At 43.9% G+C, this 144,179-nt stretch overlaps 4 protein-coding genes across 5 annotated transcripts in view; 1 reads left to right on the top strand and 3 right to left on the bottom strand.

Moving 5' to 3' along the window:
- The window catches only part of LOC146078414 (uncharacterized), a 99,223-nt gene extending 95,956 nt beyond the window's left edge, over positions 1 to 3,267 (top strand). Inside the window, exons 10-11 of one of the 2 annotated variants that reach the window (XM_083186105.1) lie at positions 685 to 731; positions 1,617 to 3,267. In XM_083186105.1, coding sequence (XP_083042231.1) covers positions 685 to 731; positions 1,617 to 1,647 — 78 coding nt within the window. In that variant the 3' untranslated portion in view covers positions 1,648 to 3,267. Of the gene's footprint in view, positions 1 to 679; positions 732 to 1,616 lie in introns of both variants that reach the window. The other variant, XM_083186106.1, reaches the window with a different exon arrangement.
- A 25,475-nt stretch (positions 3,268 to 28,742) lies between these two features.
- On the bottom strand, positions 28,743 to 50,784 carry LOC146078339 (cytochrome P450 1A1-like). The gene is made up of 7 exons (XM_083186100.1): positions 50,599 to 50,784; positions 40,692 to 41,506; positions 35,862 to 35,985; positions 34,958 to 35,047; positions 34,516 to 34,639; positions 32,285 to 32,371; positions 28,743 to 29,075 (listed from the first exon to the last, which is right to left on the bottom strand). The coding sequence occupies exons 1-7, from the start codon at positions 50,606 to 50,608 to the stop codon at positions 28,793 to 28,795; spliced, it is 1,533 nt and encodes a 510-aa protein (XP_083042226.1). The 5' UTR covers positions 50,609 to 50,784; the 3' UTR covers positions 28,743 to 28,792.
- Positions 50,785 to 58,560: 7,776 nt separating this feature from the next.
- LOC146078323 (cytochrome P450 1A1-like) lies at positions 58,561 to 96,148 on the bottom strand. Its single transcript, XM_083186099.1, has 7 exons — positions 95,884 to 96,148; positions 89,665 to 90,479; positions 77,578 to 77,701; positions 67,331 to 67,420; positions 65,086 to 65,209; positions 62,718 to 62,804; positions 58,561 to 60,887 (listed from the first exon to the last, which is right to left on the bottom strand). Exons 1-7 carry the CDS (start codon positions 95,891 to 95,893, stop codon positions 60,605 to 60,607), a joined length of 1,533 nt encoding a protein of 510 aa, XP_083042225.1. The 5' UTR covers positions 95,894 to 96,148; the 3' UTR covers positions 58,561 to 60,604.
- Positions 96,149 to 104,845: 8,697 nt separating this feature from the next.
- On the bottom strand, positions 104,846 to 142,729 carry LOC146029007 (cytochrome P450 1A1-like). Its single transcript, XM_083158332.1, has 7 exons — positions 142,562 to 142,729; positions 120,637 to 121,451; positions 117,518 to 117,641; positions 113,066 to 113,155; positions 109,357 to 109,480; positions 108,179 to 108,265; positions 104,846 to 105,133 (listed from the first exon to the last, which is right to left on the bottom strand). The coding sequence occupies exons 1-7, from the start codon at positions 142,569 to 142,571 to the stop codon at positions 104,851 to 104,853; spliced, it is 1,533 nt and encodes a 510-aa protein (XP_083014458.1). The 5' UTR covers positions 142,572 to 142,729; the 3' UTR covers positions 104,846 to 104,850.
- Positions 142,730 to 144,179: the final 1,450 nt, after the last annotated feature.

Genomic DNA, 144,179 nt, shown 5'->3' with positions numbered 1-144,179 from the left:
GAAACTACATGTTCCAGCATGCATTGCCACATTATGGCTGCATTATGACTGAGGCTAGGGAAAAGGTTACAGTCCAATAAGACAGCATGCAGATACTAATAGATGGACGTATGTGGCCACATATGGACATGGCTATTTTCCATCTCAAAATTTCCACAGAGGGCACCATATTGGGAGTGACTATGATTACATTACATTAACATGCTGTAACAAGGCCCAGCAGTGCCCAGTGCTGGCACTGCTCTGAGCGTATGATATCAGGCCATCATGCAGAAGGGTCCGGGCTACCAGCACCATGAAGTGCAGCACTGTCCTGTGCATCCTGAGAGAGCCATATCCATGGGAAGCTAACGGTGCCACCCACAGATTCTAGTGCTCTGTGCTGCGGCTCCACTCGCACACTCCTAGAAATGGCCCTAGCACTTTGCCGCCCTTGATATTTTGCAGGTACTCTGCACACACTAGAGTAGTATAGATAGGCAAGGAACTATAAGACATGCATGTACCTCATTTACCAAGAACCTTGAATTGTACTAATCTTTGATAAAGGGTATTATAGATTATGTACATTGCAAAATATCTGGATAGTAAAAGAAAAGATGAGGATGTGATGAAAACATGATGCCTGAAGTGCTGTTAATGATGGATGAGACAGCTGCTAATAGTGCCTGTTTTACAGTGTAGGACGGAAGAGATGTAATGATGCAATTCAGAAAAAGATCATGTAACAAGTAAGTTGTATGATTTAAGGCACAATGAATTGAAGTATTAACTAACAATGTCCAAGCGTTTCTGAAACTCTACTTCATCATTATGATGCTAATGGTTTCCATGGTTAGTACTGTAGCATACAGTATGCCAGGTGCCTAAGTCGACAGCAAAAGGGCAACATGCACAAGGTTGACATTGACAAAGTACGACACTAGCAAAAGGCCAACATGTAAAAGGTTGACACATAAAAAGGTCTACATGAGTTTAGCACATTTTCTAGTGTCCATGTTGACACCTAAGCTTTGTGCTGCTCTGTAACAGTACATACAGATCCGGTCCCTGTCAATGTGTATGAACTGGCACTGCCGCCAACACAGTCACAGGGGCAGCTCGCATGTCCTGGATCCCCAGAGAGATGAAACAAGCGGTTGGGGTATGAAGCCATGTCCCTCCTTTTACAGAGCCACTCCCTTTTTTCATAGTGCGAGTATGGGAATACAATTACAGATGGAGCACCTCTCTTCATTGCAGGGGACTTTGTAAGGGAACGTGCGCATGCGTCCCCTTACAACGGAGCTCCTCTTGCCGCCCACCACCTCGCCGCCGGTCCCTGCCACGTTCCCCCACCTCCCCGCTCCCCCTCCTATCCTTGCCCGTCTCTCTGAAGTGGAGACAGGCAGGGTTCCGGTCCTCCGCTGATAGGAAACTGGGAAACCCGTGTGTGGGGGACGCTGGCGCGTCCCAGCCAGATGTAGTGTCCGCTTGCCAGCGGGGGCATTCTGGCGGGCCCTGGCACTGGATGAGCGGCGCTACATCTGTACATAGCATAAGAATAAATATGATGTTACACAACTGTGTTGCAGGAATTATTTTGTTACATATTAACAGTTTTTATTTCTTATTAGGACTTCATCACTAATAAGATATTATATATAAAATATTGAATTTTTACTGAAAATGGACAAGAAACCTGAGGGAACCAGTCCACCTATGATTTTGCTGTTGCTTTGTGGATAAAGAAAATCATGACAAATACCTTCCTGCAAATAGCATATACTGTACACTTTGTTCCAGAAAGCCATGGCATTTACAGTAAGGACCAGTGAAGTGCGGTGATGGCTGTGTACAGAGAGGCACTGCCACAGCCACCACCGCGCCCCCTTTCGGCTGTCGTCGCCCAACACCCATACCCCCCTGCGCGCTATCGCCATTGCTGACTGGAAAACAATTCAGAAAATTATACTTACAGCACTGAGGGAGAGGGGAGAACCTTGGCAAGGGAACCGTGTCACAGGAGCCAGGGGTACATGCAACATGGGAGGGAAGAGCCGAGTAAAATCAGCACTCCCAGCACTCTGTGGTTGGACAGCAGCTGGATCACAGCAGCCCCTGTCAATGAAGCACTTCTAGAAGTGCTGCTTTTGCTGTTATTTTCAATTTATTTATTTTTAGCCCACGGCTTATCTCCACCCCAAGCTTCGCCCCCCCACCGGCTTCATCCCTTTACCCTAGGCATGCTTATGGTGCCTCCAAAACTATTGTAAATGCTGCAAATTACTGAAATAATACAAAGAAAATACTTATGACACAGAATACAGAATATGTTCGGTACTTATATGTTAGTTAGGCACCCACTAAGCTATTTGCTTAGTTTTCCACGTCCCCCCTTTTCCACGTCCCCTAGTGGGGCTCGCTACGCTCACCACGCTCGCCACACTATATAGAGTCAACTCCATGCCGACATGGATAGTGGGGGTATGAGCGTACTAACTATAGTGGGCGCCCAACTAACATATAAGTACTGTATATTCTTTGTATTATTTTAAACAAAGTCACAATGGAATCACTGCCTCCACTGACTGCACATCCGAGGTAAGAACATACTGTAAATAGTAAGACCAGATTTTTAAATCCTCAATACTTTATGCTGCAAACAGTACTATTTTATTTAAACCTAGATTATGCCAATTTTGACTGATATATGTTGTAGTATAGTAGATCTTGCATACAGTATCATATAGAATAGTCATGCCCAACCTGCAGCCCTCGAGCTGTTATGAAAATACAGATTCCAGCATGCCTTGCCATAATTTTAGCATTCTCTAATAGGAAAAATTGTGGCAAGGCATGCTGGAACTTGAAGTTTCACAAAAGCTGACGGGCTGCATGTTGGACATGCCTGATCTAGAACTTGAAATATAGGCCTAATGCAGAGTGAATAATATTAGATAACAATGTAACAAAGGAATCCTGCACTAGGATGATACAATTATATAGGGTAGTGGAGGGGTCTATGGTGACCAAATCTGGGTGTCTTTTACTGTACGTTTCGACCCATGTATGCAATTTTCATCTACAACCTAAATTATTATCAATACAATTTATACTTTAATCACAAAATATTATTAAAAGAAAGTATCTCAACTCCAGTACTAGTTGTCACAATGCAGTGGGTATACTGTATAATGATACCTCACAAATTTATAAGCAAAAACCCTGTATTAGGGATGTTTGAGAGCGAAGTATCTTAATGTTAAAATAAAGATTTAATAAAGAGTGTTGAAGAAAATAAATACATTTGTGTAAGAAATAAAGATTTAAAATGTGTCTCTGTCAGCTAATATTTTGTATCTTTGTATCCTTTTATGCAGATTCTAATATTGATTAGCTGCTGGGTAGATGTGTGGATATATTTACTTTGCAGAGCTTTCCATATTCTCTGTATTATTATATTATGGAGCAGGGTAAACAGTAGCAAAAAATATATGTATGCAGTATGATACTATGGGGGACATTTAATAGAATGTGATTTTTAGTCATGTTCAAATTCGCCCATTATCGCACTTTTTAAAATCTCATTTTTTGCCGCGAATTCGCATATTTAGGGCCAGATTCTCTAAGCTTCAAAAGTGATAAAATGGAGAGTGATAAACAGCCAGCCAATCAGCTCCTACCTGCCATGTCACAGACTGGGTTTGAAAAATGTCAGACAGGAGCTGATTGGCTGGCTGTTTATCACTCTGCATTTTATCACTTTTGAAGCTTAGAGAATCTGGCCCTTTATGAGGTGCATATTCCGGGCAAAAAAGTGTGATTAAGGAGCTTATTCTGATCGGTGCGGCCAAACGTGCGTACGTTCGCTATTAACGTACGCTAGCCGCACGCGGCCGTTGGGGTTAAGTCCACCCACAACACTGCCGCATACGTACGGCCAGAAACAACGTAGAAGGGGAGTGGCGTACAAATGAGCGTACGCCAACGTACACGGACGGGCCAGCCCTTACACTCTGACAACTGGCGTACAACTGAGCGTACGCCGCCGTTTACGGACGTCTCTCGTCCGTCTTCCCACCGCCTTCTTGCGGAGATCTGAGCGTACGCCAGCTTGCACGGACGGGTCCCTATTGTTTTCAATAGAAAACTCAGCTTATGTCACCGCTCGTGAGAGTGAGCGTACGTCCGTGTACGCTGACATACCCTTCATATATATGGACCTGCAAATGTTGCCTTTCAACTATAATTATGAAAATTAATTAATTGATTGAATTAATTAATGTGCCAAATAGTGGCCATGGGCTTAAAACATTGCTGAAACATCCTTTGTAGGTGTTAGATGTGGTTTATGTTATTGTATCATAAATACAAAACCTATGTTTGTATTAGAGTGAACACGTTGACACATGTCGACTTGTGTAGATTGAGTGTGCTACTGTGTAAAGTCTATGAAAGCACGTAGTGAATGTGTCGACCTGTTTAACAAATACCTACCTTAGCATATATAAGCAGGTCTTACAAAGATTCTTACCTTAAATTAAACAAACCTTTAAATGTAGAGAAGTATAGAAAGATAACCTTCCAATGTGTTAGAGTGCTGTGTGTGGCTTGCAGGTAGTGAATTCATGGTTTTGACTTAATAGACTGCAGCATTGCTTATTACATTCAGGTGTATGTGTTTGAGTAGTAATCCGCGTAAATTAGCTAACCCAGGCGCACGCTGGCATGCGGTATCTGTAGGGGTGGTTTGAGATGGCGGTTGGCGGCCGCCTGTTTTGTGTCCGAAATGAACGGTGCTTTAGTCGATTGTGCGGTAGTAGCACCGCTCATTTTTGGTGCACACCCCCGTGTACGCCCATATTTACGCCCATTTTCCCTCATTATTTCGGCCGCACCCCTCTTCACGCCCCTGTGCCGCTCCCAATACCCGTACACTCGCGTACAGGTTTTTTCGCACGTAGAGACCCGTCCGTAAGCGTTGGTGAGTGGTCGCGCCTGCGCATTAGCGAATGTACGCATGCGCAGATCATAAAAAATCCCGGGACGTACGCGTACGGCCCGGCCGCTCCAACCAGAATAAGGCCCTAAGTGTGATAATGTGCAAATTTTAGTCATGAAAATGTGAGATTTTTAGGCATGAAAATGTGCGAATTTGAGGAAATGTGCTAATTTGTGTTTAAAAATAAAATGGCGTGGGGTCCCCCCTCCTGAGCATAACCAGGCCCGGGCCCATTGAGACGGACCTGGTTCCAAAAATACGGGGGGACAAAAAGTGTAGGGGTCTGAAATTTCTGAAATTTCTGAAACCAACACCGGGCTCCAACAGCCCGCAGTGTCATGCCACAGCCAGGGGACACGTTTTACATAAGGTCCCCTGGCCGAAACATGAGTACCGTGGCTGGTCAGCCTTGGACGGGGTACCTGGAGTAGTGGGGACCCCCCCAATAAAGGGGTCCCCCCCAGGCTTCACCCATCCAGGGCTGAAGCCCAGGGCTGTCACCGGCATCCCAGGGCATTGGACGCCGGCCTGATAGGTTAAATCAGACATTCCTAACATTGCTTTATACAGGTGAACTACAAGTGCCAGCAGGCCTCCCCCGCATGCTGGGACTTGGAGAACCACAAGTGCCAGCATGCGGGGCGTTAATGGGCCCGCTGGGACATGTAGTCCACCTGTAAAAAGAATGTTAAAATAAAAGACTCAGACAGAAAAGTAAAACTTTTTCTATTGCATTCTAGAAAATTATATTCAGAATCTGCATTGTTGCTATGGGCAATAACCCCTCTTTCAATTTTTAGAAGCTTTAGTAAATTACCCCAAAGGTTATCATAGTGAAAAGATCAAAATTTTGGTTCATGATGTTCAAAATGGCGACATTTTTAAAAGTTCGACGTGCCATTACTGTATATGGTTGGCACAAGTTTTTTTTTTATTATTTATCCATGTGGACACTGATTGAGGCACCTTGTCCAATGCATTGCTAGAGTACTGATCCGGTGAGGGTACAAATTTAGGTACTCTTTACCTAGAAGGGCGCCCATCGTGGTCGTCGCGGGTACATCGCGGGTACATTATTGGCCACCCGCGATGCGAACGATGCGATCAATCATCGCGTCGGTCGCGATGTCGCTAGCATCGCGGGTGGCCAACAATGTGCCCGCGATGTACCCGCGACGACCGCGATGACCGCGATTGATCAATCATCGCGGTAATCGCGATGTCGCTCGCATCGCGGGCGCACAATAATGTACCCGCGATGACCGCGATGACCGCGATTTCTGGCTGTGGAAAAAAGACAAGTGAAAAAAAGGAAAAACACAGCAAATGACATGGCATCCCTCAATTGAAAAAGTGTGAAAAACACAAAAATACATGAAGATTCCACCTAACACTTAAATGTCATAGATAACAATCAAACCGCGCACCTGTTGCGGTGATTTTACAGTAAAACCGCGCACATATCGCCTGTCGCAGTGATTTTACAGTAAAACCGCGCACATATCGCGGTGATTTAACATTAAAACCGCGCAGATATCGCGGTGATTGCGGGCACATGGCAGCTGGTTGCATCATGGGTGACCATGGCCGTCATGTGCCTGCAAACACCGCGATAGTTGCGCAAAAAACAACAAAATACAATAAAAAAACACATCAAATTACATGGCAAACCGCGCACATATCGCCGTGATTGCGGGCACATGGTGGCCGGATGCATCACGGGTGACCACGGCCGTCATGTGCCTGCAATCACCGCGATGGGTGCGCAAAAAAGCAACAAAATACAATAAAAAAACACATCAAATTACATGGCAAACTGCGCACATATCGCCGTGATTGCGGGCACATGGCGGCCGGTTGCATCACGGGTGACCACGGCCGTCATGTGCCTGCAATCACCGCGATGGGTGCGCAAAAAAACAACAAAATACAATAAAAAAACACATCAAATTACATGGCAAACCGCGCACATATCGCCGTGATTGCGGGGACATGGCGGCCGGTTGCATCATGGGTGACCACGGCCGTCATGTGCCTGCAATCACCGCGATGGGTGCGCAAAAAAGCAACAAATACAATAAAAAAACACATCAAATTACTTGGCATCCCTTAATTATAAGACAATGAAATAAGACACGACACAGGTTATGAATTTCAAATTATGACTTATTTTTTTATTTTTTAATAAAATATCTTATTTTTTTAATTTTGTATAAAATAACTTTTTTTTTTTTTAAGAATGGGGGGGGGGGGGGAAGGTCTGGGCGAAGGTCATTGAAAGTATAGGAGAATAGATGCCTCTTGGGAGGAACTGGATTACAACAAGGCAAATCGGAATGAGGCATACAAAAAATGGGGCTCAATACGCAAAAAGGCACCCTGATGCAAACATGCACTGGGTACAGAAGAAAATGCAAATATGCGGAACAGTCCATGGTGAAGGTGCAAAACGAGTACGGACAGCTCAAAGTCCAGGAGTCCGATACTGCGACCATCAGTAACCGAAATTATGGCCTACGAGCAACAAAGTTCATCATGGAGCAAATAACAAACAGAGTGGAACAAGGGCATTGCTGCAAGGCACAATAATTTGAAACCAATTAAAACCAAATCACTAATTAATGGCGCTCTTCACCTGGGAGGGGACTTTGGGCATTATTCTGATCGGAGCGGCCAAACGTGCGTACGTTCGCCATTACCGCACGCTAGCCGTACGCGGCCGTTGGGGTTAAGTCCACCCACAAATCAGCCGCTTACGTACGGGCAGAAATACCGTAGAAGGGGAGTGGTGTACAAATGAGCGTACGGCAACGTACGCGGCCGGCCCAGCCCTTACACTCCGACAACTGGCGTACAACTGAGCGTACGGCGCCGTCTACGTCCGTCTCTCCTCCGTCTCCCCACCGACTTCTTGCGGAGATCTGAGCGTACGCCAGTTTGCACGGACGGGTCCCTATTGTTTTCAATGGAAAACTCAGCTTATGTCACCGCTCGTGAGAGTAAGCGTACGTCCGTGCACGCTGGCATACCCTTCACATATATGGACCTGCAAATCTTGCCTCTCAACTACTAATCTGACAATTGATTAATTAATCTATTTGTTATTCAATTATTGTTTTCTATTAACTCAATTGTCTACCTTAATAAAGACCTAATAAAACTACATTTTAACCCACATTACATGTATATTTGTGATGTTCTAATGTGGCATTTTAATCACTATCTATGTGTCCCCATATTGCTGTTACTTTTAAATCAAGTTATGTTGGTGTTTCTGTATATGTACTAAATTATGTACGTAATTACTTTGTCCAAAATGTGTAACATGTATACCTACCCTGATGTTATGTGTTATTTTACTCAAAAACACACACATTCACACATCAATCATTACCCCTCACCTCAAATTACAAGTATAACTTACAGTACACATCTGTATGTACCTACCCTTACACGCCCTCTAACATATTTATTATTAAAAACACAGGCAATTTCGAACAGTAATCCAACTTTTATTTTATAACATTAAAAAAAGGGGGGGGGGGGATAAATAAAAAATTAAAGGCGGGCCTCCAGAAGCCCAAAAAGGAGCTGGAGGTAGACGAGGGTGAGCATTATTTCCCGCATTATTGCGGCCACCTCCTCCTGCTGCTGTTCAGTGTCTGTAATGAAGGGATAAAACAAAAAATTAATATACACAAATGTTTGTTGTATTTGTACATAATAAAAAGTTCAGAGTTATGTGTGAAGGCCACATACATTTAGAAACTACATTGAAGATGGGTCTGCTGTAAACACAGTACTAAAAAAAAATATGTTAACACACACATACTGTACATAGTAAATAACATTAATTCAATTACTCCTTCATCAATGAATGTATGCTGTATCCCAATTGGTACTTTGGTTTTGGGGGACTCTCCTCTAACCTCACAATTAGCCTGTGCTATTTAAGGGTTATGACATTGTTGTGGCTTATGCACTCCTTACTATTTTAAATTTAGGACATTGCTGTACAAATTATAGGCCTACAGCTATGTTTGTAAAGCATGCATCCGCATGGCCTCACACACTATTACCAAAACAATCTCTACATTTAAGTTGCACCAGTGGCAGATTAAGCCTTTGGGGGGCCCGGGGTACTTTAGAGCGGGGGGCCCCCTTGCACTTGTCATTACTGGCCGCACACTGCATGGGCGAATATTATACTGTCAAAACATAGAGTAAAGGCAGAATAAACTTGGTCAATGGTTACCTGCAGGGGATATATATATATATATATATATATCTATATATATATATATAGATATATATATATATATATATATATATATATATATATATATATATATATAGACAGGGGGTTGGCGGCACTCGGAATAATAATAGACCCCATATATATATATATATATATATATATATATATATATATATATACACACACCACATGAAAAGCCTGTGTTTGTCCCTCTGCCCCTTACTCTGGAGGAGACCTCACAGTCCTAGTGCTGCCTCTGATTAAAAACCCTCCTATGACTAAGCTGCTGCTGCTGTTCTCCATGGACCTGAGAAGCATGTAATGAGCTCCACCAATCAGAGCTCAGCACAAACTTCTCAGCCTCTGTCCTCTGGTGCAAAGTGTCATGGGACTTAGTCAACTCCCAGAAATGCACTGCACACTTGTGCAATCAGTGTGCCTTGGCTCCCGATGCTCAGCACCATAAATCATTGTCACATTGGCAGATAGGTCAAGCTGCAGCACTACCCCACCCATGCACAAAACATTTAGCTAAAAAAAAAAACATAACTTAAACATGTTATTTGTAAAAAATACATGACAACCACAGGGGGCCCCTAGCTAGAGGGGGGCCCAGGGGCACTGACCCCTTGCGCCTCCATTAAAATCCGGCCCTGTGTTGCACATCATGCTGGGAACTGGAGTTACCCAACACCTGGAGCCACATAACTACCACACCACTAATGTCGGATATCTCATTGGATGTACTGTTATGTCAATTATTCAAGGGGTGAGGCATGGCCACACTCCAAAAAACCACCAAGGGGAGCCTTGTTCCTGGAGAAGGACAGGACACACCTCATGGTCGGCCTGCAGTGATATGTTGCAACTAATGTTGATGTTGGATACACATATGTGGTTGTTGTGATTGTTTATGTGTAGAAATGTGTAGGTCAACATTAGACACATTATTTACTTACGGCTACTTGAGCCATCCTGGTTGCCGTTGGTTGGCTGTGCAGTGGTTGTGGGGGTTAGGAGCAAGGTGGATGGTCCTGTAGTTTGGCCCGAGGTAGTGGGTGTGAGTGGGGAGTGGAGAGGTTTGGGGGTGGGTGGTGGAGAGGTGTAGGGGGGTTGGAAATGGGGTGGGGAGGGGGGGGGTGGGGGTTGTGGAGGGGGTGGGGGTTGTGGAGGGGGTGGGGGTTGTGGGGGGGGGGGTTGTGGAGGGGGTGGGGGTTGTGGAGGGGGTGGGGGTTGTGGAGGGGGAAGGGGATGGGGAAATTGTGTGGGTCCAAACTGCACCCTGGGTCTCCTCTTCTTCCTCCTCCTCTTCTTCCTCCTCCTCTTCTTCCTCCTCCTCCTCTTCCTCCTCCTCCTCTTCCTCCTCCTCTTTCTTCTCCTCCTCCTCCTCCTCCTCTTCCTCCTCCTCCTCTTCCTCTTCCTCTTCTTCCTCCTCCTCTTCCTCCTCCTCCTCGGCTGCCTGGTCCCGGGCTGCCTGCTCCCGGGCTTCAATGCGTGCCCTTGCCCGTGCTGAAATGTTCATGTTGATGGCATAGAAATCGAAGATTGGGTTTCATAAAAAAGGGGGAAAGAAAAATTCACATTAGTCATGCTCATAACCTTCAAAATTATCATTGCTGTGAAATTTCAGACATTTATCATGCAAACTATTTGATATCCTACACCCAAAAACTGATCAACTACTTAAACCCCCCCCTATACACCCCCTATACACCCATATACCCCCATATACACCCATATACACCCATATACACCCATATACACCCATATACACCCATATACCCCCCATATACACCCCCATACTCAGGAACATATTTATAAAAAGTACACAAAACATTGCTAAAAAACGCTGACATACTAGTAATCAAAACTTACATCGGGCAATATGGCGGCGAAGGCTGCTGAGTAAAACCGGCTGCCGCCGGCGCAGGTCTGACCAGCGCCGCTCAACCTGCCCCAGGCTTCTGCGGACGCCGGTGGTAGAGAAGAGGAGGCGGCGGGCAGCAGTATACGCCCGCCGCTTGTCGGCATTACTGACATAAGGGCCCCTGGGCCCCAGGTGACGGTCCATCACTTCCACCAGGGCCAAAAGCTCTGACGTGGAAAAGGGCCTAGCTCTTGGACAAGTCATATTGGCAATGGCGCAGTTATTAATTGCAGGTACATATATCACTTTTGGTGCTTGCTGATTGGTCGAAAAAATTGTTTGTTTGGTATTAACTTTATTAATCCCTCTTACATTAACAAACTGGATGCGAATAGAAACTTACGCGGACCGTTCCGATATACACACACAACAACCAACAGCATGCATTCAATGAACAGAGAAGTACTGTATTGACAGTGTGCGGAAAATAATACACGCAACCCTCTACTTATAACTACGCTGCTTAAAGGGGGCACGATACACCGATATGCATGGAGAGGAGTACTGTATATACAGTAGGCGGAAAATAATACACGCAACCCTCTACTTATAACTACGCTGCCTAAAGGGCCACAATGCAACATGTTGCTGTATGACAATTTCATACACATTACATATGCAAGGCAAGCATGATAACGTGATGTTTTGAAATGTGACTCACAAAGCATACACGAACTCCAACAGATACCAGCTGACAACACTCATCATTGGAATGACAGGTGCACACATTTCACGATGTAGCCCACAATGCTCCACAACCTGTGTATATACATATACGGGTGATTGATCAGGTGCATTGAGACCTGCGTAATTTAAGCGGCAATTATCGGCGGGAAATATCGGCGTAAATTTGCATCTACCTTGCGGGGAAATATATACGCCCCCTTGTTCGTGGCGGGAGATTAACATATAAATATTCAGTCAGATGCAGCCCACAATTGCTGCAAACATGTCTGACTCTGACGATTCAGCAGCAGAGGACGCTCTGCAGAGAGCACAAGCAGAATCCCTGCTTGAAGCATTACAGAAGAGGGAACAGGAGCGGAGAAGGAGGGCCCAAGAGAGGAGTCGCCTGCAAGATCAAGCGGGCCCCTCAGTAACAGGCCCTGGTGAACCTCCACCAGCTCCACAAGGGCCAAGCAACCAGCCAGAACAAGAGGTTGCATCTCTCCAAACAGGTGTGACCCAGCAGGTGCATGGTGAGAGAACTGGGGCCACCAGAAAACGTGCTGCAACATCTAGGGTGATGACTGAGCAGGATACCACCACCAGAAGGAGAAACCCTGCATTTGTAGAGGCCGAAATGCGAATTCTAGTGCCCAGGGCACGCGAATGGATTGAATTGGCAACCAGGAAGCCGGGTGCCAGTGCAAGGAGAAACCTTTGGGACAAGATAACAGAGGAAGTGAACCAGGTGTCACCAGTGGTCAGAACTTGGGACGCGGTGAAGAAAAGGTTAGTGTGTTTGTCAGGTCAATTTTTCAGCAGTCTCCAGCAGGAACTGAGGCCCTTATTCTAGTTCACTCTTTCTGGCCAAATATTTCTTAGATGGACAAAACCATGTGCACTGCAGGTGAGGCAGGTGTTACTTGTGCAGAGATAATCAGATTTGGGTGGGATTTTACACCTGCCTCACCTGCAGTGCACATGGTTTTGTCCATCAAAGAAATATTTGGCCACACATGGCACAAAAGATCACCCACACTAGGAAATGTCACGTAGCTAGGGGTACCACATAGTCCCTTTAATTCCGGACACATATTAATTACACAGGTTCTGTGGCTGGCTGACTTCAAGACTCCACTTCACCTAATTTTAAACTGCCACAGAACCTGTGTAAGTAACATGTGTCCGGAATTAAAGGGACTAGGTGGTAACCCTACACGTAGCACAGTGGTGCACATATCTCATGGTGATATTTGTATTTTTAAACTTGTAGGTGGACTGACTTCAAAAGTGCCCTGAAGAGGAAGATGACTGACCGGTACAACCACAGCATGTCCACCGGGAGCGGTCCTATGCCTGACCATTTGGAGTATACCCCCCTGGAGCTGGACTCCTGTGACGTCATCGATGTGGGGGAGATCAGGGGGATCTCCAATATGGACAGTGAGCTCCCGGCGGAGGTCTTTGCTGCTGCTTTTGATGGTAAGTCACAGTAATGCATTGTATTTAGAAAGATATTTTTTATTGCGTATGTGATGGTGACATTGTTTTCAATTCTTATCCTAGCAGAAGCAGAAAGTCAGGATGTACCGGCAGCATCTTCCTCTGCAGAGCCACAGGTGGAGCAGGTGGTCCAGCCTCCAGCAAGACGTCGCCCCCAGCCCCAGCCACAGGAGACATTGAGTGAGAGCAATCCCCCATCTGCTGCCCCACCCCAAGCTGCTCCCCAACCTTCCACCTCGGCTGACCCTCCTGTGTCGACTAGGGGAAGACGCCGAAAGCCAGCTGAGCCAAAGGCCCCTGTCCCCAAGGCCCCATCTAAAAGGGGCAAAAAAGGGCCCAAATGAGACCTGGTTCACTTCCTCTGTGGTTGGAGGCCAAAGGTTTAAATTGCACTGGACATCCGCTTCCTGAGTTGCCCATCGATCCATTTGCGTGCCATGGGCATGAAAGTTCGTATTTTGACCTCTACAAATGCAGGATTTTTTTTTTTGGTGGTGTGTATCTTGCTTAGTATTCACCCTGGTTGTTGCAGTACGTATTCTGGTGTCCCCATTTCTTTCACCATTGCATTTGCAGGGTAACACATGTTTGGAGATATGCAACCTCTTGTTCTGGCTGTTTTATTATTTGTGTGTCTATTTTATTTGTTTATTTGATTTCTCACATTAAAGTGTCAAGCTGTGATGCTGAACAGCAAATAAATTTATTTTACAAATTAAAACAAAATTGTGGTATGTGTAATTTCTTGTGTGAAACAAATACTAGATTTATGTGTACTTACTGACCAGGGTATTTTTGAACATTTGTTGAACTGTGGTGGAAGTTTCCCATGTGTAACCCTCTCCATGGCCATTCCCATGTTCCTATCCAACTTTTCCCTGCTAATTAGTTTGTGTCAGCACATGTGCAGAGCAACTTAATAGGTGAGAAAGCAGTTTGTGTGCAGGTGAGGTAGCTCCTACAGTAGTAGGTAAAAGCAGGTCCAGAACAATGCTTTCCTCATGGAGTGGGTGAGGCAGACAAACAAGGGTGAAAAGGTAAATTTCTGTAGGAATGCATATGTGTCCTCCCTAAAAAAAGATGTGTGAATGGGCCAAACATGATAAATTAGCTTGTGAACAAACATGCATAACTTTTAAAATATATATGATTTGACAGTGTCATAATCAGATGTAGGAATCCTTTGTTAGAGAGATGAGAGTGCAATAATGTGATTGGTGGCATCTTACATCCAGAGTGTTGTGAAATCCAAATCATAGCAGATGAGATAGTGGTACAGGTCATTATTTTGGGTACTATACAAAGATTGTGTGGAAAATAGTGGTCATGGGCTTCAAACATTGCTGAAACATCCTTTGTAGGTGTTAGATGTGGTTTATGTTATTGTATCCTAAATACAAAACCTATGTTAGTATTAGAGTGAACACGTTGACACATGTCGACTTGTGTAGATTGAGTGTGCTACTGCGTAAAGTCTATGAAAGCAGGTAGTGAATGTGTCTGTTTAGCAAATACCTACCTTAGCGTATAAAAAGATTCTTACCTTAAATTAAACAAACCTTTAAATGTGGAGAAGTATAGAAACATAAGCTTCCAATGTGTTTGCGTGCTGCATGTGTGGCTTGCAGGCAGTGAAATCATGGTTTGTAGTAAATAGACTGCAGCATTGCTTATTACATTCAGGTGTATGTGTTTGAGTAGTAATCAGCGTTAATTAGCCAACTCAGGCGCACGCTGGCATGCGGTATCTGTAGGGGTGGTTTTAGCTGGCGGTTGGCGGCCGCCTGTTTGGTGTCCGAAACGAACGGTGCCTTAGTCGATCGTGCGGTAGTAGCACCGCTCATTTCTGGTGCACACCCCCGTGTACGCCCATATTTACGCCCATTTTCCCTCATTATTTCGGCCGCTCCCATCAACACGCCCCTATGCCGCCCCATTACCCGTACGCTCGCGTACAGGTTTTTTCGCACGTTGAGACACCGGCCGTAAGCGTTGTGGAGTGTTCGCGCCGGCGCATTAGCGTATCTGCACATGCGCAGATCGTAAAAAAACCCGGGACGTACGCGTACGGCCCGGACGCTCCAACCAGAATAAGGCCCTTTGTGTGCTCAACAGAGCACTTGAAATAGTCCCAGGCAAAGACGAAGGGTCTGTGACTGGTGGCAAAGGGGGCCTCGGCGCGTACATAAAAGGGGCAGGAGGAGGCGGAGCATAACCCGACGCACTGTACGAAGGGTAGTGATAGGGGTAATTGGGCATTTGGGCTGCTTGCCATACGATGTTGGCAGATGGCTCTATATTGCATGCACTAGAGAGACTTCTCTCTGATGCACGCATTATAACGCCATATATCAACCTCTTACACTCATGGAGCTGGTCTGGCGCCATGCCCCGCATTTCCACGGCAAGGTTGTTACTAAAAATTTGGCAATCGTCAAGGGGAATTTGAGGTGCCTCCGGTGCCGACGTGCTAGAATGCCCTTGGACATTACGAGCAGTCCTGGACAGCTGTCTTCTGGGACGCCTCCTCGGGATAGCAGGTGCAGTGCTCTCCGTCATTGGAGTACTGTCCCCCTCTGCAACTGCCGCAGACTCCTGCTCTGTCTCAGGGGGAACTTCCTAGAAAGGAAAAAAAAAGAAGGGAAAATGGTAATAACATGACATTTCACAGTCACTTACATGCAAGACATTTTTCAGGAAATACTTACAACGTCCACACTCTTCGCTGCACCGGACGAAGAGGTGTCCTCCGTATCAGTTCCCCCTGTTCCACTCTGTTCTCTCTGCTCCAAGATAAACTTCATCCGCTCGTAGTACCATAATTTCGGCACGTAGACGTCATCAGCATCGGCTCCGGAACTCTGAGACTGCCGTACTCGATTCAACTCCTTCACCATAACTGTCCGCATATTCGTCATCCTCTTCTGTACCCAGGCGACGTCTGCATCAGGTACCCGTTTGCGTAGAAGAGCCACCATTTTCTGATACGCCTCATTCCTCTTCGCCTTGTTGTAGTAATCCTTGTGTTTCATCTCCCAGAGGCACCTATTCTCCTTATACAAATCAATGACCTTCGCCATGAAGCCATTTGTTAATTCTCGCTTCTGAGACATTGCTGTAAAAAAACAAACACAAACAAAACCATCTATAAGTAATTGATGTCTATACGGTATGTCAAAATGGTATCGCATCACATCAGATGGCACAACTCCCATGGCATCTGATGTGAGGCGATACCATTTTCACCAAAAATCATTCACATTTGCTAGTATACCACCCCCACTATCCACGCGCACCCGAAGCGTGGCGAGCGCAGCGAGCCCCGCGAGGGGCGGCGGTACGCGTCCTCCGACCTTTTCATGCCCTACTATCCACGTCGGCGTGGAGTTGAGAATAGAATAGTGTGGCGAGCGCAGCGAGCCACCGAGGCCCGAAGCGTGGCGAGCGCAGCGAGCCCCGCGAGGGGACGCGGATACCTTCACAGGTAAGCGCGTCCCTTCAACGGCTTCACTGGTATCTGTGCTCGTATTGCAGTGAAGCCCGCGAAGGGACGCGCATAACTGTGAAGGTATCCGCGTCCCCTCGGGGGGCTCGCTGCGCTCGCCACGCTTCGGGCCTCGGTGGCTCGCTGCGCTCGCCACACTATTATATTCTCAACTCCACGCCGACGTGGATAGTAGGGCATGAAAAGGTCGGAGGACGCGTACCGCCGCCCCTCGCGGGGCTCGCTGCGCTCGCCACGCTTCGGGTGCGCGTGGATAGTGGGGGTGGTACACTAGGAAAAAAAGGCATTTGGGTTACATTTACAAATTAATTAGAAGAACAATTTAAGCACGACTTACCTTATTAGGGGGATAACAGCGTTTTTTTTTTTTTTTGTAGGTCGCAAATCCACCGATAAAAGCAACTGCAATTCCCCCAAAAAATAAAAAAAACTTCATTAATCAAAATCCAATGACATAGAAATCCACCCCCACTATCCACGCGCACCCGAAGCGTGGCGAGCGCAGCGAGCCCCGCGAGGGGCGGCGGTACGCGTCCTCCGACCTTTTCATGCCCTACTATCCACGTCGGCGTGGAGTTGAGAATAGAATAGTGTGGCGAGCGCAGCGAGCCACCGAGGCCCGAAGCGTGGCGAGCGCAGCGAGCCCCGCGAGGGGACGCGGATACCTTCACAGGTAAGCGCGTCCCTTCAACGGCTTCACTGGTATCTGTGCTCGTATTGCAGTGAAGCCCGCGAAGGGACGCGCATAACTGTGAAGGTATCCGCGTCCCCTCGCGGGGCTCGCTGCGCTCGCCACGCTTCGGGCCTCGGTGGCTCGCTGCGCTCGCCACACTATTATATTCTCAACTCCACGCCGACGTGGATAGTAGGGCATGAAAAGGTCGGAGGACGCGTACCGCCGCCCCTCGCGGGGCTCGCTGCGCTCGCCACGCTTCGGGTGCGCATGGATAGTGGGGGTGGTACACTGGGAAAAAAAGGCATTTGGGGTACATTTACAAATTAATTAGAAGAACAATTTAAGCACGACTTACCTTATTAGGGGGATAACAGCGTTTGTTTGTTTTTGTAGGTCGCAAATCCACCGATAACAGCAACTGCAATTCCCCCCCCCAAAAAAAAAAAAACCATCATTAATCAAAATCCAATGACATAGAAATCCACTGATTATCAGTCTGTGACATATGTTGCTATGCCTTTTTTACACATAGCAACCACCGTTTCAATGTTAATTCACAGTGTAAAATGCAGGTTGCTATGTGCAAGAGTGCATAGCAACACTTGTCACAAACATAATATATGCATGTGACGTATGTTGCTATGCGCTATTTCACATAGCAACCAGTGTTAGCCACTGTAATTTTAAGTGACTTACATTGGTTGCTATGTGCAATACCATATAGCAACATAAGTCACTCACTGATAATATGGTGACGTACATTGCCATGTGCGAGTGCACATAGCAAGCGGTGTTAAAAATGGTGGTTGCTATGTGTAAAAAGGCATAGCAACATATGTCACCGACTGATAATCAGTCGGTGACATATGTTGCTATGCCTTTTTACACATAGCAACCACCGTTTCAATGTTAATTTACAGTGTAAAATGCTGGTTGCTATGTGCAAGAGTGCATAGCAACACTTGTCACAAACATAATATATGCAGGTGACGTATGTTGCTATGCGCTATTTCGCATAGCAACCAGTGTTATCCACTGTAATTTTAACAGACTTACATTGGTTGCTATGTGCAATACCATATAGCAACATAAGTCACTCACTGATAATATGGTGACGTACATTGCCATGTGCGAGTGCACATAGCAAGCGGTGTTAAAAACGGTGGTTGCTATGTGTAAAAAGGCATAGCCACATATGTCACCGACTGATAATCAGTCGGTGACATATGTTGCTATGCCTTTTTACACATAGCAACCACCGTTTCAATGTTAATTTACAGTGTAAAATGCTGGTTGCTATGTGCAAGAGTGCATAGCAACACTTGTCACAAACATAATATATGCAGGTGACGTATGTTGCTATGCGCTATTTCGCATAGCAACCAGTGTTATCCACTGTAATTTTAACAGACTTACATTGGTTGCTATGTGCAATACCATATAGCAACATAAGTCACTCACTGATAATATGGTGACGTACATTGCCATGTGCGAGTGCACATAGCAAGCGGTGTTAAAAATGGTGGTTGCTATGTGTAAAAAGGCATAGCAACATATGTCACCGACTGATTATCAGTCGGTGACATATGTTGCTATGCCTTTTTACACATAACAACCACCGTTTCAATGTTAATTTACAGTGTAAAATGCTGGTTGCTATGTGCAAGAGTGCATAGCAACACTTGTCACAAACATAATATATGCAGGTGACGTATGTTGCTATGCGCTATTTCGCATAGCAACCAGTGTTATCCACTGTAATTTTAACAGACTTACATTGGTTGCTATGTGCAATACCATATAGCAACATAAGTCACTCACTGATAATATGGTGACGTACATTGCCATGTGCGAGTGCACATAGCAAGCGGTGTTAAAAACGGTGGTTTCTATGTGTAAAAAGGCATAGCAACATATGTCACCGACTGATAATCAGTCGGTGACATATGTTGCTATGCCTTTTTACACATAGCAACCACCGTTTCAATGTTAATTTACAGTGTAAAATGCTGGTTGCTATGTGCAAGAGTGCATAGCAACACTTGTCACAAACATAATACATGCAGGTGACGTATGTTGCTATGCGCTATTTCGCATAGCAACCAGTGTTATCCACTGTAATTTTAACAGACTTACATTGGTTGCTATGTGCAATACCATATAGCAACATAAGTCACTCACTGATAATATGGTGACGTACATTGCCATGTGCGAGTGCACATAGCAAGCGGTGTTAAAAATGGTGGTTGCTATGTGTAAAAAGGCATAGCAACATATGTCACCGACTGATTATCAGTCGGTGACATATGTTGCTATGCCTTTTTACACATAACAACCACCGTTTCAATGTTAATTTACAGTGTAAAATGCTGGTTGCTATGTGCAAGAGTGCATAGCAACACTTGTCACAAACATAATATATGCAGGTGACGTATGTTGCTATGCGCTATTTCGCATAGCAACCAGTGTTATCCACTGTAATTTTAACAGACTTACATTGGTTGCTATGTGCAATACCATATAGCAACATAAGTCACTCACTGATAATATGGTGACGTACATTGCCATGTGCGAGTGCACATAGCAAGCGGTGTTAAAAACGGTGGTTGCTCTGTGTAAAAAGGCATAGCAACATATGTCACCGACTGATAATCAGTCGGTGACATATGTTGCTATGCCTTTTTACACATAGCAACCACCGTTTCAATGTTAATTTACAGTGTAAAATGCTGGTTGCTATGTGCAAGAGTGCATAGCAACACTTGTCACAAACATAATATATGCAGGTGACGTATGTTGCTATGCGCTATTTCGCATAGCAACCAGTGTTATCCACTGTAATTTTAACAGACTTACATTGGTTGCTATGTGCAATACCATATAGCAACATAAGTCACTCACTGATAATATGGTGATGTACATTGCCATGTGCTAGTGCACATAGCAAGCAGTGTTATGTGCAATTTCTGTTATACTGACATTGATTACCCCTGGCCATCTCTCCTACTCCTCTGGCCCACTCCAACTGCCCCTGGGACCCCCTCCTACCCTTGTTCCCCACAAACCATATGCCCCCCTCTCCCCCTCCCCCCCCCTCTCCCCCCCTCACCCCCCCCCCCCTCTCCCCCTCACCCTCCCCCTCTCACCCTTCTACTCTGTGCCCCTCCACCCCCCCCCCTCCTCAAATTTAGTTAGAAACGCTTTTAGGCACTTACCAGATATGCAGGGGCAGGGTGTGTCTCCTACTCCGCGCTTTCTGCAGTGAAATGCATGCTGGGACACTTCCTGTGTTCCCTGCATGCAGTTTGCCAGTTTGAGTGACATTAGTGAATGAAATCGCGGTCATCGCGGTGATCGCGGGCATTGATGTGTACATTAAACAGATCAATGCCCGCGATCACCGCGATGACCGCGATGTCAATGTTAGCTTTTAGTGCTAAAAGTGCATCAAATCGCGGTCATCGCGGGCATCGCGGTGTACATTACACAGCTCAATGCCCAAGATCACCGCGATGACCACGATTTGAATGTTAGCTTCACTAAAATGATTAGGGCACCCCATTGCTGTGAACCTCTGTCACACAGAAGCAGTGTGAGAGGTGACAGCATGGAAATATGGTGCTGAATTTCAAGGGGGACAATAATAACAGGAGCACTATAAGGCAAGGGGCACTATAAGGCAAGGGGCACTATATTATAATGAGATTACTGTGATCCTCTGTCACACAACCAGTGTGAGAGGTGACAGAAGATGACTTGGGACAAATTTACAGGGAGGCAAAAATTACAGGGACACAATACGGGCAGGGGTGATATTTGAATAATTAGAGGGACCCAATACGGCTAGGGGTGATCCATGATTAATTACAGGGACACAATACGGCTAAGGGGTGAAATATGATGGGTGGACACTGCTTAAGATGACCAGGGAATGTTACTACTTATTTTGGGGTAAGAGCAGGAAATGGGCCTAATTCAGGTGTGTATGCAAATTCACTCACACATGCACAATCACTCAACTGACTCAGTAAAGACAAGTTTGGTTAAAAAAACAGTAATTTACTTTTCAAAGAAAGGATATTAAAGAAACATACATAACATTGAATTTGACACATGAAGTAGCATAGATTTTCAACAAATAAACTTTACAGTCCATGGGTTTTAATCTTCCTTATCTAATAGAGTCAATGCATACATTATGCGTAAAAAGGTGTTGTCCATCCCCAGGCTCTTCCTCCACATGAATTCCTGGAGGTAGCTTTCCAGCATATGTCTGGCCGTCCCCCGGTGGCGTTTATTGCGCCATTTCGCCGCCCCCCACATGCGCTCAATGTTTTGTGTGTGGACCCCTGTTGTGGGGTCCACAAAGTTATATCTGTGATTAACTTGAGCGTGCTGGAAGCCTGCCGCCTCCAGCTGTTCTGTGTTATAGGCCCTCCAGCAATCGCTGTAGATGGTGGAGCCCGGCTCCACGTGCTCCACAATGGCAGCCAATAAAGTGGGGGCGTCCCGGGTGGCCACTTTTGTGGCAAAGCACTGCCCAGTTTCCCGGCAGATGCCCCCAAACACCCACTGTTGGGGTAGCACACGGCCGACATGGGACTTGCGGCGGACAAACAGACTCTCGTCGACCTCGACTATTTTGTCGGGCCCTCCAATGCGGCGCTGGGGCTGAGCCATCAAGTCCATGAGGCACGCCTCCCTCATGTACTTATTGTACAGTACCGTTGTCTTGGGGGAGATGCCAAGGTGCCGCTCACAGTAGTCGCCGGAAGTCAACTCCTCACACCAGTTAAAGATGAACCTGATGATGTTCACATACGACATCCGGCACCCAGGAATGAAGAGGCCAGCGCGGAGACTGATCTTCTGGCGGCAGGCTCTCACGTGGCAGCGCCACATCCCCTCCTTCTCACTGAGCTTCATGGCATGCCCATTGCCGCAGGTAGCTTCCTTGGGCAACAGCTTATGCTCCTGGAGGAATCGGATAGCCTCCGCCTCCGTCTGAGGCAAGGAGTACATGGTCACTCCAGATCCAGATGCCATGGCCATGACAGGAACAGCAGAAACAGCAGAAGGCCGAATTAGCAGCAGGGCCTCAGTCACCAATAGAAACAGCAGCACAGTCTCTGGAATCACGGTGACTCAGCAGCAGAATGAACAGCAGCAGCGACACAGGAATCAGCAGCAGGCTCTCAGGAATCAGTAATAATCAATCAAAACGCAGAAATCTCTCTCTCTCTCAAACCACAGCTCCTCTCAACCAACAAAATTACCCACAAAATGAAGCTCTTTTAAACTGTCACAGGGGGGCGGTCTGAGGCAGTGGGATGTACCCTTTGTTGTTATTGTCCTATAAACATCTGTCACTATGCAGACACAGGGGGTCGGTCTCAGACAGGAGGATGGTGTCAACATGAGTAACTAGGCAGACGGACCTAGGGCAGATGTAGCTAGGCAGACTAAGGGCCATTCCACCTATTACAGATGTTACCATGCAGAATTAGGGTCATGAAAGGGTCATTTGAACCCATTACAGATGTGAGTGTGGCGGGAAATCGCGAAATCGCGGGCATCGCGGGCATCTTGTGCACCAAAATAACACCCGCGATGCCTCAATCACCGCGATTTTCAATGGGGCCGACGAAAAAGTTGAGGAATCACTGCCATCGCGGTGATCGCGGGCATCGCGGGCATCTTGTCCACCAAAATAACACCCGCGATGCCTCAATCACCGCGATTTTACTTGCTGCCGATGACAAAGTTGAGGCATCGCGGTCATCGCGGTGATCTTGGCCCGCAAATAGTACCCGCGATGCCTCAATCACCGCGATGAGCGCAATTTTCCGCCCGACAATCGCGATGAGCATCGTGGGCGCCCTTCTAGGTAAAGAGTACCCAAATATACACTAATTTGGCTTATACAGCATGTGGTCAAACATAAAATGACACACCTTTTTGTTTTGACAATTCACATGTTGACCATATCATTGTGTCAACCTTTCTACACGTTGACCTTTTGAAGTGTCTACCTTTTTTATGTTATACTGACCATATCAACATTTTTACCCAGTCAACCTAGTTCATATTGACCATGTGAGGTTGATTCAGCCAACCTATTTATTTTCAATCTAATGATCCACACCCATTGCTGGGTGCCAAGAGCTTCTGCTCTTCAGTCTTGAGAACCACTGCAGAGCCACCCAGAACATCATTTGGTATAACAGATTAAGACATAAATTACTTAAATGTATGTATAAGGGATTTATTGGTATTTTGTCTTTTTATATCACAAGGAATTCACTTTAAACAGGGAATTTTCTTAATTTTGCAAATGATTTCAGGAAATAAAAGATTAACTCTCTTGAGAATGCTGAATGTCCCAGGTATTTCCTCGGCAGTCTTTCTACTGCATATCGTACTCTTGAAATGTGGTTTTTCATATTAAATGGAAAGTAGATACTACATTATGAAACAAATATATATGTATACACTTAGGTAATATACTTTCATGTCTAAGTTAAACATATAATTTGCGCTATTTTATTTCTAAAGTATTTCCTATTTAGAGATAAATTGTTCTTCTACAAAGTAAGTTTATGCAGTAATCACGGAGAAATGTCAAGCACAAGACATCTATTTGTGATCAAGCTCAAGTATGTTCTCTACGTAAGCAATGGTATTAGTATTAGTATTAGTAGGAATGTTCTGTCCAACTTTTAGTAACCCTCACACTACCAGGGATTCTTGTCAAATTATACATATTTTAATGTATTTTCACCAGGAATCCCTATTTTAGTTCTTTTTTTTTTATGGGACAGCTCCGACTTTTTGGGGCTCTATAAACAAATATACTGTATTTCATAAATTAGACAGTGTACATAGATAAAGGTGGGAGTGTTAAAAATCACCACTGGATTTTCTCACCATGTGCATTTTTTTGGGTAAATAATTTAGTAGTGAACTCTCCACTTTCAAATTATTATTATTGAAGCCAGGTGATGATCTGTCTCCCGCTCACCCATCCCTGAATTGTTCATGCTATATGTAGTGAGTAGTGATCACTGGACAATAACATATAAATGTTCAAATTGTTTCAAATAGGGAATTCTTTCTTTTAGACATGAGTACCTCTGATACAGTATCTGGAAGGGCCACATGTTGAGCTGCACTCTACTACTGTATCCTACTGCTGGCAATATCTTTGTCTGTTGCCAATACTGTTTGCAACACAGGTTAGCCCCTCACTGCTAATCCAGCACACAAAGGGAAAAAAGATTCATGTGTACTATTCAAACATTGGTAATTAGATTTGCAATACATTTTGATTTAGAGAAAATGTGGACCTTGTGTAGATCTTGAGGACTGATTTGGCTACCCCTATTCTAAGAGTTCAAGTCTAGGGCATGGGACACCACCAAAACTAGTCCGGCCAAGCCACCCCAAAGCATCACACTAGTGAAGCAAGTGAATTGTTGAAGATCATTAGATATATAACAGCAGCAAAACATAAATTAGAAAAATGTGTTTTAAAGGTGGCCAGTGTGCATAGTTGAATAAACATTGGTGGCCGGTGTAGGGATGTGCATTGTAGGGATGTGCATTGTAGGGATGTGTGTTTCATGGCACTGGGCCTCTTTCTCAAGGAACTGAGAAAGCGAGCCGCTGCAGATGGGGACGGAACGATAAGCTGCCACACTGCTGCTAGCAGTACATTCAGACTTTAGCTAAGCACACGGACAGTCTAGGGCAATCCTGCTGCACAGAAAAGCGGCCTCCATTATAACAGCAGCACCACCAACTGCGTCGCTGGCTCCAACTTATACAAATTCTTTAATGTCCTCCATAAAGGAGCTGTTAACGTTGACCAAGGGTACATTATTTTATATACCAGTGCACTTTAACCTTTATTTTGATTTTAGTCTTATTCTCAACATTGTTTTTGTGGCATGCACATTTTTTATTATTTTTTATTTTATCTTTTACTCTTTTTTTCTTTTTCTTTTTTTCATCCCTCATTGATTACTATCATATAGGCCCTTATTCAGATCTGATCACAGTACAAATTTGTTCTCAAAATGGGCAAAACCATGTGCACTGCAGGTGGGGCAGATGTAAGTATATAGAGTTAGATTTGTGTGAGTTATTTTGTTTCTGTGCAGGGTACATACTGGCTGCATTCATTTTACACTGCAATTTAGATTTCACACACCGCACCCAAATTTAACTCTCTCTGCACACATTGCATCTGCCCCACCTGCAATGCACATGGTTTTGCTCATTTTGAGAACAATTTTGTTCTGCGATCAGATCTGAATAAGGGCCATAATACATAATCACGCCCAGCCCTCAAACACATTGAAAGCTTATCTTTCTACACTTCTCAACATGTAAAGGTTGGTTTAATTTTAGCTAATATTCATTCTATGACCTGGCTATATATGTCAAGGTAGTTATTTTATAACCATCTACACCCATTCAGAAAGTGTTTTTGTATACTTTAAAAAGCAGGACACTCAATTAACAGGAGGCGACATTTGTCAACTTTTTCGCTGTAACACAAACATACCAGTTTTTTATTATGAAAAAGACACATAAACCACGTCTAAGAGCAACAAGGATGTTTTTGGACTCAATTTCTACTTGCAATGGTGGAGCAATGTCCTAAGGCCATGGCCACTATTTTGCACACAATCTGTATATTTTTGCCCAACAACATACATTATGCACTTTCATATCTGCTATGAATTTTATGTAGCACACTCTGTATGTAAGATGCCACCAAGCACATTATTGCAATCACATATCTCTAACAAAGGATCCCAACATCTGCCTATCACACTCTAAAGTCTTATTTTGAACAATATTAGGACATGTTTGCACACAAACCATTTTGTCATGCTTGGCCGACTGACACATCTTTAACACACCTGTACCAAGAACTATGGGGAGTCATCACTGTTTGTTTTTGGAGGACACATATGCATTCCTAAACAAATGTCGGTACTTGTGAGTTATCTGGGCTGCCGATTTTTTGATTGTATGCCTTAAGTTAAGGCATACAATCAGATGCGATGCGATGCGATATCGCATCGCATCGCATCGCATCGCATGCGATCATCGGATGCGATGACCCGATTTTTCCATAGGAATCAATGTTAAAATTCGAGCGCTTCGGGCTCGGTGGCTCGCTACGCTCGCCACAGGTTTATATCCAACTCCATGCCCACTTGGATAGTAGGGGTATGAAAAGGACCCCTTTTTCCCATTGAATTCCATGTTAAAATGGACTCAGTCCATTTTAACATTGATTCCTATGGAAAAATCGGGTCATCGCATCGCATCGCATCCGATGGTCGCATGCGATGCGATGCGATGTGCCCGATCCGACCCGATTTAGAAATCGGCAGCCCGGATAACTCACAAGTACCCAAATGTCACTTTTCCCCATTGTTTGCCTACCTCACCCACTCCATGAGGAACTCATTGTTCTAATTATGGGCATAATTTAGTACATACACACAAACACCAACATGACTTTATTTAAAAGTTAATCCAATGTGGGGACACATAGATAGTGAGTAAAATGCCACATTAGAACATAATAAATATCCATGTAATGAGGGTTAAAAAGTTGTGTTATTAGGGTGTTTATTAAGGTAGACAATTGAGGTAATAGAAAACAATTACTAAATAACAGTTAGAATAATTAAGAAATTGTCTTAATTATACTTCAAAGGCAAGATTTGCAGGCCCATATATGTTAAGGTAATGCCACCGTGCACGGACGTACGCTCACTCTCACGATCGGTGACACACGCTGAGTTTTCCATTGAAAAAGGCGAGACCCGTCTCTGCACTGTGGCGTACACTCAGATATACGGAAGGTGTCGCGGTGGGAAAACGGACGAGATCCGTCCGTGCACTGTGGCGTACGCTCTGATGTACGCAAGGTATCGGTGGCTAAGAGGGAGATCCGTCCATACACGCTGGCGTACGCTCAAGTGTACGCCACTCCCCATTGTTGGTGTCTGTGACCGTCCGTGTGCAGCTGTTCTGTGGGCGGAATTACGCTCACCGTGAGCGTACGGGAAACGTACGGTGTGACGGACTGTATGTACGTTTCACCGTACCAAACAGAATAACCCCCAAAGACTCCGGATAAAGCTGCTTGATTCTGGGAGATTCAGCACCAGCGGCAGGGAGAAGTGTAAATACATTCTACGTGTCAACACTGCAGGTACCTTTCCAAAGAAATGTCTGGCCAGACATAAAGGATTGTTTTATTAACCATTCCATCTTGGAAGCAATAACTCACTGCTTAAATAAACAATCTACAGCAATTAACATCGCTTACTAATAATGCATAGGAGCACTAACAATATCTGCCCAGCTGGGGGAAACTTCAGGTGTATTATTGCCTAGCTATATGCATGTTCTCATAGCAGTGAAACCAGGCCTACTGTGATACTGTTTCTAAAGTTCTTAAATATCTTATTAAATAAATTTTACTAATAATTTTTTACCCCAACCTTTTGCGCAGTTTTCTTCTTTGCTGTGGTACTGTGTATGTCTACTTAATCTTAAGTATAGTAAATAATGCCCCTTTTTCTGTATTTACCCTAAAGAATACTGGAGGAATTTAAACCAACAGCTTTAAAGAGGAACCTGAAGCACTCATTTCTGTTATTAACAGTTACTATTTTACAACTTTTAGATGTAGATACATTACAAGTGATACACTGTTTTCAGAAGTAACTGTGTGTCTGTGTTATCTGCTCAGTATTTTATTTGTGAGTGACTTCTGTACTGTATAACCCATTTTAGGAATATTTGGCACATACACAGTTTTTTTCTTTTAGGTCCATATTATTTTTAATTTGAAAATATTAAATGTATGAAATTTTGACTATGTGTGACTCACACACATGTATGGTACCAAATAAATAATAATAATAATAATAATAATTCAAGAACAAAGGCAAAGAACCCACCCCTGCATGAGGCCCTAAATCAGGGATTAGGGCCGAAGGTTCCCCTTTCCTGTCCTAAATGTATAAGTTGAATTCAGTCCATTAAACATTTCTGCTTCTACTTTTCCTTCTGCAAAACCCAAGTCAGACAGCTGCTATCCAATAATGATGCATCTTCAAGGGATGAATTTCCACCAATATGTTAACATATAAGTGGAGGTATTAAAAGCTTACACAAAACTCAGCTACATGTTCTTTAAAAATGGCTTTATTAGATTTTATTTATAGCAAGAAACAGGATTACATTCTAGTTTCAATTCTGATTTTATAAGGCTTTGGTTTCATTACCAATCCAAAAACTGGTGTCACATCAATAGTTTGTCCAGGTTCCTTGGCTAAATTGAAACGCTGCAATATGGACGTGATAAAAACAAACATCTCATTCCGTGCCACATCCTCTCCCACACATTTTCTTACTCCCATGCCAAAAATCATCACTTTGTCGATCAAGCTTTTATCCATATGTTCGTTCTCATCGAGGAACCTTTCTGGGAGGAATAGGTCAGCATCTCTCCATACTGTCCTGTGTATTAAACATTTCAGAATTTACTACTGAGAATACAATTTCGAAGCATAGAATAGACTGAACAGAGTTTCGGGCTACATTTATACAGTATATACATGTGAAAGCTGGAAAAGAGTGGATTGCCAATACAATTCGGCAGCACTCTGATCGTATTGTTATTGTTAAGCCTTGATGCATGACTTGGGGGTTTACCCATGTGTTTACAAACATAAGTAACCAAGATCTCCGAAACCTACTACTGTGTGCTTTTTAAATCTGGTTACTGAGATCATTCAGTGTGCTGGGGGAAACAACTTGTTTCTTTCTTATTCAGCATTACCCCTCCCTTTCACACACCTGAGTGACATCACTAAACCGATTGGGAGTCTGCCAGTATGTATTTCTGTTGTGAGAGGCATATGGGAGCAAGCATTAGGAAGAGGTGCTGGTCCTGACATGCTGTTTGTAAAACTATGGGGTTGCTTTAGGTAGGCTGCTCTTAGTTTGGGTACAGTGTATTTAAATAAGAGCCCTTATCATGTCGCTCTATACTAGTTCATCTTAGGACCCAGATTGGGTTTAACATGGGTTTAGTGTGTGGTGGCACACAATTTACACTTACTAAAAATATCATCAGAAACACTATTCCTTTAATATTTTTATTACATTAATCCATTTTGTATCACTTTTTGTACATACTGTAGCTCTGGCTTCTTAACCCTTTGCAGTCAATTTTTTTTTTTTTTTTTTTGCAATTCAAATAGTCTGTTATAAAGGTTTAAATGAATTGTTATTTTTATTAATTTTTTCATTAAAAAATGGTCTACATTGAATGTTGAATGATGATAATGTTCTTATTATAAAGTAGCTCACCAATGTATCTGCTATTAGTGCTGGGGCTCTTGAGCTTGATTGGACATTTGAACTGAAAGGTTTAAAACTTACTAACACTTTTAACTGGTGTGCTGCTCTGGGCTTTCTGGCTTATGCTGATTTTTAAGGTGTCGCACCCCACACCTATATATATAGCAATAGGGATCACCAATACTCTGAGCTTACTCGTGCATTTGCACATGTATGAATCCTGCTACCATGTGGTTTTTAAATCTGGTTACTGACATCATTCAGAGTGTTGGGGAGAAACATTTTGTTTTTTTTTCGTATTGTTATTGTACTGTCAGATTTATAGATGTGTACTGGGCACGTTTGTTTACTTCAATGGCTCTTGTGTTTGTTCATCCTTTATCGGGCACAGTAAATGATTCATTAAGTTGTTCATATCTATCGTGCTGGTTAAAAATTAATGGCAGAATAAGAATATACTAAATATGATGAAATAAATTACCCATACTATTAAATGTGTTTACTAAACTGATTAAGTTTAATATGACAACTTGTCAAACTCCATACTAGTAATGGAAGCACAATTGTGAAATTAGATGATTGTTATTATGTTTTGCTTCTTGTTTAAGTTGCACAAAGTGTGCCTTTTTTCTGGCACCAATTTTTTCTAAATATCTGAATCTATCCCAGTGCTGTGCAACAGAGGTGTGCATATATAATGTAGAAGACAATTATAAAATAATATTAATAATTTTATTTACTGTATATAGCACTTTTCTCCAGCAGGGTTCAAAGTCACTTATAATAACAATCATCTATAAGCATCAAAAACATAGCACAGAGGATTAGTATTGCACCATGAAGAAAACAACAGTGAATGGGCACATTGAGCTTAACCCGTTGACCTGTAATGTTTACCTTTTTTAATCAACATTTTTTATTTGAATTTGTATGACAAATGTGAGCATCGTTGGCATATTTAGTGGATATTTTGCATATCTCCCAGGGTAAAGGGTAAATATGGCTTAGTGCAGCCATTTTGATAAGTTACACATGATACATAACCCACCCATGAAAGGTACCAGTTGAGATAGCCATTTTGCTGGTGCTACATTGGTTACCCTTTGTGGGTAAGGCAAAACCAAGAATAAATTACACAAAATGAAGAAATGGAAGTGTAATAAAGCTCTGATTGAAGTATATTTTATTCAACACATGCAGTAGCACACGCATGGGGGATTTCTGAGTACCCCGAAACCCCCTGAAAGCTGAGGGTCTCCTATTTGCATGGGTACAAGAATTAAAAAAATCGTCCCTTGGGAACCGGAGATATCTGACTTCAAAGCAGTGGTCCCCATCCAAGCCTGTTAATTGCTCTTCCCAGTCAGATATTTCAGGTTCTGTCTGACTTAGAGTTTTTCTGAGGGTATATTCCAAAAGCTAGGACTCTCCCACTTTGATGAACACTAGTTGCTTGTCTCTACAGTTCCCAGAACCAGAGATATCAGCCTTTCAGCAGCTGGTTACTGCTCCAGCTACACACACCTGGTATGTAGTTTTCATTGGCAGATTTCTCTGCCTACTGAACTCTGATCCCCTAGTCCATAATACCATTTGGTAGGTGGGATTCTCTAGATTTTAATTCCATTAAATTCCAAGGAATCTATTTCTGGGAACTGGAGATATCTAAAGTCAAGCAAGCTGTCCTCCCACCAGAAAATTATGAATAATAAGCCCACTCCACTATACACCCCTTCTCTGCGTATTAAACCCGGAACAACCATTCAACACTTTTATATTACACCTTCACCAACCACCACCATCACCACCACCACCACCACCACCACAAGAACCTTCTGAATAAAAGTACAATAACTTCCATGTACATGAATTAACAAGAAAGAATTTGCTGTAAACTTGGTAAAATAGGCAAACATACATTTTTTAATTGATTTTTTTAAATATTAGTTACTTATATGTAACAGTAACTTATAATCTACTAATAAAATAAGATGAAAAAAAAACTAAAGGTGTGTACACACGGCAGATCCTGCCATGAGATGCGAGTCCCGATGTGATCAGATCGCATTGGGACTCACATCTCACGGCATGCTAGAGGGGCACAATTTAGACTATATAGTGCAGATCTGCAATATATAGTCTTGCCTGCCCTCTCTATCTGGCTACCGATTTGCGCTCACATGGGAGCGCGCATCGGCAGTGCATCGGGCTTGCAAGCCCTAAAAAAGCATGCGATTTGCATGCGATATGGCTTCCGATGTTCTGTATATTGGGAACATCGGAAGCCAAATCTTACCATGTGTACACACTATTAGTGTTGGCAAACTTGAATGACTGTTCCAAATTAAACCTAATGTACTTACGGATCATGATTTACTTGGTACATGTTTACAAATACTGCAGTGTCTTTTGGAAGAAAATAATCATTCAGTGTTGTATCCATGGTAGTGCTTAACAAAAATAGAAAGAAAATGTTAATGTGGTATGTAAATATTTAAACTTTTTGGCTTTTCCAGCTTTTGGATTTATCAGTGGTTCATTATATGGTTCATTATATTTGTACATGATACAAAATGACATTCCATTACTTTTATGTGATAATGTTAGTTTTGTTTTTGTTTGTTTCAGTAGCACTTTGTATAGGTGATTTTATAACCAACAATGTATAGATGGAGCCGGCTCCATCCATTGCCGGTGCCCGCCAGATCCTCTTCACTGGCGAGCGTCGGCGATAGGGACTGGGACGCGCGTGCATCTCACGCGCATGCGCGTCCTAGTATCACGGTGGCTGGCCAGCATCTCCCTGCCCATCTCTGCTTCAGGGAGACGCTGCCCAGTTCGGGGGGGGGGGGGGGGGTGTCAGGGCGGCGAGGGGGAATGGCGGCGACGGTGGGGACCAGCGGCAGGCTCCGTGCAGTGTCTCATGCGCTTGTGCCCCTGGCGGTAGCCGGCCTGCAAAGATGAAGAGAGCTGAGATGGCATGCTGTCCTGTTATGTGGAAATAGGAACTGCTTTTCCACTTTGTAACCCAATGTTTCCACACAAGACCAGGGCTGTCTTAATGGCATTGTGGGGCCCCTACTTAAGTAAATTAGTAATTAGCATGCTTAAAGCCATTTACTGTTTGGCTGCAGGCTGGTAGAGAATATTTCCTGATTTTGTGTAATTCACAACCAAAGTAGCCTTCAGCAATCTCTAATAGCCTCACAAGAAACTCCAGAGGCACCAGCAAACCCTTGCTCAAAGGCCCCTAGAATTGTGTGGCCCTAGGGCAGCTGCCCAGTAAGCCCAATGCATTAAGATGGCCCTGCACAAGATCAAAATACATGTCCATTAGTAACATTTACCTAACACATTATCGTTATTGTGACCAAAAAGCCATTTGAAAGCATGTTCAAACCAGCAGTTTTGGAGAAATATTGTATACTGTATTCAGTGACAATGATGTAAATGTGCTAAAGACCTACATTTTGATAACTTAATTAAGAAGGAAGAAAGATGATATTAGATGGAAGTATCAGATGTTCATCAGATTTCGATAAAGCAAAAGGCAAACCTCAACTATTCACTACATTTGCACCAAATCAAAGGAAAAGAGTGACCAGTAACTCAGAGGAAGCATGCCATAATGGACATAGCATATTTTCATATTCTCTGCTAACAGAGGCTCAGCATGTTTAAACAAATTGTATTATTTGAAATCATTTATAACCGGACCGAAAAAGGTCCCAATCAAAGCTTATACAGTTTGATACAGTGGAAATCTATGATCCAAGGTCAAATAAATTAAACTTTGCATATCTTCTTCCAAATGGCTCATTTTCTGTAGCACATGAAGATGTAGCCCATGGAAGAGAAATTTAGATCTAAAGGAGGCATTATTTTATTGATGGATGAATTTCTATTTATTGCCAGGAAGGACCCACATGTTTTATTTTAATTGCATGTTATTTTGCATAAGCTTTGTGTGTCATGATGCATACAGTAAACAAAAAATTATCTTCACGCCCTCCTGCTGCATTATACTGTTTCTGCTGATGTACAACCAGGGCTATTTTTCAGTAGGCTCCAGCAGGAACTGAGGCCCTTATTCTAGTTCACTCTTTCTGACAAAATATTTCTTAGATGGACAAAACCATGTGCACTGCAGGTGAGGCAGGTGTTACTTGTGCAGAGATAATTAGATTTGGGTGGGGTTTTACACCTGCCTCACCTGCAGTGCACATGGTTTTGTCCATCTAAGAAATATTTTGTCAGAAAGAGTGAACTAGAATAAGGGCCTCAGTTCCTGCTGGAGCCTACTGAAAAATAGCCCTGTGTACAACCCTACTCTAATCTAACCCCTCCCCTGTTGGCATGCTGCAAAATATAGTTAAAGGCTCTTAGGTGTGCCCCTCCAGGGAAAATCTATACACGCCCCATTAAACGTATCAGGACACAACCTTTTTAGCATTGTGCCTTCCCTTATTATCTAGGTAAATATGGAATACATACAGTAGCTTAATGTTTGTGTTAGTATTTGCATCTCTTCAGAGAGCAATTGTTTTCAGGGTTTTTAATTTAAATGATGTTATAGAATATATTCTATACATACCAATGTGGTATTGTAAATGGTACAAAAGACGAATGTCTCAGCACTTCATTGATAAATGCCTCTGTGTAATGCATGTCTTTTCTATCATCAAATCGGGGCATTCTGCTAATCCCAATGTTCTCATCTGTAATGAAAAAAATATACAGTACGCAGAACCAGCTCAAGTCATAGTACATGTTATCATGTCAGGAACAAGATCTTAAAACACAATTGCAAAACACTCTGTTCACTAATTATATTTGAACTTGAGTAATTTATTTATAACTAGATAACTATATAGCCAGAAAGAAATATTTTTAAATCATAAAAGGTCCTTTCCTAAACGAACTTGTGATAAAGCTGGAAGATCTGCCTTCTTCATTAGAGGAAAAGGGCATAATGTACTTCTGCAATAACTTGAAGTAAAACACTCACTTGGTTGATAAAGGAACACACATCTTACCAATTTCCTTATGAATTTTGTCTTGTATCTGTGGATAGTTCATTAAGTACAGCATACACCACATTAGTCCAGAGGTTATAGTGTCAAATCCTAAAAAAATTCAGGTCAAATAGAGGAATAAAAAGAGCAAACGGCAGCATAGCAATTAAGGAAGCCTCACACAACAACGGGGGAAATTACTGTAAAAACATCATGCTAGATCAAAAGTTCCCTATCCGTTCACATTGTTGTTTTTCTCATCCCCCTTTCAGACTAGCAGTAAAATCTCAGGTTATTGGGCATAAACACCAAGCAAAACTGAATTTTCCTTAGTCTGAAAGGGGCCAGGAAAAGAACCCATTTTGAACTGCCCTGGCATTACAGCCTGAGTACTGTAGGTACAAGGTTTGAATCCTGCACTTACCTAGGTCATAGGGCAATGTAACGGGTAAGTCAAGTCAATGTGACCCAGGACCCATTTACAGTATAGGGAGAGTTGTCACTAGGAGATGAGCTCATCTCCAAGAGCTAGCATTGCACAAGTGAGCACTCAGTCATGTCCTGCTGCTAGTTCAAAAGGATACTACAGTAGATTCAAGTGGACTAAAGGAACTCTACCACTATGGATGCCACCACCATGTGACCCCCAATGGCAGACAGTGGGGCAAAGTCGGTGGGCTAGCACCTTTACCATCCGCATGAACATATATTGGGAATTATTACCTGTGACACGCAAAGTAAGCAGCCATGCCCAAAGCTTGGCATGCAAAGTGAGCCCTTACTGGTACATTCTGACCCTGCCTCTTTCCCTTGACATCGCGGATAGCTGAAACCTAAGTTGAAGCTAAGTTGATAGACCTGGATCACAGCCATGCATTTCCAGAATAAACAGAAAACAAAACAACTCTGCATATGAAACACTCACCTGCACCAAAGATGTCATTCACGGTGGATATAATCTGCACATCACTTAATTTGTGATTTTTATCTTCAACATTTCTGTTGTTGCACAAGTGTATAAGGGCATCGGTGATATCTCTGATGTTATTCTGGAAACCAAAACAGAAGTCATAATGCAATAATGTATACAGAAGATACATATTGACTTACAGTACAATACAGTACTTTGCTACATTAACTTTAGTCAAAACATGAAGGTTTACTCTTTATAGATTGACCTGGCAGGTACAATAATTGGTCAGACTCACACAACAAGACGGGTATGTATTACTAGATAGACAGTCGATAGGTCAACACCAAAATGGTAACAGGGTCAAAAGGTAGACACATGAAAAGGTTGATAGGTTTTCAAAAATGTCAATGTTAACACCTGTTGACCCTATTATTGCCCAGCGTACCCTTTCTGTGCTTGCAATGCTTCAATTGCATGCTAGGCTGTGATTACACGTAGCCTAGCGAACAGGTCTGAATCAGGCCCCTGGTACCTTGCTTTGTTTGGCACAGTTTACCGTTCTCATGTGGATGGTAAAGTATAAAAAAGTTGAACTTTTCATGTGTATATTTTTTCATTTTGACCTTTTGACAATGTTGACATTTCATCCATGTTGACCTATTGTATTTCGACCCATTTCATGCCAACCTTTGACCTTGTCTACTTATTGCATGTCAACTTATTGTCTGTCTATAAAGACTCCGTAGATCTATCTACTAGAATAAAACACTTAAGCAGTCCTGAGGAATTTTTTAATTTACTTAGGACTTATATGGCAAAATGTCATTTGGCTCCTATGCGGGATACCGGCTGAACCCTTTTTTCTTTTATAAAGGGGCAATTGCCTTGTAAGTGATTGCCCCTTTAAAAAAATGTCTGAGTTCGGCCAGCATCCCACACAGCCACCAAACTTGGAGGATATTACATTTGGCCGATTGTATACATTTCAGTAGACATTATCACTGCAACATTTGACTCTAATAGCAAACTGTTACTTCAGCAGGGATTGTGAAAGATGACAACTTGATATCTAAGAGAACTGGCCCCCGTCTTGTTTATAATCACATACCTCCCAACATGACCCTCTACAGGTAAGGGAAAGAATGCTCTGCTCCTGGACTTCCCTCCTAATGTTTGATTAACATCACCTGTGGTAAAACACCATGCTATTGACCATTTCTCTAATCTACCTAGATCATCAATCATTTGTTTTACCCCTCCTGGTGTGTCTACCCTGTTGCATACCTTTGTGTCATCTGCAAAAAGGCACATTTTACCCTCAATTCCATTTTCAATATCACCAATAAAGATATTAAAAAGCACTGGTCCAAATACAGATCCCTAGGGTACTCCACTTGTAACCTTTGCCTCCTTTGACTGTACTCCATTTACTACAACTCTCTGTTTTCTGTCCTGCAACCACGATCTTATTCATTCAACCATTTTAGAATCCAACCCCAAGCTTTCAATATATTTATCAGTCTGCGATGTGGGACAGTATCAAAAGCCTTACTAAAGTCTAGATAAACTACATCTACAGCCCCACCTTGAGCTATTACTTTAGTCACCCAGTCGAAAAAGACAATAAGATTTGTTTGACATGATCTTCCCCCAGTAAACCCATGCTGTTTCGGATTTTGTAAATTGCTGTTTTTGAGATACTGTATTCTACAACTCTTTGTTTTAAGAGTGTTTCCATCAATTTCCCTACTACTGATGTAAGGCTCACTGGTCGATAGTTGCTTACCTCTTCCTTGCTTCCACTTTTGTGTAGTTACTGTACATGTTTTACTCACCTTGTGACCTGAGTTTTGTGACTCAATAAAGTACATGAAGACTACACCATTATAAACTCCTGATAATTTAAGACACGTACACCTAGACATCAGGTAAGCGCAGGTATCACCACCCTCAATACTACATAATACTAACCAGAGTCTGAACAATTCAATAGATACCAGCTGCTTCTAAATCAGGAGACAACTACTCACAGCTGCATTGATGACCCCACTCCCATCTAAAGCCCCATTCACATGGAGCAACTTCAGCCCTGCGCTGAGTGATGTAGTGTAGCACAGATCACTCTGCACACCTCTCTGACACACATTGTATGCACTAGCAAAGTGTGCTGAGCAATCTGTGCCAGTGTTCTTTGGTGAGAACACTGGCGATCTGACTAGATTTTGATTGCATGTAGTCAAAATCTAGTCAGGTGATGGGACATGTGGGGCCGTGCTTTGCCATCACTATGGACAGTACACACGATGCAACATGTGCTGAATTTCTAAGCAATCTATATAGATTGCTTAGAAATAAGGGAAAAATCATCCCTTGTATGGGCCTTTAGTATACTTAGTACATTAACCCTACATTTTTAAAAGGGGGCTTATGACAAGACCATTTTTCCCAGTTCCCCTGAAGTGCCTCCTCCAGATATCAAAGTAGGAATGTATGCCTAATAGCCTATCCCTAAGTTTTTTCCTCTTAGTACTATAAATGCAAGGGCCTTCTGCTCGTTACATACAATATATGCGCCTGATTTGAAAGAGTGCTAGGGATTAGAAGGTCCCTTGAGGTGTCAACTGCAGTAGGGGTTTGTGACTGTGCCCAGTTTAGTATCTATCAGCCATGGCAGCAACTTACATGTGGCAGGGGGGCTGCTGCTACCCCCGTGCCCGAATTCAGCCCAGGTCCCAGCACCTGTGCAATGGATACTGCAGGTGCCAAGACCAGTGCAAGTGCAGATGCCGCAGATTGACTGCATATGCGCATAACCCTGGCTTCTATGGACTGCACCATCTGCAGGGTGGGTAGTGTATCACTGATCCCTGGGGTCAGGGGTAAAGGTTGTTGTGGTGGATTGGGGATTTAGGCAACACATGTCTAAGTATGTTTTTGTATAAATAATGCAGCTGGGATCATGTCACTGTGCTCATTATCCAATTTCCAGTGATCTTGGGTAGTTTCGCAGGTTGCTTTCATTACTGGTTGTTTTGAGAATGAGAGAGATGCAGATCAAGCAGCATTGAAGCAGGAACAGAGTGACGTCACCACCGACCGCCCAGCAAGACACCCAGTCCCGGCTATAGATAAACACCAAGGGAGCATCCTGCAAAACTAGTAGAGATTGCTGGAGGATAGTTAAAGGAAGGAAATGAGCATGAACATTAGAGGCTGCCTTCCTATTTATGCCTCCATTATGTGTCCAACCATGTGACCATTATGTTTACTAATGAGAGACATGTGATTTACATGTGACCTACAGGAACTGACTTATGTGTACAGTATGTCTAAATCATTGTACAAAAGTTTAAGGTAAACTTCTTTGTTTTTATAATTAATATTTGGTCTTATCAATAGACATAGCTTTTTTATTAATTGTTCTTACTCCTCCTTAGTTTTTTATCCTTTTGATATATTTTGATTGTAATTGGATGAATTAATTGTATCATGTGTGTATTGTTGACACTATTAGAAGGGTATAAATTACCAACATGGAAGCAATCACACCATCCTTGAAAAAGCTGCATCTGGGTAAGCAGCAAAACGCATAGGTTACCCGCTGCTGCACTGACCAAACGCATGACTTAGTGCTTTTTTTCCTGCAAAATAGACACCTGAAAATAGCAGGGTTAAATGAAACCTGTCAGTTCACTTGCACCATGTATCTCCCACTGCGCGGCATATTAAAGTTAGATGTATGAGGAGAACTCTGTAACCTCATTAAAATATTTTCAATTATATAATAAAGATTTTGATACCAAAATATTTTCAATAAATATTAATAGGATTGATTGCATACAAAATAAGCTTATTTCTATAGGCCTCCATATACTACTCTGAGGTATCTCATGCAGCCTTGCATATGATACCTCGGCAACTACATCAAATGCGTACCTTTAGCATACAATGTATCATATGTGACCCCCAGCAAGTGCTGCCAGATCCTGCAGGATCTGATAAAGCCCGAAGCGTGGCAAGCGTAGCGATCCCCGCTAGGGGACGCAAATTACTTTACATGTTTTCTGCGTCCCCTCGCGGGGCGCGCTACTCTTGCCACGCTTCAGGCTCGGTGGCTCGCTGCGCTCGTCACACTATATAAAGTCAACTCCACGCCGATGTGGATAGTGGGGGTATGAAAAGGTTGGTAGGACGCGTTCCGACGCCACGCTTCAGGCTCGGGGGCTCACTACGCTCGCCACACTATATAAAAACAACTTCTCACTGTGGTGGATAGTGGGGGTATGAAAAGGTTGGGAGGACGTGTTCTGCCACCCCTCGCGGGTCTCACTGCGCTCACCACACTTCGGGGTGGCGTGAATAGTGGTGGAACACTGCGCCGAAAAGGGTTAGAAGTGGCGTGGATAGTGGGGGGGATGTAGAAATTATAGTACTGTTAATCCCTCATCATATCCTAAAAAATTGCATGCAATAGCATGTGATTTTACATAAGGTACAATGACATGAAAATAATTACGCTTGGAAAGTGCAGTGAATAAATTACTTAGTAACATCGCATCGCACACAAAGTATAACAGGCGGGGAAATAGCAGTGAATAAATTACTTAGTAAGATCTCATTGCATCGCATGCATCTTAAAATACCAAAACGGGTACTGCGATCTTCTTATGGAAAATAGCCTGCTAAGCAAATTGCTTAGTGGGCGCCCCGGTACTACATAAGTACCAGCATAGTAGTAACAATGGCGGGGGTGGGGGCTATTAATATTTTGCTACGGGGCCCACAAAGTACTAGGTACACCCTTGAATTCATAAGTCTACAGTATCTTTAATAATTCCTTACCTCATCATGTAAGCCATAATGGTCCTGTACCGATTTGGTTATAAAGTTATTTAAAGATCTTGTAAATTTTTTTATTGCATTCACGGCTGATGAAGGAAAATATTGTAACTTTGGGATAAAATCAGCTAGAAGTCCTGCCCCGAACAGCCTTGTGATGTCGTCATTTATTTCAATGATGCGGAGAAACTCTTTATCCTGATGATTATAACGCTTTCCAAAACACAACGCACACACGACATTGGCAACAGTCACATTTATAAGAGTTAATGGGTTAAAGTTTCCATGCTCCTTGGACATTTGGCGCATTGCATTGACTAGGTCTGAGGCTTCGGCAGATGCGTACTCCTCAAGAAGACAAGAGCAGTTGGATGAATTTGCTTCTGCTTTGCTAAATGTCCTCAAAGCATTTCTCATAATCTTTTTATGAATTTTCCAGACATCACCATACTTTTCTGAAAATGTCATACTATGTCCATTGGCCAACAGAGAAAATGAATACAAATTTGGCCTGTCTGCAAAATGCTCTCCCTGTTTACCTAGAACCTTTCTCACGGTGTCAGAACCACTGACAACAACCACAGGCAGCATTCCTAATTGGATAAGGAAGACATCACCATATGTTCTCCTCATTTCAGTAAGGGATATGTGGACTTGATCTCCCAATTGAAAAAAATTTCCAACAATAGGCAATGCCCAAGGACCTGGCAGGGAAAGTCTGCTACTTCTGTGCAATCTCAAAAAAAGTAGAACTGTGGTAATAATAATTAGAACAGCAGTCACTTCAAATGAAAGAAGATCTCCCAGATAATGCTGAGCTGTAAAATAGAATAAAAAAATTATTTTACGATTCTCCAATTCGAAGAAAAAAAATAATAATTGCAAATAATTGCACAAAAAAATGACAAGTTTCAAGGTTTGTTATTAAATTAAAGTTGGTCTTATTAAACAATACAAGTTTTTCTTGACACAAATATATAAGTGTGAGTCACTTAGATATGCGTGGACTTTCGCCATCATTTGATGGTCAGTCGTCATTAAATGATGGGGGTGGTTCCCCAGAGCCTGCAAATGGATGTTTATGTTAGACATCCATTTGCAGCCAGTGCGAGTGAACCCGCGCTGCGAGGGGAGGCAGGCAGCCCGGCATTTGCTGGGTGGGGTTTGGTGGATTCGCAAGGCTGTGAATTTGCAGACTTTTGAATCAACCAGAATAACCACCCATGTACAGACCCCCAGATCCCTCCCAATCTGTCATAGGCGATGCTGTCCTGCACAACAGCAAGCTGCCTCTTTAATCACCTCCCGGCTTCACCACGCCACCTCCATTGCGGTCTTCCCTCCCGCAGCCACACATCCGCCCCCATTCCTGCTCACCTAAATTGGCAGTGACCAACATATCCTGATTTACAACTGTCGTGGGCAGTCCAACTGTAATGTCATTCACTCACCTGAATCCCTTCAAAACAATTGTGTTAATAAATATCACTATTTGAGCGGGGATGGGGCTGTTGTGTGCCCTGCAAAAGATGTCCCTGCGGCCGATAATAGCCGGCCCTGGCAGTAAAGTGCTTCTGCTGCCGGTCTCTGTGGAGAAGCCGCCGCTGCGCTGGCAGATGGAGGAAGGAGGGGGAAGAATGCACCTCACGTCCTCAACTAGCAGAGCGGGAGGAGGCAGAGCTAGGTGAGAGATGGGTGGGGGTGGCAGCGGCTGCAGTGGGACAGGGGAAGGAACAGGCTGTGGACGCCCTCACAGTTGCACTGACAGCGGCCAGAGACCGGACTATGGGCGGGATTCTCTAAAATCCGCAGCCCTCTTCGAAGGTCACCGCATTTCTAATGACCGCATATTCTCTAAAATATGCGGTCATTAACGCAAGGGACAGCTCTTGCGGTAAGAGCTGTCCCTTGCGATGCAGCGCCGTTGCTGGACTTCCGGGTCTATGACCGGGAGTCCGTCTGTGCATGCGCAGACTGACGCGCCGGCCGCAGGGCATGCTGGGAGGGATCCGTGACGGATCCCTCACACACTGCTGCGGTAAGAAGCCCATAGGCTTCTGCAGGGAACCGCCAGCTTTTGCTGGCGATTCCCTCCGCAGCGGTGACACTGTGGAGGGAGGTTAGAGAATACAGAAATGCGGTAAAAACCCCAATAATGGGGTTTTTACCGCATTTCTGTAATAGAGAATCTCGCCCTATGACTGCTAAGATACCTCAATCCCCTTCACCTGAAACCCGGCAGCCGCTGGGCTCACTCAGAGATCCCGCCGCTGCCGCGCTCCGCCTCTATAGTTCAGGCAGCGCTAACATTCCCGGACATTTTTTTTTTTCTCTCTCCCAATGTAGTATCAATATGAGAAATGAATATGTCAGTGGGCTCACCCAAGAGAGTGATCATCAGGAGGTTATATTGCCCCAAGTGATTGGTTGTGTGTAGGGGGGATTGGGGGGCGGGGTATGGGTAAAAGGTATACTGCAAGGAGGGTGGTATACAGGGAGGAGGGAGGGAAGGGGTATGGTAGAGAATTGTCTAAAAATGTATATTGTCGTCTGCCTAAAAATGTCCTGAAAATTGATCAAAATAAGAAAACACCTAGAAGGAAAAGGAAAAAAAAAAAAAAAAAAATGGTAAAAATTGTATATTGGAATGTACGCGGCCTAAATGATAGGATAAAAAGAGCAATGGTGATGAATCAAATCAAGAAAGATGGGGCACAAATTGTATGTCTAGGGGAAACGCATTTGGTAGGGGAAAAAGTTTTGGCCCTAAAAAGGGCATGGGTGGGTAGTGTATATCATTCCTGTTTTTCAAATGCTGCAAGGGGTGTGTCTGTTATGATACATAAAAATGTTCCCTTTATATGTGAAAGAAAAGAAATAGATCCCTTAGGAAGATACGTATTTTTACATGGTCAACTGCATAATACCCAGATATGTATTATGGCAGTGTATATTCCTCCGCCATTTCAATACGATGTGTTGAAAAAAGCGGTGGAATTCGCTGCAAAGTCAGAGGGGGCCGCTGTACTCTGTTTGGGGGACCTAAATAATGTACTTAATCCTAGCATGGATAGATGGAGGAAGGGAAATATGAGCGCCCAGGGTGGGAATAAAGGGTTACACCGGTTTATGGAGGACATAGGTTGGAGGGATTGGTGGAGGGAGAAACATCCTAAAACATTGACGTACTCCTGCTACTCACACTCCTACGAATCCTTCTCTCGAATAGATATGGCGTTCATGGATGATACCCTGTTCCCTCTGATAGAGCGGGTGGAATATATGGCAAGAGGGATCTCAGACCATGCACCCATCATGGTCCAAGTCAAAGATCAATTAGATAGGGGCAGGCGAATGTGGAAGTGCCACCCATCTTGGCTGGAGCAGATGGGTGCTGGCCTTGAGATCATAGGGGAATGGGAGACCTATTTTGATGATAATGAAGGAACAGCATCGGAAGACATAGTGTGGGACGCTGGTAAAGCTGCCATGAGGGGTGCCCTTATAAAAAGGATCTCACAAATTAAAAAAGGGTCTAGGGAAAAAAATGTAGAAGCTGAAAAAACCAGTAAGGCCATGGAAGAGAAATATTGGCAGGATAGAACGGAAGAGGCAAAAAGGGAATGGGTCAAGGCGAATGCTGCGTGGAAGGATGAAGTCCAGAAGCGTGCAGTGAGACAAGAATCCTTTCTTTCACATAATAGGTATATAACATACGATAGACCTGGTAGCTTTATGGCAAAACTAGCTAGGGGGGAGAAAAACAAATCGAATAACATAATCCAGGTGTGTAGAAAGGACGGAAGTATGGCAGAGACAACTCCACAAATAGCAGAAGCCTTCCTTCAGTATTTCACAGACCTGTATGCAACCACATCCTCAAGCACAGAAGAGGAGATAACAATGTTCCTGCGGGGAATTAAGGTTCCCACACTAAAGGAGGAGGACAGAGAAATTTTGGAGGGCCCTATCACAGAACAAGAGGTTAGAGAGGCCATAAATACATCCCCGGGAGGAAAAGCACCAGGGTGTGATGGATTACCATCCGAACTATATAAAATTTTTTGTAACCAAATGACCCCTAAAATCACAGAGGTATTAAATAGGTGTATGCAGAGAGGGCAAATTCCTGAATCAATGGGGGAGGCCATGATAGTTTTAATATTAAAAGAGAATAAAAACCCAAGTTCTATGGATGCATACAGACCTATATCCTTGATAAATATGGATGCAAAAATTCTAGCCAAAGTGATAGCAAAACGGATAGAGGCGGCTGCGGAAAAACTCATTCATGAGGATCAAACGGGTTTTCGAAAAGATAGGAGCACTGCAATTAACATCCGTAGGTTCTATGTAAATACCCAGATCGACCAAACAAGTGGGGGGGAGTCTGCCATTTTATCATTGGATGCCGCTAAGGCATATGATAGTATAGAGTGGGGATACCTATGGGAGGTACTCAGGAGATTCGGATTTGGAGAGAAGTGTATTAACTGGATCAAAGCCTTATATGCAACGCCTAAAGCCAGGGTCCAGGTCAATGGACATGTGACAGAATCATTTGAGCTCGGGAGGGGAACGAGACAGGGGTGTCCCCTGTCCCCTGTCTTGTTCAACCTCGCGATAGAGCCATTGGCATGCGCCTTAAGACAAAATTCAGAATTAAGGGGCCTGGGCCGGACTGAGGGCTCAAGGAATAAACAGATTATATCTGCTTATGCAGATGACATGTTGATTTACTTGGCCGATCAAGGGAGGGAAATACCAATTGTATTATCAATACTAGAAGAGTTCGGGGAAAAATCAGGAATTAAGATCAACTGGGATAAGTCCAGTATAATGCCACATCGTGGAGAGAGTCCCCGTATATTACTATTACTATTATAATACTAGGCGGTGTATTGAAATGGACGGAAAGTATGAAGTATCTGGGTATTTACATATCAAACAGTGCAGAAAACTTTATAAAGTTAAACATAGACCCTATAATAATATGGTATCAGGGAAAAACTAAATCTTGGGTAAAGCTGCCCCTATCCATATCAGGTAGGGTAAATTTGGTGAAGATGGTGGTCTTACCAAAGATGTTATACATTTTTCAGCAGTCGCCTGTGCCCATACCAATGAAGATCTTTAAAAAACTGGATAGCATAACCTCCACCTTTATTTGGGGAAATAAAAGGGCAAGAATAAAAATAGATACATTAAATAGAAGTAAAAAGCAAGGGGGCTTGGGGCTGCCACATTTTAAATTATATTACATGGCATCACAACTATGGCATCTGAAGAGATGGTTAATAGAAGATGGGGATGAAAACTTAAAAGAACTCGTGAACCAGGCCAGAGAGGGAGACTCCCCAAAGCATATCCTTTTAGATAATTGTAAGGGAAAAACAAAAAAAACACTGATCAAACAGGCAAAGAAAATTTGGGATCAAACGAACAAACTATTGGGATATGAGGGAGTGGACCCCGAAACTCCAATTTGGGCTATTAGGACTAAGGGAGAAAATAGTGGATTAAGGATTAAGGAACTTAAAGTGTGTTGGGGGCGATATGGTATAGGAGCAATCTACCAAGTATATGAAGGCGGGAGGATTAAGACTTTTGAGCAATTGGCAAAAGAATATAACATAGATAAAAATATGTTCTTCCGATATCTCCAATTAAGAAATGGGCTGAGGGCGACATTTGGAAGAGAGAATGTAAATATACAAGAGTCCCCGGTTAAAAAAATGTTAGACCCGGAAAAAAATATAAAGGTCTCAGGGATATACAAAATACTTGTGGAAAAAATAAAAAACAGCCAGATAGAAAAAAATAGGAATGATTGGAGTAAGGATATAGGAAATATCAGTGACCAGGAATGGGGAAACGCTCTTGCCTCCCCAATGAAGGCAACATCATCAATAAGGTTTCAGCAAATTCAGCTCTTCATTGTACATAGAGTGTATGTGACCCCGGTCAAACTAAGACAATATGACAATAGTAAAAATGATTTGTGTCCCAAATGTAGTTTAGAACAGGGAACATTCCTACATATGATATGGCAATGTAGACATATACAAAAATTGTGGCAACTTGTAGGACAAAAAATTAGACAAATAGGTGTTAGAGAAAGTGTGGTGAATGAAAAAATATGTTTATTAAGTTGTAAAACACAAATGGGCACAAATAAATTCCAAACACAATGTATAATGAATCTAGTCTCACTAGTAAAGGTTTTGATAGTAAGGAAGTGGCTGGCACATGAGAGCCCAAATATTAAACAATGGATAAACTTGGTTAATAGCACAATTGCACATGAAAGGTATATGTACACGAAGAGAGGAAATATGTATAAATTCCACCAAATATGGGATATATGGATTAAGTCAAAATATTATAACGGGGAATAGACACAAATATATATGTATAATCCTAGCCTAAAAAAAAAAAATATATATACACTGTGGTTAGAAATCAATGGGAGGAATGGTGGGACAGGATTAGGGGAGGATAAAGAATAGATAGACAATTCTCTGGTGGGGTAGGGGGGGGGTGGGTGGGGGTGGGTGGGGTATGGGTGTAATGTATTTTGTCAAATGAAATGTTTTTTTTATATGTGCATCTTGTGTATGTCTTTTGTACTTATTAACAAGTATTTTGTTATGTATGTGAGTAAATTTTTTTTTTATATATCTATATATGTATAAAAATGAAATTGAGAAGTAAATAAAAAGACTATATTTAAAAAAAAAAAAACATTCCCGGACATTGTATAGGGGCTTTGGGCCCCTAGCATTTTGGGGTCCCTGGGCAACTGCCCTTCAAGCCCATGCGGTAAGATGGCCCTGGGTTATTCAAGTTCATTTGCAAAGGCAAAACCGTATGCACTGCAGGTACTGCTTATCATACACAGAGCTGGAAACTCCTCCCCCACTTGGGCTGCCAGTACATGCCCAGACTTCAGTGAGTCGCTCAGTGTGATGCAGCTGAAGGAAGGTATGCATTGCACCAGAGAGGTGCATGGAAGTTTATTATTTAAATAATATTTGTGTGTAGATCTTTATTAAGAGTATGATTTTGTGTACTTTAATTAATATTAAAGAGAGGAACTTAAGTGACAGCCACTTACTTACACAATGCTGCCACCTCCCCATATACGAACTCCACACATTACGCTGCCTGTTATTGGGTGGAGAAAGGACCTCCTCCTTCACTTCAGCCTGCTGGGCGGACAGGACAGTGCAGGGACACGCTGCATGTGTCATACTGTGCACACGTGTGAGGTGTGATAGCGGCTACTGCGGAGATCAGTTTGACAGTGGCCGCAGTGTGGGGGTAATATGCAAGCATGCACACGGGAGGGTTAAGGCAGGCAGCGCCACAGTGGGAGGCTGCCCAGGCTTTTCCAGTCACCCGGATTCCGGGAGAATCCTGGAATCTGGGTGACTGGAAAAGCCTCCTTGAGGGTACCACCATATCTGGGAGAGGTGGCAAACCTAACTACAGCACAGAAACTTACCATCATTAATTTCTGCAAACACAGGGGCTGATTCAGGTTGGCTTGGTAAGCAGTTAAATTCGCTGCATACCGAGCGCTAAAACCCCGCCTACCCGGTGAGCAAAAGCCTGACCCCTTCACAGTGCGAATGTTTGCCCTGGCATGCAAATGGATGTGTGCGCTGGATGCAAATGGATGTGTGCCCATTAGCAGGTGGGCATAAGCATACCTCCCAACTTGTAGGGAGACCAAGGACATAGTGATGCGCGTCGCAGGGGTGTGGTCTATACTTGCGGCTCTCCCATGAGGCCATGCCCCCATTTTGACGCAATGGGGACATGACTCAGAGGTTCTGTGAGCCTCTAGCCATGCCCCCAGGCGCCTGCCTGCGGGAATAGATGCTGTGTGCATGCAGGACACTGCTGGCTGCGGGAGGGATGCGGGAATGTCCCTTGGTAATCGGGACTGTTGGGAGGTCAGCATAAGGGCAAAATATCATTTGATAGTCACGAATGCTCAGCTAGTGTAATCATATTTATTTTCACCCATACGCATGTGCAGACTTCCAACATTGGTCCCCTACGTGAATATGTTGGGGACCAATCACTGAATCAGGCCCACAGTGCCGTGAATTAGCCTCAAATTGCACTTTTCCATTATAGTCAAATCCCAGGGGCAAACGCAGGATTTTCAGAATGGGGTTTCCAGAGGGGCGGAGCAAAGCACAGAGATGGACATTTAGGTGACCCAGTATATGCCGGGTCAGTTAAAGTAGTATAGATAGCCCAAATGTATGCTGGTGGTAGGGGTTATTATATCAACCGCTCAGCATGTAGGGCCTGGATCAGTAATTTCCACTAATTACCCCTTTACTGCACAGATGGTGGGAGATGGGGTGGGAGAGGGGGGCATTGGACTGAATGAAGGGGCCCTGATACATAACTTACAGGGTGGTAGAGGATGTTTAATATGCAGAGGAGGGGTGTATAGTGGAGTGGGCTTATTATTCATAATTTTCTGGTGGGAGGACAGCTTGCTTGACTGCAGATATCTCCAGTCCCTGTAAATAAATTTCTTAGATTTTAATGGAATTAAAAATAAGAGAATCCCACCTACCAAATGGTACTCGGGACTAGGTGATCAGAGTTCAGGAGGCAGAGTAATCTGCCAACGAGAATATAAAACTACATACCAGGTGTGTGGAGCTGGAGCAGTAACCAGCTGCTGGAAGGCTGATATCTCTGGTTCTGGGAACAGTAGAGACAAGCTACTAGTGTCCATCAAAGGGGGAAGAGTCCCAGCTTTTGGAATATACCCTCAGAAATATCTGACTGGAAAGAGCAATTAACAGGCTTGGATGGGGACCACTGCTTTGAAGTCAGATATCTCCGGTTCCTAAGGGACATTTTTTAAATTCTTGTACCCATGGAAAGAGGGGACCCTCAGCTTTTAGACTTGGACCCTTATTCTCCTGGGGGGGTTTCTGGGTACTCAGAACCCCCCCCCCCCCCCCCTCTGCATGTGCTACTTAATCCATACAGTATTTCTTTGTGTAAAAGTTAAAGAAAGAGTTAAAAAACAATGTGAAGTCCCACCTCCTAAGCATATCCAGCCCTCTGAACCAGTAGAAACACGTCCCAAAGCTGTGGCATTACCTTACTGACTAGTGGAGCCCATTGCTGGTTTCAAAAACACAGGGGACCACTACTTCCTGTTTTCGGGTCTGGTTATGCTTAGGAGGGGGGTCTGTTTGTTTATTGTTATACTGTTTCTAACCACTTCTTTAACTTGAACAAAGAAGCATTAGGTAGATCTGGCATGTTCAGCAGTGTTTAGCTGCCAGCACACTTGGCAGCCAAATACGTGTGATTTCTCCATTTAAAAAAAATGGAGCTTAGTAAAATACATATTTTTTTTTTTTTAAATAGACCTGTGTACGTTTATAAGCAGGTGGATTGATACACAGGAGTTTAGTAAATGTACTCTCTCTCTCTCTCTCTCTCTCTCTCCCCTATTTCTATTTCCCCTCATTTTATCTCTCTACCACCTACCCCTATTGTATTCCTCTCGTCTTTCTCTGATCGCCCCCTATTCCTCCTCATTGTTTCCTGCCTATTCCTTCTGTTTCTCTCTATCATTTATGTATTGTTCTCACTTTTTCCCCACCATGGGAATCACACTGTGGGACCCTGCCTATTTGCCCTCAATTCTGATGGCTGCCCTGACAGTGACTCGCAACACTGTATAAAAATAACCTGATACTAGTAACATTAATACCATAACTATGAGAAGAAAACAATGAGAACCCTGCTAGTTATGCTTCTATTTGTAAACCAGTTTTGCACAGTGAGAACAGAAGGACATTAGCTATGAAAACAGAGACTTTTGTTCTGAAAGCAACATGTAAATCATTGTATCATTTACCTGATGCCATGGTCAGGCGCTTTAATCCTTCAGGAAATACTAATTGGAAATGTTGAACTATTTTCTTAAAAGCTTAAATTACAATGTAGTTACTGAAACAAGTAATGTTCCAAGTTTCCTGCTCTCCGCCCTTCAACATGCAGTCTTTTGTAAACCTTCCTGTGAGAGACAGTGTTCTAGCCTGACCCTTCCCTTGCAGTATAAATTATCCAGTTTATGCCACGTGATACTGATTCTGCCCTGTTGCAAGAGTGGACTCTGTAATAGCAAAGTAGTTAGTATATTTTCAAAATCTACTTATCTCTGTTGCAAAATCTGCAATTATTTTGAAACCTGTTGATCTTGGTATCCAGACTCATGATAGGTTGACTCTAGGTCGACAGTCATAAGGTCAACCACTATTGGTCGACAGGGTCAAATGGTCGACATTCAAAAGGTCGATGGTCCAAAGCTCGACAGGGTCAAAAGATCGATAGCCAAAAGGTCAACATGGACAGAACGTCAACATAGTCAAAAGGTCGACATGGAATAGGTCGACATGCATTTTTTTTAAATGTTGAGCCACATGTGCTGACAGGTAGTATTTCATACCCATCTACTACGGCATGCGGGGAAAATATAATAGTGTGCCGAGTGCAGCAGGGCACCTAGTGCGAAGTATGCGAGGGGACACAGTACACTTAGACAGTGTCCATGTCGACCTATGTCGACATAGACATAGGCACCAAAAACGTAAAAAGCTCATGTCGACCTTTTCAAAGTTGATCTTTTGACCATATCGATCGTTTAAATGTCAACCATTTAACCCTGTCGACCTTTTCAAAGTCGACTTTTGGAACCTGTTGACCTTTTGACTGATGACTTTTGAACCCTGTCGACCTTTTGACTGTCAACCTTTGAACCCTGTCGACCTTTTGACGGTCGACCTTTGGACCCTGTCGACCTTTGGACCCTGTCGACCTTTTGACTGTCGACCATTAGTGGTTGACCATAGGAGGAGTGGGGGGACCCCCAATAAAGGGGCCCCCAGCCTTCACCCATCCATGGCTGAAGCCCGGGACTCTCACCGGCGTCCGTGTTAATAGTCCGATTAACAAAAAAGTCAAACATTTAATCGATACTTCCTGGTAACAGCCTTAGAACTATTGAGCCCAGCAATATAGTAGCACTTAGACAGGATGATGTAACTCACTTTCGATGTTATCAACTGTATCGATGGTGCGATGAATAACGGTGCTCCTGGAAGGAGTTGGAAATAAATGCAGATTTGATCAGGGGACTGCTCAAGCCACCCCGCACGGCATTCGTCGCCTGTTGATGATCCACCGTAGTTGTAGTGAGCAGGGGGCGAGCTGTCCGTCTCCGGCAGATAGCACTGATGTGACGTACTCAAGTGTCACTAAGTTTCACATAACACTTTAAACATTCTTATACATAATTAGTTATTTGTTTCTTTTCTAAATACATACATTTGTTTATCCAAAAAAATAAATGAAAATAATGAAATTAAATATAAATATAAATATAAATAAAAACCAATCAATGACTATAGTGTTCATTCTAGCACCCGCTCTCTTTGAAAACCCATGCAGTTCCTCTTCTCTGCCTGGGGTGTTTCTAACACAGGTCTGGTTTGCATATCAGTGCTGATATACAGACCACACTGTGCTAGAAGCACTACAGCAGAAAGTGACACCCCAGGTAGGGAAGAGGAACTGCATGGGTTTTCAAAGATAGCGGGTGCTAAAATGAACACTAGAATATATGAATAGATTGAGTGGGCAATAGATGAAAAACAGATAGAAATATCGCCATAGATTGTTTACTATAAAGGGTCATTAATTTCTATGGGAAACAGGACAACTCAATTGTTCTATACGGGGACAGATAGACATAATCCATAGGGCTCCGGACCCACACACAGAACCAAAATATGAATGTACATATATTCGAGTCCCAGACAATGCTCTGGGTTTAATTTTTGATTACTTTTTTAGAGCATTTTTTATTATTAAATATTATTTAAATATATCTCATACAAGAGGGAAAGAAGGAGAGAAAAAAAAAATTAACCAAGTAGAACCGACATCAAATATTATTCAATTCAATACACTCATTAAGTCCAGCTGGATGTAACGTATTCAAGGCAAAAATCCAGTACGCTTCTATTTTACATAGATTAAATCTGTCCCCTCCTCTTGGGGTAGTATTGATGGTCACTATTCCCTGAATAGTTAAACAATTGATATCTCCTTGATGTCGATACTTAACATGCCTTGAGCGGCTATGAGTAATTGTACCTTTGAGTATGTTCCTTCTATGTTCCAGGAACCTCACATTCAGTGAACAGGTCGTGCGGCCAACATATTGTACATCGCACATACAAGAAATTAGATAAATCACATATGTAGAGTTACATGTAATTGAATTCTCAATATGATATACTGTGCCTATGGCTGGAGCAGAAAATTGTGTGCTTGTTTTAATGAACTGACAGGTAATACATTTCGGTCTTTGGCATCTAAAACATCCTTTTTTCTTCATAGCAGACCTCAGATTGGTATCTTCTGATTTTGACAAAAAGAGACTAGGTACAAGGGAGTTCTTAAGAGTAAAATTTTTTCTAAAGACCACTTTGGGGTGATCCTCCAGGGAGTCTGACAAAAATTTGTCACTTTTCAAAATTTTGAAATTCTTGCCAATAATATCTTTCAGCTGTTTCAAATGGGTATTATATTTAGATATAAAAATAGGAGTATTATTCTCCACAAAATTGCATCTTTTATTGGCAATAGTCTCATCTAACAAAGATTCACGGGTGATCGAAGCCACTTCACTTTTGGCCTTATTTAAAAGGTACTTTATATATAGACTGCTCTTATAGAACAGGTGCACGTGTGGCTGAATTAACGATCACTGCTAGATTATAGATAAATATATTTATTAGTATGAATATATCAAATTAGAATTAAAAAGAATTATCTTTATACACAGTAATAAATAAAAAGACACATGTAAACTCTACACAATAAGAATCGGTGGCCACCTAAAAAATAAATGAATTAATTATTAAATGTTGCTTCTCAAAAGGAAGCTTTCTTTGATGAGTTATTTAAAAATGGAAATTGCTTTTCCAGTGGGAGGGGGGACAATATTAGCAACCAATTTAATAATCTCCAGTCACCGCTTGTAGTTTTAGTATAAGTTTGTCCAGTGCACTTTATTATATCTCATACTCACAGACTCCACAGAAATATGTAGACGTTGGGCCGTAGTACAAATTAGCAGGGAGGCAGGAGAGTTAGTAAATGTTCCTCAGTCTGTGGCTCTCCGTTCTACACCCGCAGAAAACTCCGCCGCCATGACACTGACCCAGAGCCGGCAGTTGTAATCAGTCCAGACGCCGTGTCTCTCACACACGGCTGGGGTCTCGGTCAGGCATCAGGCTGGCCCGTGTAGCTGCAGAGTAGCGTCTCTCACCCGCTCTCTGTCAGCTGAAAGAAATGGGTCTGTGCTCTCCGATTGTGCAGCTGTTTTAGGTGATAACGGTGATCGGTGGCTGTTAGAGGTCCCTCCTTTGGATAAAAGACACCGGGCAAATTCTCCTCTAACGCGTTTCGCTCGTATTGGAGCTTTTTCAAAGAGTAGAAAGTATAACCTGATTCTCTAAACGCGGTCGTGAGATCATCCGCCTGTCTAACAAAATCCAATTTGTTTGTGCAATTACGCCGAATCCTCAAATATTGACTTTTGGGTATATTTTCAACCCATGGTCGATGGTGACTGCTCCCAAAATTCAAATAATTATTGCAGTCGACCTCTTTGCAATAGGTAGAAGTGTGTATACCACCTACTCTGGCCGAGAGAGCGATATCAAGGAATGTGATTTCTGTGGGGTGTAAAGTACTTGTGAATTTGAACCCATAAGTATTGTTACAACCCATAAGTTGTTCAAATGTGAAACAAAAATGTGTGTTGAAGTGGTGTCCCCCTCCCAAACAAAAAATAAATCATCTATGTACCACCCATAGAACACCAAATTCGCCCCATATGGGCCACCCCAGATATACTCTTCCTCAAAGCAGCCCATATAAAGATTGGCAAAACTGGGGGCGAACTTGGTGCCCATGGCGGTACCCAGTGTCTGAAAATAAATTAACCCATTAAACGTGAAGTAATTATGCGATAAGATAAAGTGTACTGACTCAACCAGAAAATCTCGTTTGTGTCACTGGGGTTCCTTTCCAGATGTAGATAATGTTTAAGGATTTCAATACCTCCTTGGTGTAGGATGTTACTATATAGATTCCACATCACAAGTTAGAAAGAGAAAATTAGGCCTCTGATTGACTTTTCCAATAAGGTTAAGAAATTGAGATGTGTTTTTAATATAGGACCTCAGTGACACCACCACATTCTGAAGATGTGCACCTACAAATGCTGATAAATTAGAGTCGAGGGACCCAAGACCAGAAATAATGGGGTGCCCAAGAGGTGAAGTGAGTGATTTCTGGATTTTGGGTAAATGATAATATGTGGGAATGACAGGGAATGGGATATACAAAAAATTATAATCCTTTTTTGAGATTGCTCCCTCGGCCAGAGCCAAATCCAACATAGCTTTAGGCTTTTTAGAATATGGAAGAGTTTTATAAAACTTTTTGTTGGTGAGCTGGCGATATGCTTCAGCGATATGCCTCAGCGACATAGACAGTCTTATCTTGAATTACTGTCTTAATGATAATTGAATCATCCTTCATCAAGGATCTTAAAGCAAACCTCTCATTGGGATGGAGATGATCTTTTTTGATCTTACACTTTTTTAGGTACTTGTGTATTTTGGCGGCGCCCCCGATGTCCGTCGTACGACGAACAGATCGCATCGCATCGCATGCCATGCACCCGATGGCATGCGATGCGATGCGACGCGATTTTGACCCCCTATACGACCAAAAATCGTATAAGCACCCTAAAGGGTGCTTTTGAGCACCCAAATGGGTGCTTACAATGTTAAATGCACCCCCACGCCACCCCCCACTATAAACGTGAACCCGAAGCGTGGCGAGCGCAGCGAACCCGCGAGGGGCGGCGGTACGCGTCCTACGACCTTTTCATACCCCCACTATCCACGTCGGCGTGGAGTTGAGAATAGAAGCCCGAAGCGTGGCGAGCGCAGCGAGCCCCGCGAGGGGACGCGGATACCTTCACAGTTATACGCGTCCCCTCGCGGGCTTCACAGGTGTCCGTGGCGACGCGGACACCTGTGAAGCCCGCGAGGGGACGCGTTTACCTGTGAAGGTATCCGCGTCCCCTCGCGGGGCTCGCTGCGCTCGCCACGCTTCGGGCTCGGTGGCTCGCTGCGCTCGCCACACTATTCTATTCTCAACTCCACGCCGACGTGGATAGTGGGGATATGAAAAGGTCGTAGGACGCGTACCGCCGCCCCTCGCGGGCTCGCTGCGCTCGCCACGCTTCGGGTTCACGTTTATAGTGGGGGGTGGCGTGGGGGTGCATTTAACATTGTAAGCACCCATTTGGGTGCTTAACATTGTATAAGCACCCATTAGGGTGCTTATACAATGTTTAATCGCATCGCATCGCATCGTATGGCATCGTATGCCATGTACAATGGCATACAATTTCAAAATTGTATGCCATCGTGCACTATCGTACGATATCGCGTCGCATCGCATACCATCGTATGTGTTATGGTATGCGATGCGATGGGCGCCGCCAAAATACACAAGTACCCTTTTTTATGTTAGCTTTATAACAAACTGTTTTAAAGTCCTGCAAAGTTGAATAATAAAAGGCTTCTATACACCCATCCTTTTGTTGGATTGGATATAATTCGGATCTTTTTTTACATTTATCGATATTCTTGGAAGTAATATCAGAGACAGGAACAGGGGGGGGGGGGACTGACATAATTCTCATTCTGTAAAGTCTCTAAAATAGATAACATCTGATGGTCGGTTTCATCTAAGACAATCGGCAGACCAACCAAATCTTTTTCCCTGGATTTCTTAACAGCAAAATACCTCTGCCTGCACAAATCTCTAGTGTAGTGGTTTAATTCCACATATAAGTCAAACATTTTTGGGAGGGCCTAACAGGGGCTAATTTTAAGCCCTTGGATATAATTGCTTTTTCACTTTCTGTTAAAACTTTAGAAGATAGATTAAAAAGACCATGTTTTGCTCCACAGCTGGCTCACTCCGCACTGATAGCGCTACAGAGGCTGTTAGCTGCGACGGAGAAAGCCGTCTCACCCCGCTGTCAGTACGGGGTGAGCTGGCTGAGGAGCAGACAGACCAGCACTGGATCCTGCATTGGTAAGTATATTGGTGTTAAAGGCCCTTATTCAGATCGGCACGGTACGGCCCGCGTGCGGCCGTACCGCCGATGTTTGTGGTCTGCACATGCGCAGAGGTCATTCTGCGCATGTGCAGCCCCCTTCGCCGCAGACGGATTTCGTCCGCCGCAAAGGGGGCGTATAGGGGCGTGAGGGGCTTCAGCCCCTCATTTCCCTATGTGTACGCCCCGCGTTTCATGGGCGTTCCCATGAAAACGCGGGGCGTATGCATGGTAATGAGGGCATGACGCCCTCATTACCATGACATGGGGGCGGAAAGCTGACGTCGCCGGATGTCAGCTTTCAGCCCCCTTACAAGCTCCCACACGGACGATTGTCCGTGTGGTCTGAGCTTGCGGGAGCTGCCGCGGCGTGCGGGCCTGCCTTCGATGGTCGTCGACCATCGAAGGCAGGGGGCAGCTCCCACCATGGTGGAGGCGTAGCCTCCACCATTTTTGTGCGGATCGCCAGCCGTCCGTGTACGGACGGCCGTGGCGATCCGTCCGGTGGGCGGCCCTTGGTTTGTGCGGTCGGAGCCCCGTGTGCGGCTCTGACCGCACCAACCAGAATAAGGGCCAAAGTGAGGTGTATGTATGTGTGTGAAATAAAATTATATGTTTCTCTGTGTGTCTTTTATTTTAACATTCTTTTTAAAGGTGGACTACAAGTCCCAGCAGGCCCATTAATGCCCTGCATGCTGGGACTTGTTTGTTTCTCTTTGATTGTTTGGTTCTCCAAGTTAGGAATGTTAGAATTAACCCTATCAGGCCGGCGTCCACTGGCCACGGACGCCGGTGACAGCCCCAGGCTTCAGCCCTGGACAGGTGAAGCCCGGGGGGTGGCCCCTTTATTGGGGGGTCCCAACTCCTTCAGGTACTCTGTCCAAGGCTGACCATCCATGGTGCTCATGTTTCGGCCGGGGGACCTTATATAAAATGTGTCCTCCGGCTGCGGCATGACACCGCGGGCTGTTGGAGTCCGGTGCTGGTTTTAAAATACGGGGGACCCCCAGATTTTTTGTCCCCCAGATTTTTGAAACCCGGACCGGTCCAAGAGTCTGGGTCTGGTTTTAGAAATACGGGAGACCCCTATGCTTTTTGTCCCCCGTATTTTTGGAACCAGGTCCGGCTCAATAAGCCCGGGGCTGGTTATGCTCATGCCGTTTAAAGAAAAAAAAAACACTTTTACACATTTTTACACAGGACCATGAACAGATCTCAATGATCTTTGCATGGTTCTGTGAAATTCGTCTGTCAGAACCTGGTCTATATTTTTGGCAATTTTTGGTAACGTTAACCAAAAATCGCACCTTATTACATTTGCGAGTTGTATATTTTAAAATGGGAAAACATCTGGATGTGAATTGAAGTGTGACTAAAAATCGCCACTTCAAAATGTGCGATTTTGATGCAAAAATTGCACCAAAAATCGCACATGTCTAAAAAAATCGACCCCTATTAAATTTCGCCCAAAATTTCATCTCAAAGGTAGAAGGTGCAAACCAATTACCAGTAACTGTGTGCCTGAATGGTCACTTCTGGTAAAATTAAACACAAATTCATATAAAACTTACAATACCAGAAAGAAAACCAGTAGGACCCTGGGCGCATGTTTAAAACTTTTTATTAAGAGTTTTTCGGAATTGTGGTACAAAATAATGTAATACTGCAACACAACAAGGTTATTAATAATAATCCTATAAAATAGTGGAACCTGTAGCAAAACAATCGGCCTACACAGATTGAAGACACGTCGCCACAGGCGTCACTCTTAAATCCTTCAATATCTCCAACCAAATCAAATTGATCAGGTGCATAGGATGGAAACATCAGTGATAGTGTAACACCATATTAATAAGATCACTTGAAACATAAATAAACAGCATGTGAAGTAGCGGACACTCACTATAGAGTATTTTCCACAAAAGATGCAGATAATATGAGCATGATGGTAATATCAAACAGGTGTCCCTGGATGCTTTTAAATGCTGTTTTGAGCCAACCAGTTTTGATATCCTAGGATATCTTTTTCAAGGCATAAGTAAACATATTCCAAGTTCACAGATTTATACCCCTTTCTATTAGGAAAGTCATGAATCCTATTACCAGACATAGATCACCTAACCAGCTAGAACTATAGGACAACATTCAATAATCTCTGGAAATCCATTCCAGAGTTTTTGCCAGATCCCAATAACGCAGATGTTTCCCGTTGTTCCTCCCATAATTGCGATCTGTGGCTTCTGGTTCCGATTACTAGCGGAAGTGACTTTTGCATGTCACAGATGGAACTTCCATTTGTGTTCTATGTATGTCTCAGCCAGAAATGACATTTGCGTGCCCTGGACAGAACCTCCGATTACGTTCCACATATACTGTACTGTATATCAGCCAGGATCTCTATTTAAAGTTGCGGTAACCATATTACCATGTATATAGGTTAAAGTGTCCTCAAATTGCTATGTCATTTCATGGACGATTCCCTCAAATAGATAAAAATATAATAATTCGACGAATATGCAATTCGTATGCTTTTTTAATATAGGAAGTTCTCACCATAGACATGTTAAAGTTTTACATGGGTGTCTATAGTGGGAACCGCTTATAGACGTCCATGTTAAATTCATAACATGGGCGTCTATGGAGCCACACACAGCAAATCAGCCATGAAGCTCCCCGGAGCCTGTATCTGATTGGCTAAGGGAGTACCCGGGGAATGATCCCTTATTCTCAGTGAGGATCTGCAAGTATAAACACACTTGCGACTCCTTAGGTCCGTTTGGAGCCTGGTCAGTGGTCTGATTTATAAACTCATGGATGCCTACATGAAATGAAGAGGACACGATCTCCGCCGGAGGGGGATGGTGAGTAGAATTTATTTTTACAGGTACCCCTATGGAATCTAATGGAGAAGAAGACAGGCCTACGGGGCACCCTATAGGTGAGTACTGTGTGTATGTGTGGTGTATTAAAGTTCTATTTCTCTTGTTGTCAGTTATTGGGCTATTGGTTCTGTTGTGGATCTACATGTCCCTGCATGAAGGGGATGCTTTCTGGAACTTGTTGTTCCACAACAGATCCTGATATTTAATTAATCTGTTTTTTACAATTCACAGTCATCAGCCCGGTGACCACAGCCCAGGGGCACCAGAGACAGCCATAGGCTTCAGTGCAGGCCAGGAATTCCATGGACGGGGATCCCTTATTGGGTGAATCACACTCCCCTAGGGATCCGGCCCGGGCTGACCAGCCAGGGTGATCATATTTTGGTTGGGGGACATTATGTAAAAGGTGTTCCCTGGCTGTGGCATGACACCATTGGCTGTTTGATACCGGTGAGGATTGATGAAATGAGGGTGACCCCTATTATTTTGTCACCTGTATTTTTGAACCAGCACTGGGCCAAGAACCTGGTGCTGGTTATAGAAATACAGGGGGACCCCAGCTTATTACCCCCCTCCCTGTATTTCTGCAACCAGGACTGGCTCATTGAATTTGGGGATGATTATAGCCAGGCGGGGTGACCGCTCGCAGTTTTTTTTTTATTATTTATTTATTTTTCTACTGTTTTACACTAAGAAGTCTACATATTTCTTTAAAATTACTTTATTAGCTTAATTGTATTAATTTTATTTATAGCAAGAAAAAAAGATTATATTCTAGTTTCAATTCTGATTTTATAAGGCTTTGGTTTCAAATTCAATCCAAAAACTGGTGTCATATCAATAGTTTGTCCAGGTTCCTTGGCTAAATTAAAACGCTGCAATATGGACGTGATAAAAAGAAAAATTTCATTGCGTGCCACATCCTCTCCCAGACATTTTCTTACTCCCATGCCAAAAATCATCACTTTGTCGATCAAGCTTTTATCCATATGTTCGTTCTCATCGAGGAATCTTTCTGGGAGAAATAGGTCAGGATCTCTCCATACTGTCCTGTAAATCAAACATTTCAGAATGTACTACTGAAAATACAATTTCAAAGCATACAAGTTATGGAAAAGAGATTTTAGGGTTACATGTATATTCATGCATTTGCAAATGTATGAATCCTGCTACCATGTGGTTTACTGGTTACTGACATCATTCAGTGTGCTGGGGAGAAACATTTTGTGATTCTTATTGTTATAGTTTTGTCATATTTAGAGATGAGTACTGGGCAAGCTTGTTTACTTCAATGGCTTTTGTGTACGTTCATCCTTAAACGGACATAGTAAAATGATTCATTAAGTTGCTTATATCTATCATGCTGGTTAGAAATTAATGGCAGAATAAAAATAAACGAATATAATGAATTGTATCAACCCTACTATTAAAGTTGTATACTAAAATGATTGAGATTACTATGACAATTTGTCAAACTCTGGCAATACTAGCAATTGAGGGGTAATTGTGAAATTAATTATTTAATTAATTATTATCTTTTCCTTATCTCGTTTAAGTTGCACAAAGTCTGCCTTTATTTCTGTCACCAATTTCTTCTAAACATCTGAATCTATCCCAGTGCTGTGCAACAGAGGTATGCATACAGTTATGCTTATAAGTTTACATACCCTAGCAGAATTTGTGATGTTCTGCCCATTTGTCAATATGAATGATAACTCACAAACATTCCTTTCACTCATGGTTAGTGGTTGGGTGAAGCCATTTATTGTCAAACAACTGTGTTTACTTTTTTGAAAGCATAATGACAATAGAAACTACCCAAATGACCCTGATCAAAAGTTTACATACCCCAGTTCTTAGTAAATCCTGAAAATACGAATGTGTAAAAAATAGGTGTATTTCTGCATACGAATACACCTATTTTTTACGAATTCATCTTAGTAAATTTCCCCCTAAATAGCTTCACCCAACCACTAACCATGAGTGAAAGCATATTCTCTGACAAATGGCCAGAAAATCACAAATTCTGCTAAGGTATGTAAACTTATGAGCACAACTGTATATACTGTAGAAGATAATTATAAAGTAATAATAATAATAATAATAATAATAATAATAATAATAATTTTATTTATATAGCACTTTTCTCCTGCAGGACTCAAAGTCACTATATAAGCATCAAACACATAGGCCCTTATTCAGATTTGATCATAGTACAAATTTGTTCTCAAAGTGGGCAAAACCATGTGCACTGCAGGTGGGGCAGATGTAACATGTATAGAGAGAGTTCCATTTGGGTGTGTTGAAAGTGAAATCTAAATTGCAGTGTCAAAATAATGCAGCCAGTATTTACCCTGCACAGAAACAAAATAACTCACACAAATCTAACTCTCTCTATATCTATGTTACATCTGCCCCACCTGCAGTGCACAGGGTTTTGCCCATTCTGAGAACACATTTGTGCTGCAATCAGATTTGAATAAGGGCCATAGTACAGAAGATTAAAGCTCGTAGACACTGGGCAACTTTGAGATTAAAGCAGCTCAATTTTGTCTTTTAAACTGTTTTCAGCTCAAAAGCCGCCCAGTGAGTACAGCCTGGTGGTGAGAGCTGATGCGTGCTCCCGGGTCATCGCTGGCCCAGCCGCTTATCTGCTGGTATTATCAGTAGGTATTACCTTATCTGCTGGTATTTGTAGAGGCATAGCGATAGTGATGCACGGCCCCAGCGATTAATCTAGTTAATCGCTGGGGTTGTCATGGTCAGGGCCAGTGTTCTTAGCACAATAATTTATAGTCTACTAATAAAATAAGATGAGCAAAGATAAACTAGATGTTGGCAAAATTAAACTACTTTTCTGAATTAACTTAAAGTACTTACGGATCATGATTTACTTGGTACATGTTTACAAATACTGTAGTGCCTTTTGGAAGAAAGTATTCATTCAGTGTTGTATCCATGGTAGTGCTAAATAAAAAGAAAATGTCAACGTTGTGTCTAAATATTGTAACTTTTTGGCTTTTACAGTTTTTTGATTTATCAGTGGCTCATTATATGTGTACAGGATAAAATGACAGCCCATTACTTATATGTTACACTAGAATTTCACTTTTGTTATCATTTGTTTCAGCAGCACTTTTTATAGGTGATTTCATAACCGGCAATGTGGGCTGATAATTCAGCACTGGGGATGAACTGAGATGACATGCTGTCCTGTTATTTGGAAATAGGAACTGATATTCCTCTTTGTAAAGCAATGTTTCCACACAAGACCACACGTCCATTAGTAACATTTAACTAACACATTATTGTTATTGTGACCAAAGAACCATATGAAAGCATGTTCAAGCCAGCCATTCTGGAGAAATATTGTATACTGTAATCAGTGACAATTATCTAAAAGTGCTAAAAACCTACATTTTGATCATTTAAATAGGAAAGAAAGATGATACTTGAATTGATTGAATATACTGTAAATATCAGATAATCAGCAGAGACAGAAAAAGCAAAAGGCAAAACTCAACTATCCCCTACATATTGGATCAAATGAAAGGAAAAGAGTGACTAGCAACTCAGAGGAAGCATATAAAGGGTATAGCATCTTTTCGCAACCTCTGCCAATGGAAGCTCAGCATGTTCCAACAAATTATTTTATTTTAATTAATTTATAACAGGACCCATAAAGGTCAGCACGGATGGTGTAATGGTTAGCACTACTGCCTCACATCACTGAGGTCATGGGTTCACCCAATACTTTGTATTAAGGTAGTCTTTATATATTTTTTTCACATATATTGCAACCCCTCCTCCAATTTTTCCCATTCTGTCCTTCCTAAATAAAGTATATCCTGGTATAGCTATGTCCCAGTCATGATTTTCATTGCACCATGTCTCTGTAATAGCCACAATATCCAGTTCATCCCTTGTAATTATTGCAATTAGTTCTGGGATTTTATTTCCTAAGCTCCTAGCATTTGCACACATAGCTCTTAAAGTTGTGTTTGTGCTTCTCCTGCTGCTAGCTATGTTTATCTTTCTGCCTATATATATTCGGTTTTGATTGGCATTATCTTCTGTTGCAGTGGATAGGCTTCCTGTTCCATTTGCCTGCAGAGACAATACCTCTAGATTGGGGGAGCAGATTTCTTCATTCTTATTTGGTTCCCTGCCCCCCTCTGCTAGTTTAAATAGTTGCTTATGAAGCTTCCAAACTTCTCACTTAATATTCTCGTTCCCCTTGAAGATGGGTGCAGGCCATCACTTTTATATAAGGCTCTGTCTTGCCAGGTAGCTTGACTTTGACCTAATATCCAAATCTCTCCTCATTGCACCAATTCCTTAGCCCAGTGGTTCCCAAACTGTGTGCCGTGGCACCCTGGGGTGCCTTGGGAGACTTGCAGGGGTGCCCTGGATTGGTGGTCCAGGACCAATTCAAGTTTTTTTATGTCCATTATTTTAAATTCAAATTGTGGAAAAACACAAGGGAATCCTGGCCATTACCACATAACTGATCCTAAGGATGAGATATTAACACAATTTATTTAACTTAATATTTGTTTCTGACTTTCTAAATGAGAAACTTTTAGCCTAATGGTGCCGCGAAAACATTTCTGATGCATTGGGGTGCCGTCATTCAAAAACTTTGGGAACCCCTGCCTTAGCCAAACATTAAAGTTTCTGATTCTCAGAGTTCTATCTTCCCAGTGGTGTACTGGCAATACTTCTGAAAAAGTTACAGTGGTTGCCACCTGTTTTAGAGCAGTTCCTAACTTTCTAAATTCATCTTTTACGGCCATGACTTCAGCATTAACCAGGTCATTTGTGCCTAGGTGGACGATGACATTCACCTCCCCATCTTTTCTTGCTGCCTTTACAATTCTTAGCATGCGTTCTTTATCTCTTGGAGCTGTGGCTCCAGGTAAGCACCTTATTTGTTTCTCTACTTTAGTAGCATTTCCCAGATGAACTCCTCTAATGATGGAATCTCCCAAAAGAAGTGCAGTCCTTTTTGGAGGTGGAGGTGAAATTTCCACTTTGTGGGTCATGATGCATACAATAAACAAAAAATAATCTGTTGCACTATACTTCCTCTGGTAATGTACAACCCTACACTACCCTAACCTTTCTCTTTAGTAAGCAATTGTTTTAGGGGATTTTTATGAAAAAAAAAAAAAAAACAATTATATAATAGAATATATTATATACATACCAATGTGGAATTATATAATAGAATATATTATATACATACCAATGTGGAATTGTTAATGGTACAAAAGATGAATGTCTCAGCACTTCATTGATAAATGCCTCTGTGTAATGCATGTCTTTTCTATCATCAAATCTGGGCATTCTGCTAATCCCAATGTTCTCATCTGTAATGAAAATATTATACAGTACACAGAATCAGCTTAACTCATAGGGCAGTATTGTGGATAATTCGCCCTGTTTCACGGCGAATTTGTGCTATATTCGCGTTGGAAGGTGATTTTTTTTGGGTCAGAAAGTGAATCACCCTATTCAACGTGCACTTCTCGCCGTCTTTCTAAGTGATTTTCGCCGTGTGTCGCCGTGTAGCAAATCGCCATCTTTTCATGGTGAAGTGGAAAGTGAGCTTTTAACCCCTTCCCGACATTCGACGTACATTTACGTCATGGTCGGGATGTACTTCCCGACACATGGCATAAATGTACGTCATGACTTTAAACTGTCACCGCGTCTATAGTTGCGGTGACAGAGGGACGATGTCTGCTGTCCCTGACAGCAGACATCTTCCCTCATTGCCCAGGGGGGGCAGCGATGCCCCCCCCCCCCATCGGCGATCGCTGCGATTGGCTGTTCAAATGTGAACAGCCAATTGCAGCATTTTCTGTGTTATGTGTATAATTTTGACTCTGCTGCCCCCTAGTGTCCAAAAAAAATAAAAGGAGGTTGAAATAATGATTGAAACATAAAGTATACATATGGTCTATGTTAGTTATTAACTATTTTGAGTGGTATGATTATTTGTCTCACAAGCAGAAAATTTAACATTTAGCAAATTGCAAAATGTTCAATTTTTTTACGACATTTTGGTATTTTTCACAAAAAAAAACAGACTGTATCGACCAAAATTTACCACTAACTTAAAGTACAATGTGTCACGAGAAAACAATCTCAAAATCACTGGGATAAGTAAAAGCAATAAAAAGTTATCCCCACATAAAGTGATACATGTCAGATTTGAAAAAAAGGGATCTGTCAGGAAGGATAAAACAGGCTGCGGCGGTAAGGGGTTAAAATAAAGTTGTTATTGTTTTACATTTGGTGTAAAAAAAATCAGGAATTGTATTCTGTGAACGGGCATGCTATTTTTATTCATGTGCTTATAGCACATGAATATATAATTAATTTAAAAAAATATATATATATTTTTTACACATAGCAGCCAGCAGGGGGCCGGGAGCCGAGAGCCACTCATTAGATATTCATATATTCACTGCTCCCGATCATTACATATGCACGATCGGGTGCAGTGAATACCCGGTCCCCTGTTGGCTCTCCCGGGGGGCAGCCTGTGCTGCCTGGGTCCCGGGGAGCCCACCTCCCCCCGACATATGTTCTGGGGCAGGCAGGGAGACTTCCATCTCCCTGCCTGCTGCCGCCCTCAGGCTTCCTGCGGCATCCGCCACAGGGGTTCACATTCATGGTCAGGGGCAGCAAGCCCCTGCCTCATTGAATACTGTGTCAGCGAGGGCTGGCAGCAAGGGCTCCAGCCCTCCGGAACACGGCGAATGTGCAGCGAATCCTAAACAGGATTTGCTGCACATCGCGATTTGGGACATTCAATACTGCCCATAGTGCATGTTATCAGGAAAAGTATCTTAAAAACATTGTTGCAAAACACTCTGTTCACTAATTATGTTTGAACTTGGTAATTTACAGTGGCATGTGGTGGGGTGAGGCAGGTGAGGCACAGCCTTTCTTGTCATACTAACCTATACGCCGGAGTTTTGAGTTACTAAAGTACAGTATGTCAAAAATACAAAGAATATATAAAAAAAATCTTATTTTTATTATTCTAATCATTTTTATAATCAAAACTCTGGAGTAAAAAGTCTATGGCAGGTGAGGCAGTGCCTCACCTGGCTACCTTTTCTGCACATCTCTTATCAAAACTCAGCAAGTCTCCTGCAGTATATACTGCGGCACATGTGTCTAATGCCCATATATACCCCATGGCTCATAAATTGTGTGCAAATCTGGCTCTGGTACATGCCAGGGACGCCTCATCCATTTACCTCACCGCACATCCCTGGCAATTTATTTATAACTAGATAAATATATAACCAGTAGGAAATATTTTGAAATCTTAGAAGGCCCTTGTCAATATGACCTTGTGATAAAGCTGGAAGATCTGCCTTCTTCATGATAGGAAAAGGGCATAATGTACTTCTGCAATAACTTGTAAAACTAAAAACACACACACTTGTTTAATAAAGGAACACACATCTTACCAATTTCCTTCTGAATTTTGTCTTGTATCTGTGGATATCTGATTAAGTACAGCATACACCACATTAGTGCAGAGGTTATAGTGTCAAATCCTAAAAAAATAGAGGAATTAATAGAGCAAAAGGCAGCATAGCAATTAAGGAAGCCTTACACAACCTTGGGGGAAATTATTGTATAAAGTTCATGTTTGATCAAAAGTTCCCATTTCTATCCCTTCATGTGCCCTTTAAGACTAGCAGCAAAATCTCGGGTTATTGCACGTAAACACAAAGCAAAACGGAATTTTGCTTAGTCTGAAAGGGGCCAGGAAAATAACCCAGCTTGAATGGGTCACAGTGCAGTGTAACGGGTAAGTCGAGTCATGTGACCCAGGACCCATTTACAATATAGGAAGAGATGGCACGAGGAGATGATCTCATCTCCAAGAGCCAGCACTGCACAAGTGAGCACTCAGTCATGTCCTGCTGCTAGATCAAGAGGATACTAGATCCAAGTGGACTAAAGGATCTACTACCATGGATGTCACCACCATGTGACCCGCAATGGCAGAGAGAGGGCCAAGGTCAATGGGCTAGCACCTTTACTATCCGCATGAACATTTATTTGGAATAATTTCCTGTAATGCATGAAGTGAGCCTCCATGCCAAAGCTTGGCAAGCAAAGAGAGGCCCTGAGGGTGCAAGCTGACCCTGCTCCTCCCCCTGCCATTGTGGGTGTCACGATCCAGCACTTGATTGGATCCTAAAAATGATATGTCTCCCATTGTGTTTATTACAAATTTATTTAATCTGTACTGCATGTGAATTTACTGTGACCCAGGGGGGCTAGAAGGTTGTCACTCTGGGGTTATACACAACAGATCTTGAGAGGTTCTCTGAATTCGAGATGAGATAAGGATCTCTCGTCATAAAACCAGCTCTCATCATAAACCAGGCTGTTTTTTTTTTTTTCTGAGTAAACATTGTAACTCACCGCCAAGCCGGCTCTGTATTCACGTAAATCTTCAGGTTACAGATACTTAGGTGAGGGGGTTCATTATTTAAAGGGTCCATTGTCAAGCAGTGAGGTGGTTAAAATTCCATGGGTGAGGGCTGCTGCAGCTGGGACTAGGACTGTGTGTGCATTTCTTGGGGACCTCAGCTACATGCCGGAAATGACCATACCACCCATTCATTGAAAGTCCCTCACAACAGAATTACCTACAGATCATTTAAGTAAGTGAGCTAGGCTTTCTGTCTTTTTATTCCTTTTATTTTGTTTGAGATTGTATTACTCTGTGTATATTTTTATATTCCTCCTAATCGCCCTGCATCTCACAATTACCTCACAACCACCCTGCACCTATCTTTCACCTCCCTACCACCCTGTGGCTCTGTCACGTCCCTAGCACCTTGTGTCTCCCTACTCCCTCCCCACCCCCCCCAGTGGCTCACCACATCCTCTCTAATGCCCTGAGTCTTGCTTCATACACCCTAGTGTCCTGCATCTCTGTCAAGAATTGCGATGTGCAGCTGCATCTACTTCACTAACCATTGCACTGGTGTGTCCTGTGGTGCAGGCCTGCACTTTGAGTTTACCATAGTCGCAATCCATAGAGCAATGTCCCCTGTGTCCCTCTGGTCCCTGTTCAGTGTTTCACGCCGCTTTGACACTGGTCCATCACTGTATGAGTGCCGCCATGACATCTGTGGTCAGTTGACAGGCAGGACCAAGTGCACTGTTCGTTGACCTAAACTCTGACCTGTACACCTGATCTCTGGATCATGGTGTACACAGGTACTTCCTGGTTCTGAATGCTGCTGCGGCTTGCAGTTAATCACATCTGAGCAAGGGGGATATAAGCAAGGCTACCAGCACTCCAAATTGCCTTGAACAACTGTTCTGTTCCCTGTGTGCTTGTCTCCAGTGTCAGAGTTCCTAGGCTCCAGGATATCCTGTGCTCCAGCATTATAACCACCTGTGATCTACTGCTGCTGCCCCAGTACTGTTTCTGGTTAACCCACCTGCCAGTTTGCCTCCTGCTTATTTCATCCCAGCGGTTGAGTTGCATTCAGCCATCACCAGCAGAGGTCACTGCTGGCTTCCAGGCCAGCTACCTCTTACTGGCTCCCAGGCCAGCCTTCCACCATTGGCTCCCAGGCAAACTACTTGCTGTCAGTGACTAACACCATCTGTGTCCTGATAGTCAACATCCCTCTCCAGCTCCCAGGCCATCTACATCCATCTTTGGCTCCCAGGCCCAGCGGCGTAGCTACGTTTTGGGTGCCCCCCCCCCTCCGCCGTTAGGGGGGCGCCCCCCGCCGCCCACGCAAACCCCCCCAATCCCCCGCAGCCTCACCTTTCGCGCTGGTCCCGGCGGCTCCGTTCTTCTGCTGAGGACCCCCACAAAATGTCCGCCCCCATACAGCAGACAGTTCCTGTCTGCTGTATGGGGGTGGCCATTTTGTGGTGGTCCTCAGCAGAAGAACGGAGCCGCCGGGACCAGCGAAATAGGTAAGCCTGCGGGGGATTGGGAGGAGGTGTAACTATAGCACCGCAGCCCCCGGCGCCCCCATATGCACAGCGCCCCCCGCGGTGGCGGGGGCTGCGGTGCTATAGTTACGCCACTGCCCAGGCCATCGACAAGCATCTTTAGCTCCCAGGCCGTTAATACCTATCTCTGGCTCCCAGGCCATTGACAACTATCTCCGGCTCCCAGGCCGTTGACATATTTCTCTGCCACCCAGGCCATCAACAACTGTCAAAGGCTCCCAGGCCGTCAACACTAACCTCTGGCTCCCAGGCCATCAGCAACCACCCCCAGCTTCCAGGCCGATGAATCCTGTTATCACTGTCTTCCATGCCAATGACCATAAACCCTCTCAGTTTCCAGACTGACAATCATTGAACTCTAAGACTTTCTCAAGTCTTCCAGTATACATTCCCCAGATCCTCTGTCACCAGTCAGCTTGTTCCATAGGACCAGGGCAGGGGGCCAAGACCTGCTCGTCAGGTGCAGCTAAGTCCAAAGCTCCTTGAGGGGCACCCTGGTGAAAACCACCGATGAGTTACACTCCTGGTCTCTGCCAACCCTTTGGTTCAGCTGTTCCCTGGTGTCCCAGAGCATGTCCTCCCGATACGTCAAAGAACCTTGTTTACTGTTTCTAGCTCCCTCCACTGGCCCACCCAAGTCACAGCTGGAAACATAGAAAACCCAGGTGCTGACAGACTCCCTACTCCCTTCCTATCACCCCCTGCATCTCACTACATCCTCCCTAGGAGGCAATGTTCCCTCTAAGCTGTACGCACATGCGCGCGCACACACCTTGACGAGCGTGCGCACAGACATTACAACTGAGCGCACAAAGCAGCAGTGGTCCCTTTTTGCAGTTGTGGACTCAATTAATGTGTGTTTCACCCATTAACTACATTGTGTACTGTATTTTGAATGTTTAATATCATTTTGAAGTAAAGTTAACACAAATGCTGAACATCATTTTCCAGTTATATATGTGACGCACAAAAATGTAAATTTCATTCCAAAGTTGCAAAGCCAAAATCTTTAGCCGCACACAGCCTTCGTAAAATTAGAGGGAACATTGCTAGGAGGATGTAGTGTTACAAGAAAAGAGAACAAAAGAATGTCTGTTTATTGCGCCAAAAACGGACTTACTTTTGTTCGCTTTTCTTGTATCTCATTAACCCAAATGTCGGAAGCTGCACCCTCTCAATAAAAGCATAAACTTTTAGCAAGTACACATAAAAGAGGGGTTCTCTTTCTTTCCTAAACACAATGGGGGAAATTTACTAAGCAAAATACGTCTAAAAAATTCATATTTGTATAGTAAAATACGAATTCTTTAGGTGTATTCATATTTTTGGCATTTACTATGCCAAAAATACACATATTCGTATTCGTATATTTGGCACATTCGGATTTGTATTCACAAATCCGAATTATACGCCATCAGAAAATACGAATAGGAATCTTCATTCAAAAGAATGGTGATTCCTAATTTATTAAGCGGCCGTATTGAAAATAAAAATTAAATAAAAGCACACTGACACTATTAAAATAAAACTTTAATACACACAGAGCCCATACATACTGATACATACTATGCAAAATTTTCTGTGATTTTTTAAAACCAGCACCAGTGCTGGTTATAGCCGTGGGTAGGGACCCCACGCCGTTTTATTTTTTATTTATTTATTTATTTTACACACTGAAGCCTGCATGGATCTGACTGATCCGTGCAGGCTGCTAATACGAATTTGTATTTTAAAATACGAATTTGTATTTAAAATACGAATTTGGATCAGAAAATATGCGAATGGATACGCCAGTGAAATATAATAATCAGTCAAATACGACCGATTAGTAAATTTTTACTCCCGAATACGAATTTGCATACTGCTAAAACAGCATTCGTATCCATTCGTATTAAGAATATGAATACCATTTTTCATATTCGTATTCTTAGTAAATTTCCCCCAATAAGTCCTGGTGCGATAGCCCTTTTCTTGCATTTGTGCTACATAGTTACATAGTAGTTAAGGAAAAAAAAGACGTGTGCCCATCGAGTCCAACCTTGGTTAGTGTGCATAGGCGAATCTAGAATTATGGTAATGGGTGGTCCCATATTTAGAAACACCAGCAGGGGGACCTTTGCGCGGCGCAGACGCTCGTGAAAAAAACGGGGCGTGGCCTCATGTGAAGGAGGCGTGGCATCACAAAAATGGGTGTGGTATTACACTTTAGAACATACACAGTAATGCCCATTACACATTTTAGCAAACTCCGTAATACCCATTACACATAAAGCCACACGCCGTAATGCCAATTACACATAAGGCCACACACCATAATGCCCATTACACATTGTGCCACACATCATGATGCCCATTACATGCTATATAACAAACCGTAATGCCCATTACATATTTGCCACATAAGTGCTGCTTACCTACGTGCTCATTGCTAGGGGGTTCTTGCTTGATGACACCATAGTACCCATTACACATGATGCCGCACACCATAGTACCCATTACACATGATGCAGCACACCATAGTACCCATTACACATGATGCTGCACACCATAGTACCCATTAAACATGATGCTGCACACATAATGCCCCTTACACATGATGCTGCACACATAATGCCCCTTGCACATGATGCTGCACACCGTAATGCCCCTTACACATTAAGCCACACATTATGTGTAATGCCCCCACTTGTAGCGTCCCTTAAGCAATGCCCCCAAAAGTGCCACTTACTGTAAATTTTTATATAAACCTTCGCTGCTGCTGCAGGGAGAGATGGAGAGCGGTACAGCTGCTTCTATGGGGAGAGGAGCAGAGCGCAGCGCAGAGCACGCTCCCACTCCCCTCCTGGTGTCCCCTCTAGCCGAGTGGACATTTTAAATATTATGGGCACTGTTGTTGTGCGTGACGTCGGGTGAGCACGCCGGGCACCGGCACCACATGATTAAAGGGGGGGGGGGCAGGCTGAGGTGAAAACGGGGAGAAGAATTGGAGCGGAAGCTGCAGGGGTGACAGTCATTGACAGCTGGACAGAGAGCAGGTTGCTGCCCGGTTGTATTCAGAGCACTGCAGGTCTTGGCTGTTTTGAAATAATACCCCTTTCACAACGGAAAATGCAGAGATTTACCCGGCAATATGGTCCCAGGATCATGCAGGGACATTCCCAGGCTGACCCCTTATACACCAGCCTAGTCCCTGCATTTTCTGGTGTGAGGGGGAGAGACAACCACTCCCCTCTCCCTACCCCCCTTTAACCAACCAGCTATATCTTCGGGACCAACTGACCCATTTACATGAGACCAGTATCATATTGAAGAACTTTTGAGTTGGCTTCAAATGATTTTGGTCCCGTGAACCTGGGCTGTTTGTTTCTAGAGAAATCTGCCCTCAAAGAACATAAACAGTCATGAAATTACAGTTAAGAAATAAAAAAAAAAAAAGCCCCATCCCTCAGCTACAAAATGGGCTAATGGATGGTCCGGTGCACCCCCGGACCACCCCCTAGATTCGCCTATGTTAGTGTGTATGATCCATTTGCCTCATCTCTTATTAATTATTGTGTATTCTGATTTATTTAAAGAAAGATTAGGATTGTCGTTAGTACCCCTGGATGTTTTTACCCAATAGATTTTTGTCCAACCTTATTTTAAATGTATTTATTGTGTCTGCCAACACCACCTCTCCAGGAAGAGAGTTCTACAATGTGGCTATCCACAATATCAGGCAATATATCAGGCAAGCCTATCATATTTAAGTTCTACATGCATAACCCTCCGAGGCACTTATGTATTATATAGCTTCCCTTCTGGACTTGTAACTGCTATGCTATTACTGGTGCCTGTCCTTGTGTTTCCCCCCTATATCCCTATAGATTGTAAGCTTGCAGCAGGGCCCTCTAACCCCCAAGTCTGTCTGTTGTAACCCAGTTTGTCTTATCACTGTCTACTATTGTAAAGCGCAACGGAATCTGCTGTGCTATATAAGAAACTGTAAATAAATAAATAAATGTGGCTGCCCTTACCATACAAAATGTTTTCCTGCGCTATATAAGAAACTGTTAATAAATAATAATAAATAAATTCTAAGGAAACAAAATCTTCTTTCCTCTAGTCTAAATGTATGCCTACATGTCCTAGAGTCCTTCCTCAAAGTGAAATGGTTGCCTGACAGTTCCTTATATTGGCCCCTGATATATTTGTACATGTTTAGCATGTCTCCCTTTAAACATCTCTTTTCTAGTGTATATAATCCCAATTTGTTCAATCTGACCTCATATCTTAAATCCTTCAAACGCTTTATTAGGTTTGTTGCTCTTCTTTGGACTTTTTTTCAGTTCTAGGATGTCCTTTTTATAATGCGGGTCCCAGAATTGTATTCTAGATACAGGCTAGTATTCTGTTGAAAAAATGTAACAAGTAAATGGTAGTGTTATCCTGGTGCAATGCAGCCCTAAAAAATCACAATTCCTAAAGTGTCACCCATATTTCTAAACATATATCCATACAAAAATTAGAAACATAAATATCAAGGTGCCATGTATACTTAACTCTTTATGAAAAAGAAACCTTTATAGGTTTGAAAACAACAGTTATGACAGTGAGTGCATGTATGTCCATATTCAAAGATACCTTTATATATGTACCATTGCCATGCATTTGTGAGGAATGCTGTCAATTTTTGTTCAGCACCTTACCATCATAAGTTATGGATCACATAATGGCTCTACACATGATTTGTAGGTTTTTCCTTTTTTTGAGCACTTGTGAAGGACTCAGCCCCTTATAAAACAGTTTTGGAGAGGAACACCACAAGGTCATACCAAATAAACCTTTATGAGCTTCAATATCATACTGCTCAACACTGGAATATTCCACCTCAACCTGAAAAGACTGCACTTCCTTAAATATTTGCACAAAAAAACCTTCTAATCACTGTTGTTTTTTTTTTTTTTTATATTCACCAATTCCACAAGAGACTCTTCATCATGACTGGATACCACCAGCCACATGAAATATTTTTCCACATTAGAAGAAAATTTCATAAAGATTTAAGTATACATTGTTCCTTGATATTTATGTTCCTAATTTTTGTATGGATATATGTTTAGAAATGTGGGTGACATTTTAGGAATTGTGATTTTAGGCTGCATTGCGCTACAATAACCTACCATTTACTATACTTGTTATGTTAGGTTATAATTAGCACACTGGTTATGTCCCCAAAGATGCATTACCTTGCATTTATCAGCACTGAACCTCATTTTCCAATTTTTTACCCACTCTTATAGTGCTGCATCTCCTTACTCCCTCCCTATTGCTCCCTGCGCCTGACTACATCCTCCCTAGCACCCTGTGTCTCAGTTTTCTTTAGCTACTGCTTCACTACATTCTCCCTAGTGACCTGCATCTCCCTACTAGGGTGTATGCATCTTAGAATTGATAGGGCTGGCTCTGTAGCGGCATTACTAGGGGGCATTTGCTGGAATCTTGCCTAGGGCATACAATTGGTTTGGGCTGTCTCTGTTTATTAAACACACATTCATAGTTTATGGTCTGAGGACATCACTCTGTTCCATCTAGCAATATTAAATACAGAGTAGGGCCTCTCTATTAGATATGCATACACTGATTTATCCCAGCATTATCAAGAGAGTGCACATTCTCCAACTCCTGCACTATAATATGAAATGCAGCACATTGTACCGATCATGGCACAAATGTATTATGTACAATAAAAAAGAAACAAACTTTAAAGATGGCCCTGTCCAAATGCATTAACTGTATAACCAATGCAGCAGCAGTGACAGCAACTCCAACCACATGACCCTTAGTACTAGCATAAAGTATGATGGTGCAGTGCACTGGGATTAGGGCTGCATTACTCCTGGTGTCAGGCATTATGTAGGAAGGACCAACACTATGAGCATGAGCCCAGCAGTGTGTGCCTTGTCCATAGCCCATTAGCCCATTGCAATACTATGCTGTGACAATACAAATGTACTAAGGGCTGTAGAAGGTATTAAGGGATAGGTCGTGATGTATTAACATACATTGCTGTCCCTCACCACACCCCCGCTGCGATGCTAGACCATATGTACTAAGATATGCGGCTAGCCTCGCTGTGTGGTGACGGAAGCCCCCCGCGGTACCACTGATGTGGTCTCCGTCACCTCCTTGGCTCTGCGGTGGTACCCGGCATCTGCTCCTCCCCCTTGCAGCCAGAAGGACATCCCTGGCTGTGACATGCTGCTTGGGGAGGAGGAGCAGCACGGAGGATGGGGAGGGGGGTAGGAGTCTGTGGTGGACGGTGGGCAGTGGGCGACGATAGAAGCCCATAGGCTTCTATAGGGTATCGCCACCTTCGATACCCTGCCCTGCAATGACACAGCGGCCGGGTATTATTACATTTGAAAATGCGTTAAAACTTGGGTTTTACCGCATTTTCGTCTTACTACATTTTTTTTAAATTACTGCTGCCAGTGTATCAGTATAAGTTCAGGGTGCCTGCATGTGTGCTGTATTACTCTAGGGGTACATGCATGTGTACTGTATCAGTCCAGGGGTTCCCACATGTGTGCCGTATAATTCCATGGGGGCCCCCATGTGTCCCGCATCAGTCCATTGGTGCCCGCATGTGTGCCGTATAATTCCATGGGTGCCGCCATGTGTCCCATATCAGTCCAGGGGAGCTGCCCTATTTTTAATGAAAAGAAAAAAAAGGTGTTTCTTTATTCTTTTTACTGCAAGGGCTGTTAAATGTGCTGTATCAGTAAAGGGGTGAGCCAAGTGGGCTGTATAATTAATGAGGTGTTGCTGAATCTGCCATATAATTCCAGGTGTGCTGCTCTTTTTTTAATTAAAAGAATAAAAGTTTTTCTTTTTTTACTGCAGGAATTTAGCCATGTCTGCCGTATAATTCCATGTCTGCCACCATGTGTTCCGTATCAGTCCAGGGGTGCCACCATCTGTGCCATATAATTCTATGTGTGCTGTATCAGGTCAGGGTGGGGTGTCCGCATGTGTGACACATAATTCCTGGGGTGAGCTAAGTGTATCATATAATTCACGGGGTGCTGCCAAGTGTGCTGTATTTGTCCAGGGGTGATGCTAAGGTTGCCTTATCAGTCCAGGGGTGAGCCAAGTCTACCAAATAATTCCTGGGGCTAGCCAAGTCAAACATATAATTCATGGGATGCTGCCAAGTGTGCTGTATCAGTCCAGGGGTGATGCTGTGTTCTGTATCAGTCCAGGGGTGCTACTAAGTGTGCCGTATCAGTCCAATGTTTGTGCCGCCCACTTGTGTCGTTTATCATAGTCATCCAGCTACCTCAGTGCAACCTTTTGGCCCAAAAACTATTTTATGAGGTGTTCAGAATAGACTGGAAATGAGTGGAGATTAATGCTGTTGAAGTTAATAACAGCGTAGGAGAGAAAAAAAAAAAAAAAATTCTGTGATTTTAGCATTTTTTTTATGCTTTAAAAAAAAAAAAAAAACAGAACCCAAAACCTTGAGGGGATGTTTTGGAAAAACCCATTACAACTGAAAACCAGTAGGTAATCAGAACCCAAAAGGCAAACAGTGGCCTGTTGCACATCCCTAATCTAGGCCCAGACCAAAGATCAATATGAACTCAATTAATTTCACAACTTGGGGTCTCAAGCTGAGATCTGATTTAGACCTGGATCGTAGCAATGCATTTCCAGAATAAAGAGAAAAGCTCACCTCCACCAAAGATGTCATTCACGGTGGATATTATCTGCACATCACTTAATTTATGATGTTTATCTTCAACATTTCTGTTATTGCACAAGTGTATAAGGGCATCGGTGATATCTCTGATGTTATTCTGCAAACAGAAACAGAAGTCATAATGCAATAATGTATACAGAAGATAGTTGCCCAGAGGCAAGATAAATATTGGTGCCCCACTGCCTCCCACATACACAGAAAGCATCTTATATAAATATATGTATGCTTGTGTGATGTCTATGGTTCTATTAGGAGGGGGAGTTGGCCACAGATGTGATATGGACAGCTTTCAATTAACTGATTCAAACTTGCAGAGGAGAGGTGCCCCCTTGGGAGCAGGAGCATGGTGGCAGATGACTCCATTGCCTCCCAGAGTTATGCCTCTGAGTCACTCAGTAGTATACAGTAGTTTGCTAAATTAATTTTAAACAAAACAAGAAGGTTTACTCTTCATAGATTGACCTGCTAGGTACAAAAATTTGAGGGGGAACGCACTGGTTCTTAGACAGTGAAACACATGTGTTGTCACAGACCAATACCAGAATGCTTGTTAGCTTGAAATAGAAATGTGATTTTGATTTATTGTAACCTATATTAGTACTGTATTAAGTGATCCCAGTGAGGCAAGGTTACTAGGGGACCTATTTGGGAAAGAGCCCAGCAGTGGGTTTCTAAACCAATACTCCCCTAACCCTGATAGATATATGCCTCACATGTCGGCAATTTACACCTGTCTCTCTACCTGCTAACAAAAAAATATAGTAGGCAATACCACCAATGACCAGCAGATGGCACTGAAAAAAACACTAATATAATAACTACAAATTACAAGGCAAACCCTTGATTTACCTCATTTATTTTTGTGGATCAGTGAACCATCTGCCTCAGTACCACAATTGACACACACTACACACACTGTGGCCCTTATTCAGAATCGTGCGGTACGGCCCGCGTGCGGCCGTACCGCCGATGTTTTTTGTCTGCACATGCGCAGAGGTCATTCTGCGCATGTGCAGCCCCCTTCGCCGCAGACGGATTTCGTCCGCCGCAAAGGGGGCGTATAGGGGCGTGAGGGGCTTCAGCCCCTCATTTCCCTATGTGTACGCCCCGCGTTTCATGGGCGTTCCCATGAAAACGCGGGGCGTATGCATGGTAATGAGGGCATGACGCCCTCATTACCATGACATGGGGGCGGAAAGCTGACGTCGCCGGATGTCAGCTTTCAGCCCCCTTACAAGCTCCCACACGGACGATTGTCCGTGTGGTCTGAGCTTGCGGGAGCTGCCGCGGCGTGCGGGCCTGCCTTCGATGGTCGTCGACCATCGAAGGCAGGGGGCAGCTCCCACCATGGTGGAGGCGTAGCCTCCACCATTTTTGTGCGGATCGCCAGCCGTCCGTGTACGGACGGCCGTGGCGATCCGTCCGGTGGGCGGCCCTTGGTTTGTGCGGTCGGAGCCCCGTGTGCGGCTCTGACCGCACCAACCAGAATAAGGGCCACAGTGCGGGGATGAAACACTGATACAATCTACCTGACAAGCTATAACACAAGCATTTACTGGACTGGTCCTTGTGTCACACTATTCTTTATTTTCTTAAAAACACACTGAATGTATATGTCTATGTATGTGATTTTACCTCTATTTTTCACTGTTGTTCTAGTTCCTGCATTGATAAATAGGAAATCTTAAAAATAACCTAATAAAAGTTATATTTTAAATAAAAACTGCCAGTGCGTTCCCACTCAAACAGTCCCTCCCTCTTTTCTTTACAAAACTGTATACCATTGACTGTGAGGAACGGCACCCCCAACACCTATATATAGAAACTGGGGTCCCTTAAAACAATATAACACAACAAATTGGTGTGCAAACCTTTTGACCTGTCGACTTGACTGTCTATCTAGACCAGTGGTAGCCAACACCAGTCCTCGTGAGTTACCAACAGTACACATTTTCCAGACAACCTACAGTAGCTTCTGAACAGGTGCACTCATTACTCACTAACACAATTTAAAAGATCCACAGGTGGAGCTAATTACTTCACTTGTGGTTCTGTGAAGAGATCTGGTAAACATTAACTGTTGGTAGCTCTCGAGGACTGGAGTTGGCTACCCCAGATCTAGACACTGTGGGTTAAATTTAATTGGATAATTGATTCAGAGGGGGAAATTTACAAAAAATATGAATATGATATATCGTATTCGTATTCTTAATACGAATGAATATGACTGCATACGGCTGTTTCAGCCGTATGCAAATTTGTGTTCCGGTCCGGAGGGGAATTTACAAATCAGTCAAATACGACTGCTTTGTAACCCTCCAATGTCGTAATGATTCGTGTTAGCGGCTGTATATATGGCCGCTAATACAAATTCGTACAGGCAGTCTGCACGGATCAGTCAGATCCGTGCAGGCTGCAATGTGTAAAAAAAAGAAAATAAATAAATAAAAAAAAACGGTGTGGGGTCCCCCCCACAGCCGTAACCAGCAGGGGGCCGGGCCGGGGCTGGTTCCCAAAATACGGGGACAAAATTACTAGTGGTCCCCCATATTTTAAGAACCAGCCCCAGGCCAAACCAGCCAGCAGGGTAATGCCACAGCCGGGGGAGACTTTTTATACAAGTCTCAGCCTGGCCAGGGGTCCTGGGGGAGTGCCCACCCCCCCAATAAGGGGTTCCCCACCTCCAGGACTTACCTGACCAGGCTGAAGCCTGGTGCTGTCCCTGGTGACCCTGGGCTGTGGTCACCGGGCTGATGATCTGGTGTAAAAAAAAGAATAAACTATTGTTTAATACTGTGGAACTATGAGTCCCAGCAAGCCTCCCCCAGCATGCAGGGCATTAAAGGGCTCGCTGGCACTTGTAGTTCCACAGTATTAAAAATAGTAAAATAAACACACACACTGACACATGAAAAATAAAACTTTAATACATCCAAAGCCCACACATACTGATACTTACCTATCTTGATAGTGCTCCACTTTCCTGGGTCTTGGTTCCTGGGTCCGGGACTGCAGAGTTCTGTGTCCGGGGCCTTGGTTCCTGGGTCCGGGGCTGGTCCGGGGCTCTAGGACTGCAGAGTCCGGGGCTCCAGGATCCAAAGAAATCCATAGGGGGACCTGTGGAAGAAAATCCAACTCACCAAGGTCATCCGGCGAAGATCATGTCCTCTTCTGTCTGACATAGTCCAGGTCTTCAGAAAATAACAAACACCCGACTATTCTATCCGGTACCCGCGACGGACTAGGGAGAGATGCAGATGTTTCATCTTCTGCGCCTCTCTTTCGAATAGAGGCCAATCAGGAGCTGACTTTCTTGGCTCCTGATTGGCCACTAGGCAGCCAATAGAATCATTTGGAGGAGAGGTGCGGAAGATAAAACATCTGCGTCTCTCCTCAGTCCGTCGCGGGTACCGGCCGGAATAGTCAGTGTTTGTTATTCTCTGAAGACCTGGACTACGTCGGACAGAAGAGGACAGATCTTCACCGGAGGACCTTGGTGATTTGGATTTTCTTCCACAGGTCCCCCTATGGATTTCTTCGGATCCTGGAGCCCCAGACCCCGGACCAGCTCCGGACCCCGGACTCTGCAGCCCCGGACCCCGGAATCTGCAGCCCCGGACCCAGGAACCAAGGCCCCGGACCCCGGACTCGGCAGCCCTGGACCCAGGAACCAAGTCCCCGGACTCTGCAGCCCCAGACCCAGGAACCAAGGCCCCGAACTCTGCAGCCCCAGACCTAGGAACCAAGGCCCTGGACTCAGGACTCTGCAGCCCCGGACCCAGGAACCAAGGCCCCGGACCAAGGACCATGGAGCACTGGACCCCGGACCCAGGGACCTATCAACGGGATCAAGATAGGTAAGTATCTGTATGTGTGGGCTTTGGATGTATTAAAGTTTTATTTTTTATGTGTCAGTGTGTGTGTGTTTATTTTGCTATTTTTAATACTGTGGAACTACAAGTGCCAGTGGGCCCTTTAATGCCCTCATGCTGGGACTTGTGGTTCTCCAAGTCCCAGCATGCGGGGGAGGCTTGCTGGGACTCATAGTTCCACAGTATTAAACAATAGTTTATTCTTTTTTTTTACAGTGGAATCAGCCTGGTGACCACAGCCCAGGCTCACCGGGGACAGCACCAGGCTTCAGCCTGGTCAAGTAAGTCCTGGAGGGGGGGGGGGGCCCACGCCGTTTTTTTATTTTTATTATTAAATTATTTATTTATCTATTTTTTTTAACACTGAAGCCTGCACGGATCTGACTGATCGTGCAGGCTACAGCCAAATACGACAGGAAAATTAAGTGTATTTTCCTGCCGTATTTGGCCGGCCATTCGCAGCCGTTTTACGCCAATTAACGGCCGCTTAGTAAACCAGGAATCACCATACTTTTGAATGGTGATTTCTGTCGTATTCTATCGATGGAGTATTTATTCGTATTTGTAAATACAAATACGAATATCCCATCAATACGAACACAAAAAAATCGTATTTTTGCCATTGTAAATGCCAAAAATACGAATATGACAAAGAAAGTCGTATTTTCCTATGAAAATACAATTTTTTTCTACGAATTCACCTTAGTAAATTTCCCCCAGAAAGTGGGAGATTCGGTAAGAAATCTAAATTTTTTTTAAAGCGACAATCATTTACACTTCAAAATCAAACTGGTTTTGCAGTGTAAATAATTGCCGCTTTAAAAAACTGGTGACTTCTTACCAAATCTCTCACTTTCTGAATCCCTCATCCTATTAAATTTCCCCCTGTAGATCTACTATATCAACCAGAACCAGAACAAAACACCTGAGAAGAGTCCTGAGGAACATTTATTATACTAACGAGGAATTATACAGCCAAATGTAATAGCCCCTGATTTTGGCACCTACAGTCTGTGTGATACCACCCGAAACCCCCCTTTTTTTTTTAAAGTCTTAGTTTTTGGAGTTTTGGCTGCAAAAATTGTTAATAAACAGACCAACAATTATCAATTGGATAGTGCAATAATTATTTAACATTTTCTTCAGTCTCCACAATCTACCAGATTCATTGGTTAATCCTTCTATAAAATAAACATGCTTTGACTGTATTTATATATTAATATCAGATGTGTTCTCATACATCATAGCTGCAGTTGCGCCTAACAGTCTTTCTTGGACCTCAGGTCCCTTGAGACACTGCTAACATCGGTCAACTTTTTTACTGAAAATGCAGAACAACCTGACTTGTATTCACCAGTATGCATATTAAATTAATCAGCATAGTCTTTTGGTGTATCCTAGTCATGACTAAGATGCCTTTTTGTCTGCAAAATAGACACCTATGAATAGCACAGTTAAACGTGACCTGTTAGTTCACTAGTTATCTCCCACTGCGTGGTGTACTGAAGTGAGATGTATAAGGACACATCTGTATCCTCGTTAAAATATTTTTAGAAGGAACTTTCTAGGATTGATTGCATACAAAAAAACCCCTTATTTCTATAGGCCCCCCATACACTACTCTGAGGTATCGCATGCAGCCTTGCATGTGAATCCCTCGGCAACTACATCATATGCAGTCCTTTAGCATTCAGGCCCTTATTCAGATCTGATCGCAGTAACAAATTGTTCTCAAAATGGGCAAAACCATGTGCACTGCAGGCGGGGAAGATGCAGGGCCGGTGCTAGGGTGTTCGGCGCCCCCCTGCAAAATATAAATTTGCGCCCTACCTCCCACCCTTCAGTCAGATTACACCACATGGCAGTGCCCCTTATTCCATTATGCCACACTGTAGTACCCTTTATGCACATTATGAAACACAACAGTAGTGACCCTTATACATTATGCCACACAGAAATGCCCCTTTTAACACAGTGGGTGAGATTCACCAAACTAAAAATGCAGTAAAAACCCTGTTTTCGGGTTTTTACCGCATCTTCATATGCAGCAAAGCCCCACCGCCGGGGCTTCGCTGCGGGGGTACGCCAGTTCTATATGGCGTAACCCCATGGAAGCCTATGGGCTTCCCTTCGCGTCCCCGCCGCCCCGCGCGCCCCCATCGATCCGCTCTGCCCTCCCCTCACCTGTGTCCGGGCAGCCTCCTGCTGTGCTGCCTGGACCAGTGACCTCCCCCTCCCTGCATAGCTTCCGGGTGCAGGGAGGAGGAAACTGTGTCCTTACAGCCAGGTAAGGGTGCAGGGAGGGAGGGGGGAACCCACTGCACATCGCCGGTCATCGCCTTTGAGTTAATAATCGCATATGTTACTGCATATGCAATTTTTAACAATGCAAATGCCGGCGACATTCGGTGGGGGTTATTGGAGAATCCCGCCCATTATGCCACACAGTAATTCCTTTTATGCCTTATGTCACACACAGTAATGCCCCTTACACATTCTGTCTCACACAATAATGCCCTTAACACATTGTGCCACATCTAGCACCCCACAAACACAAAGGGGGCATGACAGAACACAGAAGGGTGGTGATCACAGACCAGGGAGGAGGGGGGGGGGGTCTGACAGAACACAAAAGGGGGTGACAGAAAACAGAGAGGGGTGTGATAGTGACAGAACACCTGGGGGGAGGGTGACAGAACACGGGGGTGACAGAGTGACACAGAGGCGGGGGATTTGACTGACAGAACACAGAAGGGATGTGATAGAAAATAATGGGGCCGATTCAGACCCATTCATTCAGATCTGAATTTGTCCCCTTGTTCAATGGTGGTGTTGGGAATAAGGATTTAGGGTTCAGTCTGCTTTGGTTTTCTGTTCAGTTTGTGTCCAGCATTTGACTCACTGGTGGCCTCCAGTGGCAGGTCTGTGCCACATCAGCTCAATATTCTGTGAGCAATTATTCACAAGGCTGTGAGGTAATTAGCTCATTTAGCACTCGCTTGGGAGCTGCCTGGATATCCACCAGGTGTTATCAATCACCTGAGGCCTTGATAAGGCATGCTGACCTGTGGAATCCTGCCAGTGATAGCTTCCTGTTACCAGTGTTTATTTCCTGCTTCCTGTGCAGGGAACTCTCTGTCAGCTCTCAGCTACGCTACCTGGTCCCTTGTTCTGGTCTCCTGTTTGGATCTCAGGATATATCCTCTGCAGCTCAGCTCCCAGTTCCGTCATCTCCTTCTGGGTCCCATTAAGTCTGCAGCTCTGCTTCCGTGCCTGGCCCTGATCCACTGTTATCTCCTTTCCGTGGGTCACTTAAGTGCTCCAGTGGAGCCTGGTATATCTCGCTTTTTACTCGGCGGCTTGCCGATTTCTTTCGTTTTTGGGGCTGCTCAGCCCATAGTTTAAGTTGGGGGTTCTGGACTTTGCCCCGCCGTGGGCTTAGCCTGCCTATTTCTCTGGTGGTTTCCAGTGTACATTTCTCTGTTACCCTCTGCCCATCATTCCAGTTCCTTGTTAGGCAGGGCTCCCGGTTCTGTATTGGGTTGCTTTTGGGGATTCGCTGTATGTGTTATACCCGTTGTTTGGAGATTCCCCAGTCTGTCTCTTGTGCCTGTGACTGGTTCGCACTCCCGTCATTGACCTGGTGCCAGCAGATAGGGGCTCTTACTTAGTTAGGCCCATTAGTCAGATCATCCTCTTGAGTAACCCCCTGACGATCACTCACCCATTGTCCATCCCTAAGACCTGGCTGCATCGGGGCTGGAGCGGGCCTAACTCGCTCCTTCGAACGCGGCGGCCACAGGTGAAGCCACAGACATCTGCCCGGGTGACTCAATGGAGTCAGTGTAGGTTTCGCTGTGGCCGTCCTAACCAGCGGTCCCGGCTACGGGCTCACGCCTGATCTCCAGCTTCCAGCCTCTGGTAGTTACATCCAGCGCCCAGGCGGCAACCGTAAGTGGGTGGTTTGCGCATGTGCATGCACAAATATGTGCATTCGCAAACCCTGGGAGTGAACAGCTCAGGTGAGTTTCACATACGCTGGGCTGTTCGATCCAGGAGGGGCAGAATGAGGACAGCCAGGGTGTGGGAGCAGGGGAATGGCCAGCGTTTTATGGGTGTCCCCATAAAAACACTGGGTGTTCCTTTGCACACGCAGGCATGGCGATGCCTGCTCAGGGTGGGAGGCTGATGTTGTATGATGTCAGCATCCATCCCCTTTTTTGAGATCTGTGGCTAGAATAAAAGTCAGACTTTTATTACCAAAGGGGGGAGAAATCATTTGATGGTGAGCGACCATCAAATTATTTTTCTCCTGTTCGGCTGCATACAAGGGGATGTTAGGGAACACATCCCCTTTGCATGCTAGCGACGAGATTGGCAGGGTGGCAGGGGACGGATATTGGCTCGGCAGTGTTTACCTGTTCGCTAGGCTGTGAACATACGCAGCCTAGCGAACAGGTCTTAATCAGTCCCAAAGTGACAGAACGCAGAGGGGTGTCATAGAGTGACAGAACACAAAGGACAGAACATGGGGGGGGGGTTACTGACAGAGCACTGAAGGGTATTGTGACAGAAAACAGTGACTGATCACTGAGCGGGTGTAATAGAGTGACAAAACACAGAGGGGAAGGGGGCATTACAGAACACAGAGGGGAAGGGGGGGCATTACAGAACACAGAGGGGAAGGGGGCATTATAGAACACAGAGCGGAAGGGGGGCATTACAGAACACAGAGGGGAAGGGGGCATTATAGAACACAGAGGGGAAGGGGGACATTACAGAACACAGAGGGGAAGGTGAGTTACAGAACACAGAGGGGAAGGTGGGTTACAGAACACGGAGGGGCAGGGGGGTTACAGAACACAGAGGGGAAGGGGGCATTATAGAACACAGAGGGGAAGGGAGACATTACAGAACACAGAGGGGCAGGGGGGTTACAGAACACAGAGGGGCAGGGGGGTTACAGAACACAGAGGGGCAGGGGAGGGGGTGACAGTACACAGAGGGTTAGGGGCACTGCAGAACACAGAGGGGCAGGCGTTTTACAGAATACAGAGGGGCAGGGGGGTTACAGAACACAGAGGGGCAGGGGGGTTACAGAACACAGAGGGGCAGGGGGGTTACAGAACACAGAGGGGCAGGGTAGGGGGGACAGTACACAGAGGGGCAAGGGGGTTACAGAACACGGAGGGGCAGGGGATGGGGTGACAGTGACAGAACACAGAGGGGCAGGGGAGGGGTGACAGTACACAGAGGGGCAGGGGGGGGTTACAGAACACAGAGGGGAGGGGGTGACATTGACAGAACACAGAGGGGCAGGGGTGGATACAGAACACAGAGGCGCATGGGAGGGGGTGACAGTGACAGAACACAGAGGGGCTTGGGAGGGGGTGATAGTGAAATAACACAGAGGGGCAGGGGGGTTACAGAATACAGAGGGGCATGGGAGGAACAGAACAAATTAAGGTGGTAGAGTGACAGTGACCCCCCCCCCCCCCCCCCGCCCAGTGACCTGAACTGTGGCACAGCACTCAGACTCTCGGAGAAGTGACATCCTGCTTTGTATGCTGGCTCCGGCGCTTCCTGCCTCTGTGCACGGTAGTTGTGATGCTGTGGCTGTTTAGTCGGGGAACAGCCTGGAGAGCACATTTTTCCTTGTGCACCGGTCACTGTAGCTGTAGGGAATTTTGGGGCTTTACACCAGCCACAAAGGCACTCAGCGTGGTCGGCCGCAGCAGCAATTTGCAGCTCTGCGTGGTGAAATGGGGTGGAGCTGTACCTCGTACTGTTCTATAACTGCAGGAGAGGAGATATGGTACCTTGCTTTATGCCCATCACATTATCCATACAGCTGCCAAGCCTACGCCTCTGTTTAACAAGTGCAGCAGCAACAGTTATATACAGCAACAGGGATGCAGAACAGGGACAGTGCCTCTCCAGCCTGGCGCCTGCTTGGTTTGCAGGCTCTGCTGAGCGAGTAGCGCCTGCCCTGGGCAGATGTAACATGTGCAGAGAGAGTTAAATTTGCGTGAAGTATGTTCAAACTGAAATCTAAATTGTAATGTAAAAATAATGCAGCCAGTATTTACCCTGCATAGAAACAAAATAACTCCCCAAAATCTAACTCTCTATATACATGTTACATCTGCTCTACCTGCAGTGCACATGGTTTTATCAATTTTGAGAAAAAATTTGTACAGCGGTCAGATCTGAATAAGGGACTCAATGTGACCCCAAACAAGTGTTGCTGGATCCTGCCGTATCTGATAAATCTTATGTGCAGCACTTGCGATCTTCAGATCCGATGCGCATGGGCCGTGCATCAGAATGGAATGGAAATACAATTTGGACACTTTTCACCAAATTTCTCATCCCGATCTGGCAGAAATGGGTGAAAAGAGCCCAAATCGTATAAGTGTATGGCCAGTTTAAGACATATTGTCATGACATATCAAAAGAGTGCTACAAAACTATAAAGTAAGTTTGTCTGACCACTTAAGAAATAATTATTATTGTACACAATATATTATTTTACAATATGCAATTCATACAGTGTCATACCTATAGAGGGTGAAAGCGATGCAGCTGCAATGGGGCTCCAGGGCTTGGTGGGCCACAAGACCCACAGGCAATCCCCTGCACCCTTTTGTTTTTGATTAAGTACTGACACGTGCAGTGATTGCACTGCTGTCTTGTGGACCCTTTCAGTGGGGCATCTGAAGTGCCTTCAGTGATTTTAGACTTGGCGGCGGTGAGCTGCACAGAAGACCTGGCACCGGAGTTGAACAGGAGTCCCAGACTCAGTGAGCTGCAGCAGGTGGTCTGGCATCGGTGATCTGCGGCAGCAGGTCCGGTGCCGGTGAACTGGGGCAGGAGACCACACTGCCGGAGGTACACACATCACTAGTATTGGGGGGAAAGGAGGGTTAAAATAATGACTGTGGCAACCCTTTCACACCCTTGCTCTCCCTTCTCCCCCTCCTCTATCCCCTCTCCATTACCACATCTCTTTCTCTACTCCCCTCTCTTCCTCTACCCCCCCTCCTCTATTCTCTCCCCTCCTCCACCTCTATCCCACCTCTCCACCTCTATCCCCCTCCTCCTCTTCCTCCTCTACCCCCTCTCCTCCTATAACCCCTCTATCCCTTCTCCTCAACACCCCTTTCCTCCTTTCTCCACCTGCTCTCTTCTATCCCCCATCTCCTCCTCTACACCCTCTCCTAACCCCCTATCCTTCTCTACCCCCTCTCCTCCTCTACACCCTCTATTCCCCCTAGCCCCCCTTTTCTACCCTCTTAACCTCCTATCCTCTATCACCCACCCCCACCTCCTCCTCTACTCCATGCTCTCTCCTCCTATACCACTTTTCTCCTCTACCCCAACCCCGTCCTCCTCTTTCCACCCTTCCTCCTCTTCCTCCCTCTAATCTCTTCCTCTCTCTATTTCCTCTGATTCCTTTCTTTCTCTCAACCTTCTCTCTCACTCCTCCTCCATCTCTCTGTCTCACCTCTCTTTTTATCTCTCGCTCTTCCCCAATCTCTTTCTCCTCTAACTCTCTCCTCTCCACTTCTTTCCCCACACTTCCCCTCTCTCTCTTTCCTCCTTATCCTTCACACTCCAAATGGCACTGTCTCCCTTTTCCTGACAAACTTGCTCTCACTCCCTGTCTCTCCTCCTGTCTCTCCCTGACACTCTCACTCTGTTTTCACTCCGCAGCCCAATCCGAAATTCCCCCTCACTCCTGCTCGCACTCCTCACTGTCTCTCAATCCTACCGCTTTCTCTCTCTGATACCCTCTTTCTCTCACTCCCTTTCTTGTCATGAAGCCTTCTCTCTTTCCCTGAGACCCTCTATCCCTTTCTTTATTTCTTGCTCCTCTCTAGCACAATAGTTTATTTGGAGAATGCCAGTATTTGCATCCATGAGTAAACATAAACATCCATGAGTACCAGCAATCTCCAACATAATAGTTAGCTGATTTAAATAGCTCCGGCAGCTCCATCCTGGTTCTATTCACAGACCACTGAATAAAATCGATCCCTTTTTTTCTCATTCCTCATACTCTCTCTTCTGCTCCCTAAAGGGCATTGTAGTGACAAGTGGTGGGGAAGTGGCTTTCAAGATTTTGCTATGGGGCACAAAAAGTACTAGGTACACCCTTGAAAGTCTATCTTTATTAATTCCTTACCTCATCATGTAATCCATAATGGTCTTGTACCGATTTGAATATAAAGTCATTTAAAGATCTTGTGGTTTTCTTTATTGCATTCACAGCTGATGTAGGAAAATATTGTAACTTTGGGATAAAATCAGCTAGAAGTCCTGCCCCCAACATCCTTGTGATGTCAGTAGTTATTTCAATGATGCAGAGAAACTCTTTATCCTGATGGTTATAGCGCTTACCAAAACACAACGCACACACGACATTGGCAACAGTCACATTTATAAGATTTAATGGGTTAAAGTTTCCATGCTCCTTGGACATTTGGTGCATTGCATTGACTAGGTCTGATGCTTCAGCAGATGCGTACTCCTCAAGAAGACAAGAACAGTTGGATGATTTTGCTTCTGCTTTGCTAAATGTCCTCAAAGCGTTTCTCATAATCTTTTTATGAAATTTCCAGGCATCACCATACTTTCCTGAAAATGTCATACTTTGTCCATTGGCCCACAGAGAAAATGAATACAAATTTGGCCTGTCTGCAAAAATCTCTCCCTGTTTACCTAGAACCTTTCTCACGGTGTCAGAACCACTGACAACAACTACAGGCAGCATTCCTAATTGGATCAGGAAGACATCACCATATGTTCTCCTCATTTCGGTAAGGGATATGTGGACTTGATCTCCCAATTGAAAAAAGTTCCCAACAATAGGCAATGCCCAAGGACCTGGCAGGGAAAGTCTGCTACTTCTGTGCAATCTCAAAAAAAGTAGAACTGTGGTAATAATAATTAGAGCAGCAGTCACTTCAAATGAAAGAAGATCTCCCAGATAATGCTGAGCTGTAAAATAGAATAACAAAATCTTAAGATTCTCCAATTTGAATAAAACATTACTAAATAATTGCACAAAAATCTAATACGGTACACTACAAGGGTCAAGCTTTATTATTAAATTAAAGCTGGGCTTAATAAACAATACACGTTTTTCTTGACACAAATACATTATCTAGATCAGTGGTTCCCAACCCTGGTCCTCAAGTACCCCCACCAGTGCACGTTTTCCAGGTCACCAGCAGGTGCACAGATTATTCAGGCACATTAAAAGATCCTCAGGTGGAGCTAATTATGTCACTTGTGATTCTGTGTGGAGACCTGGAAAACGTGCACTGTTGGGGGCACTTGAGGACCAGGGTTGGGAACCACTGCTCTAGATTTCCGAAAACTGAAATATTCAGAGAACCCCTGCACTGTTTTTCATACTCACCGGGTCCCCCGGCATCCACAACATTCACAGCAGCCATCAGGTTCATCTTTAGAGACATCCTCGATCCCAAGCATGCATCAAGACATCACCCACGCAACTGTGCAATGCATCATTGGGACCAGGGATACCTCTGAAGATGAACCCAATGACTAGCGTGGATCACGTGGACATCAGGGGACATCAGGTGGGCATGTAAAAGAAAAAATGGTACTTGTTTCCTAGCACGGTGCCCACTTTTTTTATCTTATGCCATCGCATTGCATGCCATACAGCCACATACGATGCATGCGATGTGATACGATTTTTTATTGTATAAGCACCGTAATGGGTGCTTACAATGTTAAATGCACCCCCACGCCACCCCCACTATCAACGCAAACCCGAAGCGTGCTGAACACAGCGAGGGTCGGCGGTATGCGTCCTCCGACCTTTTTATACCCCCACTATCCACGTCGGTGTGGAGTTGATTTTAGATAGTGTGGCGAGCGCAGCGAGCCACCGAGCCTGAAGCATGGCGAGCACAGCGAGCCCCGTGAGGGGACGCGTATTACTTTACATGTATTCCGGGTCCCCTCGTGGGGCTCACTTCGCTCACCACGCTGCGTTTGCCACGCTTCGGGCTCGGTGGCTCTCTGCGCTCGCCACACTATATAAAATCGTGGATAGTGGGGGTATGAAAAGGTCGGATGACGTGTACCACCGCCCCTTGCTAGCTCGCTGCGCTCGCCACGCTATGGGTTGGTGTTGATAGTGGGGGGGCATTTAACATTGTAAGGACCCATCTGGGTGGTTGTACAATAAAAATTGTATACCATCACATTGTATGCCATTGTATGGCATACAATGCCATACAATTTTTTATTGTACAACATCACGCAACATCGCATCGCATACCATATTTAGTCTTATGGTATACAATGCGATGGGCGCTGTGCTAGGAAACAAGTACCTAAAAAATCTTTAAAAATGCAGACTAATCCCTTATTCAAAATGCTCGTGGTCCCAAGCATTTCAGATAAGGGTTATTCAACATGTATAAAAAAAACCTTACTTCTATGAATGCAGTCAACTCAAAATCAATTAATACAGAATCCTGTAATATTAATTTAAACAATCTTAATGTTTGCATCATTGATTTTCTATTTGTTTATGCAATCATTGCTTGCTACTTACAGGTCCAGACTTTGTATTTTTTATTTAGGATCATGTTAAAAAATGTGTTAAATGTTTTTCAATGGACAAACAATCCTTGGATAAAGTGGAGAGAAATAAAGTACTAACCAATCAGCATCTATCTGCCATGTTAGAGGTTATGTGTGAAAAATGACAGTTACAAGCTAATTGGTTTATACTTTAGGGGGTTATCTATAACTGAACTCAAGGCAGCGAATTCGCCATCCTGGCAATAGTCTCGATAACTGCGCATGGGTAGTTCGTAAATGCGAGGCCATATATAATAAAAGGGGGGTTGTAGGGTCTGTTGCACAAGATTGGGAGACTTAAATTGGTATGTATGTTTGGCCCCCTATTATGTGATAGGTTGGAATTTATCCATATTCCACTGGGGTGTGCTACCACTGACAAATGGATTAACAGAATCATTCGGGTGAGAGGCTCGGAAGATGAAACATCTCTGCGCCTCTCAAAGTCCATCGGGTACCGGCGGCTGATGCGGGGGACTACGGCAGAGATGGAGAAGACGAAGAAGATGTCAGGATCTTTGCCAGAGGACCTGGTAAGTAGGATTTCCTTCCCCAGGTCCCCCATGGATTTCTTCGGATCCAGGACCCCGGACTCTTCAGACCTGGAGCCCCGGACCAGCCATGGAACAAAGGCCCCGGAACCAAGGCCCCGGACCGGACCCAGGGACCTACCGACGGGCTCAAGATAGGTAAGTATCAGTATGTATGGGCTTTGTATGTATTAAAGTTTTATTTTTTAATGGGTGTCAGTGTGTTTATTTAACTATTTATTTTACTGTGGAACTACAAGTGCCAGCGGGCCCTTTAATGCCCCGCATGCTGGGACTTGTGGTTCTCCAAGTCCCAGCATGCGGGGGAGGCTTGCTGGGACTCATAGTTCCATGGTATAATATAATAGTTTATCATCTATTTTTTTTTACACAAAATCAGCTCGATGCCCACTGCCCAGGGGCATCGAGGACAGCCCCAGGCTTCAGCATGGGCAGGTAAGTTCTGGAGGGGGGGACCCCTTCTTTGGGGGGGTCCCCACTCCCCCAGGACCCCTGCCCATGCTGACCGGTCAGGGGGATGAATGCTTTGGCCGGAGGGACTTGTATAAAAAGTCTCCCCCCGGCTGTAGCATTACCCTGCTGGCTGGTTGGGCCCGGTGCTGGTTCTTGAAATACGGGGGACCCCTACTCATTTTGTCCCCCGTATTTTTGGAACCAGGACCGGCCCTTGAGCCTGGTGCTGGTTTATTAAAATCCTGGGGAAGGCTATTTGTTTAGCCCCGTGATTTTATGAAACCAGGACCGGCTCTTTGAGCCCGGGGCTGGTTAAGCTCAAAAAGGAGGTCCCCACACGGTTTTTTTTTTAAACTTTTTTAATTTAACTCTTTATTGAACACCAGAACCATGCACAGATTGCAATGATCTGTGCATGTTTCTGAAAAATTCACCAGTCAGAACCTGGTCTATTTTTCTGCCGATTTTTGCACATTTTTTTTGGCGATTTCCAAATTCGCACCCCATTAAATTTGCGAATTGTATGTTTTTCAATGGGAAATCATCTGGATGCGAATTGGGAAATCGCCACTTCAGAATGTGCGAATTCGCGGCAAATAGTGCGATTTTTGCCACAATTCGCATCTAATTAAGTTGGCGATTTCAGAAAAACGCCCAATTTCGGCCGTTTTTGCACTAAATATCGCTTAAAAAAAACAAATCACTCCCTATTAAATGTCACCCTATGCTTTTTTCCTGTGTGGTTGGTGGTGGGTGGCAAACCATATTTTGCACCTGGACCCACAATTTGCATGTTCCGCCGCTGGCCGGCACCAAGATGAGTAATTGTCTGCTGTAATTGTCTGTAGGATGTCTTTCACCATTGTTCTCCTATCTCTCTCTTTCTCTCTCTATCTCTTTCTCTATCTCTCTCTATCTATCTATCTCTATCTCTCTCTCTCTCTCACTCTCTCTCACTCTCTTTCTGTCTCTCTCTCTCTCTCTGTGAAATGCATCACTGCAATTTACTGTATAAAACACAAAACAAAGTAGGGTTTGTCCAAATATGAATGAAAATCGCGGTAGAACACACATGTATGAATCTATAGACAATCGGCTAAAATCAGCAGGACTTTCCTTATGCATAACTGCGAACACAGTTCTATGAATTAGTCTCAAATTGCACTTTTCCATTAGAGTCAAATCCATCCAGTACTTCTTTGTGTGAAAGATAAAGAAAGGGTTCAAATTAAAAACACAACAACAATAGCTTGAGGTTCCACCTCCTAAGCATAACCAGCCCTCTGGACCAGTATAAACGCACATGGGAGCTCATTGCTGGTTTTAAAAACATGGGGGACCGCTACATCCTGTTTACCCAAAATTTTTGGAGCCAAGACCAGTCCAAGAGTCCGAGGCTCGTTACACTTAAGAGGGGGGTCTGTTTGTTTTTTGTTACACTGTTGTATATTTAACCCTTAGATTGCCAAGGGAATTTGTCAAAATAGGTGTAAAAATTGGCAAGCAAACATTGTTATTCATAATGACCTGTAATATTTACTTTATATAGGACATTTTATATTTTTTTACACATTTTTATTTTAATTTTTTTTTAAAGAAATTTTATTGAGTTTTTTCGAAAAGTTATATCACACATGACAAGTAAAATCGTAGTCAAGACATGACATCTTAATTTTGAGATATCGAAGAATAACTTTGATAATTATTCCTAAAAATACCATTACAAATATAATTACCTATAATTACATTTAACTTTAAACGGTATTTCAACTCTGGCACTTTCCCACTGCAGCCTTAAAACGGTAAATTGCGCTGAAAAATCGGCAATTTACAGTTTTTTAGCTGCAGTGGGAAAGGGGCATAAGACAAATATATCTTTGCATGTGTTGATTAATTGCTTATGCATATGTTTCCAGCAGCTACCTGACGCAGCAGGCTCCAGGGGGCGTTTTCAAACAATCTCATTATATGAATTTGAGACTGGTTATCAAGGGTATTAATAAAGTATTCCCATTTTTTGTAACATGTTTCAACACCAGTCTCAACGTCAGTTTTTTTAATTTTAATTTATATAACAAATGTAAGCAACTGGCATTTTTAGTAGATATTTTGAACATCTCGCACATAAATGTTGGCAACAAAGAAGCACTTCACAGATCTGGAATGTTTGGCAGTATTTAGCTGCCAGAACACATGGCAGCCAAATATGTATGAGCTCCTCATCAAAAAACAAACTCTGGAACTTATTAAAATACTGGAAATATTTTTTTTTTAACAGATCTGTGTATTTTCCTAAGCAGCCAAGTTGATACATGGGAGTTTAGTAAATCTGCTTTCTCTTTCTCCCCACCATGGGTATCACAATGTGGGACCCTGCCTATTTGCCCTCTATTCTTATGGGTGCCTTGACAGTGACTCACAACACTGTATAAAAATAACCTTATACTAGTAACATTAACAGCACATAATGGGCTCCAAATCTATTCTCCAAAAAGTGAGAGTGATAAACAACCAGCCACCTGTCTTCTTTCAAACCCAGCCGTAAGATGGCAGTTAGGAGCTGATTGGTTGGCCATTTATCACTCTCCACTTTATCCCTTTTTAAAGTTTAGTGCGTCTGTCCCAATATGAGAAGAAAACAATGAGAACTCTGCTAATTATACTTCTGTTTACAATCCAGTTTTGCACAGTGAGAACAGAAGGACACTAGCTATGAAAACAGAGACATTGGACTTTTGTTTTGAAAGCAACATATAAATCATTGTATCAGTTACCTGATGCCATGGTCAGACTTTAATTCTTCAGCAAATGCTAAGTGGAAATGGTGATAATAGATGTATGCGTTCTGGATTCCTTCTCCCAGACTGGTTTAAATTGTTTCCTTAAAAGCTTAAATTACATTGTAGTTACTGAAACAAGAGCTTAGTTTTTCCAAGTTTCCTGCTCTCCTCTCTTCAATATGCAGTCTTTTGTAAACCTTCCTGTGTGAGAGAGTGTTCTAGTCTGACCCTTTCCTTGCAGTATTAATATAGTTGTTTTCAAATCCAGTTTATACCACATGATTCTGACGTTACAGCTGGAATCACAGTACATGCATTGAAAGCCAGAAACGGGTGTGGATCATTGGATAAACAGCAACTAGGTCGACAAGCATTAAGTCGACATGACTGAAGGTCTGTTTAAGGGTTGTGGGATGGATTTAATGAGCAGAGAAGTAGACTGAGGTGTTGTAAAATGAGTGGTTTTATTCAAAATGAAATGGGGAGTGCAAGGGATCCTCAAATGAGGATGGGTGGGGGATTGGGGGTAGTCACGTTCAACTCACAGGTGGGGTTCCTCCGTGTCTCTCACTAGTGGGATGTTGTGTGCGGAAGGGGTCCTGGACCTGTGTGGTCTGAGAGTCAATTGCTTCAAAGTCTAGATAAATGTGGGACCTCTGCTGTGTGCAGGGAGAGCCCTTACAGGGATGGGGGTATGAACAGATCACCTTAGATACCATAAGTCGCAATGTGTGATTTATGTCTCCCCCTGTGTGCAGCTAGGTCAGTGTCTATTGTCCAGGGGCTAGGCGATGTCCTGGTGACAGGTGCCTATCAGATATGCGGTGGGTGCTGTTTGGGGATGTTTAAGGGGCAAGGGTAATACACAGACAACCCCAACACACCACCTTGAATATCGTGACACACAATACTGAAGAAGAATGCATATCAGATGCAGATTCAACCTTCTCCATACAGGTACATGGGACAGAACAAATAGACCATGCAGAGGCAGCAAGACAATCCCTAGGAAGGGAATGCATCACCCAAATGGAAGGGACACAAGAAAAAACTTAGATCTAATAGGGTTAGACACAAAACTCTTTGGAAACAACATAGACGACACACCGACATGGACCTCAATTTTTTAGACTTGGAGGCATGCCTCAAAACCTGCCTTACACAAACTACAGAACCCATACCCAAGACACCATCACCCAAAAGAAAGCTGGAAGTTTTAGACAAGGATGCAGTGGAGGCCAAAAAAACAAAATCACAGGACCCACACCTCCTGACGTGACATATACAAATGACAAAACAGTGCATGACGACCAAACCACAACCCTTGACATAGCCAAAAACCCTGGTTTAGCAAATTTACATATGGGTATTTTCAACCTCAGCTCCACAACACTTAGCAACCAAGCACTGACTGCCCTACAAAAGGGCTTGAAATTTGCATCCACCCAGAAGCTCAATAAAATCTTTCACAAGGAAGTTGTCCTTGAAGAAGTACTTTACAAACAATGCAACACAGTATACACTCAAAGAAGACATTGACTCCTTCCAACATACCACTCTCAAAAAACCCTCGACATTTAATCCGACACACACTAGAGGCCACCTCATTAACACATGGTGATAACAGATATGGAATAAATAGACAATCCCCCTAGCAAACATAGAAAACAGAACCTCACCAGCGAAAACAAACATCTAACGATTAAACCTGCAGACAAAGGGGGAAGGTCTAGTCATCCTAGATATGGAAAAATACATCATGGAATTCCTACAATTACTGGGGGACACCACCAAATACCAATTGCTCAAAGGGGGCCCCACTATCAAATACAAAGAAAAACTACAGGAACTTTTAAACAGAGGACTTAGTCTAGGGATCCTCAACAAGAAAGAATATGAATACATAAACCCTATAAATCCGGTGATACCGATGTTCTACCAATTACCCAAAATCCACAAAAGCATCAACAACCCCCCCAGGAAGGCCAACAATATCTGTCATAGACTCAGTTTCATCCAATCTATCAAGATACATTGACCATTTTCCTAATCATTCCTGAGAGACAACACTAACACTACAAGCACTAACAGAAGTAGAGTGGAGGGAAGGGATGTGGCTAGCCACAAGCGACGTCACATGAACAAGGACTCAAAAGCATAAAACACTTCCTCGACACAGACCCATCCATACCCTCCATAAAGACAGACATCATTCTAGAATCCATCAGGTACAGTACATCCTCAAACACAATTACACCTGGTTTGAGGGCCACCACTAGCTACAGAAGACAGGGACTGCCATGGGGATGAGGTTTTCCCCAAGTTATGCCAACCTCTTTATGATTAAATGGGAGGATGAGAACATCTGGAGTGGGCATAACTTTGGGGCTAACCTCATCCTCTGGCTAAGATATATTGATGATGTACTCATCATCTGGGACAGGTCGAAGAGTACCCTGCAAGATTTCATCACACACATTAATTCCAACAACAGAAACCTCAAATTTGTGAACAAGAGGGTGGGGTTAGCAAGAATATGGTGCTGAATACTTATCTGGCCACGATGCCTCCGATGTGTACGGATTTTTCTTTTGATTATTGTATTTGTTGTATTCATTCGGTGAATATGTGAAAGAGAATACCGGAATTCAGAAAATCATATTTTGAACACCTATGAGATAAATGAAGGCTAAACCTCAGAGAGTGTAGGTAAGGTGAATTACCTTACTCACACAAAAGCGGGAAGCTTGACATTCATAAAGGTATCTTTATAATGATTTGGTGGGTGCGTACCCGTACTCACGATGAATCACGTAGTTCCACTCCTCAAAAGGTATCTTTTACTTGATAATCAAAATAATAATTTTCACTCCTTATTTATCATAAAATAAGGAGCTTTATTCTTTCTAAACATACATACAGATAAATAAAATTCTGTCTGCCGGGTGATGTGGGAGGCTAGAAATTAGGTCAAGGTCCACGAAATGTGCTATGACCGGTATGCACTGTTGGAAAGTTTTTCTTCCAACAGTGCACATTTCTTGCTAACAGTATGAAGGAACTCATGCAGGTAGTTGCTGCTCACCCTAGTGCAAGCCAGTGCATAATTAACATGAATGGGTCAAAACCAGGGGAGAAAATGTGGTACAGATGAAGAATAGCCAAGGCCAAAATCAGATATCAGGAGAAGCAGTACCAGTAATTTATCAGAAATTAGCAAGGTCAGAAAGAGAAAATACAGTATGAATGACTGGTAACACAAGCTAGAGATAGGGATGATACTGTAGTAATAAAGCCCAATACTCTTAAACAGTGCCCAAAGTCTCCATTATATAGCTTACCTATGCTGGGCTGGGCGACTCTTCTAATGGAGCTCTCTACTAGATCCTGGGTTGGGTTGCCATACTGCATTATTTCTGGCCAGCCCCGGAGCTCAGGTGCAGATAAGTATACTGGGTGGCCACGGCTTGCTATGGCTGTCCTTTGATATGGTTGGGACAGCGGCAAGGAAACAGGCAGCCTCAGTGTGCTCCCTCTTCCTGCTAATGGTGCAATCAAATTGTATTGGGTCAACTGACCAGCTAATCCAATCAAAGACTAGTCTAGTCACTGGATCCTTTGCACCAATTCACAGACCTCTTACCGGTATAAAGCTAGGGTAGTGGCTAGTTCCTCTTCCGTAAAGACATGGGTAGGAGAGGGGGTTAGGAGAGGAGGAGCGAGGTCAGAACAAGGGTCCCAAATGGACCCTCGCGGGCTCACTTCGATTGCCACGCTTCAGGCATGGAGGGCTTATTCCTTCACTGTTCATGCCCAGCTGGTTGCCTTTAGTAACCAGGTGGCAAGCAAAGCAAGCCACCATGCCCAAAGCGTGGCAAGCAAAGTGAGCCCATAAGGGCCCGTTTGAGTCTCTTGTTCGGACATCGCTCCTTATCTCCCCGTCCCCTCTCCTTCCCAGGTCCTTATGACGAAGGGGAACTAGTCACAACCATAAAGCTAGGCTCCTAGTTTAGAAAGTTGCCTGAACATAGCTTCCTGCTACAGATAGAATCGTCATCCACCAGCCGCCGCCATCCACCGGAAGAGGACACGCGCATGAGATGCTCGCACACACCCTGTTCCTACAGATCCCTCCGCTGCCCTCTGTAGCTCCTCAACAGCTCCCTCTGCAGCTGCCCCCAGGCCCCCCCTAATCCCTGCCCATCTCCCTGAAGCAGAGATGGGCAGGGAAAGCGCTCCCGCCGCTGTGTTGATTGGGATGCGCATGTGTGTGAGATGCTTGCACGTCCCGGTCAGATGGAGTGAATCTCCGCCAGCCTGCGATAGCTAAGGGAATCTTGCAATTCCCAGCGCTGACTGAGAGGTGCTCCATCTGTATACAGTATCTGGCTACTGGTGTTCAGTCTTGGCTGTTTGTCTGTCATTCCCAAATAACAGACTATGCAAATACACCCGAACTTGTCTGAGCATGCTAACGCACCAAAACACCCAAATCCATGAGCTCTAAAAATCACCCCAAACACGTCCAAACACCTCAGTGTGGGAAAATGCCTGACCGTGCCCAAACTACCCATTGTGTGAAAATGGCTGAATGTGCCCGAACAACCGAATCCATGAGCTCCCAAGCTCACTTGAGTGCAACTGAACACCCAACTGACATCTTCTGATCTTTCCTGCATCAGGTACTGTAAAATGCAAACATCTAGCTAAAGATATGTGGGACTACGCAATGGATGGCGATTGTTCACGATCGCAAATGGATTGCTGTAAAGATCACCCAATGCTGGACCGATCGCTAAAGAATTACAGTAGTGTGTAGGCACCTATAGAGTAGTATTTATTTATTTATTTATTTACAGTTTCTTATATAGATCAGCCTATTATGTTGTGCTCTACAAGTTGAACAACAGAGAGTAATCAAACTGGGTAGAAACATACTGACATAGAGGTAGGAAGGCCCTGCTAGCAAGCTATACAGTACAAATACCCTTAGTATACAATCTGCCACAGTAATGCCCCTAAGGCACCCATACATTATGCCACTTCTTCGAGGGTAGAAGTCACATCCATGACAAACAAAGAGAGATGGAAAACCTAGACACAAAACACGAAAAGTTGCTGGTGCATATCATCTTCTATTTAGCCTCCGAGACGTGGTATGAACTATTGCCACTGGTATTGATATACTGTATGACTATTTAAATTACTTATATACAGTATAATAGCAGCATAATTATCTTGCTCCATACTGTAGTTTCAAACAGCTCTATAATGGCAGCGAATATACGCAGCTTAAGGCCCCCACACACTACACGATTTGGGCCCGATTTCACCCAATTCTGGAGGATCGGGCTGAGAAATCGGGTGAAATTGCCCAAATCGTGTAGGGTATGACATCCAATCTGATCCGATGCGCGGTCCCGTGCGCATTGGATCAGATCTGGATGTCGGACGGTCTGCACATAAGATAAATCTTATGTGCAGATGGCATTGAGCTGGTCTGGGGGCGTGGGGACCGGAGAGCAGGGTCCGGTCCATGTGTGATGAGAGAGGGTAGTCACCTAGCGACAGGAGAGGTGGCGGGGAGCGGGGTCCGGTCCAGCTGCAGGAGGGGTAGTGAGCTAGTGTGTGGACTGGAGACTAGGTAGCGGCAAATGCAGGCGGGGAGCACGGAGCGCACGGCGCATAATAACAGAGTCTGGGTAGCGGCGAGCGGGAGAATAGGAAACATCCTATTTAAAAGACTGGGCGAACGCTGATTGGCCGAGAGCTCAGCCAATCAGCGTCCACCCTGCCCGCCCAGTCTTTTGAATAGGATGTTTCCTATTCTCCCGCTCGCCGCTACCCAGACTCTGTTATTATGCGCCGTGCGCTCCGTGCTCCCCGCCTGCAGCTGCTGCTACCTAGTCTCAGCTGGACGTGCTCCCCTCCTGCAGCTGGACTGGACCACGCTTCCTGCCACCTCTCCTGCCGCTAGGTGACTACCCTCTCTCATCACACATGGACCGGAGCGGACCCTGCTCTCCGGTCTCTGGTCCCCGCTCCCCCAGACGGACCCTGACGACCCCCGCCTGCAAGCTCCCCCAGACCCTGCTCTCCCACAGCTCCCCCGGATTTACATGTGATAAATCGATCCGATTTATCACATGTAAAAAATGGCACATCAAGTGCCAAATCATATCAGGAGCTGCCGGGGGAGCTCAGGGGAAGTCGGGCCGACATTAGGCCGACTTGTCCTTAGGACAAGTCGGCGTAGTGTATAGGGGCCTTTAGAGAGAAGGTTTGAGTCAGACTCTTTGAGGCAGATGTATTAAGCCTTAGCAAGAGATAAATGCAAGGGTGATAAAGAGAGATAAACATCCATCCAATCAGCTCCTTACTGACTTTTTTCAAACACAGCCTGTAACATTGCAGTTCAGATGTGATTGGCTGGACGTTTATCTCTCTTTATTACCCTTGCATTTATCTCTTGTTAAGGCTTAATACATCTGCCCCTTTGTCTTAAATTTGCAAATGGTTTCATGAAGTAAAATATTAACTCTATTGAGAATGCTGAATGCCCCTGCAGTCATTCTTCTGTGTATTATACCCTGAAAATGTGTTTCTTATAAACATTGAAAACTATTTACAGGTTGAGTATCCCTTAACTGAAATTCCCAGGTGGTCCACCGGCCTTCCCCAGTTGCAGTTGTCTCCGTTGTCCATGGCGTCCATCCGGAGAGGCATCCCCGATCCCAATGATGCATTGCCTGGGTGAAGTCATGATGTTACCGGCGCACCCGTACAATGTATCATTGGGACCAGAAATAACTCTGTGGATGGACGTTGTGGAGTCATGGATACCAAGGGGACCAGGTGAGTATGAAAAACTGTACAGGGGGGTAAAAAAAATGGGATATTTTGGTTTTTGGCTATACGGATGAGGAAGACTCTAGCTTTACTACATTAGGTAATATAATTTTATATCTAAGTTAAACATATAATTTGCGCTATTTTATTTCTAAAGTATTTCCTATTTATAGAGAAATTGTTCTTCTATAAAGTTAGTTTATGCAGTAATCATAGAGAAATGTCAAGCACAAGACATCTATTTGTGATCAAGCTCAAGTATATTTTCTACGTAAGCAATTAAACATTGACTGGACAGTTTCTGTTAGATTAGTTGTTCTCAACTTTGTCAAATGAGATCAAATTGTGTATACTTCAATTCCTGTGCAGAACTATCTTAGCGTATGACTTACAGTAGTAGAATTAGTTGGAATGCATTAACCAACTGTTAGTAACTCTTACACTACCAGGGATTCTTGTCAAATTGTACCTTTTTGTATTTTTAACTAGATTACTTTTTTTAGTTACTTTGGGGGGGGGGGGGGGGGAGGTCTGAATATTTTTTGTCTGAATAACAAATATATATTGTAATTAGTTATTTCCTATTGGAAGTCCAACCTGCTAGTCACTCAAGGCATCCCATTGGGAGGTGTTCCCTCCCTCCGGGATGCACACATGCGCAGTACCGCGGACCATTCTGAGCATGCACCGGAACCCGGGGACCCGATCAAGGCTCCAGGGCTGCTGCAAAGGCAGCCCATGGAGGCTTGGGCCAGCGCATGCGCAGTATGTATGAAGTTACTGCGCATGCACTGGGCTGGAGCAGGGGACTCGGGAGCGCGTGCGGCCGGGAAGCACAGCGGTGGACGGGAGGAGCCAGGGAGCACGGCTGGATGTGGACAGCAGCGGGCGTCGGAGGTCTGCATTGCGGCAGCCCCATCCTCTATACTGGTAAGAGCCACCACTAAACAATAATTGTACTACTCTCCATTGTCCAATAACTAATTTTTTTCTGCAGAATATTGGTCATGGTTTTGTGCTTACCCACCACATCCAGGTATCTTCATAGAGAAAGTCCCTAACATTCTATGGGTTCAAATCTAGGGCGTGGGACACCCCCAAAACCAGTCCAGCCAAGCCACCCCAGGGCCTCACACTAGTGGAGCAAGTGGAGTGTTGAAGAATAGATAAGAGCAGCCACTGCATGTGATAAGAGTGTTACAAAGCTGAAATATAATTGTGTGAAAATGTAACATAAATAAAAACAAACAATAATAGGGACATTTACTAAGATCAAATGCATATGAATGCACCCATTCATACCCATTCAATCCTTATCACGGCCGGGACACACTAATTCATCCAAATTGCTGCTTTTATGAACATCAAGTGCTGCCAAATTCTATAGAACTCGCCACATAAGGCCATAGAGTTTTAACAGATGTAAATTACAATCATTTGTACAGATGTAGCCGGCCTTGGGAGATGGGAGGGAGAGTTGCCGCTCACCTACATCCACAGGGACCTGGGGACCTGCTGCTAACTAGCACCCTGCAGTGGTCGGCGCCCTAGGCAAATGCCTAAGGCTGCCTAGTGGTGGCGCCGGCCCTGTGTATAAACCATTTATTTCAGGAATATTTGGTTACATATGAACATACATTTTTTTTTCTCTTTTATGACTATATTATTTTTATATGTTTTTAATTTGAATGTATTAAATATATAAAATCTTGTTTTCTGCATGTGTACCCCACAAAAAAAATTAAAGTGAGAGATTTGGTAAGAAATCTACACTTTTTTCTAAAGTGGAAATAATTTACAATGCAAACCCAGTCCAGTTTAATTTAGAATTGTAAATGTGTAAATGATTGCCGCTTTAAAAACTTACCAAATATCTCAGTGAATCTCTAATCCTATTAACTCTCACTCCCAGTGCCCGTTAAAATGAGAAGCCCAGAGTCAGACAGCTGCTACCCAATAATGATGCATGTTCAAGGGATGAATTTCCACCTTAATGTTCTATTTAAAGAGTGGTGGAGGTAATGATGGCTTACACAAAACTCTGCTACCGCTTTCATTAAAAATAGCTTTAATATCTTCCTTTTATTATTTTTTTTTAGGCAAGAAAAATGATTACATTCTAGTTTCAATTCTGATTTTATAAGGCTTTGGTTTCATAACCAATCCAAAAACTGGTGTCAAATCAATAGTTTGTCCAGGTTCCTTGGCTAAATTGAAACGCTGCAATATGGACGTGATAAAAACAAACATCTCATTGCGTGCCACATCCTCTCCCACACATTTTCTTACTCCCATGCCAAAAATCATCACTTTGTCAATCAAGCTTTTATCCATATGTTCGTTCTCATCGAGGAACCTTTCTGGGAGGAATAGGTCAGCATCTCTCCATACTGTCCTGTAAATTAAACATTTCAGAATTTACTACTAAGAATACAATTTCAAAGCACAGAATAGACTGAAATAGAGTTTAGGGTTACATTTATATATACCTGTAGAATGCATGTGAAAGCTGGAAAAGAGTGGATTGTCAACTTTGTAATAGCTTACAAATTGCCAAGGGGGAAATTTACTAAAGGAAATTTGTAAAAAATTGGTGTATTTGTATCCAGAAATACACTAATTTTTGACATTTACTATGCCAAAAATGACGACAATTCGTATTCGTATTGATAGCACCTCAATACGACTACGAATTACCATATTTTCGGGATAGTAAATGTCAAAAATAAGTGTATTTCTGGATACAAATACACCTATTTTTTTTACAAATTTCCTTTAGTAAATTTCCCCCTAAATTTCGGCAGCACTCGGATAGTTATGTTATTGTTTTGGTAGATTTAGAGATGTGTACTGGGCAAGTTTATTTACTTCAATGGCTCTTGTGTATGTTCATCCTTTAAGGGATACAGTAAAATAGTAGGGTTGATGAAATGAATCACCCATACTATTAAGTATTAAGTTGTTTACTAAAACGATTGCGTTTAACATGACAATTTATCAATCTCTTTCAAAACGAGTAAAGGAAGGATAATTGTGAAGTTAGATGATTGTCATTCACTTTTCATTCTTGTTTAACCCTTTGAGTGCCAAGGGAATATGCCAAAATAGTTGTGAAAATTGCCAAGCAATCCCTTTTTATTAACCCTTTGAGAGCCAACGTGCTATGAGAGATCCCTAAAAAAAAACATTAAAAATGCCAGTGTCACTCGCAGTCGCTGTTCTTTTTTGGGTGCAATATTTAACGAAACATCAATGAACTGACTCGGCTGTATTTATATTTATACAGAAAGAACAGTCGCTGTGAGTGATGCTGCCATTTTTATCGGGTATTTTGAGGCTCGAACACAGCAACAGAGATAAGCTGCACAAAGTTTGCCTTTTTCTTCAGACTGGCACCAATTTATTCTAAACATATAAATCTATCCCAGTGCTGTGCTACAGATGTGTGCATATATACTTGAGTAGAGAATTGCTAAATTAATAATTTTATTTCTATAGCACTTTTCTCCAACAGGACTAAAGTCACTCTATAAGCAGCAAAAACATAGCAAAGAAAAAACAAACTGAAATTAGCTTAATACAGGCTTGTTGCAGCCATTTTGATCAGTAAGTTACAAAAGATACATAACCCCCCTGAAAGGTACCAAGTGAGGCAGCCATTTTGGCTATGCTACATAGGTTACCCTTTGTGGGAAAGGCAATGACAAGAAGAAATTACAAAAAAATTAAAGTGGAAGTGTACTAATGCTCAGTTCCAAGTATATTTTAACCAACACATGGGCATTCAAGGCAAGACAGCCATCTTGGGCACACTACTAAGGTTACAGTGTGTGAGATATGGGTTACAATATGTGAGATAAGCCATACAAGGAAATAGGACATACAGTATAGATGTGACTGAAACATGTGTCATATCATAAGCACTGAATATATACATCCAAAGTGATGTTCAACCTGCCCAAGAAAGAACCATCTAAGGCAACCATGTGCGAATTTCAACAAAACGCCCGACTTGGTCCCTGTCTAGTGTCTCCCTCACATGAGTATGTGTTATTGTCGCATCCAGCAGTTTAGTGAGTGGGGCTGGGGCTCAACAAGTGAACTCAGTCTCTGCTGTTCATATAATAATTGCAAAACAAAGGTTTGTATGTCTCAGGCGCACCAGTGATTTCAGCCTAGGTTGACACAAAATTGAACCCTAACCAGATGGATTCGTGGAATAGAGATAGCAAAACAGTAGGATTGGGCAACCCTGGCGAAAAACACAACAAACTTACACAATATAGGTTCTGTAAATAATTTTCACTGCCAAGTCGCCCTAGAAACTTGGAAACAGAGAACAGACCAGAGTGCAAATATTGCCATTCACAAAAAACAATTTATTGGTATTAAGTTACACTCACATGGAGCTGTATTTTTGATAGCATGTAATAAGGGTCTTTTTTGAGATCGAAGCCAGTTTCAGAAGAACCCTGAAAGGACTTTAAAACAAACGGAATCTAGTGCAACATTGTATAAAAAAGTTAACATACAATTTATTGGTAAAACTCACAAAGGATGTAGATAAAATCGCATATAGCCCATACAAGGGCAAACAGGACTCTCAAAGGACCATCAGGTATGGCAGAAGGAGTGTGAATTCACCATTCTAATTCCCAGGAGTCCGGTCGGCATCAGTGATTAGGCTGATGCCGACCGGACTCCTGGGAATTAGAACGGGGAATTCACGCTCCTTCTGCCATACCTGATGGTCCTTTGAGAGTCCTGTTTGCCCTTGTATGGGCTATATGCGATTTTATCTACATCCTTTGTGAGTTTTACCAATAAATTATATGTTAACTTTTTTATACAATGTTGCACTAGATTCCGTTTGTTTTAAAGTTTGTTTGAGTAGCCCAAAGTTCACTTTAAACTACAGTCCTAACTCAATGCTTAAGATTACATACTTTAGGTGCAGGCTTTCAATATGGCAGGATTTCACAAATTTCAGTTTTCTAGGAGATTATAATGTATAGACCAGTCGTTTTCAAACTCGGTCACACAGTTGACATTTCCCAGGTCACCCTGCATGAGTGCTGTGTATCATCAACTGCAACACTTAAAAAAAAACACAGATGACCTGTAAAAATGAACTGAGGATAGAGTTTGAGAAACTGTGGTGTAGACTAATATCAACCAGGAACAAGTAATCCAATTTTTTTTTTTACAACCCCCTCCCCCTCCCCCTTCCATCACCACCACAACAACCTTATGAATAAGAGTACAAACACATCCATGCACAAGAATTCACATTAAAGACTTTGCTGTAGGCTTGGTAAATATGTACACATATATTAATACAGTAACTTATAGTTTACTAATAAAGATTAACATAAATACATTAAATAAATTAAATGTTGGCAAAATTAAATAACTTCTGAATTAAACTTAAAGTACTTACGGGTCATGATTTACTTGGTACATGTTTACAAATACTGTAGTGTCTTTTGGAAGAAAGTGATCATTCAGTGTTGTATCCATGGTAGTGCTAAATAAAAATACATATAAAATGTCAATGTTGTACTGTATTTAAATCTTGTAACTGACTTTTTGGCTTTTTTAGTTTTTGGATTTATCAGTGGTTCATTATATTTGTACCTGATACAAAATTACATCCCATTACTTTCATGGTACATTAGAATTTCACTTTTGTTTTTGTTTGTTTCAGTAGCACTTTGTATACAGTACTGAGGCTGAGTATACAGGCTGAGTATGCTCCAACTAATTATTTTATAATATAAGGTCCCAAACAAATCTTATACGGTTTGAGTTTATGCTATTCTAGTGGAAATCTATGATTCAAGGTCAAACAAATACAATTTTGCATCTCTTCTTCCAAACGACCCATTTCTGCAGCACATGAAGCTGCAGCCCATGCAAGAGATATCAATATCTCAGGAAGACATCCTTTTTCCAACTATAAATTGATGAATATCCATTGGATTCCATACCATTTAATGAAATAGTTAGCAGCACTTGGCACTGGTTACATTTATCAAAACCATTGCCAGCTTTTACATGTGCTGTAGTATTAAGGTTCCCTACAGAACTGCTCTGTTGGACAATACCATCAAAATTGAGAGACCTGGTTTTCTGGAAAAAATGGAATGGAAAGTAATGTCTGTCAGAAATTTCCACAACACCCAAATGTTGTTGTTTTTTTACAATTTAATACGCTGAAGACTTTGTGTGTCATAATGCATATAGTAAACAGCATATAATATTCACTCCATCCCGCTGCACTATACTGCCTCTGGTGGTGTACAAACCCTACACTAACCTAACCCCTCCTCTGATGGCATGCTGCAAATATAGTTACAGATTCCTAGACGTGCCTCCTGCCTGCACAAGATGGCCTCCAGCGTAAAGCTATACATGCCCCATTAAACGCATGAGGACACGACCACTTTAGTAGTAGAAGTTATCTTTCAAAAGTACAGTAGGCAAGTACAGTATGCCTTTCCTTATTATCTAGGTAAATATGGAATACATAGCCTAATGTTTGTGTAAGTACTTACATCTCTTTATCGGCGGTTTTTAATAAAAAATGTAATAAGACATAATATATACTGTACATACCAATGTGGTATTGTAAATGGTACATAAGATGAATGTCTTAGTACTTCATTGATAAATGCCTCTGTGTAATGCATGTCTTTTCTATCATCAAATCTGGGCATTCTGGTAATCCCAATGTTCTCATCTGTAATGAAAAAACTATATACAGTACACAGAACCAGCTCAAGTCATAGTACATGTTATCATGTCAGGAAAAGTATCAGTATGGAACAGTATCTTAAAACATTGTTGCAAAACATTCTGTTCAGTAATTATATTTGATCATGATCATGTATTTATAATTAGATAAATATTTGAAAATGCAAGACGGAGGGGGCTTGCAGGTGCACTATGCAATCATTACTGCTAACATGTATTCCTTTTATAATTCATTTATGAGGATGTTAGCATACATGACTGCACAACTGTGATGAAGGCATAATTTCAAGTAAGTCCTAATAATTTATAAATGTCAGTTTTCTTGGGGTAATTTTCTGGGTGCGGGCCCCCCTTGAGCTTGTCTGGCTGGACCACTCCAGGGCATCGCTACTTTACACATAGGGCAGTATTCAATGAGGAAAATTTGCCGTGTTTTATGGCGAATTTCTGCTTTTTTCGCATTGGTCGGAGAATTTTGGTCTCAAAAAGGGAACAACCCTATTCAATGTGATATTTTCGCTGTCGGGGAACAGTGAATAATGGATGGATCCCCATCTGATACTCGCCGCCAATCGCCATGTCTTGTCAATGGGATTTTGCATTGAGATTCGCCGTCTCTCGTCGTCACTCGCCATGAGTGTATTCAATGAGAAGACGGAGAATACATTTCTAGGTTAATTACTCCGTGCCTCTTCGTGTATCACTCGCCATCTTTTCATTGTGAAGTGGAATGTGAACTTTTAAAATAATGTTTTTTTTTTATTAATATTTGGTGTAAAAAAATCAGGAATTTTATTCTGAGAAGGGGCATGCTATTTTTATTCATGTGATTACAGCACATGAATATATATTTAATTTAAAATATATATATATATATTTTACACATAGCAGCCAGCAGGGGGTCAGGAGCCGAGAGCCGCTCATTAGATATTCATATATTCACTGCTCTCAATCATTACATATGCACGATCGGGTGCAGTGAATACCCGGTCCCCTGTTGGCTCTCCCTGGGGGCAGCCTGTGCTGCCTGGCTCCCGGGGAGCCCACCTCCCCCCCACATACGTTCCGGGGCAGGCAGGGAGACTGTGTGGTGATTGTTTGTACCAAGGTATAAATGTACTGTGAGACTGATGGTCATGAAACAAATTTTCTTTATTGTAACTGGTACAAATAGGATAAAATGTCTATCAACAAGAGGTTGGGGTAGGATAGGGTGGTCACCCGGGGCGTGGGCGTCACTGGGACCAGTTTTGCACTGTGGATCTCACTCTGTGTCTTCCACAGGCTCTGGTGTGTGTCGGCCTCCCTGTGTCGACCTGGGTGGGCTGGGGGACCAGTGGGGGCTCCGTGCGGGTATGGTGCCCATATGGTAACCTGTGAAGCACAAAGTGAGCCACCATGCCCAAAGCTTGGCAAGAAAACAGAGAGTTGTAGTAAACGGAGTACAGTCAAAGGAGGGAAAGGTTACAAGTGGAGTACCCCAGGGATCTGTACTTGGACCGGTGCTTTTTAATATCTTTATTGGTGATATTGCAAATGGAATTGAGGGTAAAATGTGCCTTTTTGCAGATGACACAAAGGTATGCAACAGGGTAGACACACCAGGAGGGGTAAAGCAAATGATTGAGGATCTAGGTAGATTAGAGGAATGATCAAGAGCATGGCAACTACAGTTTAATGCCAAAAAATGCAAAATCATGCACTTGGGTCTCAAAAATCCAAAGACTAAATATAGTATAAATGGCACTATAATGGAAACTACTGAGGAAGAGAGGGATCTAGGTGTCACTATTTCAGGGGACTTAAAAGCAGGTAGGCAATGTAACAAAGCAATGAAGAAGGCAAGTCAGATGCTTGGTTGCATAGGGAGAGGTATCAGCAGTAGAAAGAAAGAAGTAATAATGCCACTGTATAGGTCATTGGTACGACCTCACCTCGAGTATTGTGTTCAGTTCTGGAGGCCATATCTCCAGAAGGATATAAATACATTAGAGACTGTACAAAGAAGGGCAACTAAAATGGTGCATGGCCTACATCACAAAACGTACCAGGAAAGACTAAAATATCTTAATATGTATACTTTAGAGAAGAGAAGGGAAAGGGGGGACATGATAGAAACTTTCAAATATATCAAGGGTTTTAACAAGGTACAGGTGGGAGACATTCTTCACAGGAAGAGAAGCAACAGAACACGAGGACATGCACTGAAACTAGAGGGAGGAAGATTCAGGGGAAATGTGAGGAAGAATTACTTCACAGAAAGAGTAGTAGATAAGTGGAATAGCCTACCATCAGAGGTGGTAGACGCAAATACAGTAGTACAATTTAAACATGCTTGGGATAAGCATATTGATATCCTTACAAAAAAATAAGGATCAAAAATGGTTTGAGGTAACATGTTTAAAAAAGGGGCAGACTAGATGGGCCAAGTGGTTCTTTTCTACCGTCAAATTCTATGTTTCTATGTTACCATTGTGTGGCATAATGTATTGTAAATGTCATTACTATGTTGAGCAATGTGTTATAAGAGGGAACTATTGCCATGTGGCATAATATGTAAGGGGCAATATGTGTTATAAGGGGCACTAATGCTGTGTGGCATAATGCATAAGTACATAATGTGTTATAAAGGGCACTAAATACAGTGTGGCATGATGTGTAATGGACACTAATGCTGTGTGGCATAATGTGTAAGGTGCACTATTATTGTGCAGCATAACATTTTAAAGGGCTTCATTGTGTGGCATACTGTGTTGCATACTGTGTATAAGGATTACTACTACTTTACACTGTAATGTGCCATGTCCAAAATGCAAAGCTCAGCATAGGACTTAGGAAGGTCTTCATTATCCCACTCACCCATGGGATTGCTGTGTGGCATCATGTGCAAGGGTAATTACAGTACAGTCTTACAATTTCTTATTATATCTAAGAGTCTATAATTCATTTTTAGTTCAAAAGTGCTGTTTACTTTTTGTTCTTTGTTCCCAATTTAATAGGATTGAGTATCCCTTTAAAATAGCAGCACATTGGACTATAATTTGATTTTTTCCGCTCAGTTTTAATTTTTTTTTCTTTTTAATTACAGTACGTGGCGTAATGTATAAGGGACATCGTTGTAAACTGCATAATGTGTAAAAGGTATTGTGGTGTGTGGCATTATGTGTAAGGGACATTACTGTTACGCAGGAAAATCACAAATAATGAAAGGGGCATGAATCGGGAAGGAAAACTTAGTGCTGTGCATTGTTTGTGGGTGGGGGGTAACAAAACCAGTGACCTGCCTGAAGTCGCATAAGGTCAAAATCTGTCTCTTGTCCATCTACATGATGTACTCCTGGATAAACTCGTTTTATTATGAGTTATACAAGAACTTATACAAATTGATGTTATTCACTAACAATACTGCACTACCATGTCTTTCTCTACCATCCACAACATCTCCATATGACTACCATTTAGAATACTAAAGGACAGCAGCTGCCTGCTATATAACGAGTGAGTATAAAATAAAAATAGGGAAAACATTAGTACCATTTTTACTGGTTTGATAAAAGAACACACATCTTACCAATTTCCTTATGAATTTTGTCTTGTATCTGTGGATACTTCATTAAGTACAGCATACACCACATTAGTCCAGAGGTTATAGTGTCAAATCCTAAAACAAAATCCAGGTAAAATAGAGGCATAAATAGAGCAAAAGGCAGCATAGCAATAAAGGAAGCCTTACACAAGATTGGGGGAAATTACTGTATTAAGATCATTTGATCAAAAGTTAAAATATCTGCCTTCAAGAGGTAACCCCCTTTCATAACCTGTGAAGCACAAAGTGAGCCACCATGCCCAAAGCTTGGCAAGCAAAGTGAGCCCCTGAGGGTACAAGCTGACCCCGCTCCTTCCCCTGAAATTGTGGGTAACATGGTTGTGATGTCAGAGGTCCTTAAACCTACTTGAATTTATGCACTACCAGTCTGAAAGGGAACTCAGCCAGTTCCCATTGATGATGGAGCTATATATAAACTCTCAGGCATGACCCAGCAATGTAATCTTAAAAGTGATAAAATGGAGAGAGATAAACAGGCAGCCAACCAGCCCCTAACCATACTTGTTTCTATAATGGGTGCAGTGTCCAGGGGGCCCACATACTGCACCCATATATTATACTTCCCCCTCCGGGGTCCCGTGGCAGCATCTCGGCCCCGGGGACAGAAATCACTTGAAAATTGGTTGAGTTATTTGCGCATGCCAGAGTCTACTCACCATCAGAGGAGGAGGGGTCCCGCAGCGGAGGCAGCACGTGGGTCCTCCCCTATTTTAAAATGCCCCTGCTACTAACTGCCATGTTACAGGATGAGTTTGAAAAAGTATAGGTAGGAGCTGATTGGCTGGTTGTTTATCACTATCCACTTTATAACTTTTTGAAGTAATGTTTGTCCGGGTATTGTGTAAAATCTATTTGAAAATGTTGTCACCATGGTGCGAGTAGTGAAAAGGAACTATTGCTTCCCTCTTTTTCTGGCCTGGGGAATATAATGGGACCTCTAAACAGGTTAAGTAGTAAAAAATAGTAACATTAATATACAATGTAGAGAAACATTGTACATTAATGTATCTCTTTTTTACATCTGATGACTTTAGGTTGCAAAAATACAAATAATGTAAGAAATCAGGTCATATCTTAAGCCCACACTGTTAAATTTCTATACTTGTTCAAGGGTTTCCTACTCTCTTGTACTTGTTTTGGAACTATATTTTTTATTTTTTATTTCTAAAGTGTTGACATAGTGTAAAATGCTTTGCTGTTACATGGAAAAGAGAAATTCGCTCAGCCCATATACCTTGAATATGTGTGTATGGTTAGGGTTGTAGGCTGTGGGGTGTGTGTATGGTTAGGGTTATAGGCTGCAGAGTGTGTGTATGGCTAGGGTTATAGGCTGCGGGGTGTGTGTGTATGGTTAGGGTTATAGGCTGCGGGCTGGGTGTGTGTGTGGTTAAGGTTATAGGCTGTGGAGTATGTGTTGTTAGGGTTATAGGCTGCAGAGTGTGTGTGTGGTTAGGGTTATAGGCTGCAGAGTATGTGTAGTTAGGGTTATAGGCTGCGGGGTGTGTGTATATGGTTAGGGTTATAGGCTGCAGGGTGTGTGTATGGTTAGGGTTATGTGCTGTGGGGGGATGTATAGTTAGGGTTAGGCTACAGGGGGTGTATAATTAAGGTTAGGCTAAGGGGGGGTATAGTTATAGTTAGGCTGTGGGGGTTGGGGGTGTATAGTTAGGGTTAAGCTATGGGGGGTGTATAATTAAGGTTAGGCTATGAGGGTATATGGTTAGAGTTAGGCTGCGGAGGTGTATAGATAGTTAGTCTGTGGGGGTGGGGTGTGTATAGTTAGGCTGCAAAGGTGGGGGTGTATAGTTAGGCTGCGGGGGTGTACAGGTAGGCTGTGGGGGTGGGAGTGTATAGTTGGGCTGCGGGGGTGGGGGGTGTATAGTCAGGCTGCAGGGTGTATAGTTAAGCTGCGGGAGTGGGAGGTCTACGAGCCATGCAGTAAAAGTGTCCTCAGGGAGGTAGAGACAGCTTCCTCAGCTGTATGCCATCCTGCAGGATAGGCCGCTGTGAGTGATAGTAGCCCAGGAGACTGGTCATGTCTAGCAGCAGTAGTGATGGCAGGAGGCCAGCCTGGAGCTCCTAACTCTCCTCCTCTACTCCCTCCAGCAGCCTCGGGTGGCCAGACTCCTGACCAGCGGCATTGTGGGTGAACCGCGGAAGGGAGGTACTGCGTTCTTGGCTGATGACTGCCTCCTGCTCCCCTGACAGCTCATGCTCCCTGGCTGGCGAGCACCTGTGGATTCCCTGGCAGCTCCTGTGCCCCAGCCTCCAGGTCTCTACTGCTCCCTGGTAGCCTCCTACTGGTTTGGACCCAGAGTAGTGTATTTGCGACCACTGGCTGACAGCCAACGACTCCTTGTCACTGTTGACTGGCTGCTGTCAAGTACAGTGGCAGCCAACCAGATGACAGGGAGAAGGAAGGGACGCACCGCTGCATAAAATAAGAGCACCGCCGGGTAGCACCTCTGAGCGGACCTTTGGGTGGCAATGGAGCCGATGCCCCCTTTAAGGCTGGCGCCCGGTGGCAGATGACTCCATTGCCTCCAGGAGTTCCACAACTTTAAAGATGGCCCTGCCCCAATGCATTTAATGTATAACCAATGCAGCAGTGACAGCAACTCCAACCACATGACACTTAATCCCCGGTACTGTGAGGCAATGCAGCCACACCAGTGCTAGCTTAAAGTACGATGGTGCAGTGCACCGGTATCATGGATGCATAAATTCTAGTGTAAGGCATTATATACATATGTGCAGCCAGACTGAGGAAGGAGCATGAGCCCAGCAGCATGTGCCTGGTTCATAGGCCAGTAGCCAATGGCAATACTATGTTGTGGCAATAATGGTGTAGGATGGTGCTGCTTGCAGACCCTCCAACATCATCATTTAATCTTCATAGGTATTGAGGGCTGAGTTTGGTGATGAGGGGCAGCATAGGAAGAGGCTGAGGAAGAGCTCATCACCCCAGTCTTATTGCCCCTGACCTGTTATCTTTGACATCCTTATGATCATTACTAAACCTTTTGTGCCACTCAAGCATACAGTACGTGCATGTAACATACAATCTGCCCAGAAAGCCTCGGATAGCATATACTGCAGTAAGTTTTGGTGGGTTCTTTGTTCAATTTAAGAAAACAGTTTTTAGGACGCACAGGAAAACCACCATTTCTTCTATTGCGGTGTGGCAGCAAACTATGTGTGTGAGATGGCTGAAATTCCTGTAAAAACTATCTACTGTATGTATTTTTATTAATAAACTGTGTGTGTGTTTGTGTTTGTAGGGGGAGCTCGTATTTTCTTTCAATGATCACTAATCTAACAAGTGATGCACTGTATGCATGATATAAGCAAAGAGGGGTGGAATACTGAGGTCATGGAACATGTGAGGATGGTGCTAGCCACACCCCACACCACAGAACACACTCTAACATCACAGCCCACCCCCATATCCACCATACTGGACACACCCCTTGTGACGGAAAACAATAGGCCCTTCATAAATATCAGCTATAGGTCCACCTTAATCTACCACTGAGGTCCACCTATTAAATAGAGAGTCAAAATTAGTAAACACAATGCAATGCCTGGCAATCCTATTGGAGGTCTTTTTGGGGATTAGATTCAGTGATTAACAATTTGGCCTGCAGATCATTAAAACAAGCAAGATCCCCCACCATCATCATCTCTACTATGAAAGGAAACAGTAGATTATGATACAGGTTTTTGGTATGTGTTAAAAGAAATGACCCATGACAGAGTCCACAACCTTGCTTAGTGCCACCCTTATGTGCGGATGCATCCAACCTGAATATTTCATCTGGGGATCGAACAAAAGTGTCTGTCTGTTTCCTGTACCTGCAGATAGCATTTACTGCAGGTACCCAGACCACGACTGGGGGGCAGATGGAAAAAAAGTGGCAAATGCATCCCATACGCCAGTGCATGACTGCAGAAGACACAGTGGGCAGGCAGCAGCACCAGTGGGCTGATGCAGCACAAGGTAGAGGGGGGAAGCGGAAGCGCTATTGGGGCTACCAGTGGGTAGATGCAGGAGGACCCGGGGAAACGTATGGAATCGCCGTCGGAAGGGGGCGCGCGTGCCTCTCGTGCGCGCGCGTCCCCTTCTCACGATCGCCATGGCGCTGGCGGGGGATGGCGGCTGGCGACGCCAGCGCCATCCCCTGCCAAGATGGGAACAGACCCATCTGTACCCTTTAAATGACACACCAAATTCCAGGCCAGACACAAGACCAGTATGAATGCATTCAACCTGGGATTTTCCTAGGCTTTAAACATAGTGTGTACAGGGTCTCAAGCTGAGACCTGAGTTGAAGCTAAGTTAATAGACCTGGATCGCAGCCACGCGTTTCCAGAATAAATAGAAAAGCAAAACAACTCTGCATATGAAATGTTCACCTGCACCAAAGATGTCATTCACGGTGGATATAATCTGCTCGTCACTTAATTTGTGATTTTTATCTTCAATATTTCTGTTATTGCACAAGTGTATAAGGGCATCGGTGATATCTCTGATGTTATTCTGGAAACAAAAACAGAACTCATAATACATTCAACTATTGTAATTATTAATTTGCAATAATATTTAAATAAAAACATGAAGTTTTACTCTTTATAGTTTGACATGCCGGGTACAATAACTTGCCAGCCTAACAGAACAAGACACCTGAGAAGAATCCTGAGGAACTTTTACTATACTAATTAAGACTTACTGAATACATTTTACTCTATTAGCAAACTATTACTTCAGCAGGCATTATGGAGAATGACAACTTGATAACTATAAGACATGGCCCACATGTCCTGTTTATATTCATATGCATATACAGATGGAGCGGGTGGAGTTTTACTTCAAAGTGAGATCTATATTGCAGTGTAAAAATTAAGCAGCCAGTATTTACCCTGCACAGAAACAAAATAACTCACCCAAATCTAATTCTCTCTGCACATTTTACATCTGCCCCCCTGCAGTGCACATGGTTTTGTCCATCTAGGAAGGATTTTGTCACAAAGAATGAACTAGAATAAGGCCCCAGGCTACACAATAAGTCAGGAAATGGCATCCTATATGAAGCCAGCTTTCTGCTTATTGCTGCCCAGACTGGCAGTCCCAGAGGGAGGGAGCACCTCCCAATGGGACTGCCTTGTGTGTCTGTAGGTGTGGTGGATTTTACCTGGGGGTGGGCTGCAGCCCATAGGTAAAATTCTCCACTGGCGCCTTTAATATGTAACAATGGTGATGAGTTATCATCATAGACAATGATGGGCTTAACTCCACCAGGCTACCTGACACAGGGTTTTCTTTAGCATTTTCACACAGCAAGCACTGGCTTATATAACAGTGACATTATTGAGGTGCCAGAGTAATGTCACACTGCAAGCAATGTGCATTTAGGCTATTGGTCTGCATATTGGATTATGGACTGAATGGGACCCCTCTCCCCAAATAATAAAATACATAAGCTACAATAGGTTACCATGTGAAGCCATCTAAAGATAATAGCTACTAAAACAAGCTCCTAAAGACAGCTTTTCCTAGATTGGTTGCTTACTATTACATTAAATGTCCCTGATACAGTCCAACAAATATCAACATAGATAGTACAATAATTATTTAACATTTACACATATATGACAAAGGGTGACTCTAGTCGCGCCACTCGGAAGGCCGCTACTCTAAAGAGACTCCCCTGTTAGTGGGAGACAAAGGGTATGGATAGTAGAAAGTATAGAGAGCGCCAGAGGTTTCCACCACCTTAAGTGCAGTGCATGAATCAGGTATACAAATAATCAAAACATGTTTTTAAAAATTGACATATTTTATTAAAACGTTAATGAGAAAACGTGTGGTGTCTCAGTTCTTTTGAAGACGGTAACAACCCAACGCGTTTCGTCTTTAGAAAGACTTCATCAGGGGTTTTTAAAATAGACCCAAAGAATACATGGAGATGCCTCAAATGTTTTCAAAATATATGATGGAACTCAGTGATAAGAGCGAGCTCGCAATCTTAAATAGGAGTTAAAACTGAGTGAGAAATTTTTATAGGTCCATGTGGGATGAGACTATTATTGGTCCCATATTTGATGTGAAGAATCTTCACAGGATAATCAAACCAGCACCTTCCGTATGAAGTAGGTAAAAATGTCTGAGTAGGACTGGATTGAATAGAACGGAACTGAATGGACGTTCTAAGGGGTCAAACGACCGTAATTTCTTCCAGGTGGTTATCAGGGGTAAACCAGATGGTACAGGTGGAACTAAGTCCGCATATACAGATGTTATTGTAAAGATACTCGTAAGGTAGCTTAATGCTACAATGGTTCTTCCAGATGTTATCTTAGGGTGAACAGGGTGGTAAAGGATGGAACTACTTCCGTACAAACAGGCGTTGCTGTAAAAGACACGTGTACGGTGGCTTTATGCAACCGTGGTTCTGCACAAATGTAGCAAAGAGGGCATCAGCAACGTCCAATATCTTGGACGTTGCTGATGCCCTCTTTGCTACATTTGTGCAGAACCACGGTTGCATAAAGCCACCGTACACATGTCTTTTACAGCAACGCCTGTTTGTACGGAAGTAGTTCCATCCTTTACCACCCTGTTCACCCTAAGATAACATCTGGAAGAACCATTGTACCATTAAGCTACCTTACGAGTATCTTTACAATAACATCTGTATATGCGGACTTAGTTCCACCTGTACCATCTGGTTTACCCCTGATAACCACCTGGAAGAAATTACGGTCGTTTGACCCCTTAGAACGTCCATTCAGTTCCGTTCTATTCAATCCAGTCCTACTCAGACATTTTTACCTACTTCATACGGAAGGTGCTGGTTTGATTATCCTGTGAAGATTCTTCACATCAAATATGGGACCAATAATAGTCTCATCCCACATGGACCTATAAAAATTTCTCACTCAGTTTTAACTCCTATTTAAGATTGCGAGCTCGCTCTTATCACTGAGTTCCATCATATATTTTGAAAACATTTGAGGCATCTCCATGTATTCTTTGTGTCTATTTTAAAAACCCCTGATGAAGTCTTTCTAAAGACGAAACGCGTTGGGTTGTTACCGTCTTCAAAAGAACTGAGACACCACACGTTTTCTCATTAACGTTTTAATAAAATATGTCAATTTTTAAAAACATGTTTTGATTATTTGTATACCTGATTCATGCACTGCACTTAAGGTGGTGGAAACCTCTGGCGCGCTCTATACTTTCTACTATTTACACATATATATATATATTCATTCTTTGACTGTATCTATAATAAATCCTGAGATAACAGGAACTTTTTAGGATTGATTCCATACAAAACATGCTTAGTTCTTTGACAAAAGGTTTAAGTAAGGCTTGTGTTGCCAAGCAAAAGTTTCTACCTTCACATGTGGCAAGTTTTCTAACCACTGAAGATATACTGTAGCTAAATATGAGGATCATATAAATAATCATAGACAATATATTAATTTCCAATATGCTATTCATAATTCTATCTTTAATAGTTCCTTACCTCATCGTGTAAGCCATAATGGTCCTGTACCGATTTGGATATAAAATCATTAAAAGATCTTGTAAATTTTTTTATTGCATTCACGGCTGATGAAGGAAAATATTGTAACATTGGGATAAAATCAGCTAGAAGTCCTGCCCCTGACAGCCTTGTGATGTCATCATTTACTTCAATGATGCGGAGAAACTCTTTATCCTGATGATTATAACGTTTACCAAAACACAACGCACACACGACATTGGCAACAGTCACAGTTATTAGAGGTAATGGGTTAAAGTTTCCATGCTCCTTGGACATTTGGTGCATTGCATTGACTAGGTCTGAGGCTTCGGCAGATGCGTACTCCTCAAGAAGACAAGAGCAGTTGGATGATTTTGCTTCTGCTTTGCTAAAAGTCCTCACTGCGTTTCTCATAATCTTTTTATGAATTTTCCAGGCATCACCATACGTTTCTGAAAATGTCATACTTTGTCCATTGGCCAAAAGAGAAAATGAATACAAATTTGGCCTGTCTGCAAAATGCTCTCCCTGTTTACCTAGAACCTTTCTCACGGTGTCAGAACCACTGACAACAACCACAGGCAGCATTCCTAATTGGATCATGAAGACATCACCATATGTTCTTCTCATTTCGGTAAGGGATATGTGGACTTGATCACCAAATTGAAAAAAGTTTCCAACAATAGGCAAAGCCCAAGGACCAGGCAGGGAAAGTCTGCTTCCTCTTTGCAATCTCCAAAGAAGTAGAATTGTAGTAATAATAATTAGAACGGCAGTCACTTCTAATGAAAGAAGATCTCCCAGAGAATGCTGAGCTGTAAAATATAATACATATAATAATATATTTTATGATTCTTCTATATGACAATTACATTCCTGTATAATTGCACAAAAAAATATACAAGTTTCTAGCTAATTATAAAATGAAAGGTGGTCAGTGTCAGACTGGGGCATGAAGATCCCACCAGGGAAATGCACTCACAGGGGCCCACCAAGGGGCATGGTCTTTTTTCAAGGGGTGTGGCCATCTGACCAGAGAGGAGTGGCTAATCATAGAAACATAGAAACATAGAAACATAGAATTTGACGGCAGATAAAAACCACTTGGCCCATCTAGTCTGTACCTTTTTTTAAACATGTTACCTCAAACCATATTTGATCCTTATTTTTTGTAAGGATATCAATATGCTTATCCCAAGCATGTTTAAATTGTACTACTGTATTTGCGTCTACCACCTCTGATGGGAGGCTATTCCACTGATCTACTACTCTTTCTGTGAAAAAAATCTTCCTCACATTTCCCCTGAATCTTCCTCCCTCTAGTTTCAGTGCATGTCCTTGTGTTCTGTTGCTCCTCTTCCTGTTAAGAATGTCTCCCACCTGTACCTTGTTAAAACCCTTGATATATTCCCTTTCCCTTCTCTGCTCTAAAGTATACATATTAAGATCTTTTAGTCTTTCCTGGTACGTTTTGTGATGTAGGCCATGCACCATTTTAGTTGCTCTTCTTTGTACAGTCTCTAATGTATTTATATCCTTCTGGAGATATGGCCTCCAGAACTGAACACAATACTCTAGGTGAGGTCGTACCAATGACCTATACAGTGGCATTATTACTTCTTTCTTTCTACTGCTGATACCTCTCCCTATGCAACCAAGCATCTGACTTGCCTTCTTCATTGCTTTGTTACATTGCCTACCTGCTTTTAAGTCCCCTTAAATAGTGACACCTAGATCACTCTCTTCCTCAGTATTTTCCATTATAGTGCCATTTATACTATATTGAGTCTTTGGATTTCTGAGACCCAAGTGCATGATTTTGCATTTTTTGGCATTAAACTGTAGTTGCCATTCTCTTGACCATTTCTCTAATCTACCTAGATCCTCAATCATTTGTTTTACCCCTCCGGGTGTGTCTACCTTGTTGCATACCTTTGTGTCATCTGCAAAAAGGAACATTTTACCCTCAATTCCATTTGCAATATCACCAATAAAGATATTAAAAAGCACCGGTCCAAGTACAGATCCCTGGGGTACTCCACTTGAAACCTTTCCCTCCTTTGACTGTACTCCGTGTACTCATCATAGGTGCTCCCTCGCATAGTATATAAAGAAAACAAAATGTGCCTTTTAAACAAGACCAGTTTCACTCAACCATGCAACCATGTTAAAATAAGTACAAAGATAAAATGTATATCCTGCCGCTGTGGGTAGGAGGTTAATTCATTGAATATTATTGAATAATTCATTCTCCCGGCCTAGTGCTCCTGCCCGGCACAGGGAGCTACATTTACATATTGCAGCCGATAAGCAGCCCCTCTCCGACTGCACTAGTTTACTATAGCAAGGTAAACACCCAAAATGACACCACCACAATACAGATGTCTAACACTCAGTCACAGGTGCATGTACCACTACCGATAGTGGCACAATTAAAACTTACTTGAAGAGACCTATATTACTATTATTTTTTACTGCGTAGCATCAAGCATTTTACAAATATTCAACTTATTTTTGCAACAAGCTCTTACCTGTAATAAAACAGGTCACCCAAAATACATTTTTAAAAGCCCAAAATGGTAAAACCACTAAAAGCCTTCTTAAAGCACATGAAGCTTTTAGATTGAAAGCTTTGACAAAATAGTGCTCATCTTGTCTTTGCAATGCACCACAAAGTTCCCACAACATTTTACAAGGAAAATTAAAATAACAGGAATGAACTACCAATGGTACATCAAGTTTAAGTTCATATATCCCTGGAAATATACAGTGTAACCAAACTGGTCTACTAGGTAGGATACGGACAAGAGCGAGGGTTGGGGAACTCACTTTATCATGACAGGCAAGTGACATCGACCCACAATAGCGCAGAGGCGGCCTGTCCCTTGCTACCTGCAGGTGCGCCTGGAAGCGGATGGGAAGTATCACGGTGGTGGATGATGCAGCCTTCTCTCTCTCTCTTTCCCTTCTACCTGGTCTGTTGCCTCTCTCGCTCAGGGGACATTGGACAGATGAATCGCTCTCCTGGCTGTGCCACCTGTCTGAGGCTGCTCGTCTTCCGGCTGCTGAGGGCAGGCTGTCTCAGGCAGGAGCCGCAATGGCGTATGGGAAGCTGCCTCTGCAATCCAGAACGACAGCTTCACCCTCACATTGCGACCACCCTTCCTCCGCCCTTTCTATCATATCCCCAACACCCGGCAGAAGGATAGCACTATAGGTGTGTGTGATACTATATTTGGGCCACGGCTTATCATTAGGCCAGCGGCAGCTTGTCAATCAGCTGCCGGCTGCCTCCACCGCCGGGTCAGTCATCCACTATTAGTGGAATGCCACTGACTACATGGCGGCGTTCTGCGTTCACCAGTGATCGTGAAAACCACCAAAAAAAGTGGGTCCCTGGGACCCCTCACTTCTAAAAATTGAGGTCCTACCTGACCTTTTCTGGGTCCTAATTGAGTGAAGGTTAATAATCTAAAAACTTAAGCATTTAAGGCCAATATGAAACTTGTCTGGGTTATAAATTTCATTATGTCTATCGCAGTGTTCTCAAATAATAATACAAATTTAATACATTATTAATAAATAAATGTAAAAAATAATAATAACCTGCTTGGGGGGGCATATTGCACACATATACATAGCACACCACACACACACACACACACACACACACACACACACACGTCTCACCAGTAATATATAAATAGTATTTCATACATAGTATTTCACACATAACACACACACACACACATTACTTGCACACACATAAAAATAGCCCAACACACACAGACTTCTTTTATTTAATAAAATGGTACTTATATGTTAGTTGGGCGCCCACTAAGCTATTTGCTTAGTGGGCTATTCAGTGTAAGGAAATCGCAATGCATCGCATGTGCACTTTTAGTGTCACACTATGCGATATTACTAATTAATGTCTTTTTTTGCCGGTCTTATTTTTCCCGCTATTATCACATTGCATCGCATTGTTATGACACTAAATTGTGTAATGCGATGCGATATTACTAAATAATGTATTCCCTCCTATTGTAGGTACCCCCTATTATCCATACGACCCCATAGTAACCCCCCAGTATCCACACCACCCCATAGCGTTGCCACACTATCCACGCCAACCCGAAGCGTGGCAAGCGGCGGCAGATTGCGTCCTCCCGACCATTTCATACCCCCACTATCCACATCGGCATGGAGTTGATTTTATATAGTGTGCCGAGCGTAGCGAGCCACCGAGCCCGAGAGGTAGGCCTTGAGATTTTTACAGGAAGTGTATAAATTACACTTCCTGAAGCAACATGCAATGTTATGGCAGCCATCAGTGTTGTGGCGTCTCTCCGGTCGACGGCTTTCATGAAGCAGGCCCCCGTCTCCCTGCACATGCCACCGAACACCCACTGCTGTGGCAACATCCTCCCCATGGAATACTTGCATTTTGTGAAGAAGGTCTCGTCGACCTCCACCACAAGTCCCGGTCCTCCGATCTGTGTCTGTGTCTGGGAAAGCAGATCATACGTGCAAGCCTCCCTCATTAGTGCATACTACTGCACCGTCGTGGCTATGCAGATCCCCAACTCCCTTTCACAGTACGCCACACTACTGAGTTCCTGCGCCCATGAGTAAATGAAGCGTACCAGCTTGACAAATGGCAGACGGCAACCAGGGTACCACAGCCCAGCATGCACTGTCACCTTTCGGCGACAGGCCTTGATATGGCACCTCCAATTACCTTCTTTTACTGCCAGCTTCATGGGGTGGCCATTTACGCATGTTTGCGTCTCCGGCAGCAAATTATGATGCTGTAAAAATCTCAACGCCTCCTCCTCTGTGCTGCATAAAGTCTGTCTGCATGCCCCTGCCACCACCCCCTTTAATCCAGCCATGATAAATATGATGTGTATTTTGCTTGTCATAGTTAATTCTATTCAGTCAACAGGATAGTGCATGCTTTAATATCATACAGTATTCTGAATAGCAGATATTGGGGACTATTCTGGATTACACGCAGTGATCCGAATTCAGCTCTAGGCCCAATGGTCGGGGTTTGCGCATCATGCGCAAACCCCGACCAAGATAGAGCTCAAGATATGTGGTGTACTTGCTGTCTTACCCATGTGGGTTACACTACGTGGGCAAAACAGCAGGAAAGTTTAAAGAGCAAATGGCCCAACACAGGATGGCCATTAGTGCAGCACTTATGACAGGAACAAGTGACCAAGCGGTCGCTAGACATTTTGCACAAGCACGCCACAGTATGACGAATTTACGCTACCGAATGATTGATCACGTCTCGCCATCTCCACGAGGAGGTGACAGGGACAGACAGTTACTACGTCTCGAGAGCAAGTGGATATTTACACTTAACACTGTAAATCCGGGAGGGCTCAATGAGGCTATTAATTATAGTTGCTTCCTATGAGACCCACCATAACAATGTTTTATTTTAAGTAAAACAGGATTTTCATGTATAAAAAATGAAATATAATTTAAAATATATACAAATAACATACTGTTATTTCATAAAATATACACAAATAATATAGTTTTATGAAATATAATACTGTGTTCTTTACAGGATGATGGAAATAGAGAGGTGGTGTCATATGCACATAAAAAATATTTTTTATTCTTGATCCAATTTTTCACTTTATCCATGTACTTTACTATATGATCTCTTATATAGCACTGAAAGGGATTAGGCAGATACAGGATATAGTTGAGATACCACCGCCACCTGGTGGAGACAATGCACTTTAACAAGCGCTTTCTTCCCGACAGAGATGAGCACTTTTCATTTTAATAATTATCATTTGCTAATATTCTTGTCGCATGTATATTTTTATTATAATAATGCACACAGAGATTGTATATGACACGTTTTTAAGGATTTTTACTGTTTTCACAGTGTTCCCCTTCACCAGACGGCTCCAGGAGCCGGTACCATGTCACTTCCTGACAGCTGACCGGAAGCAACAGCGGGACACGGACGGGGAGCATCGGGGAGAGCCCTTGCATGTAGGTAATGTATAAATGTCACTGTTTATTGTATCACTGTAAGTGTCCTGAAGACAGGTTCAGCCCGAAACGGTGTTGACCTTATTGCACAATTTAGCACCAGTCCCGGAGTGACACTTGCCTTCTTTCTTTGTACGTTGGGGGATACTAACCCTCCAAGTGGGCATCCGGGCAAGTATCCATAAGCTGTCCCTGCCAGGCTACACAGACTGCATATATATCAAAGTAAAGGTCAGCGATGCCCCGGAGCTCATTCAAAATGGGTAGATGTATGGTGTAGAGATGTTGTTGTGGCTTGGCTTGAGAAAGGGGTGCAGCCCCAAAACGTTGCCTGTTTATTAAATCCACATTGGGTTTTTCACCTATAAAACTGTTTCAGAGTGCCGCCTTAATATATCCTATATACATGAGCTGACCTCTGCCGGACTCCAGGAGGGCACCTGAACAAGTATTATAACCAAGGCAATTTGGGAGTGCCAGTTTTTCACTGTGTTATATGCCGCAGGGACCACCTGCCCACAAGCGCTACACAGACCCCGCTACCCAACCCTGCGCTGCCAGACCCCGCTGCATGCCACCCACCCGCCACCGCAGCAGTGGGGTGGTGGGTATGGGGGCCCCAGGGCGACCGCCCCTGTCACCCCATGGCTAATCCGCCACTTGGAAGGGGTAGTGGAGGGTATATTACATTTATAGCAGTGTTTCCCCAAGTGTGTTTGTAAAGCTCTGCCCACCACTGGACCTCATGGACAAGCATGACATCATACAAAATCGCCCAGCCGGTGCCAGCAATGGCGCAGGGTGATGATTGAAAAACTCATTACCATATATAAACAAATACATAAGTCAAGTTATAAAATATATGCAGTAAATACAGTGTTAAATAAACAATAGGGGATCACACAGTAGTATATACACAAGGAATAATAAGGTCTGAACCTCAATGAGCAAAATAAATCATGAAGAGAAAACAATCATGCCCACAGTTGGGTTAACTGTGCAGCCAGAATAAGAATCAGTTTATTGCCAGGTGTATCAGTGCAAGGGTGCATAATACACAGGAATTTGTTTCCGAAAACTACCACTCAATGTGACAATACATTCAGGGCCACCACTAGGAATCTTGGAACCCGGACTAACCTTCAGACCCCCCCCCCCCAGTACCATTACTTACCCTCCCCCACATTAGTACCGTTACTGCACTGCGTATTGTGCATGCCTGGCTGGGGGGCCACCAGATGGGGGAGGCAGTGTGCGGATGCGGGGGTGGGGGGGTTGCACCGTGCTGCTGTCACTGTGGGCAGCTGCCCGGGCCCCTCCAGAGGCCGGGGCCCGGGACAGCTGTACCCACAGCACCCCCCTGTTGGCGGTCCTGAATACAATACATTACATAATTACATTAGACCATTCAATAAGACAATATGCAAGGGACATGACAGATAAATGACTAAGTGGTCAGGGACGAGTGAGGGCTACACTAGTGAGGAATTGACTAGGATGGCTGCCTGGGGGAACAACTGTTTCTGTGTCTAGTCGTCCTGTGTCTGATGCTGCACTGTCTTCAACTGGTAAATAACATCTCAGAAAGTATAAATCATGCTATAGCATTGATACAAAGTATACCAGCACTGACACTGTGTAACAATAACCATGTGTCACTGAGAGACAGACTGTCAGTGATCAGTGTATAGGCTGTAAAGTATGTTAATCAGCTTCTGCACACCATAGCATGGTGCAAAGTACCAAAAGACAACAGACAACAGACTATAAAAGGAATCTTGCTTAAAAATGACCTTATAAGGCCAATCAAGCCTGAATATGTAGCGGATATTGCATGCTGAACCTTTGTATGGAGGCTGAGTGGAACAATCACTGACACCAGGCACAACCAATCGGTATTAATTTGTAAGGTCATAGGACCTACAGCAATATGCAAGGAAAGTAACCTACAGCGCAGACCTTACGTAGTAAATTTTGCACAATTTAGCACTAGTCCTGGAGTGACACTTGTCTTCTTTCTTTGTACGTTGGGGGATACTAACCCTCCAAGTGGGCATCCGGGCAAGTACCCATAAGCTGCCCCTGCCAGGCTACACAGACTGCATATATATATCAAAGCAAAGGTCAGCGATGCCCCGGAGCTCATTCAAAATGGGTAGATGTATGGTGTAGAGATATTGTTGTTGCTTGGCTTGAGAAAGGGGTGCAGCCCCAAAACGTTGCCTGTTTATTAAATCCACATTGGGTTTTTCACCTATAAAACTGTTTCAGAGTGCCGCCTTAATATATCCTATATACATGAGCTGACCTCTGTCGGACTCCAGGAGGGCACCTGAACAAGTATTATAACCAAGGCAATTTGGGAGTGCCAGTTTTTCATGGTGTTATAAGATGCATGGACCACCTACCCGCAAGCACTACACAGACCCCGCTACCCAACCCCACGCTGCCAGACCCTGCTGCATGCCACCCATCCGCCACCCCAGCAGTGGGGTGGCGGGTGTGGGGGCCCCAGATGTGTGGGGGCCCCAGGGCGACCGCCCCGTCACCCCATGGCTAATCCGCCACTTGGAAGGGGTAGTGGAGGGTATATTACATTTATAGCAGTGTTTCCCCAAGTGTGTTTGTAGAGCTCTGCCCACCACTGGACCTCATGGACAAGCATGACATCATACAAAATCGTCCAGCCCATGCCAGCAATGGCGCAGGGTGATGAGTGAAATTCTCATGACCATATATAAACAAATACATATGTCAAGTTATAAAATATATGCAGTAAATACAGTGTTAAATAAACAATGGGGATCACCCAGTAGTATATACACAAGGAATAATAAGGTCTGAACCTCAATGAGCAAAATAAATCTGGAAGAGAAACCAATCATGCCCACAGTGGGGTTAACTGTGCAGCCAGAATAAGAATCAGTTTATTGCCAGGTGTATCAGTGCAAGGGTGCATAATACACAGGAATTTGTTTCCGATAACTATCACTCAATGTGACAATACATTTAGGGCCGCCACTAGGAATCTTGGGGCCCGGGACTAACCTTTAGTCCCACCCCCCTCACACCCCCCATTACCATTACTTACCCCCCCCCCTCCCCCACACTAGTACCTAGTACCGTTACTGCACTGTGTATTGTGCATGCCTGGCTGGGGGGCCGCCAGATGGGGGAGGCGGGGGGGGGGGGGCGTGGCACCGTGCTGCTGTCACTGTGGGCAGCTGCTTGGGCCCCTCCAGAGGCCGGGGCCCGGGACAGCTGTACCCACAGCACCCCCTGTTGGTGGCCCTGAATACAATACATTACATAATTACATTAGACCATTCAATAAGACAATATGCAAGGGACATGACAGATAATTGACTAAGTGGTCGGGGATAAGTGAGGGCTACACTAGTGAGGAATTGACTAGGATGGCTGCCTGGGGGAAAAACTGTTTCTGTGTCTAGTCGTCCTGTGTCTGATGCTGCGCTGTCTTCAACTGGTAAATAACATCTCAGAAAGTATAAATCATGCTATAGCATTGATACAAAGTATAACAGCACTGACACTGTGTAACAATAACCATGTGTCACTGAGAGACAGACTGTCAGTGATCAGTGTATAGGCTGTAAAGTATGTTAATCAGCTTCTGCACACCATAGCATGGTGCAAAGTACCAAAAGACAACAGACAACAGACTATAAAAGGAATCTTGCTTAAAAATGACCTTATAAGGCCAATCAAGCCTGAATATGTAGCGGATATTGCATGCTGAACCTTTGTATGGAGACTGAGTGGAACAATCACTGACACCAGGCACAACCAATCAGTATTCATTTGTAAGGTCGACCTACAGCAATATGCAAGCAAAGTAACCTACAGTATAACGGTGCCAGGCAAATCTGTAAAGGATGATGTTACATACGGCGGGGTCAAAATAAAACAATGCCCACAGTGTGGAACTGCAGTATATATAGTATATAGCTAAACTGATCCCAGTTAAACACTGTATTTACTGCATATATTTTATAACTTGACTAATGTATTTGCCAGGCAGTGGTGGGAGCAGACGAGCACTTCAAACAAAAAAACAAACGAATAGGAAGCCATTGATTGGCTGAGACCTCTCTCAGCCAATTAGCGATTGGCTGAGAGAGGTCTCAGCCAATCAATGGCTTCCTATACATTTGTATGGGGTTGTTTTTAAATGCTCTGCTTGCGCTGCTGCAGCGTCTTCTCCTGCCCAGCACCTTGGTTCTCTGCGCTACCCCCCTGCTCCCACTGATGGCAGTGGCTTCCTCCTCTGCCCGGCTCCCTCCACCGCCCCCCCCCCCCTGATCCCTCTGCCCGGCTCTGGTAGCTCCCCCGCCAGCTGCAGTCCCCCACATGGCTCCGGGCAGCACATAACATTTAGCAAATCTTATGTGCAGCCTGTCCGACCTCCCAACTCTGATGCGCACGGGACTTCGCATCGGGTTGGAGGGGATGTCTCCATATATATATATATATATATATATATATATATATATATATATATATATATATATATATATATATATACACTGGTAAGTATCTGGTGATACAACTTTATGCTTGGAGTGCCAGACCTCACACTGAATTGTGTGTATATATATATATATATATATACATATACAGTATATACATAGATGGAGCGCCTCTCAACCAGCGCCGGGGCTTGCCAGAATGCCCCCGCTGGCTAGCACTGGCGGAGAGGCGCTCCATCTGACTGGGATGTGCGAGGGTCTCACACGCACGTGCGTCCCAGTTTTCGGGCCGTGGGGGATGCGAACCCTGCCTGTCTCTGATTCAGGGAGATGGGCAGGGTTGGGGGCGGCGTCCCTCCCCCATTGTCTGTGCAGCATGCTCAATGTTGAGTATATCATCAACAAGGCATGCTGTCAGCAGGGGCCAAGTGACATTGTTCAGTATTTACGCACAGTACCAGTCACCTGGGCTTACCAATGATATCATTAATGATCTTGGTGGTAGTGCCCATTGTGTAGTATGTATGGGGCTTAAGAGAAGTATGCTTGGAAAGGAGCAGGACAAGCAGTATGTTTTTATGAACAATTACAGACCATGCCAATAAACCCTGAGCAAAATGTACATTTCATTTTATCCTCCCCAAAGTGTTCCTCACAAAGGGGGTTATTCTGGTTGGTGCGGTTCTGTCTGCGTTCGGAGGGAATGCTGTTTTTTCTTCTGCGCATGCGTACCGTTCACTAAGCGCATGTGCGACGACACCACTCCACTTGCGAACGGGCATTTCCAATCAAAATCTTCTGTACGCACACGGTCAAAGTGGGCGTAATGTGGGCGTTTTTAGGGGAGAGGCCAGAAAAGTGGGCAAAACTGGGCGTATACCTGGGCGTACACGGGGGTGTGTACTCAAACTGCATGGAGGTGCATCCGCCTCGCTCCGAGAGCGCTCGGGACATTTCTGCACCAAAACAGCCAAAGAGTGCTCCATACACCGCTCTTAGACCTTCCGCCTGAGTACGGCCGCATTGCGTCTGCTAATTAACGTGAAACACACCTAACTTACATACACCTGACACCAATATTAACAAATGCTGCAGGCTATTTAGTGAAATAACTCATTCGATTACCTGCAAGCCATACACAGCCCTGAAATACATTGGAAGGTTCACTTTCTATACTTGTCACCATTTCAAGGTAGGATTTTGTCTAGTATTTATTACTCCAAATACACATGTTGGAATATGTGGAATTAGGTATCTTTTAACCATCTTCACCCTTAATGCAAGTGTGCCTGTCATGTTAGGACAACAGGATACACAATTCATAGGAGTCGACATGTGTCAACTTTCTCAATGCAACACAAACATAAACTTCACATTATTTATTTATACACCTCTATCACGTCTAACAGCAACAATGTGGTTTTGTACTTGCAATGTCCCCCGCAACCGTGCTCGGGTGTACGCTCCCGCTTACAATCGGAGCAGCCCGCTGTCTCCGATCGCTAAGGTTAAGAACCGTCCGTGCATGGGAGCGTACGCTCATATGCACGCCACTCCCCATTGTCGGATGTTCGCACCGTCCGTGTACAGATGTTCTGTGGGCGGAATCACGCTCGCCGAAAGAATGTGGGACTTATACGGAGGGTACGTACGCACGGCGGTCCGACCGCACCAACCAGAATAAGGCCCAAAGTGTGTGCAACATTCAGGATTATAGGGAAGTGTATTACAGTACCAACAACTGCTCTATAGTTTTACCATGTACCATCCCCTTTCTACTGTATATATGTAGATAATGTGTATTACTGTAAGATACCTTTGACACTTAAGGCCCATACACACTAGAAGATTTTAATTTCAAAAGACTTTGGTGAAAGATATATCTATCAAAGATTTTGCCAAAGTAGTGCGTACACACTGAGCTATTTTCTCAAAGAGCATAAGGTTTTCAGGAGGCGAAAGACTTTGCTGAAAATCTTTCATTAAGAGGCGATTTACATAATGGGCTGGGTTTGAATTCCAAGGGCTGGAGCAGAGGCCATTGTATTTAGTGCATTTCTGTTCTTGGGGCCTGATTCGGAACTAATGTAAATCCCACCCTACGCTGCCAGCTAGGGCTTTCTTGATCTTTGCCAGGGGTTACATGCTCTTTGCAAGGGGTTTCATGCTCTTTGCCAGGGGAAGTTAGGCCCCATACACACCAGAAAGATTAATGCAAGATTAGGGTACAATTCGTCGTTCGTAACGACGGTTTGCATGAATCTTATCACTATCGTTTGTTTTTTACTCACGATTGTGGTCGTTAACGATTGGATGCGCGCTCCCGTCAGCTCGTATGTCGCATTGGCGGTTTTGCCTCCTGCAGCAGAATCAGCCGATCCGCCCGCAGATTGTGTGTTGATCATATGCACATCGTTAGCACATTGAGTGTGCTTCCGTCGTCGCGACCATCCATCCGATCCGTGTTTTCGCGCGAGTTCCTGGACACTCCTACCGCAGCCATATTGCCCCGTGGATGCAGCAGCGAGGGAGCACACTTCTACTGCGCGCACCTGACAGCAGGTAAGCAGGCCACCGCTGACCTCAACACCCCACCTGGGTCCCCGCTGCCCATACCAGGCCACCGGTGACCTCAACACCCCACCTGGGTCCCCGCTGCCCATACCAGGCCACCGGTGACCTCAACACCCCACCTGGGTCCCCGCTGCCCATACCAGGCCACCGCTGACCTCAACACCCCACCTGGGTCCCCGCTGCCCATACCAGGCCACCGCTGACCTCAACACCCCACCTGGGTCCCCGCTGCCCATACCAGGCCACCGCTGACCTCAACACCCCACCTGGGTCCCCGCTGCCCATACCAGGCCACCGCTGACCTCAACACCCCACCTGGGTCCCCGCTGCCCATACCAGGCCACCGCTGACCTCAACACCCCACCTGGGTCCCCGCTGCCCACCAATAAAGGTGCCCAGATGTATTATGCCAGCCCAGCCGCCAATCTTCCCCTGCGGCCTACCTACCAAATATTATGCTACCACCACTAAATGTAATGTAAAGATGATAAATGTATAGAAATATGATTTATTAAAATTTCTTAAATGTATAAAAACAAAACATTTATTTTTATTAATTATATACAGTTTAACGAAACATATAATTTTAACTACTATTTATATTAACCAAACTATTGACATTTGAAAAATATGTACATAGACTATTGTCAAATTTTTTTTTTTTTTGGCAGGAATGTCCCAGGCACTGGTCAAAGAACAGGAGTTTGTGGAGGCATTCATAGAGAAATACCGCGAACTTGAATGCCTCTGGAAGACAAAGTCGAAAGACTATAGTAATAAAATCAAAAAAGCTCAAGCGCTGCAAGATCTCCTTGAATTTAGCAAGAGCTACAACCCAGAGGCTGATACGGAATGGGTCCGTAAAAAGATCCAGAATTTGCGGACTGTGTTTCTTAAAGAACATAAAAAAATACAGTCTTCCAAAAGGTCCGGTGCTGGTGCAGGAGAGGTGTATGAGACGTCGCTGTGGTACTACCACTTGCTGACCTTCACACTCAGCCAGGAGGTGCCAAGGCGAGGGCTCTGCCTGATGGTGGAAGGCGAGGCGGATGACGTGACAGCGGCCATGGATGAAAGTTCCCAGCCGTTATCAGTAAGTACTGGTCCAATGTGTATATCACCCCTTTGCCCCATTTCTTTCTTTCAATCATTTTTTTGTTCCTTTATCCAAAAAGATTTTAAATGTGGTCTTCCTGCCAGGGGACAGCACCAACACCATTGAAATATGCCTTATATTGGTCCCTGACCTGTTTGGCTCGTGCTGTCCCCCGGTACTGCTGGGCCGGCATCTCCAGGGACACAATTGGGGCAACCTCCCTGGGATCATCTGGGTCCTCCGGCGGTGCTGGTCCTGCCGGGCGATGTGCCCTTTCTTTGCGGCGAAGTAAATTGTGCAGGACGCAGCACGCCATGACGGCCCAGTCAATTTTATCCAGCCGGAGGTTGATGGCTGTGTGGAAAATGCGGAATCTGCTGGCCATTATCCCGAATGCACTTTCCACAAGCCGGCGTGCCCTGGAGAGCCTGTAGTTGAACACCCGTTTGTCGTGGTCCAGTACACGCTTGGCATAGGGCTTCATGATGTGTTCATGAAGCCCAAATGCCTCGTCCGCAACAAATACAAAGTTCAGCCCATGCTTGGTTTGTTGAGCTGTGGGCAAGTGCATGGTGTTGGAGGCGAGCCTGTGGTAGAACTTGGTGTCCTTCAAAGTTCCACCATCTGAGGCCCGACCATTCCTGCCGACATCCACAAAGAGGAACTCGTAGTTCGCATTGACCACAGCCATCAGCACAATACTGAAGTACCCCTTGTAGTTGAAGTAGTACGAACCGCTGTGGGGTGGCTGATTGATCCGGACGTGTTTCCCATCGATGGCTCCTCCACAATTAGGAAAGTTCCACGCCTCATCAAATTCAGCAGCGATGTTTTGCCACTCCTGAACGGTGTTGGGGAACTGAAAAAAAGAGAAGGTGATGTTAACTAATTGTTGTTGTTTTCTTTTCCACAGACAACAAGTACAGAGATAGAGGTGGTCCACACCTCAACCCCTAATCCAACCCCAGAGCCACAAGACTCATCGGGAACAATCTATGGAGTTCCGGAAACCCCCACCCCGCCTCAACTATTTGGCAAAAAGAAAAAACGCAGAACCAAGACAGTTCCTGAACAAGAAACCGATGATATTCTGGTTCGAGCCGAAGAGGTGCTGCGTAGGCCATCTGATCAGTTTGACACCTTTGGAAAGTACATGGCTGATGGCTTACGGAAGCTACATCCGGACCAACAGATGGCGTTCGAACGCGTCACAAGCGAACTCCTGTTTATGGGCCGACAGGGCCGCCTGTCAATCAAAACCACACTGATGGGGCTTCTTCCATTGCACCAGACGCTGCAACAGATGCCTGCCGTACCCTCACCAGCCATTGCATCATTGCCTTTAAACACCCCGCCCATTAGACAATCCTGTACCCAACCTCAGACCCCACCCCGGTACAGTCACATGTATACAACATTGTTGGGAGACAGCACGAACCTGGATGATACACCGGTTTTGCAAGATTTATGACCGCATCCCATACAATTATTTCGCAGTTGGCATGGAGTAGTATGTAACACGGTGCTTGTGGCGAAGATAATGGCCATGCTGACTTGTTGCATACTTGTAGAACAATGGGGCCGGGACCATTGTATATGCAGTATGCAACAGGTAATCATGAGTCCCTTTCTTTATCTGCGCTACAAGCGCCGTCTCTCTACTGCTCCATACTGCAAGGCAATGAGGCACTGGTTTGGTTTAAAGTTAAAATAATTTTAGTAGTTATGGCACTTTGCCTATGTTTTATATGCTATGTGTGTTCTTTCTATAGGTCCATGCTTGGAGCAGTATGGCACATGGTGCATGTTGTGCAGACAATGAAAGGACCTTCATGCTACAGTGGCGCAGAGTGCAGAGCAATGGTGCCGGGACCACTACTTCTGCACTATGCGCCATGGATGCATGAGGGTGCTTTTGTTGTCCGCGCTACATGCGTCAGCTGCCATACTGTCCCTTGCCGCACGGCAATGAAGCATTTGAAATGCCTTGTTATTTTTAGGGCAATTTGCCTATGTTTTATATGCTATGTGTGTTCTTTCTATAGGTCCATGCTTGGAGCAGTATGGCACATGGTGCATGTTGTGCAGACAATGAAAGGACCTTCATGCTACAGTGGCGCAGAGTGCAGAGCAATGGTGCCGGGACCACTACTTCTGCACTATGCGCCATGGATGCATGAGGGTGCTTTTGTTGTCCGCGCTACATGCGTCGTCTGCCATACTGTCCCTTGCCGCACGGCAATGAAGCATTTGAAATGCCTTGTTATTTTTAGGGCAATTTGCCTATGTTTTATATGCTATGTGTGTTCTTTCTATAGGTCCATGCTTGGAGCAGTATGGCACATGGTGCATGTTGTGCAGACAATGAAAGGACCTTCATGCTACAGTGGCGCAGAGTGCAGAGCAATGGGGCCGGGACCACTACTTCTGCACTATGCGCCATGGATGCATGAGGGTGCTTTTGTTGTCCGCGCTACATGCGTCGTCTGCCATACTGTCCCTTGCCGCACGGCAATGAAGCATTTGAAATGCCTTGTTATTTTTAGGGCAATTTGCCTATGTTTTATATGCTATGTGTGTTCTTTCTATAGGTCCATGCTTGGAGCAGTATGGCACATGGTGCATGTTGTGCAGACAATGAAAGGACCTTCATGCTACAGTGGCGCAGAGTGCAGAGCAATGGGGCCGGGACCACTACTTCTGCACTATGCGCCATGGATGCATGAGGGTGCTTTTGTTGTCCGCGCTACATGCGTCGTCTGCCATACTGCCCCCTTGCTGCATTCCAGTCAATTAATATAATGTTCTTGCAATATTTAAATAAACAACATTACTATATAAGCATTTAGGATAACAATATTTAAATCAACACAAAGCACTTTTAAAAATTATGTGTACTCAATGTGCTGTATGACACATGGTACTTGTGGTACAGACAAAGGACATGGCCACGTGGCACATAGTGCATATCAATGGTGCCAGGACTATTGCATCTGCACTATGCATCACGTGAGGTGGAGGGGACATGCATTATCTGCACAAGCACCATGGCCCTTATTCTGCTTCGTGCGGTAACGGCCGCATGCGGCCGTTCCGCCGATGTTTTCGGTCTGCGCATGTGCAGAGGCTACTCTGCGCATGTGCAGCCGAATTCGCCGTACACGTATTTTGTCCGCCGCAAAGGGGGTGGATAGGGGCGTGAGGGGCTACGAAGCCTCATTTGCATATGCATACGCCCCGCGTTTCATGGGCGTTCCCATGCAAACGCGGGGCGTACGCATGCTAATGAGGCTATGACGCGTGGGTACAGGGCGGGCATCTGACATCGCCGGATGTCAGCTGCCCGCCCCCATACAAGATTTCACACGGACAAGTGTCCGTGTGGTCTTGTGTAGCGGGACCTGGTGGAGCGTGCGGCCCTGCATTCGATGTTCGGCGACCATCGAATGCAGGGGCTGCTCCCACCATGGAGGAGGCGTATCCCCGTACACATTCATGCGGATCGCCACATGTCCGCGTACGGACGGCCGTGGCGATCCGTATGGAAGGCGGGGATTCGCCTGGTGCGGTCAGAGCCGCATATGCGGCTCCGGCCGCACCGATCAGAATAAGGGCCTATGTGTCATACTGAGATCTACCTCATGTCCGAACAAAGACAATACATTTGCTTTATATTTTTGATATTTGCATAACTTTTTTGGCAATTTTTATATTTATACTGTAAAAAAAAAAAAAAAATTATCAGTATTTGTGAAACTCACAGTTACATTATTTAAATAAAAAAGGTTATCTTTTCACTACAAGTGTGTGGTATATTTTTCCTTACCTTGCAATACTGATGCTGCAGGACCTTCACGATGGCTTTACAGGTCTCCGGGATGATGAGTCCCAACGCTTGCGGGGAGATGATGGATCCAAACTTGAGGTCCGCCAGCGATCGTCCTGTAGCCAGGAAACGGAGGCTCACCACCAGCCGGTCCTCAGCAGGGATAGCCATCCGGTACTTGGTATCCTGCTTCTGGATGTGGGGGGTGACCAGACGCAGCAGCTCCTGGAAGGTCTCATCGTCCATGCGAAGGAAATTGCGATAATCCTGGGGATTATTCTCGCGAATCTCCATCAGCAGGGGCATATGAGACCGCGCTTGTCGTCCCAGGAGCCACTGCTTGGTCCAGCAGGATCGAGCCTTCCTACGCTGGGCCCTCATCCTCCTCACCCTGAGCACAACGTAGGAAAGCAGGAAATCTTGCTGGAACGAATCCATAATTCAAAAAAGCAAAATGGGGGAAAAAAACACACTTTGTTCAGCAATGCAAAAACAAAGCAGCCAAAAATAGCAATGTGCAGCGTTCTGCAGGAATGCAAAAACAAAGCAGGCAAAAATAGCAATGTGCAGCATTCAGCAGGAATGCAAAAACAAAGCAGACAAAAATAGCAATGTGCAGCGTTCAGCAGGTATACACCAAGCCTCACTAGTCACAAAGCAGAAATGAGGTCCTGCAAAATGGCTCCTAGTCTTGTTACCCTCCTCTGCTAGCCCAGCCCATAATTCTTTGTGTTCTTTTGTCCCCCCCTTGTCTCCCCTCTGGTAGCCCGGCCCTTTATTTACATTCCAAAAACGACCGTGACCAGTGCACTCACGATGCACTCACGATCCGCACATCCGACTGTCGTACGACCATCATGTGTGATGTCGTATCGTGAGTACATCGTTAGTAAATCGCATGGAACATAGAACACGATCGTTAGCACATCGTTAAAAGGCCACGGGAGAGCGCCGCAGGAAAGTGCACACAAAATCGTTAGCCGATCGTTAGACGATCCTGATCTTTCTGGTGTGTATGGGGCCTTACTCTGTGCACTGCACTCCGTAGTAAAGGAGACAGCCAGGGCAGAGCGGTGGGAAACCCAGATGTCTCAGAACAGGCCTATCTGTCCGTGGCACGGTTATTTGAAATGATGTGCCGGCTCGTGACTTGCAAGCTAATCAAAGCTCGCGGTGTGGTGGCGCCTGATTGGTTGCCTGGCCACTAGCTCCAATTGGATCAGGAGTCGCGAGCCGGAGCGTCATTTGAAATAGCCGTGCCACAGACGGATGGACCTGCTCTGAGACAGCAGGGTATATATTACTGGCTAATAAATTCAGTAAATAATCATTGGTGGGTAGTGGTGCCAGTAGTATACATTGCTGGCATGTGCCAGCAATCTATATATTACTGCCTTATGAATGTCATTGGTGCCCAGTGGTGCCAGTGATATCACCATTGGTCACTGATGAGATTCTTAAACCAGTAATATATACATTGCTGGCACCACTGGGCACCAATGAGATTCTTAAGCCAGTAATATATACATTGCTGGCACGTGCCAGAAATGTATGTAATACTGGCACCACTGGGCACCAATGATATTCATCAGCCAGTAATATATAGATTGCTGGCACATGCCAGCAATCTATATATTACTGGCTTAAAAAGGAAAACATTGGTGGACAATGGTGCTGCGTGTGGAGCAGGACGGAGGGAGGGAGCAGGGTGTAAGGGGCGGGGCAGCAGCGTGTCAGTGTGGCCAGGCAGCAGAGTTGGGACCCAGGAGGACAAGTGCGGCAGACAGCGCCATCCAGCTGCAGCAGCAGTCTAAGCGGCGTGGACCAATCCTGCAGGGTGAGTATGACAGGCGAGGGGGCGGGGGGCGGGGGGGGGGGCAGCGGGGCGTTCTACCGGGCTGAAAAGGGTAATCTTTCAGCCCAGCAGGTGTACACACGCGACATGGAAAAGCCATCCATCATTGCCACATCTGCTGGTAAAACCGCTAGTCGGCAATCTCTGGGGCATACACACTGGGTGATTTTCAGCCGTAAATTACTCAAAACGGCTGTTTTCACCGATTTTCAGCTGTATGGGCCTTTAGATTGAAGGCATGCTCTAACATGGTATCACTGATCTGATTCTGAGCAAAATCATGGAAGGGAAACAGCATAGGCAATATTAACCTTTACACATCCTCATCTGGCGGCTAGGAATACACCAACATCATGTCTTGTGAGCTTTGGCTGCCACCAGCCAATAGAGTTCTGGAACCAACAAAGTCCTGAAAGTTTAGGAGGTGCCAGGCTATTGGCTGGTGAATCAGATGTGAAATTTCTGACCAGGTAATAGCTTTGGGTCTATAACTGCTGCCATAACTTCAACCATATTTCACAGATAGTGGCAGATTGACCCTCTCATGGGCTTAAAGTGGTCCTGGAGAGGTGGTGGAACTCATTTCCCTCTTCCACCGAATTCCAGGGCCAGTGTATGGGTTTTTGGCACCCCCATGCAAACTCTAATGCTTATCTGTTAGATCTATAGTGCAGGGACAAACTCGGGAGCCAAATATGAGTTTACCATAAAACAGGAATCCTGCAAACACAGGAGTATAGAAAAATACCAGATTTTTTTTAAATAGACATATGCACATTTGTAACCAGCCCAGTTACAACTGGACTGATACACAGGAGCTTAGTAACAAGCACACACACACAATCCCATTTCCCCCCATCTGCCCCTATTCCTCTCCTCTCTCTGTCTCGCTCTGATCGACCCCTATTCCTCCTCTTTGTCTCCTGCCCATTCTTTCAGTTTCTCTCCATGATTTCCCTCCATTGCTATCACTTTCTCCCCACCATGGGAATCATGACAGGCCCCAAATACAGTATGTGCCAGATCAGGGCCCCATCATTTTTGATGGCTGCTGTGATAGAGCTGGATACACACTCTAAGACAGTGGTCAGGGAACTCGGTCCTCATTACCCCACGCAGTGCATGTTTTGCAGGTCTCCTCACAGAATCACAAGTGAAATAATTAACTCCACCTGCGGACCTTATAATATGTGTCTGAGTAATTAGAACACCTGTGCACCTGCTGGGTTACCAGCAAAACATGCACTGTGTGGGGTAATAAGGACTGAGTTCCCTGACCACTGCTCTAAGATTATCTTCCCAAACTGGCTGATTGAAAGAAAATCTGGTAATATCTGGGAACAAATAAAAATCAACCATTTGCTCCCAAAAGCTGCAAAATGGACAAAAACATTTGCATAAATTGGTTAAAAAAATTGGATTTAACCAATTTGTCTGAATGAACATTTTTGTCTGTGTTCCATGTTTGGGAGCAAGCTGTCAACTGTCATTTGCACTGAGAAATTACCAGATTTTCATTCCAACCAGTCAGACTGGAAAGATAATCGGGTGACGGACGGGGTCCTGACAGTCATTTACCTGATGTAGGGATCCCGACTGTTAAAATACTGACGCACGGGCTATTCTCCCTTGTGGGGGTCCACGACCCCCATAGAGGGAGAATAGAATAGGTGGCGTGCGCAACGAGCCACCGTGCCCACAGTGTGCAAGCGCAGCGAGCCTGCAACAGGCTTTGTTGCGCTCACCACGCTGTCTGAGTCCGGCCGGTCGGGATCCCGACGTAAGGATAATGACTGTTGGGATCCCGACTGTCGGAACCCTGTACCACACCCAGACAATCTTGTAATGTGTCCAGCTTGACTCCCAGCATTGCATACAAATAATCTGACATTAATAAATGCAATAATGCAACATAGTATGAGAAGAAAACAATACTGAGAATATGCTTCTGTTTATAAACCAGTTTTGCACAGTGAGAACAGAAGGACATTAGCTATAAAAACAGAGACAAGGGACTTTTGTCCTGAAAGTAACATATAAATCAATGTATCATTTACCTGATGCCATGGTCAGGCGCTTTGATTCCTCAACAAATACTAAATGGAAACGTTACCAGCTTTATGCATTAAAGATTCCTTCTCCCAGACTGGTTTGACTTGTTTCCTTCTGAGCTTAAATTACATTGTATCACAGAAACAAAGTCATTTTCTTCAATATGCAGGGTTTTGAAAAGCTTCCTGTGTGAGAAAGTGCCTTGTCCCACCCTTTCCTTACAGTATAAGTACTTAGTACAGTATAGTAGTTATCAAGTCCAGTTTACACCATGTGACTCTGCTCTTATCCTGTTACAGTATTATCTCTATAGCAGCAGTGTTGTTAGTATTCATTCACAATGTACATTTCTCTGCTGGAAAATATGTTTGTACTTTGAAACCTGTTGATCTTTACAGCACTTGTATACTGTATATATTATACAGTATGTAGTCATTGTGGTTTTTAATCATTCAAATTAGTAAAAATTTGTAAGTTTTAAGAAACAAAATTAGTAAATGTAACACATTCTTGCTATCACTCTAATATCTCTTTTCCACTGCCACTAAAACCAGGGTTATTGCTGTGGGTTTGGCTCAGTGAAAAAATATTAATCCTTGTCCAGTGACCTTGGAATCCAACCTGGCTATCTTGCAGACCTGGATTAAGGGGCAGTGTAAGCAGGTATACTGTATTTCTATTGCCATTCACCGTCCTCCAACAGAAGGGGGGTACATGCACGAGACGATAGCGCGCCCCATTCTGTTGGAGGCTGTAGCAGCCCTCCGCCAGTCTCCCCGCAGCCCCAGCAACCAGGGGGCATAACTAGATATTCGTAGGCCCCATATCAAAAGTTTGTAAGGGCCCCTATGTACCAACTAATGGTGCAAAATGTATATAGCATAGATAACTTATGCTTACACACTAAAGATGGGCCCCTTTTAGCTCTGGGCCCCATAGCAGCTGTACCTTGCACCTATGGTAGTTACACCCTTGCCAGCATCTCTCCCGCAGCTACCCCAGCCTGCCCTACCCGTCTCCGCTAACTCCTTCACCAGCAAACAATTCCTTTTTTGAAAAATATTTTCACTTTTATTATATTTTATTATCACACCTTGTATGCTGAATAAAAATCTTTCACACTGAGAAAGAAACCGTTATATGAGTGAACTCGCTGTTCCAATCGTGAATGCCGGTACGCCACTTTAAAGATACTCTGATAAGCTTAATCCATGTTTTATACATGTGAGCAAGGTATGCCTACTTGACTACATTAAACATCTGTAAAACAAAGATACCCAGATAAGCTTACCCTCACTACATTTTTATGTAAGTGAGGTATGAAATAACCTCCACTGAGACATCATTTTATTTCAAACCTTTTATCCAACTACAGTATATAAGGGAAAGAACATCCCTCTCAAATGTATTTAATCATTTCTTTTCATAGTACATCGATGAGAATAATCGAGCTAAAGAAAAGAAGACCACAATAGGAGAGAAACCATATGAATAGCCTCTAGATCAATATTTGTTCTCACTATAGATTATCATCAGTCTAGTGCCTCCACCCATATCAAAACCCCTCTTCATACTTTTATTTCTTCTTTGGGACTTAGGGGATGAGTCCCTTTTAGTTGTGGT

This window comes from Crinia signifera, chromosome 1 (assembly GCF_055691185.1).
Source record: "Crinia signifera chromosome 1, ASM5569118v1, whole genome shotgun sequence".
In the NCBI taxonomy this organism is placed as follows: Eukaryota; Metazoa; Chordata; class Amphibia; order Anura; family Myobatrachidae; genus Crinia; species Crinia signifera.
This window is presented reverse-complemented; position numbering and strand designations above follow the sequence as displayed.

Excerpts from the sequence above, each read along its gene's own strand:
- LOC146078339 (XM_083186100.1), bottom strand. Across the intron at positions 35,048-35,861 it reads GAATGACATCTTTGGTGCAG|GATTTGACACTATAACCTCT; the intron begins GTGAGTGTTTCA and ends GAATTTTTTTAG. Across the intron at positions 34,640-34,957 it reads CAAAATTCATAAGGAAATTG|ATGAGAACATTGGGATTAGC; the intron begins GTAAGATGTGTG and ends TTTTCATTACAG.
- LOC146078323 (XM_083186099.1), bottom strand. Across the intron at positions 62,805-65,085 it reads CCATTAACAATTCCACATTG|CACTACCATGGATACAACAC; the intron begins GTATGTATATAA and ends CTTTTTATTTAG. Across the intron at positions 60,888-62,717 it reads TACCAAGTAAATCATGATCC|GACAGTATGGAGAGATCCTG; the intron begins GTAAGTACTTTA and ends TTTGATTTACAG.
- LOC146029007 (XM_083158332.1), bottom strand. Across the intron at positions 113,156-117,517 it reads GAATGACATCTTTGGTGCAG|GATTTGACACTATAACCTCT; the intron begins GTGAACATTTCA and ends ATTTTGTTTTAG. Across the intron at positions 105,134-108,178 it reads TACCAAGTAAATCATGACCC|GACAGTATGGAGAGATGCTG; the intron begins GTAAGTACTTTA and ends TTTAATTTACAG.